The 143,129-nt window shown below is 40.6% G+C and overlaps 8 protein-coding genes across 15 annotated transcripts in view; 4 read left to right on the top strand and 4 right to left on the bottom strand.

The window, feature by feature from the left end:
* The window catches only part of LOC120783428 (rho GTPase-activating protein 40), a 19,729-nt gene extending 7,418 nt beyond the window's left edge, over positions 1-12,311 (top strand). Inside the window, exons 5-15 of the mRNA XM_040116435.1 lie at positions 656-804; positions 1,756-1,921; positions 2,613-2,704; positions 3,135-3,212; positions 4,024-4,183; positions 5,174-5,256; positions 6,782-6,988; positions 7,432-7,575; positions 8,046-8,197; positions 8,293-8,348; positions 9,025-12,311. Coding sequence (XP_039972369.1) covers positions 656-804; positions 1,756-1,921; positions 2,613-2,704; positions 3,135-3,212; positions 4,024-4,183; positions 5,174-5,256; positions 6,782-6,988; positions 7,432-7,575; positions 8,046-8,197; positions 8,293-8,348; positions 9,025-9,131 — 1,394 coding nt within the window. The 3' untranslated portion in view covers positions 9,132-12,311. The remainder of the gene's footprint in view (positions 1-655; positions 805-1,755; positions 1,922-2,612; positions 2,705-3,134; positions 3,213-4,023; positions 4,184-5,173; positions 5,257-6,781; positions 6,989-7,431; positions 7,576-8,045; positions 8,198-8,292; positions 8,349-9,024) is intronic.
* A 23,441-nt stretch (positions 12,312-35,752) lies between these two features.
* On the top strand, positions 35,753-38,547 carry slc32a1 (solute carrier family 32 member 1). Its single transcript, XM_040116121.1, has 2 exons — positions 35,753-36,145; positions 37,360-38,547. Exons 1-2 carry the CDS (start codon positions 35,753-35,755, stop codon positions 38,545-38,547), a joined length of 1,581 nt encoding a protein of 526 aa, XP_039972055.1.
* A 2,952-nt stretch (positions 38,548-41,499) lies between these two features.
* Positions 41,500-47,708, bottom strand: aurka (aurora kinase A). The gene is given in 11 exon segments (XM_040158456.1): positions 41,500-42,312; positions 43,106-43,280; positions 43,616-43,764; positions 44,061-44,199; positions 45,102-45,293; positions 45,397-45,439; positions 45,594-45,609; positions 45,612-45,691; positions 45,694-45,772; positions 46,876-46,941; positions 47,371-47,708. Coding segments are annotated over 10 exon segments (1,119 nt in total). The 5' UTR covers positions 46,939-46,941; positions 47,371-47,708; the 3' UTR covers positions 41,500-42,129.
* A 1,974-nt stretch (positions 47,709-49,682) lies between these two features.
* LOC120807032 lies at positions 49,683-53,900 on the bottom strand. Of its 4 annotated transcripts, XM_040158656.1 has the most exons (6): positions 53,756-53,898; positions 53,312-53,628; positions 52,129-52,240; positions 51,298-51,403; positions 50,338-50,555; positions 49,683-50,253 (listed from the first exon to the last, which is right to left on the bottom strand). In XM_040158656.1, the coding sequence occupies exons 3-6, from the start codon at positions 52,210-52,212 to the stop codon at positions 50,077-50,079; spliced, it is 585 nt and encodes a 194-aa protein (XP_040014590.1). In that variant the 5' UTR covers positions 52,213-52,240; positions 53,312-53,628; positions 53,756-53,898; the 3' UTR covers positions 49,683-50,076. The 4 variants fall into 4 exon arrangements, with proteins under 4 accessions (XP_040014590.1, XP_040014592.1, XP_040014589.1 ...); XM_040158658.1 differs by lacking the exon at positions 53,312-53,628 and having other exon boundaries at positions 51,317-51,403; positions 53,756-53,900; XM_040158655.1 differs by lacking the exon at positions 53,312-53,628.
* A 1,097-nt stretch (positions 53,901-54,997) lies between these two features.
* prelid3b (PRELI domain containing 3) lies at positions 54,998-63,343 on the bottom strand. Its single transcript, XM_040115560.1, has 7 exons — positions 63,189-63,343; positions 61,181-61,349; positions 59,467-59,556; positions 58,722-58,792; positions 58,476-58,578; positions 56,955-57,913; positions 54,998-55,895 (listed from the first exon to the last, which is right to left on the bottom strand). The coding sequence occupies exons 1-6, from the start codon at positions 63,218-63,220 to the stop codon at positions 57,797-57,799; spliced, it is 582 nt and encodes a 193-aa protein (XP_039971494.1). The 5' UTR covers positions 63,221-63,343; the 3' UTR covers positions 54,998-55,895; positions 56,955-57,796.
* Positions 63,344-65,168: 1,825 nt separating this feature from the next.
* On the bottom strand, positions 65,169-69,352 carry tubb1 (tubulin, beta 1 class VI). Of its 3 annotated transcripts, XM_040115529.1 has the most exons (4): positions 69,265-69,348; positions 68,069-68,177; positions 67,761-67,871; positions 65,169-67,166 (listed from the first exon to the last, which is right to left on the bottom strand). In XM_040115529.1, exons 1-4 carry the CDS (start codon positions 69,319-69,321, stop codon positions 66,019-66,021), a joined length of 1,425 nt encoding a protein of 474 aa, XP_039971463.1. In that variant the 5' UTR covers positions 69,322-69,348; the 3' UTR covers positions 65,169-66,018. The 3 variants fall into 3 exon arrangements, with proteins under 3 accessions (XP_039971463.1, XP_039971466.1, XP_039971464.1); XM_040115532.1 differs by lacking the exon at positions 68,069-68,177 and having other exon boundaries at positions 69,265-69,352; XM_040115530.1 differs by lacking the exon at positions 69,265-69,348 and having other exon boundaries at positions 67,966-68,172.
* A 10,436-nt stretch (positions 69,353-79,788) lies between these two features.
* On the top strand, positions 79,789-115,631 carry LOC120783487 (guanine nucleotide-binding protein G(s) subunit alpha-like). The gene is made up of 13 exons (XM_040116548.1): positions 79,789-80,025; positions 81,379-81,517; positions 83,117-83,189; positions 87,475-87,529; positions 88,079-88,198; positions 96,036-96,133; positions 108,918-108,972; positions 110,128-110,201; positions 110,578-110,636; positions 110,947-111,067; positions 113,551-113,681; positions 114,208-114,275; positions 115,445-115,631. The coding sequence occupies exons 1-13, from the start codon at positions 80,008-80,010 to the stop codon at positions 115,589-115,591; spliced, it is 1,158 nt and encodes a 385-aa protein (XP_039972482.1). The 5' UTR covers positions 79,789-80,007; the 3' UTR covers positions 115,592-115,631.
* Positions 115,632-121,299: 5,668 nt separating this feature from the next.
* On the top strand, positions 121,300-142,911 carry ipo9 (importin 9). 3 transcript variants are annotated; one of them, XM_040115731.1, is made up of 24 exons: positions 121,300-121,576; positions 124,916-124,977; positions 125,182-125,268; positions 125,405-125,606; positions 126,595-126,683; positions 127,058-127,144; positions 127,527-127,646; positions 128,070-128,170; positions 128,967-129,025; positions 129,175-129,326; positions 129,450-129,548; positions 130,212-130,318; positions 131,088-131,227; positions 131,647-131,809; positions 132,764-132,990; positions 133,227-133,375; positions 135,380-135,508; positions 136,636-136,911; positions 138,419-138,585; positions 139,412-139,545; positions 139,762-139,881; positions 140,509-140,622; positions 140,781-140,857; positions 142,034-142,911. In XM_040115731.1, the coding sequence occupies exons 1-24, from the start codon at positions 121,417-121,419 to the stop codon at positions 142,142-142,144; spliced, it is 3,132 nt and encodes a 1,043-aa protein (XP_039971665.1). In that variant the 5' UTR covers positions 121,300-121,416; the 3' UTR covers positions 142,145-142,911. The 3 variants fall into 3 exon arrangements, with proteins under 3 accessions (XP_039971665.1, XP_039971664.1, XP_039971663.1); XM_040115730.1 differs by having other exon boundaries at positions 131,088-131,305; positions 140,784-140,857; XM_040115729.1 differs by having other exon boundaries at positions 131,088-131,305.
* Positions 142,912-143,129: the final 218 nt, after the last annotated feature.

Raw genomic sequence — 143,129 nt, 5'->3', positions numbered from 1 at the left:
AATCCCCAAGTAACTCTCCGTCTTTACACGCAGCCACTGGAGAAAGTACCTGTCCACGCGGTTCTGAGTTCACGTGCCTAATCTCCGTATGTTGATTACTGTCAAGGTTTTGTAATGAAAAAAAGAAAATAAACAGGGAAAACAGTCCTCAGAAAAAGTGCTTCATGCCTGCTTTTGTGATTGCGTTTTTAATGTTTTAAGAGTGAAAACATACAGCAGGTTCATATCTGAAGACCTGAACCATATGAAGATCTTAGATAATGTTCTGAAATAACATTACTAAAATCAAAAGTGATATTATGGATCAATTTTGCCACAATAGTGACAACTGTAGTATTGCTATTTTGTTTATGTGAACAATTATGAGTTCTGACTGCTAAACATTTAAAAGTGCCCCAACAGACTCTTCTGCCAAATATTCTTTGTGCCTCTGTTATAGGAAATAAGAGTTAGATGAAAGATAAAGGGAGTATGCGGGTACACGTACATTTCCTCATGTTTGTGGGGCTTATATTTGTTGTTTTCTTCCTCCTGCTCCCTTAAGTGGCGTCCTTTCAAATTTTGTTGTTTAGAGACATCGCTACAGTGGACTTTCCTTAAATGAACTAATAGACTGGTGTATGTGTGTGTATCTATGGGTGTGTTTCCTGCTCAGCTGTGACACCAGAGCATCAGCGCTGTGCTCCTAAAGAGGAATTCTTCATCACGGACGTGGCTTACTGTGAACAGGCCGTCATCTTTCTCAAACAGGCCAAACTGCCGCAGAACAACAGCCAGCGCAGGAAAGAGGACGGCACCCTGCCTGTAAGCACCCATCTCTTCACTTCCTGGTCACTTCCTTAAACACTTTATTTTTTCTATCTGCATCTTCATCTTCACCTTTTGTTCTGCAGTGCACGCCGTGTCCAAAGCGTCTTTTCGGTTTTCCCGTAGTTTTTTAAGTCATTTCATTTTCAACCCAGTCACCAACCTACAATTATTTGAAAAAGGTTTTCTATGTTGATGTGTTTTTGTGCTAAAAGTAGTGTGACTTTAAGTTTGCCAGCAGACAGCCTGCCTTGCTTCCCCATCCCCAGTCAAATCATCATCTTGGGTCCACCAGTTCACACCCAGTTCCACAATTTGTGGCTGTGATCATGATCAGCTTTGATAGTATTAAAACTAATTGTAAAAATAAAAGTAGTTGCAACTGATCAGGAAAAATCAATCTTGGTAATTTAGGGCTTTAGGGGTGCAAGTCACTGTACATTTACAGTCTCTACTTGGACCAAAGTATTTTGGATTTTATGGTGGAGTTGGAAATTTCATGTTAACATGAAAATAAACACACGCTCACACACAGGTTATTGCAAGCCAGTTTTATTCAGCCCCACTGCTGGTTATAGAACAGGGTTAGACAGAGTGGAGGAATGAAGGAATTAGCTCAAAACAAAAGGAGAGTTGTTGTGTCACAGAGTCCAGCGGATTTATTTTTCACTTTCAGGCCAAATAGTTTCTTCATCAAGAGGTAGGAATTAGTGTTAACGTGTTAATTGTACATGCATCTATACCGTCGCCACATTTACTTGAAGGCACTTCATGGAGACATAAACTGACTGTATGTACAGCACATTGCAATGAGTATATGATTTGACAGTCTCCATTTTCCTCTTTTTCCCTCTACCCCACTCGTCTCCGCCTGGTCTCTCTTCCTCCACCTCTCAACTCCAATTGCCCTCTCCTCACTTTTCTCTCTCTGCTCTCTCACCTCCTCAGCGGGTGATCTGCCCCAAGTGCCGCCTGGGAGTGACTCATATCCAAGATCTCTCCCACACTGACATGAAGAAGGTGCGTCAGTTGGCTCTCATCGACATGACGGCGCTTTCCGACCTCTTGGAGCTCGAGGTCAAAAGGCACAAAACCTGCAAGAGGAAAATCCCAGGTATGCTGGCACTCGGTGGCAAGTACACAAAAGAAAGACAAACACACACACACACACACACACACACACACACACACACGGAAATAGTCTTACCGTAGATGGCTAGGGTCTTTTTTTTAGACAATAAGAATTTAATTATGTGAAGTCTTTTTTTTTTTTTTTTGGTCTGTTCTTATACTTTGTCTCTGAGTGTGAGCCAATCAAATAAAAAAAAAAACAATGAGTCAAACCAGCATGTAACTGGTTGTCTGCAGCAGTGGTTCTGCACAAGCTGTTTCCCTGCGGTCTGGATTATTAACTGGTCAAACATCAGTTTACTCATTTCATGAAGACTTACAGTCCGAGCATGTTTTAAATCTAAATGTGCTCCAGCCTTTTCACTAAATAATTTACATAGCACCTGTTTCTCTACAAAAAAGCACTGAAAATTAAAATGAATAAATATAATAATATAAATAAAAACTACAGTGACATATTCTTTAATAATACATTTATGACTCATAAATAATCCTTGCAGTTTTTGGTTAGCAGCCATAGTTTGACATACTGCAACTACTATATGTGGGCACGCTCACCTACACACGATTGCACAGGCAATGACATGGCAATATGGATGTAGGCACAGATACACGATGCTTACTGATGATGTTTTGGCGGGTGAACAACTGAATGACACTTTGATCTTTTACAGAGAGCAGGCTCTTCGGGGTGCAGCTGGCCGCGCTGCTGGAGAACGATCAGAAAATGAAGCCCAACACCTCGACTCCTATCTTCCTGCAGGCGGTGAGAACCCGAAATACATCTGTCTCATATGACCTCAACAGACCTTTTTTCTTAACTTGCAATTAATAAACGAAGTATACGAAGAAGTTACAGCAATGCAGTACCTGTATGTAAGAATCAATTAGTTTCATATGCAGCATGTACTGTACGTACACACTGACATACTACATCCCCTTATTACATCTGCTGTTCACCCCTGTTGTGGCACAAGAGGAGAGTTTTTTGTCGAGTTCGCAAACCTACATCTTCAGATAGAGCACATAACACGATCTCAGTGTCCTCTGACTGTGAAATGCTTTGACCACACCCTGCATGTAGCAGCAGTTACTGAGAATAACCAGCAGAGGTGAGCAAGAGATTCTTATCTACCCATCCCTGACTCTCTGCTGATCTCTCTATCTCTCTCCTTCCTCTCTCTCTCTCTCTGCAGCTGTTGTCGTTTTTGGAGAAGAAAGGAGTCGATTCGGAGGGGATCCTGCGGGTTCCAGGGTCTCAGTCCAGAATCAAGGTACAAAATCTGGATCTAGACCCGTTTCTGTCACACGCAACACTGACACTGCAACACATTATTTTATCACTAAATTTGCCCCTTTTTTCTTGTCTGATGTTTGAAGCAAGGCTAAGAATAAAATGTTTCATTAACTAAAGAGCAGCCAAAATATTGACACTGTTAAATGTCAGAAGTGGTAGAATAGCAGAGAAATACCAGCCAAAGTACAGAGTTTAACTACAGTTGACATTTAGAAAAAACAAGGTCCAATGAAACAAAGTCAATAATGTGTTTTTCTGCTGCTGTTCTCAGAAATGTCTTTATGATACTGTATTTAATGCATCGAATGTTCAGTAGATGGTGAGACAATTAAATTTAAACTGCCAGAAGAGGGCGCCATCTAGCACTGAGGAAGAAAAACAGAGAAGACAAATAACCAGGCCAGATCAATCAAGTCATTGCTACTGGATGCTGGATGTGAAAGCACTGATCGTTCAGAGAGAATTAACTAAACTTCATGTTTTGGCTCTTTTTTCTTTCCTAAGTTCGTAGTTTTGATATTGAACCAAAGTATTTCTACATTATTTATGTATTTATAGCGTGAATCAGTGCCACAGACAACAGACCACACACATTTGTAACCTAAGCTAATTTGTAATGCTCATCCCCAGATGAGCCTTTAAAATATAATAGTAAAATATATATCAGCTAATTGGCACAAGAAGTGTCAATTAGCTGATAGAGGCAGAACTTTACACTGATGGTTTATTTGTGTCAGCTGTGGTCACGCTGCTCTGACAAAAAGTGTCTCATTGTTTTCTGTCTGCAGCTGCTGCAGCAGAACTTGGAGACCAACTTTTACTCAGGGCAGGTCAGCTGGGATGAAGTGAGTCCAAACGACGCTGCCGCACTACTGAAGAAGTTCATCCGGGAACTTCCCGCTCCTCTGCTCACCGCCGAGTACCTCAACACCTTCAGCGCCGTCAGAGGTCAGTGGGCACCTTCTGGGAGATTCGTGTTGGTTTCACTCTCAGCTTTTTAGCTGTTTAGGATGTGGTGAACACCAGCAGCTGCAGCTGGAGCTCCCGTTCCCAAATGTATATTTACTGCTGGATTCTTTTTGAACTCTTTTTAGATTCATACTTTGCAAGCGCCGAACAAAATGTATCAAAGGTGTTGCATCACATTTACACACCCATTATATTTGAGTCATTTGAGGCTGTTATCCAGAGAGACAGGACAAAAGTCAGTTTGGATTAATGATCGTTCAGTTTCAGGACAGTGTTAAGTCACTCTCCACAAATGACTCACTGCTGCCCTATAGCGACATAATGACCAGACGTGTGATAGATCATACAGTATATCAGTATGTAGATGGGGGTGTTGCTGAAGTGACCGACTGTATCGTGTATGTGCTTCCACATCTGGCACGTTGCATATTTCCTATTTCCTCTACACAACAATCTGCTGCCCGCCCTTCCAGACAGCTCAGCAGGGTTCACATGAAAATGACCTAAGTCTCTTTATGATGGCAGCAATGTGTGACGCGTATCTTTCTGCTACGGCTGAGAAATCAACATTAAGCCTTTTAAGAGTTGTCCCAGAAGAATATAAGGCCACAAAAATGTGCACAGTGACGGAGAAGAGTAAATGATCAGCTGTTCTCATTAGCTTCACCTTAAGTACACAGTGGATTAATGTTCATATAATCTGATTGATGACTCACTGATGTATAGTTTGTGAGGAGACTCAGTGCAAAGTGACAAATGACATTTGACCACAGAGACATAAACTAACAAAGTTAATGAACACCTGTCACAATTCCATTAATCTTTAGCCATCCCATTACTCATAGCCAAACACAGAGGAAATGAAGAGGGTGTGTGTGTGTGTGTGTGTGTGTGTGTGTGTGTGTGTGTGTGTGTGTGTGTGTGTGTGTGTTCGGCCTGTCTTACCTTTGCCTCTCCCTCCTCTTTCAGACATCACCGAGCTGAAGCAGAAACTCCACATGTTGAACCTGCTCATCCTGCTGCTGCCTGAGCCCAACAGGAACACACTGAAGGTACAGACCAAACACACACACACACACACACACACACACACACACACACACACACACACACACACACACACACACACGCACACACACACACACACACACTCTCTTTTACATGATCTCAATCATTGTGTTTTCATGCACTCAAGTGATCAGATCTTTTGGTTTCTGACAGAAGCCTGATTCATAAAACATAATTTAAACATGAAACCAGTTTCCTCGATCAGGATTAAAGGAACACTGGGTTCACAAAGCCCAATTTTGCTGAAGAAATCCCTCCAGGTTCTCATGTGCATGTCCAGAGGCGGGATGTAACTAAACACGTCAAATTAAGTACTGTAATAGTACAATGTTGAGGTACTTGTACTTTACTTGAGTAATATTTCACTTGCCACTTTATACTTCTGCTCCACTGTATTTCAGAGTCATTCATTTGATGGCTATAGTTTCTAGTTAAATTTACAAATTAAGATTTTACACACAAAACCGATAATGAGCTTTTTAAATATGAAACATTGTTGTAGATTAAACTACCCAGCAATTTATAAAATATTTAAAATAGGCTCCACCCTGACTGAACGCATGTAAATCAGAATGTTCCTTGTGCAGTAATGGATCAGTATTAATAACCTTATAATAAAATGTATAATATTATAACACTCACAGGGGCCGTTTTTCTGTATTTAAGTACATACTTAAAGTACATTTTAAGTAATACTTCATATGTACTTTTACTTACCTTATATCTTTATGTAGGACTTGTAACAGAGTAATTTTACAATTTGATATTGCTACTTTAACTTAAGTGGATGTGAATATGCCCTTTACCATGCATGCATTTGATCTGCAGGTTCAACATAAGTTGAAAATTATCTACAAAAATTGAGTGAAGTTTTGGAAAAACTTCCATAAATGACCTTAAAAATGTTAAATTGGGTTTTTGAACAGCAACCTCTGCTCTAAAGTTATGTTTAGGATTCTTCCCCACACCCTACATGCTCTTCTTAGGGTTGTCAGAAACCAATCCCAATTCAAGCTTTCATGATATATGACAGACCAAAGCACTGTTTCATAACGCATTGCTACATTGTGCTGCTCTTAAACCACGTTTTAAACACTCTGATCTGTTATATAACAGCTTACATTAAGCATGACTCACTTTCACTGACACAAGTGTGCGGTCAGCTACGCTTATAGCATCCAGTAGCATGAAACCCACCTGAACTGATTACTCTGACTCCAGTGAAGGCAGCTGAAACTGTGCATTAACATACTTCTCAGCAGAGGTGTTGCGGATGATTAAGTCATTGTGATGAATCACTTTACTCCACTTTTTGCTTCAGTTTAAGTGGCCTCTTTTGTCTTTAACACATCAGTCAGTTGAAAGTGAGAGAATGTCTTTTAAATCTATACAAACTGGTGCTGCATGCTCAACCTCCTCCCTCTACAATTTGATTTTAAAAAAAATCAATTCTAAAACAGTCTTGAGCTTCAGTATCTGTATGCGTGTCTCCCTTTGTGCGTCCTTCAGGCCCTCCTTGAGTTCCTCAGTAAGGTGGTTTCCAGGGAGAAGAGGAACAGGATGAACCTGTGGGCCGTAGCGACCATCATGGCTCCCAACCTCTTCCTCCACAAGGCCGTCCCCAGCAGACTGACTGAGGGGGCAGAGAAAGGACAGGCGGAGAAGGCAGCCGATGTTATGAGGCTCCTCATCCGCTACCAGGACCTGCTTTGGACGGTAGGTAATGGAGGGTGAATACGTGGGAGGTCGGGCAACAAGAGGATTGTTGGTTTAACAAAATCCAATAGTTTAATTAATTAGAAGCCATGTACTTATCTATATGTACTATTTTTCAGTGAACCTTTCTTAGGAATAAAGAATTTTTTAGTAATACTCCCAAAAACATGACATTTCATAATCCAAGTTGGGAATGAAATATCAGCCGAAGCTTTAATTGAGCTTGAAGGTTCATTCTTGACCTTAGAAACAGCAGTTTGACCAAAGATCTTATCAAAAAGTTCCCTTTACTCTGCTTTTCTGGGTGAAAGTTCCAAAAAAAACAAGTAAGTGATGTAAGAATGATTGTAAGAATTTTTTTCAAACTATAATCAGATTGTATACGTATTTCTTGACACAAAAATGTAACCATAACCAATGTTCCGTTTTTCTTTTTTCTTCAGATCCCCAATTTCCTCATGAGCCAGGTGCGTAAGCTGAACGAGAACAGTAACCGGCGTTACCAGTTCTATGATCGCCGCATCAAGAACCTGCTGAGGAAGATCCACACAGACAGTCGGGACAAACCTGACAAAAACACCTCAGAGGTGAGCTGGTTTAACAATACTGCACTGCTTTTTGTACACTCTGCTTACTGGGAAAAACTGTGGAACCGATAAAAGATACAGTATTTATAATTGCAGTCATAAATTACCACATCAAATCTCAATTAATGTGGTAATTTTGTCTGTGGAACAAAGTCTTATGTTGATCTGTGAAAAGCAAATACTGGGCAACAATGGGCATTTCCACACCAGAGTCTTTAAAATAGGCCAAATGCTCGAGAAACCTCACGGTGATTTGTTAGTGTTGATCTTACCATCCACCAAAAAACCCTCACACATTATAAAAAACTGTTAGAAAGGAACCTTCCGCAGAAAGTGTCAGTTTATAAGCTGCACTTGTTGATGCATCTTTTCAGATTTAACAAGATGTAGAGACATTGTTTTAGTGCTGTTCCTTCATATTCAAAGTTATTATGGTGATGAATATTCTCTCCCCTTTTTTCTTTCTGAAGCCGTGCCGTACGGTGAAGATCCAGGTCGGAGATCTGGTGAGCGGCACCATGGAGACCCAGCTCAACGTCAACTCACGAGCCTCAGACCTGCTCGCCCAGTTTCACCGCCAGTTCATCCACAGCCCCGAAAATGGAAAGGGCAAGATGCGAAGGTGCGATACTACACATTTGTAAAATAATATGTGTATTATATCTCCTTTATGGAAAAACAGAACATGATATGTGGGGGTTATATGTCTCTCAACAGAAACGGCTCTGTGACGTATCCAGACGTATCCCTGTACGAAGTGGGAGGAAACATTGGTAAGTGGAGGTGGCTGCACCATTTTCTCTGATCAGAGCAGCGCTGACATTTGCATGTCTTTCTGCTCATTGGGCTGATGAGGGTAGCAAGGTCTTATGTAATGAACTGTGCAAGCGCCAGAGAGACACAGGCAATGCATCTGCAGTTATCAGAGCAGACAAATGCTTATTACACACATGTCTGTGCTCTCACAGGAGAGCTGACGCAGTCAACAGTCGAACTCGGCAAAAAGTCCTGAATTGATACTACAGCTGAAACAAAAAGTTAATTAATTGAATAACTGATCGACAGAAACTATTTTGATAATTGGTTAATTGTATAAATCATTTTTCATGCAAAAATGCCAGAAACTTTCTTGTTATGTTCTCTAAACTGTCTCTGTTTCTCTGTTTTATCACATTGTAAACTTTAATATCTTTGGGTTTTGGACTGTCGGTTGGATAAAACCAGACATTTGGAGACATCAATTTGTATATTATTTACAATTTTATAACATGTAATAGGTCAAACAATCAACTAATCGAGAGAATAATCAGCGGATTAATTGATAATGAAAATAAATGTTAGTTGCAACATCAGCTGATACATAAAATCAACCCTAAACTTTTTATCTAACTCAGCAACAAGCAATTCCAACTAGAGCTTAAAGTACATTTTTGTGTGTGTTTTCTGCAGGCGAACACTGTCTGGATCCCGACACACACCTTCTGGACTTGTACAACAGTAACCCTGGAGGAGAGTGGGTCATCAAGCTAACACCCAACGCCAGCAGAGGGCTGTGACATGGAGGCTGTCGACGGATTGAAGGATGGACAGATCTGGGAACAGGTCGCTGAAGATGACAAAAGCAGAGCCTAAAAAGAGATCAAATCCATGAAGCCTCATCTCTACTTCCTGTCCCGATCAACCTTCAAGCAATATGGGAGAGGGAGACAGATGGAGGAAGCAGAAACAGAAAAACAGAAAGTCTGCCAGGAGCAGAGCCTAAAAGCCGTCTATGATCAGATGAACACACACTGCACTCTTTCTCTTTCCCTCTATCTTTCTCTCCATCTTCTTCTCCATTAACTCCATAATTTCTCTCCGGGCTGTACCGCTGAAAGCAAAAAGCTGCTAACGTGACTCATTACTTCCGACAGAGAACCTGCTGCATAGAAAAGAGCGGAGAGAGAGCGGCCGGGCAGTTTGGTCCGCCATCCTTCCTCTCAAACAATCATGTCCAGCCATGAGTGAGCAGATGGGGAGCCAGAGCACCTCTGGCTATAGAGAGCCCCCCCCCCTTTTCTCAGGCCAGTCAAACAGTGTGTTTTCCTGCTGTGGGTTTCATTCATGAGTCTTTTTTCATGAGGTTTTCTGTCCATATGCTTTGCTAAATTGTTTTTCTAATTCTGCACTGGGCAGTACATTTTGATTATTTTGCCATTTTATATAAAGAAAACAGCATTTATTTCGAGACTGACGTCATTCTTGACTCTCGAAACAGCAGCTGTCACCATGAGATCTCATGATAGAAACAACATACAGGCAGATCCAAGATCTGTTTCTGAATTTAGGAAATAGTCAAATGTTCAACAATGGAAACCGACTTATTTAGACTTCTAGAGGAAAGGCCTACTTTGTGTCGTTTTCAGTTTCAGTCAGACTTTAGATGGAGTCATTTTAAACATGAGAAGACTTAACTCTGTGTAAATGTTTCAGCTGTTTGCAGCATTTTGTCCCACACGTGTACTTATGAAAAGCCGATTAGAAACTTGGTTACCCGTATACATGGCAGAACAATCGGCATTCTCCAGGAGAAATCTACCAGGCAAATCAGGTTTCTCTAATCCCCTATCCTGATTACAGAAACCAGTTTTCTTGCTTACATGACGTTAAAGAAATCAGCTTACTGGAGAAAGCCGACCATAAACACACTGACTGTAGTAGATCCCATCTGGCTAAGAATATGTAGAGAAAACCCTTGTATCACGGTTTTTACGAAATACAAAAAAATAAAAATAAAAAAACATCAACAAAGGAAAACATATTGAAAACTGAAAGCTGGTGGAACAGAAGGCTAACCTGGAAATGGAGCAGGACTACAGCTCTTTGTAAACACACAATTAATGACTGATCAATCAACCGATCAACTGGCTGATCTCTCTTACTTGCTCTTTTTCTCCCTCTCCTGCTGGCATGTCCATTTCGCAGCTCAGACATTTTGATCACAAAGTAAAGAAAGACTTTTCTCTGTAACGGCTCCTTTCCTCGTCTGTGCCATTCAAAGAGGGAAGGAGACCCTGATGAACTGATATCCCCTTTATCTGTGAAGCCCTGCGATCTCCTGGGCCTTATAAAAATCCATGGACTTCCAAGGACCCCTCACCTGTACAGAACAGTGCTCCAAGAGACTTTCTTTTTTTCTTTTTTTTTTTGATACCAAGGGATTTGGTGTCACAACCTCAAAGACAGTTATTATACCTCTAAAGGGAGTTTTTAAGGACACAAGGTGAAGCTGGTCTTCAGTTCGCATTTTTAAACACATGAATGGAGCCGGAAGTGCTGAAGTGACTCCTGGGGTATACTAGGATTATTATTATTTATACGAATGTAATGCCATTGTTGCTTCTGTATTTGATGAGTATTCTGTAGGATAGAGAGACTTTAGGATAATGTGGACTTGCTGCACTCAGTGTAACAGTATGTTGTGTTAAGTTGCCCATACACAGTGTGGGAATTTGTTCTTGTACATATTTCTTCAAGCTCAGTTGTTTTTTTGTTTTTGTTTTTTTGATGAATCTCTTTACATCTGTTTCTCCTGAACAGCACAGTAAGATACATTTCCTGTGTGAATATTGCTCAGTCAAGCACTCTGCTGTGAAGAGGCACTGAAATCGCTGCAGTAGGACGGTCTGTTGTGATTGTGTTGCTATTCAAAGCCAGTAAGTTATTCCGAACACACGCAAGCAGAAAATGAATGTGTTTAACATTTTGTACCGGTCATCACACGTGAATCATTCACTCCTAGCCACTGGAACCATGTTGGCGCTCCGCGGCCATTTTGTGGGAAGTGTCTCGCACATTCCACTCGATAGATGGAGTAATGACAGCCGGCCCGGCACCAGCATCTATCAACACCCTCTGCTCCATCTCTGTCACCTCCCCATAATGAACCATAATGGCAGCGTGGTGCATGTATCAGAAACGCGCCTTGAAATCACATTTCTTTGATAAAGGAGAAGGTAATAAATGGCTGTTATAAATTCTGCTGCTCTGGACCTGATGACAGCAGCAGGAGCATGCATGCGTGTGTCTGTGTGTGTGTGTGTGTGTGTGTGTGTGTGTGTCGTGTGTGTGCATGTGTGTGATGAGCTTCATTACACAAGTCCAATTGGCCTGTCCCAGGGTCCCAGGCACAGTTCAGTGCCTCGGCACAAAGCGAGCTCATGAAACTGCCTTCTGCTGACAATCAGGAGAACTAGGTCACCTCTGAAGCAGCATCCCAGAGGGCAAGCAGTGTGAGTCCAAACACCCCGAGGAGCAGAGCACATGGACATGTATTGTCTAAACACACATGACACACACACACACACACACACGGACAAACCAAAACGGGGTGCAAGTTCATACACTACCCCAGTTTTCTATTGACTCTGTTTGTGTTTGTATAAATGTCAATTCTTTTGTGTGTGAGGGAGAAAGAGGAAGCTTCCTTTTGGGGGTAGATATCTCAGAAACAGTGTTATCTATACGATTATCCAAGACGAAATTATGGACAGTTACAGGGACTGTGTTTCCTGTCGTGATCAAAGCATGGCTCTGGACCTCTTATCGTCTTCATCAGTGTCCAGCTTTTATTGTGGTGAAGACATCAGAATGTATATTTATGCCCTTTACACAAGTCATCGTTTTTAATACTTCTGTGAAAATACTTTAGGCTTTGCTGTAGAAAGAAAAACTTTTGAAAAATGTTCTTTTTTTATGTCAATAAATGTGAATCTAAAGTTGCGCTTAAAGATGATTTATTTTTTCAATATGGGGTAATGGGTGTGGTGGAAAGATGGTATCAACAAAGGCATCATTCATCAAATCTACACTTGCATCTGCTCCTGCTGCCACATGTATGCATCCACAGAGAGAAGCAAACATACATACATTTGTGAAAACGGAGAAAAACTGTAGTGAAGTATTGGTTTATTCTGCAGAAATAATCAATAGAGAGATTAACCTTGTAATGGGTGTGGGGTGGAGAAGCCACTGCTGCTCTGTTCCTTGATTAATCATCACCATCGCTCCGCGAAAAACCATTCGCAACTAACTGCCTCATCAGCTTTGATTATTCAAGGCTTCAGCGTGTCCAAACGGGCGCTTGGAAGACAAAAGGAACAAAAGTGATGTATCACATAACAATAATTCCTTTTTTTTTAAATTTCACAGAATGAGAGTTTGGGGGTATGCATTTTATAATTTGGACATGCACCATGTGTGGAGTTAATTATGATTGTGAATTGTGAAATCCAAAATGAGATTTTAATTTTTTTCTAAAATACAGGATTACGAAATGATTTCTGACAGGATGGATTAGTATCTTTACTTAAAAAGAGATTATTTTTTGAGGATGTAATCATCTGCATTTATTTAAATAATTATTGACGATAGCATTGTTTCCAAAATGAATATGAAGAATAGTGAAAGAAAATCCTTCAAACAGTTTATCATGTTCTCCTTCTATAAAAGCCGATTTTTGTGTTTGTCTCCGCACTTTCACCCCAATCATACCTCCAACACTTTTTCAGATCAGAGAACATGAATCACACTTTTCTTCGACGCGGCTGTAATGCTCTTCTCAGTAAACACTGTATGTTTGGTTCTTTTTCCAGCCTCATTTATTACAGCAAAAAAAAACCACTGAGCAAACCAAACTGCATCCCCCAGACAGAGCAGCAGCAGCAGCAGCAGCAGCAGCCAGCCAGCCAGCCTGCCAGACGCAGGCCCCTTTGGCCTGCTGCAGGTCTAAATTGCTATAATCAGAGGATGAATAGCAATCAGCAGCTTTGTATGAGCTGCTGGCAGATCGCCTGACCCCCGGCTCCCTGCACCAATCAGGCCGCTGCGTCCCATTCACAAATAATCACGACATGCACTCAGAGCTCGCCACTTCCCTCACATCTAATGGAGGAAGCGCTCCTCTCCACCTTTTGTCTTTCTCTGCCGGGCTGACCGGAGTCGACCGGATTGAGGGACGGGGGATGACGGTGTGAGATGGGGCACTTTTCCTGTGCTCACATGGTGGCAGCCATGGTCTCCCTCCCCTCCAACTATAGAGGCTGACACAACTGATGGGACAGTTTACACAAAAGCAAAGTTTCACATTCAAATTTAGACTCTAATTTCTGCTGATAGTTACCTGTTAAAAAAAAAAAAAAAAGTGCTATAAATTTAACAGACTTATAAGACTGTACTAAAGTAGTCACTCACAGGCTCGATTACTGGGTATGTTTTACTCACATCAAAGTGTAACTGTGAGTCAGGGCCGTAGCCACGGCTGTATTGTTTCTGGTAATGTGGGGGCTTTGATGAGCTGAGGAGGACTTTCCGGTTGGCACACAAATAACACACGGTGGTCTCTGAAAGGCAATTCTGATGTATTTTAAACTCCACTTTGACTGATGTTTGGCAAACACCTTTTTCTGTTACTGATCAGTTCCTTATTGTGCGTTTAAACAAAGTCACGGAACAAAGCAAAGTCAAACATACAAAAGAACAAATAAAGATATGACAGATTCAGACTAACCACACTGTTCATAGCGCTGCCCAACATTTCTGGACGTTGTTTAATGCCACTTGCCTCAAGCCTTATTTCAAGCTTAAGTGGTTCATGTGCAGGGGAAGCATTTATGAACATAAAGGAAACATTCACTTGTAAACGTATACATGCATTTTGTATACATGAAGTACATACCGTAAAATTTCAGACAATACACAGTGTCAAAGAAACTCCTGATTTTTTTTCCCAGTAGCTCAACCCTACAGGTAATGGGTGATATCTCCGTACGCCGAAGAAGCATTCTTTTACTGACAAAGAGTATGGTGTGGCAAACAGATTTTAAAATTAATTGAAGTAAATAAAGTCAATGAATACATTTAATATTTGTTCACGCATTATATTCCCCGACATAGTGTGACGGCTTCAACCTGATAATCAGTCTGAATTGCCATTTTGTTTGGCTTCAGTATTTATGTTCAGAAAATGTCCAATTGGCCCCCTTTCTCTTTTTCTCAAAGGGCCGCCAAGTCTGAACAGCGGGACACCCTCTATCTTTTTGGGGGGCTGATAGGGAAAGCAGAAAGAAACCTCAGGAGGAGGAACTGAGGGGTTGGGATCCCTTAAAGTCACTGTTCAGGATGACGTATGTGCAGAGTTTGACGCTGGGAGGCCGTTTTTGTGCTGAGCTCACCTTAAATCTGAGTTTAGCCCTTGTCCACGCGAGCAAAACTTTGCGTGTGTTTACTGTGTGGTTGTGTGTGGTTTTGAAACCAGTCGTGGTCCGATATACAACTTACCCAAGTGACACAGATTGAAAGCATCACTTTTTTTTATATTTAAAACATGTCTCTGAGCGGCTGAGGGCTGGAGGCCCCCACTTTTGTGAAACGACAGACAGGAAGACAGGAGTTAGAAAGGGGTGATGGACGGAGAAAATGAAAAGCTTATCTGCCATGAAAGAGGATGCCTCTGTCACATGACTCACCCCCCCTCCCCTCCTATCTCCCTTTTTCTTACCCCCCTCCCACCCTCTGCTTGCCGCCAGGGGTGGATCCCAGCGTTTATCTCTACCATCCAGCCCCGGTGTCTCCTAGCAACGGAGCACGGATCATTTAACTGCCCCTGCAACCTCCGTTTTATCCTTCCACACAGTATGCCAACTGCCTTTATTCACATTTTCTGGGCTTTTATTTTCGCCACTCGGGCCCCAAAACTACCCAGAGTCTGCTTGTTGGTGTTTTGTTTTTGTTTTTTTTCCAGTACTTGTCTCTCCGGCTGCGAGCACTCAAACCACATCAGTGCCACACTTGAGACAGACAGACAGGCAGGAGAGGCTGTTCTGTCAGGACATGTCACTCCCGGATCCAAGCAGGTGCACGAAACACACTCTGACACACGCACACAATCAGTGGACGAAGACGGGACTTGGCCCTCGGTCTGCAAGGCCCTCGCAGAATCAATTAGCATTTAAATTAATGAAGCGCGTAATGAAGAGAGCACTATCTCTCCAGCAGAAAGCCGACAGACAGGCAGAGAGCTGATTGTGAATCTGCATCAGGAAGAGACAGTGAAAGGAACATCAAAGATATTCAAATAGCCACTTCGCCCACCCCTTTTTTTTTTTTTTTTTTTTAAGGAAAAGTGCCAAATTAAAAGCAGAGCATCTTTAAATAAACCGAGAATTTGTATGTAGTGTTAATATAATCACATTTCCATATAAAAAGTGCCATTAATAAAACACATAATTAAAGATAAAATGATTGCATGGAAAAGGCTGTCTCTATCTTTCAATATCCATCAGTGCAAATATGCTTAAAGGAGACCGCTTCCGGTGCAGATAACCCTGACTGATTTACTCATGCAGACGGGAATCTGAGCGCACTTCACCTAATCAGAATGTATTTCTCGATTAAAATAGACTACATACACATATTTGTCAAGAACCGCAAAATTAATATTGTGATGGGGTGGTGACGCAGACTGGTACGGAGGAAAAAAAAATATCATTAAATGATCAAGATTATCATCGTCAAAAATTATCAAAGAAGAAGAAGAACTGAATAAATTGAATAAATAGCAGTTGGATAATTAATGATGCGTAAAAAATAAATATGCTCTTACCTTTTCTTTACCACCAAACAGTTCTTCCCTACAAAGGCAGAGGGCAGTAACTACAGAAGGAGTGAAGCTGAGAAAAAAAAGGGGGAGTTAAAGGTTTCAGCAAACTGTAAAACAGGTAGGAAGGTTTTAATGCTTTCATTTTATGTCTGATTACTTTCCCGCAAAAAGAATTTTTTTCAGTTTTAATTTATTTTATCAAGAGATAAAGGTGATCAACTGAGCTTGAAAAGCATACGTTTTCATATTTACTCTTACACTCCGTTTTAATAATTTAACTGTACTACTTATTTCTGTATTGAGTTATAGTTTTGCGTCGTCTGATAACCTTTTACTGCCTTTTGGTTTTTGAGGCAGTGGGTTGCGGCAGAAAAATGCCGTTAGTGTGTTTGTGACTGCTGCGGCTTGTTTGTTGGCCCCAGGAATCAGACATGATGTTTGTGACACACACAAACACACACACACACACACACACACACACACACACACACACACACACACACACACACACACACACACACACACACACACAAACTTGTACTTCTATCTTTGTGAGGACACTCATTGACATAATGCAACCCTCACAAATAAATGCCTAACCCCAACCCTAACCCTGACCGAAACCTGATTCTAACCCTAAACCTTAAACCAAGTCTTTACCCTCAAACAGCCAGTTAAAGTTCTGAGGACTGGGCCAAAATATGGTCATTTTTTCAGAATGTCCCCACTCTGTCAGGTCTGTGACTGTGGTCCTCACAAAGACAGAAGTACAAGTACACGAAAAGACACACAGACACACACACACAGACAAACTGTGACACTTCAGACTGACAGCATGTCTCACACTGAGCAAATCTGGCTGTATGTTTGCACAAACTGATGCTTTCACACTTGAAAGAAGAAAAGGGAGGTGTCTGTGTCTTTCTGCGTGTCTGCGTGCCTCTGCGCACTTGCTGACAGCAGCGACCGAGTGGCACACAGACCTTATCGCCTCAACACAGTGACAATAGAGAGCTTTTAACCGGGAGCGTTATGTCGCTGCCGCGTCCTTCATTTCAAAAACCCCACTGAGGAAAGGAGGAGGAGGGCTGCGCGTCCCCTCCTCAAAATGACTCATGACTCAAGACTCCCCCTCCGCATGCATTACTGCCATCCAGACCCCCACCACATTACACACAAACAGCTCAAATGCACCCCCGCTTACCCCAAACACTTTACAGCAATATATAAGTTGTGTGACCTGTTGTGACCTGTTGCGTCCTCCACATCCACGGAGGAGAAGAGAGGAGAGGAGAGGCGGGGAAGGAGGGAAAGGGAAAGAAAAAAGAGAGAAAGAGGGAGAGAAAACACGAAAGAAGGGAGAAGAAGAGAGGAAGATGGGAAAGGAAGGAGAGAAGAGAAAATATGGAGGGGAAGGAGAAGAAGGAGAGGAGAGGAGGAAAGGAAATGAAACAAAGAGAGGAGAGGAGATAAAGATAGGATTGGGAGAAAGGTGAGAAGAAAGAAAGAAGGAGAGGAGAGGAGAAAAGGAAAGAGAGAAGAGGAGATAAAGAGGAAGAAAGAAGAGGATGAAAGGACAGGAAAGAAAACAGAGAAGGAAGAGGAGATAAAGAGAGAAGAAGGGGAGGGAAGGAGAGGATGGAGAGGAGAGGAGAGGAAAGGAAATGAAAGGTGAGAAGAGAAGAGAAGCTGAACATGCAGCCCTGTCCTTCAGGTGTGTCCTCAGATGTCTAACGGTACCTTTGCACCACAATCGTGACCATGCACACGCAATTCCAACATCCAGTGAAGAACAACAAAGTCAGCACACACCCACCAATAACCCACCACGTCGCCACCCCCCAGTCCTGGCTGGTGGCTGCTTCACTTTGTGGCATGCGTAGTGTGGAGAAACACCCGCGCTGCACCACTACCCCCCGAGGGCCTCTCCCTGACCACAGCACGAGGAAGGGGGAGAGAGGGAGAGAGATGTGGGTGGACAGTAGTAATGATGACAGTGGGACGCCGGAGGTTATCGAGCCAGTCACAAATCTGTGTGTGTGTGTGTGTCTCAGTCAGGGCGGGGGACACCCCTGTGATCTCAGTGTGTCAGAGGATGATGATGATGATGATGGTGCTGCCGTGTCGTGACAGAGAGACAGGACGGAGCTCTTCATTCAGCTGCACGCAGACTGAGACGGGGCCGGAAGCAGACGTGCAGAGAAACGAACAGTCTCCTCTGTGAAAGGCCTGGGTTTTGTCGACTCCCCCATTCGCCCCGACCTCCCTCTAACACGGGCTTTGTCACTCCACATACTTCGTCACCTGACTTCCTCCTTTGCTGCCGTCATAATTACTAGGGCTGCTGGAGGTCACCTAGCAGTAAAACGTACCTATGGGTCATAATAAGCTGCTTGGACAGATGGACAACCTGTGGGGTCATTTTTCACAGGACAGTCTCAACTAATATAGTGAACATTAGCTGATTTTTTATTGTCGTAAGACATCCACCGTACAGCTGTTAGAGTGGTATCGATTTTTTTTCATCCAACTTCCAGCAAGTAATCAAATAAGTGTATTTCCCAAAATGTCAAACAGTTTCTTTGAGAAATGGACTAAGTAACACAAACACTCCTCAATTAACAAAAGGCCAGCATACTTACAATACACTTTAATGAACACCACCTTTGCGAAACTTGGAATGTTTAGTTTTTGTTTTTACTGCCAGAGGTATTGATTCAACACCGTGGTTGAGTCTGCAGTTTGTGCTCCTGTTGACCTGTACTGCATTACAACCCAGCAAGATGTTCGTATTATTTTGTCCGTCCATTTTTCCAATGTGTCTTTGTGAACCGTGAGCACTCGTCAGACGCTGGTAATGTAGAGCCGCTTCCTGCTGCTAGTCTGCCGTGTTGCCTCAAGCCTCCTTTTCTCAAAGTCAATCATCCTCCCTCTCTCTCTTTCTTTGTCTCTCTCTGTCTGTCCGTAGACTCGAGACACCGTCTCAGTCTCACACACACACACACACACACACACTCGCTCCTCCCTCTCTCCCTCTCTCTCTCTCACTGCTCTGCCTCCCAATTATTGTGACCATGGCAACTATCTTGGAGTATGGCCTGTGGATACGTTCACTATTACCAGGTCACTGCCTTGAAGCCTATCTGTCCCCCTACTGACACAGACACAGACGCAGACACACACAGACGCGCACACACACACACACACACGCCGGTGCTAACACACTGTCTCCCCACACCCCATACTCTTTCTAGCCGCTGTCGGCTCCAATCATCGGCCACCGAGGAGGCACAAAGCTTAAAAAAGAGAGGAGAGAAAAATAACCATGGCAACAAATTTGAGGCAATTTCAGTAATAATATGGATTAGAGGCCAAGATGAATTATGTTGGGCAGGGAAGAAAAAGCTCTCAGCTCTGCTTTTGGAGTGAGAGGAACAAGAAACGCTGCATTGCTTGTGTAGAGATAGAGATACATTGAAATTGAGTTTTATTTTGTTTATTGAAGAGGCTCTGATGATCATGTTTTGCTCTGACACTGTTTCCGTTTTAAACTGGATGCCACAATATGCTGGCCAAAACAGGACACACACACACACACACACACACACACACACACACACACACACACACACACACACACACACACACACACACACACACACACACACACACAGAATGAATGTCTGAGCATAAATGGCAGCTGGCAAAACAGACTTAGCCAAGCATGAAAATCAACATGAATTCCCACTCGGCTGAAGCTCGATGCCCTGATACAGCGCTGCCTGCAACCCGTGTCCACGTCCCCAGACACCCCTTCACTCAGTGAAGTGAATAGCCACGCCACTCCACGAGGCGGAAATAATCTCGGAGGGGTTGAGAACAGAACGTATCTCAGATGATCTAAAGTGTAACACTGCAGTATATTGGAAATTATGAGATACACTGAGATAATCTCCGACACCATGTCAACTATTAGGTGTAACATTCATTTTTCAATCTGAAATGCCTTTTTTGCAAGTTTTGGGAACTTGATCAGTGAGTATTTTGATTCATTACAATTTTTTTTCCCCTGAAACTGAACTTCTATGTCAGCAAAGGTCATAAAATAGCTCGTAATTGAGTTAAATTCATTGTGTGCTCTACTGTTAGATCTGAAATCATTTTAAAATGGCAACTCAAGAACCAACAATATGCAGTGACACAACTACACTCCCGAAACAAAATGTAAGGAGATTAGCTACATGCAAATAGTGATTTTACTTGCTAAGATACAATCCAAAATGATGTGAACATCTAAAATGTGGGTTTGTTTGAAATGTTTCTGAAGAGTTTCGCCAGCAAAATACTGTAAATAACGCTGCTTTTTCAAACTGTGTCGTTTCACATCCCCCATGTTTAGTTCTTCACCTGACTGCTTGCAAATACAATCAATGCAGGGAAATGTTTTACATTTCGGAAGAAAAAAAAATTGTATTTCCCTATATTTGCAGGTGTTGCTGTAACTTTGAGTCAAGTAAAATCTTTACATCTTAACTTTTAACATTTATTACTGGAAAACCCCGCCTAAGTTTTCCTCTTAAAAAGGCAGTATCCAAGTCTAAACCAAATTGTTCAAAATAATTTCAAAAATTTCAGTAATATACGTGCCCAAATTTTAAAAAATCCACCATTTTCTGTCACTTTTAGGTCACGAGATATGGTGACATGTACACATCTCTACACGGTGCTCCGCACTGCAAACAGACCTCATTCACAATTTTTTCTGCTCTTTTTCTTAAATGATGCAAGTGCGTTTTAGGGGATAAACTGGGAAAAACTGATGCCCATGAGCAAGTATTCAGCCATCAGACATCTAATTTTGCTCAGTCAGGAGCAGAAGAAAATCACAACAGTTGCATAGTCAGTTCACATCAGTCTGCAGTTATGCTAGCGGCTGTGAGAAGCATGCTAAAATGCTCACGATGACAATCCTAACATGCTGATGTTTAGCAGGTATGATGTTTATCATGTTAACTGTCTTAATTTGGTGTGTTAGCATGCTAACATTTACTAGTAGCACTGAACATAAAGTACAGCTGAGGCTGTTAGTAGTCATTATTTTTTGCAGGTTTTTGGTCATAAACCAAAGTATTGGACAACCAAAAATTTTGACCTGATGGCGGCGCTAGAAGAAAAGTCAGGGGCTCACCAAAGTCATTAGGATTCATCCTCAGGGGACCATGAATTTCACGTACAAAATTTCACGGGGACCCGTGGGTCATCTGTTGTTTATTCTGTTTGGATAATAATACGAAAACAAACGCCAACACATTCTGACCAGTCACCGTAAATATTGTAGCCAATGCAGATATTGTTTCTGTCTTAGGCGAAGCAAGGATGTTAAAAGACAAAATAACGGAGTCGGAGCACTTCCTTGTTGCTGAAACTCATTACGTCAATAAGTTAGGGCCTAAAGATCAGGTAAAAAGGCAGGTAAATTGTTGTAATTTAAAGGTACATACACAACAAATTTGCGATTTTTGCACTTGGGGACTTTGATCATACTGTATGCTATGTCAAAGCTAAATCTAAAAAAGAAAAAAAAACATTGAATAAATTCAAATGGGTGATACTGAAAAAGTAGCCAGCACAATAATGTAAATGTTACACAACGTGTTTAACGAAGTACTTCATAAACACACACAGTTTATCTGTTTTTCAACAGTTCTGACATTTCTTCTAGTTTTTTTTGTTGTTGTTTTTGTTCAAGCATTGTAAAAACAATACTCAAGCCACAGCAAATGTTTAAACTTGATGAATTTTAAAGTAATTTGCATCAGCGTCTTTCCTTCAGTTTGACCTCAGCAACTATTAGAAATAGAAGAAATGAAAAAGATACAGAAGTTTTCCTGTTTGATGTTCGGGAAATGGATAGGGAGTCAGTATAGACCTAATCCTGGTCCGAGGAAAAGTGTTTTTGTTCCTCCTACCCGTGTGCCATTTACACAGAGCCTTGCAAACCACTGCTCCGCTCTGCCATTTGCATCACGCTGTGAGCTGTGCTGCCTTGGGGTCAAAATTGTCCTTTTTCGTAATTGCAAGAGTAAATGGTTCCTTTTATTAGCACCTCACTTCCCTCACCAACGCTTAAAGTAGGTTTAGATACACAGAAGTTAATTTTTTGTCTGTAAACAAAATTTCTGAAAGTAGTTAATGTTAAAATTAGGTTAACGTTAAAAGATTAATGCGAAAATGAACCTTTGATGGTTAATGTGAAAATTTGAGGAGTTGTAAACACTAGTAGCACTCCGAAGTCCATTTTAAGACCAAAGAAATTTGGAAAATCAAAGGAGGACACTTCTTGAGGCTGTAAAATCCAGTGTGCAACTTCAACTGTAATATGAACATCTACTCCAAAACAGTCCATAATTTAGTGCTGCTGTTCAGCAAATTCAAAATGTGGCATTAAAATTGAGATGGGTCTGTTCGCTCTCCAGAAAACACCAGCTGTGGGAGGCAGCATTGACTGAAAGTGGAGGAAAGGGGAAAAAAAAGAAGAGAAGGACAGAGTGAGGGGGGTGCTATTAATCTCTCCCCTTCATTCTCCACTCCACAATGAATTGCAGCTGTGGCTGCAGATAAAAACGGAGCTTTTTTTTGTTCTTTCTTCTCGGGTGATTATCTGCAGTCAGGTGCCTGGGTGGAGGTATGATCACAACAGAGCAGAGGGAGAGAGGAGGATGAGGACGTAAGAGGAAGAGGAGAGGGGGAAAGCAGGGCGGAAAAGGAGCACAGACGGGGTGAAGTTAAAATAAGAGAAGGGAAGAGGAAAGGATGGTGGGAGGTAAGAGGAGATATCAAGGATACAATGAGAACATGTGGAAAGGATAATGGTGGGCAACGACACAAGGGACAGAATTGTTAATGACTGCAGATGATATTGAGGACACTCAGGAGAAATAAAACTACTGAAAGGAAGGGAAGGTCACTAAACGAAGTAGGGCGGCAACTTACCATTATTTTCATTGTCAATTAACGTGCTGATTGTTTTCTAGATTAGTCCTTTTGGTCTATAAATAACATCAGAAAACAGCGAAAAAAATGCCCATCACAAAGTCCAGAAGTCCAGAAAATATTCAATTACCTAGAAATTAAACAATTGATATTATAAAGAAATACAGTTGCCGTTTATCTTCTGTCAATCAAGCTCTAAAGGCAGTCTTTGCATATTTCATCCCGTTGCACATAAATATGATAGGACTAAGTGTCTGCATTTGTGCTAGTGGCTCTGAGAGGCATGCTAAAATGCTCAGGATGACAATGCTAACATGCTGATGTTTAGCAGGTATGATGTTTATCACGTTAACTGTCTTAATTACTCTACAAAATTTCATAGGAATCCATCCAATTGTTGTTAAAATATTTCAGCCGGCCGACCAACCGACTGATCAACATTCCCATCCCTAGACCATGCTGCTAGCATGGCTAAAGACAAAGCTAGAAACTGGAGAAGCCAGAAACACACACTGACTGACTGGAGGTACACACTACAACAACGCCATTCGGGAGATAGACATTACAGGAGAGTACAGAGAGCTGCGAGATGGAAATGCAATGAGGCAGTGGTGAGAGTGAGAGGTCAGACTCTAGAGAAAGAGGAGGGGTAAGGTGCAGATATGGAGGTGTTTAATATTGTTTGCTGTTTATCTCGATTAAACAGAAGCACACAATAGAGATGTTATCTCACCCACCTAAGGGTAGGAAACATTTCAGATCATGGTGGAAAGGCGAGATGGGCCACATTCAAGATTGAATTAGGGGGATGTGTGATCTGATAGCTTAAATTCTGTTACTTCAGATATGACCAGAAGAATATTTACTTGTTTTCATGGGAATGCCAAAGATAGGAGGAACCCACTGGATGATGGGCATTATTGTGAACAGCAAATTTAAATGTAAAGTGCTACACAAATAAAGAGGATCCGACCGTTGAAATCACTTCCTCAAACATGGATACAACCTTACAGGCCTATCTCTGTTCTTTGAGAACTTTTGTCGGCCTCTGAAGGGGAGCATGCCAGAAAAGGGTTCGACAAACACCGTGTTACTATCTCATGGTGACAAAGGTGAGTACTGCTTGATTAACACACAACTGTTTTGACCCTTTCTTGTTGGTGCAGTCAGATGTTTGTGGGAAACCCAGACTAAAGGGACTTGAAAATGTTTACAATAATACTAATGATACTAAACTTTTTAATAGAGGAAACAACAGAATGAATTGATTCCCTCTCGATGTCTGTGTTTGTGTGTACTTTGTCTTCTGGAATCGATGCTCCAACAGCTCGTGGACATTTTGGCAGCCAACACTGAAATCAACGAGGAGCTTTGATAACCGTCCATGTTTGAACTTTGCACTGCACTGAAGATAATATAACTAAAAAAGAAAAACATAAAGGTCATGAAATCTTCACTGTGATGAACTGCCTGCCTAAAGGAGTTCTACCTGGACCAGTTAGAATACAACACAGTTAATCCAAAGATCAAGAGAGAAAAACAGTGCACATACAAAATTTTAAAAAAATCATAGTTTGCTTTGGAAGATGGTTGGTAGTAATGCAACACTTGGCCAACGTATTTATGATTTGTATGGGTTAAATGTGGAAACCTGCCGGTGTGAAGCTTCAGGTTTTGTTTGTTTGTTTTCTTTGTTTGAATTTGGCCCACAACGCTCACATGGTAAATAAACCTAACCCTGTTTACACCAACAACACATTGAAAGGGAAATGCGGGTGAAGACAATTCTTTACCTGCTGTGAACAAACTCTCCACCGGAGACCGAGACGAGAGTCTGTGGTCAGAGAGCAGGGAGGCTGCTGACGGGACCCGATTTGGGGTTTCTGCCAAAACCCAAAGATAGAGGGGATGAAGAAAAATGAGAGTGGAAATGGAGGCGTCCTGCTTTGCATATCATAGGCACCAGTTATTCAAAGCCCTTGCTACAAATTAATCACCAACATCAGCCTTTTCTTTATATATCAATTCCTCATGGTCATTTTACCATGTATTTAATCTGGGAGTGGCTGAAATATGACATGTTTGCAACCAAAGGTGAACACAGAAAACGTTGCTGTAATAATCCAGCGAATATAAGGCTTTGGTATTGCACAGTAAAGCCAGTAAATCCAGAATTATTCAGAGACTATAACAAAAAAAATGGCAAATTATTTTACACATATTAAATGTTAACATGTAGGCTTAAGTGTGGCTGTTTCCTCTAGATCTACATACAAATATACAACCAAAGGAGCCATCAGCACCATCTGCATCACTTCCTGTTTAATTTGTCAACATCTTACAATTATAAAAAGGCTCACTTGACCTTTAAAGGACTCTTCTGAGATGTAGAAAAACCCCAAATATCTGGAAATGTGTGTGTGTGTGTGTGTGTGTGTGTGTGTGTGTGTGTGTGTGTGTGTGTGTGTGTGTGTGTGTGTATGTGTATGTGTGTGTGTTTTCTGCCTGGCCAGCTTGCCCTCTGCAGCCGTGCATGTGTTCCTCAATGTTCAGCTTAAAAAGTACAAGAGGGAGATCAGAAAGCAATCAGGGGTGAATTGTAGACACACGGGGAGAGAGCCTGAGGGCCGGTGTCGAGAGGGGTGAGAGAAGTTGAGTATATTGACAGGTTTGTATGAGATGTGTTGCTGCAGCTGCCCTCGGGGACGCCGCTCAATATAGCACAAGTCAGGCAGAAACCAGCAGCCAACATTAACCTCTAGTCCATCTATGAAGGTGAATGAAAGATATGTTTGAGAAAATAACTGAAACACAAGTGTGCGGGACTTTGATCAGTACTGTTTTGCAAGGCTGGATTAACAACCGGACAAAATAAGGCAACCGCCCAGGGGACCTAGACCTCGAAAGCCCCAGGTGTACGCCATATCACTTGAGTCTACATAGTTTGATTAATTGCAAATTTGCATTCAATGAATAAAATGTCAGAAAACCGTCAAAAACAACATATCAGTGTGTTCAAATTGCTTGTTCTGTCTGACCAACAGCCAAAAAACCAAAGATGCTGACCACAGCAAACGGAAAAAAACAGCTAAACGCAGTTGGGGTGTAAAATCAATGGTATTAAATGACTGAAAATCAAAGAAAAGATAGTAAATAAGAAGTACATTAAGGAGGTTTGTGGCTCCTACACATAAAAACTCACTCATCTTTTTTTCAACCTCTTCAACCCCACTGACCTACCAGTGGGCTCAGTTATTACAAACTCATGCCTTGCAAGCAAATTTTGTTTAAACCCACGGACCTTTATTTTAAATTCTAGTGAAAATCCCCAAAATTTCAAAGATACCCAATCAGGTTGCATTTTGGGGGAAATGTGTATAAAAAATAATGCAAAAGACGTAAAGTACTTATATATTTGACGTCTTTTGCAAGGTTTTACTGGCTGTAAACATCATACAGCTTCAATGAATATACTATAAAATGCATTGCCTATGTGATATTGTCGGAAAGAGTGGAACAAGATAAAGCTGCGGTTTTCTATATCTTCATTAAGGTAAACAAATCCCATTAAAAATACCCAAACCGACATTGCTTTAGTCCGTCTATAAATACTGTCTGACTACTGTTAATCAGCGGATAGACCACTGGCTCTCAGTGAACCCATAGATTTTGAAACAGGTAGCAAATATATATACTTTCATTTTTAAAAATTCTTAATAATTTTCTAAAACAGATTTGGCACTGCAGTTTTGGCAAATGTTATCCAAACAGGAGTAAGCAGTGCATGAGGTGCATTCAGAGAGTATTTAGACCCCGTCACTTCTTTCACATTTTGTTATACTGCTAGATTAATTTTTTCCCTCATCATTCTATACTCAACAACCCATGATGACAAGGAAAAAACTGAATTTTAGAAATGTTTTCAAATTAGGGTGCAACATAAAAAAAAAAATGTGGGTCTGAGGGTCCTTTAACCTTAACGAAATACTTACTTCCCTAAACCTAACCACGTACATCCTGTGACAAAACCTAACCAAATTGTGACTGTTCCATAAGCTTAAGCCCCTGTTTATTAGTGTAACCATGATGACCGAGGTCTGGTACACCTGTCGCCGCATGGGCGCTATTTCAGGAAACACTCATATGGGTCGTTTCAGAGGGCATGGACAAACGACCTCTATGGTCGTTCTGGTTGGAGGACTCGTTGCATTTGAGAACATTGTTTTCAATAAGAAGTCTCAGGAGTGGCTCAGATCAAACTGAGGACTGTAGCGATGCAGCATTTCTGTCTGTTTCATCGCCATATTGACCTGCTGTCTAATTATAGAGCCAGTCATTGGCCTGGTGTTGCAGAATGATTGTAGCTCTTGAAAGACAAAAACACCTTTTCTACCCATGCTTCTGTATTTGTGCAATGTCTCGCACATCAGCCCAGAAATCAATAGTAACACCCATTCTCCTGGTGTGTGTCGTGCATTTTTGTGTGTTCCTTCTCGTGGCTGAGCTCATGATAAGTGCTAGAGTATTTTTTTTTTTTTTTCCCCTGCTCTTGATTGTGCCGCTGACAATAGCAGTTAATGACAGCCCAGAGTAGCTGCACGGTTTCGACTGTGGGGGATGGGAGGATGTGGAGGGAAAACCCCGTTTTCAAAAGCATACACGGTTTTTTGTTCATAAACCTGTATGCAACATGGCCAGCGGTTTGCCGTTATTAAGCTCCGGGCAATCACAATGAGCGCTGCGAGTTTCAATTAAATCAAAGCTGTTTGAAGGCCCGCCGACATCACAGGGACAGAACAAAAAGCTTTCAGCAGGTTGTGAATGTAGTCAATTGCAAACAAGATGTGCATTTCAATGAATCATTCAGACTGGATAGGGAGAGGAAATGGGTGGGTTATACTAATAAAAACACAGGGATGCATTAGAATAAACAAAGCATCAATGCTAATTTGAAACAGGGATTCCCTGTATTGCCAGGCTACATCTGTTTCATCTCACATTTTCATTCAGCGTCTAGTTAAAAGAAATATAACAAATTTATGCCAGTAGAAGAAACACTTGTTGAGCAAAAAGGAAATGTATTTTTAGAAACATGAAAGATACTGAATGCAAGCAACCCAACAAGATTACATATAAGCTTTGGAAAGCTATCTTCAAAGAGGTTTTTGCCGATATATGGCTGTAATCAATATACTGCTAAACACCTAGTGAGCTACAGTTTCAACTGATTTAAAGACACTTTAATAATGGACTAAATGTACTAATAATTAAAGCAGTATTTATGCACCCAATCATGACCCAAACCTGTGAGGCAAGTTGAGAAATTCAGCCCCCAATTGAACCCATCTCCATTTGACAGCGTACGTTTTATTCTTACACTATTAAAGAGCAAAAGAAAAAAAAAAGACACTTTAAATGTGCATTCATCGTTTTTCATTTTTAGTGCCAGTGAGAGGTCAGTGATGGTGTCTCATAACCATGTTTTTTATTTCCATTTTGTGTGCTTGTTTGTTTCTCTGACCATTTGTAATGTGAGTAGTGTCTTGGACACCCAGCTGGGCTTTTGGGTATATGACACTCGAGTAAAAGTATTTATCCACTAAGTTCACTCTTTACCTTAGAAACAAAGATTACCGAAAGGCAATGATGGAAGAAGTATTGGGATCTTTTAGTTAAGTTAAAGTAGCAAAACCACAGTATAAAAATACGACATTACGAGTAAAAGTCCCCCTAAAATATATGGGTTGAAAGCGTGATAGGCTACAACTACATGATACTGCAACACAGCTACAAACTAAGCTTATCAGGCAGGTTGTCGTGGTGGCAAACTCCCAGTCGCCATGTGTGTTGTGGCTGCGCACGAGTGCTGCAGGACTGAAACACCGTGACCCTTTCAGCTCTCTCAGTCAAAGTGCAGCGTGACTCAAAGGTGGGAGCCCCAGTGAGAGCCGACAAGATGTCTGCTGCTCTCATGGCATCAAACTTTAATGAGAACAAAACTATTACACACCAGTTAACCCGCCACTGAGGTCTGCTCCTTTATTGACTGTGCTCTGGGTGACAAGGCCACACACACACACACACACACACACACACAACATAGTCACACACTTAACAGTTACAGATTTGCACGTATGCAAACACAGGCACACACACTGGTGTACAAGCGTTGGGTGAGACAACCACAAACACAGACACGGACTCTGTTAAAACCGTGTTTTTAACAGACACACACATCAATAGAAGGAGTTCTTACTATAGCAGTGTAGTAGATTAGGGGTGATAGATATTGATGATTTTCTATCACCTTAAGTTTGATCAATACAGGAGACAACCAGTCTCCACACTTACGCATTATGTCTGACAATATAATAAAAACAACCTATAATAATTATAATATTATTTTAAGTCATTAATAGACCATTTAAAATTATGATTAGCTGCTATTACACAATGTATTTAACTCCACGTGGCCTGAGGCAAGTGTCAGATGGACACCAGATACCCTGCATCGTTTGCAGAATTTCAACACAAAAGAAAAACATGCATGTCCAGGTCCGTGTGTGTTGACGGCTGAGATTTTTTTTTTCCTGGCAGAGAGGGAAAAAAAAAAAAATCGATGGCACAGCTTTGTGCCAGCCCCGGGCCGTGCAGGTCCCCGCGGACGGGCTCCGTTTATTGTGCTCAAAAAAAGCCAATTACAATGTTAATGTGTCGCAGCAGGAGAGCGAGCCCGGGAAGAGGACGTGAAAAGGTTGACGGAGGGAGCCGAGTCACCGTGGGTTAACAGCCAAACGGCGTCTGGGGAGCGTTTGATATCAAACACGCGGGGGAGGCCGGGAGGGATAAACTCACCTATGGACACAGTTCACACCCTTTTCGGGGCTAAAACGAATCATTTGAGGTATAGGATTGGCCTACTTAGTGCAGATAGATAGATAGATAGATAGATAGATAGATAGATAGATAGATAGATAGATAGATAGATAGATAGATAGATAGATAGATAGATAGATAGATAGATAGAGTAGAAGAATTTCTCCTGCTATTTATCAGTGTTGTGGTGCTCTCAGACAGAAGCCATCATGCAGGACTCATACAAACCCCTCTCTGAGGAAGTCTCCCGGGAGCCCATAATAAGCCATTAAACAGGCGCATTAGGAGTAATGAAAAGGCTCTTAGTGGTTTACCACTGCGGGCCACCTGGACGTCTCCCTGCGGAGGTTCGACGTTTGCATGTATCGCGGGCTATTTTCTCTCATAATGTCCAAACATTGATGCTCTCTGATCCGCCCTAAACTATGCTCATACAACTTTTACGCGAACGCATGCGTTTTTAAGTAAAGGCCCTGCGCCTACTTTGCCACGAACATATCGGATAAGGGACGGGGTTGGGTAGGAGCATAGGCGTTACAATGGGGAGTGGTAACAATCATAAAAAATGTTTCTGGAGGCACTGGCGGCGCACTGTGGAGACCCCCCCCCCCGCCTCCAGGCTATCTGTTGAGTTGAAAAATATCTCACCATGTCCCCTTCGTTTTCCTGCTCCAGGAGACACTTGTCTGTTTTGTTTTTTTTAATATTGACTTCATTGCCCAAAATGACTGGAGTGACACAGTCAAATCATTAAAGGACAACTGTGCAACTCTGACCACCGATGAAGACCACGAGATTTGGCTGAAAGCTGAAGGAACACCAAGGTAGTGGACTTTCTGCTGGGAATTTTTTTTTTGTTTTTTTTTTTGCCAAACTGTTTTATTCAAGGTCAAGAAAAAAAAACCCTCGAACGCAATTTAAAAAAAAAAAAAAGATTAATGTCGTTTTGATAGTAATAGTAACACCAATAAATCATTTAGGGTGGATTTCCCCTTTAAAGAGGCTGGACAGAAAACACCCACACGCTGTCGATGGAGCTAAAAATCACGTACAGGCTCCGAAATGTTTCTCTCCATTTGGCTTCGGGACGATTTGCTCGGGAAACGCTCGGCGCAGACGACGCCGAATCCAGTCCACGACACAGCGTGCTACCTGTGATTGTGATGCAAATGTTAATGGACTCTGAGGTGCTCTGATGAGCCCGATGTGGGCTAATTTCCCTCCTCCGCGGTCCCCCGGGGAGCCCAGAGTGCCGCCCCCCCCCCTCCCTCCGTCCCTCGTTCGTCGAGGAGCGTTGGGTGCTATTTTCCGCCTCGCTGGGCGGGCAGATAGACACAGCGGGCAGATTATCACGGGGTTAAATGACAGGTAAATGTAGCACGGGACGAACGCTTCTGTTTCCAGATACACGAGCTCAGGCATATGAGTCTCCCCAGCAGCGACATCCTAACCTGCTCAGCATGCGTGAGGGTAGTTGGGTTGGTTTGCACCTCTTCCCTCTCTTAAATGCGCTCTTGTCTTGGCTCAGTCTGGGTCGTGCATCAAACGATTCGTGTAACACCCCCCCCACACACACACACACACACACACGCGCGCCTCATCATTACCTTGTCTCTCTGAAAACATTTAATGGATGAGGTAATGATGAAAGGCATGGCAGACCTACATAATTGTGGTCATGGAAACATAAAGCCCGGTTTACCCTTCTTGGTACAGTATAATATAAATCTTTGACTCGCATCGCAGCAGCTTTGAAACCATCACAAGGTCTTTTCTGAACATTTATTTAGTATTTATTTTATTTTATTATTATATTTTCATAGTTGGCCCTATGATGTTCACCAAAAGCAGGTCGTGGGCGCAGTTCTTCCAGTTGCTCATTTGTCAGAATCTGTTCCCGGAATTCTCTTTCCAGGAGAAAAATGCCCCCCATAATCGCGAAAATTAGTCTTTTATTTTGGTGATTCGAGGAAAATATGGGGGTTGGGTTGGCGTTTGATGCGGGGGTTGGCGGATGAGGGGGTGGGGGGTAAATGAAGGCGGGGAACCTTGTGCCAGCTCACCCATGTGTGTAATGTGAAAAAGGAGAGCCGGGGGTGGAATACTGTGGAGGGAGGGGAGGGAAACGTGCGTGGGGGGGGGCACTGGAGGAAATGAATTTTGAGGACACGGCGAGATCACAATGCCAATTTTTGGATGCTGGCTTTCGATGTCGTCTCTGCCTTTTGTTGGCTGGTCCGGCATGCAGTGTGTAAACCCTGGACTCAGATAAAGAGCTTTGATTGGTCATATCTGTATCGACACAGATGAGGATCCTCTTGGGACGTGCTACCCTGACCCCCCCCCCCCCCCCGCGACTCTCAGGATGGGCGATAAACTGCGAAAATCACTTTCCCTCTCTTCGCAGATCGAGGGGAACCATGCAGCTCCCACAGACCGGAGACACCGTGCACAGAGGCTGTAGATGGCGTGAGCCGTGATCAAAATTAGAAATGAATTAGAAAGTATTGAGTGTGAGTATGGAAGGAAGTTGAGATGAGTTTATTGTCACCTTCACCTGTGCACGAAAAAGTCTGAACTCTCCAAACGTCTGGATTCCACCAGTGTAAGACACCAACCCCCCCACACACACACACACACACAACAATAAAGGTCGAAACGGTGTGAAGAGGCCTTTCACGAGGACTTTTAAGAAACGCGTTGTCCTCGTGCGCAAGATCACGTGCGCGCGCACGCGTGCGAGTCATCATATGATCGCAGTAGGCCTAACTCTTTTCGTGGAGTCAGTCTGAATACCCACGCATTTATAAAAAAAAAACCCAAAAAAAACAAAATACCCTCTGTTACAATTATTACCATTGTTGTCATTCATAATCATGTTATTATTACCTGTACAGCGGGTCGTGAAAAGATCTGCAGCCTCTGTCACCTGCTGGCAGCTGGTGTCAGGGCTGCTCTTTTCATCGCGCAGCGCACTCCGTCCGACCAGCGCGGCGCGCAGATCAGAGGAGGGCTGCAGCCCGTTGATAACAGCCCCCGTCGTTAACGCTTTCATTCAGGGGAAGGGGAAGGACGGAGGGGGGGGGGCAGCCCCTTTCGCTCCCACAACAGAGCATTGAGACAAATAAAACACACACGGGCGCGTCGGTGTGAGCGACCCGTGTGCCTCGCATTTTGGTCCTCAAATGCCGCAGTTTTTTAAAATCAGGCTCGGGATCTGACGGGAAATACGCCGGCCCGGCACAGCCCGGCCTGTGCGCTCCATCTGCACCTGTCGGTGAAATCACTGCGTCGCGGGGCAGCATGTTTTCATCCTAAATCTAGCTTCCGATCATTGAATTCTATTAAAAAAATTAAAAAAAAAAGGATTAAACTAAAAACAAAACAAATAGAGCATACACTAAAGGATGAACTCCCCAGTACCACATCTTAATTGGCACCGAAGGGTTTAATTATTCGACTTTTAGTAAGGATTTTTTTAAAATATTATATATATACATATGACAGGTCTGTTCGTGATGTTGCAACCACTTCATCCTCATTTAGCCTAAATCTTTGGCAGTGATTAGGCCTCTCATACTGATCTGAGGGATACACTGGGGGGGGGGGGGGTGAATACCATAACAGAGACTTTTGTTCGTTGATGCCGTTTGCCACACGATGATCCCCAGCTGGAGATGCCGGTTTACTCTTCTGTCATTCCGCCGCATCACTGCTCTTACCGGGCCACAGCCTCTTTTTTCTTTTTTGAATCGACGCAACCAGGTTGAGGGCTTTTGCTGTGAAATATCAATATTTTTACTCGATCGCAGAGCAGGGGGCCTGAGCTCGTACAGCAACAGACCTCGTCCCAGTGGTCACAGCGGACTGTGCGTTACAGTGCGGGCTGCATTCAGTGTCGAGAGCCGGGGCCGCGGCTTTGTATCGCGGTGATGAACTCTGATCCCGCAGCCTGAGGAAACACAGAGCACGGTGGACGCAAAGTCCTACTGACAAGGCAGAGTCAACAAGCTGTTTACAGCACTTTGGGCCTCGGTTACTGAAACCACTGGTGCACTGCAATTAAAGCTTATGTGGCTTTTTTTTTTTTTTTTTTTTTTTTTAAACTGAGTCAACAAGACGAATAAAATGTGACAATGAAGAGAGAAAAAGTATAAGCGCCGTGTTAGATTGTGCTTCATCCAGGCTATGTTTTTAAAGTTGTTTATTTTTTATGAAGCAGGAAATTCCACTTACTCTATATTTAGGGTGTGATTTGTTTGTTTGGGGGGGGGGGGTCTGCTATTCTTCCAAAGAATGAAAATGACCGCCCTAGGCATTCTCACCGCGGACCAAATCAGGATGCCATTTCCCACGAGTTAAAACATATTCACGGTCAACTGGCTCGCGTGGACTCTTAACCAACGAATCCCGTAGCGTGTGGACGTTTTCTCAACGGAAACGCCTCCGTGGCTCAGGCTGTCACTTCGTCTTCACAGACAGACGCAGTCACGGAATGAATGAATGAATGAATGAACGAACGAACGAACGAGCGTCCTGAATGGAGCCTTCAGCCTGCAAACAGAGCCGGTGGAAGAGGAGTAGATCAACATTTATCGTTTCGAGTTATAAAAGTCAAAGTCCGCAGAAGTAAATTCAAGTATGTGCGGCCTCCAGCTCTAAATCTTACCAGAATTTAGCAAAGACAAAATGCACGATTTTTCCCCCTCATCACCAACAAACCCAACGCGTTTTTGTTTTTGTTTTTTATCCATGTAATCCTAGAAACAACTTGGGTTACTATTTTGATGCTCCACGTCCTCTTCTCCTTAAAAAGAAAGGGAAATAGCGCAATATTTGATTTAAAAAAAAAAAACCCAAAAGAAAATCCTAGTTCTGTATGTTATATAATCTGGTCCAAAGAGTTTGGATTTTCGGCGCATTCCAGCCTCCTTTTATACGCGTAAAGTTATGCAAGATTTGAGGCCCCCGGAATGTCATTGGATGTTAGGATGAGGTATTATAGATTATGGGTTTGGGAAGGGATGATGGGGGCACTGCAAGCACCTCCCCTAGAAATGCAGCAAATCTCCGCCGTTTTCTCCTGGTGGGGCACTGGGAGCGCTGGAGACGTGCTTTGCATTGGCAGGCTGATGAGGACACGTGTCCCCCCCCCCCACCCTCCGCCCCGGGCTCCACGGTACCGCATTGGCATCAGTAAAGGCACCTGAAAACCGACAACCAACTCCTGGAAAGGCTGCCTGCCACCCTGTAACCCGAAAGAAAACTATATTATAGGCCTTACATAAACCTGTGGCGGGCCCTCTTGTCGCGCGTAAAAGCTCTTGCGCACACCGCTGAACTGCCTCAGAGACTGAATAGGTGCGCTACTCGTCGAGCATCAGAGCGCAGTGCCAAGATGCAGAAACGGAGCAGCGACGTCTGAAGGTGACATGAACCTGGGGATAATCAAGTGCAGCAGGCGTACACTGAACCAGCAGTGGAGATAGCAACTGAAAAAACCATCGGTGTCTTGAAACAAAACTTGCGCTTTTTTTTCCCCCTCGTGGCTTTATCTCATGCAGAGAATCCAGAGCCGCAACCCGAAGTAGCCTCGATTTTTGACTGACTGAAAGAGAAAAACACTCATTTAAAGCTGCGGACAGTTGAGAGTCGGGAGCGGAGCAAAAAATGGCGACGTTAATCAGAGGCAAGCTTTCTAATAAACTGTCAAATGCAGCCACGGCTGTGTCCAACAAATCCCAGGCGAAGGTGAGCGGGATGTTCGCCAGGATGGGGTTCCAGGCCGCCACCGACGAGGAGGCTCTGGGCTTCGCCGCCTGCGATGACCTGGACTACGACCACCGGCAGGGCATGCAGATGGACATTTTGTCGTCCGATGAGATGGGGGGAGAGGGGAGCGGAGACGGAGGTGTGTTGGAGGGGGACAGCCACTACCAGAGGGACGGCACCGGTCCGCCGCACTCAGACTCAAAGGACGGCGGTCCGACGAGCGAGTTGACTGAAGTCAGGCCAAAAATCACCGCTTGGGAGGCGGGCTGGAACGTCACGAATGCAATCCAGGTAAAGACGCACTTCGCGGATTACGAACGGGCGGTTCCGTCGCTCGGGTCTAATTGGCTGAGCCGCCTCCGGAGCAGCTGTGAAATTCGAGAAACGCGCACAGCTGCGACGGCATAAAAAGGTTCGTTAAAAATATTCAGGCACGAAAGAAAAATCACCAGGATCTGTCCCTCTGAAGCAACTTTGCCAAGTTACTGTTTTTTTGATAATGGTAAAAATAAATATGGCTGGTAGAATATTCAAACCAAGGGCTCTTGGTTGGGAAGTATAAGATCTGTTGAACACCCAAACTCATTCTTGTCATATTTTCATGCATTTTTATCGGAGCAGTGCAGAGATTTTAGAGCAGCTAAGGCACTGGGACGCGCTGAAAAAAGGGGGAGGTAGTTGGTGCCATGTGCCCTCCCCTCAACACACACACGTATTCTTTGGCTGATGTCCTGTGTCACCGATGCACGTCCCTGATAACCGATCACCTAATTCTCTGCATGGCACTGAATTCATGGATAAGGGAAAACAATATGTTGTATCCGTTGGGTTTGCAGAAAGCCAAAGCCTAATTTTTATCAGCCTTGTTGGATTTTTTTTTTTTTTGGGGGGGGGGGTGGGCTCTTTAAAAGCCAAAAGAACCTAAATTAAATGCAGCAAAAAATAAATAAATAAATAACTAAATAAAAATGTTGCTATGTAGGGAAACGGGCAAAGATGTGAGGAGATAAATGAGTCACATATATTCCAATATTTTCTTGGCAGTTGCATTCGCAGACAGGTCTAAGTAGCAGAGACGATGTATTCTTTTGTGTGCGCGCCGCTATTTTTTACCCGAGGAGAGAGAGAGTGGGGTCCTTGCGTGCAGGCTCTGCGACAAAAAAAAAAAAAAAAAAAAAATCGCCGGACACGGTCCGGGCCGCGGTCACCGTGACGTCAGAGTGTGTCTCCTCCAGCTCGCGGTGACGTCAGAGGCGGGCGGAAGCGCTCAAAGCGAAGTGGAAAACCCACAACGTGAAAACGGGAGGGACATCCACTGAGGAGTCAAAGCAAGAGCCCACGTTAAAATGTGACCCCATTAACGCAAATAATAATAATAATAATAATAACAACATGGATTTAAAAAAAAGAACATTTAAAACACAATGACCAAACCCGAACAATTAAACTAACTAAAGAACTAACTGGTTCACAATGTGATTTTCCCTCCTTTTTTTTGTTTACAGGGGATGTTTGTTCTGGGGTTGCCCTACGCCATCCTGCACGGAGGATACCTCGGACTCTTTCTCATTATTTTCGCCGCCGTAGTGTGCTGTTACACGGGGAAAATCCTCATTGCCTGTCTGTACGAGGAGGACGAAGACGGGCAGCTCGTCCGCGTGAGGGACTCCTATGTGGACATTGCCAACGCCTGCTGCGCGCCCCGATTCCCGTCCTTAGGTGGCCATGTCGTGAATGTAGCCCAAATCATAGAGTTGGTGATGACCTGCATCCTGTATGTGGTGGTCAGCGGCAATCTCATGTACAACAGCTTTCCCAACATGCCCATTTCCCAGAAGTCGTGGGCCATCATCGCCACCGCCGCTCTCCTCCCCTGCGCCTTCCTCAAGAACCTGAAAGCCGTCTCCAAGTTCAGCTTGCTGTGCACGATGGCCCACTTTGTCATCAACGTCCTGGTGATAGCTTACTGCCTCTCCAGGGCGAGGGACTGGGCCTGGGACAAGGTCAAGTTTTACATCGACGTCAAGAAGTTCCCCATCTCCATTGGGATTATCGTGTTCAGCTACACCTCGCAGATCTTCCTGCCGTCTCTGGAGGGGAACATGCAGAAACCTAGCGAGTTCCATTGCATGATGAACTGGACTCACATCGCTGCCTGCATCCTCAAGGGCCTGTTCGCGCTGGTGGCCTACTTGACCTGGGCTGACGAAACCAAGGAGGTCATCACGGACAACCTGCCCCCGACCATCCGAGCCGTCGTCAACATCTTCCTTGTGGCCAAAGCCTTGCTGTCGTATCCACTGCCGTTTTTCGCCGCCGTCGAGGTATTGGAGAAAACGTTTTTCCAGGACGGGGGACGCGCGTACTTCCCCGACTGCTACGGAGGCGATGGACGCCTAAAATCCTGGGGACTCACTCTCCGGTGTAGCCTCGTCGTGTTCACCTTGCTCATGGCGATCTATGTGCCACACTTCGCCCTCCTCATGGGTCTCACCGGCAGCCTGACGGGCGCAGGCCTGTGCTTTCTGCTTCCCAGTCTCTTCCACCTCAAGCTTTTATGGAGAAAGCTGCTATGGCACCAGGTTTTCTTTGACGTCGCCATCTTTGTAATAGGAGGTATATGCAGCATATCTGGTTTCATCCACTCAATGGAGGGGCTCATAGAGGCTTTCAAGTATAACATAGAGGAGTAGATGCAAGTCATCGCTGGAACTAGATGTTAACTGCAAATCCCCATTTAGTGAAAAAAATAAAATAAAATATATATATATATATATATAAAACACACGACCTCCCCGCAAACGCAGCCCTTCTGCTTAATCCATGCGTAAAAAGCGCGCAATGACCACACGCGGACATTTTCGCACTCATGCAGTCTTACACCAATTCAGAAAAGAAAAAAAAAATGCGCGCATACACTCACACACACACACACACACACACACACACACACACACACACACACACACACACACACACACACACACACACACACTTAGAGAAATAGAGCCGGTGGCAGTGAGGGAATCTAATGCATCCACAAAACACACTATATGGACAATACGTGTTGTATAAATATGCGAACAAACGTACATATACATATTTTCCAGTGGAGTGAACGTTTACAACATTGACCTTAAAACAAAATTGCAAAAAGGGGCAGTTCGTCTTTTTGTCGCTCTTGTGGTGCTTCCCCACATGAGACTTCACTTCGTGTAACGCTCGAGTTTGTGGTGGACGGGCATTGGACGGCATAATGTGATTTACTGACGATTAAGTTGATTTAAAAAGACATAAAAGAGGGGAAAAAAATGCCTCATTCTTCCAAGTAATTTGCAGAGTGATTATGGGCAGTGAATGTGGTATTAAAATCCAGAGAAGCGAGGCGGAAAAAAGCAACACGATGGCAATAACCAGCGGTAGGAACACGTGAATGCATATAGAAATATTTCGAAGAATAGCGAAGTTTCGTTAATAAATGAGGAAACTGGACCTTCCCCGAGCAGTTTAAAACACTGGAAATGCAAAATATCAGATATTACACAGCAGCTATACGAACTATGCATTTGAATGTATGATATTTCAGACACACAAAACATAACGAAACTGGGAAGTGGAAATTTTTAAAAATCCTCCAAATTCCGATTCTTCTGCGCGAAAGTGTTAAGGCTTTGACCCCCCCCCCCAATATCCCACTTTGATTTAATTGACCTTTCAATCGGCAACGACAAAATTTACTTCACCTGAAATACACTTCGTGGAAAAACATCCCAGCCCCCGCAACCCTGGCCCAAATTTCAGCTAGATGGGGACCTCGAACTGAAATCCTGCACACTCAATTCTGACACGATTTCTTTTTCATTAGGTTTGAAAATGCACGGCCTGTTCTGAAATTAATTTGAAAGACGAAAATTCGGTGTCTGAAATTCTTATTTTTTAAAAAGAGACCATTCAAGAGGAAAATGTGCATACAGGCATTTTTCATTCTGTGCAATCCAATGGGTCCTGTGGAAATGTTATAAAACCGTATGTGTAGTGTGTTATTGTGGTTTCAAAAAGATGGAATGTATATCTCAAAGTCGTTATCATATATCGTGAAATTAATATTAAAGAATAAAGAAATAAGTGAAATTATATTGTAAAAATTGTGTGTGGTTTTATGTAAAACGAGAAACGGTCAGAACATGTATTTTTTTTTTCTCTATAATAAAAGACAGAAAATGATTGAGAAAATAGTCGCATTCATAATTATTTTTTAGAGCCAAAATGGAGGTTGACTGATTAATTGGCTGCGGAGGCCTTAGTGGTTTCGGGGGGGGGGAAAGCCATTCAATGTATGTGTCTCGGTGTTTGTGTGAGATGGGGGGGGGGGGTCGATACAGTTCTATTCCTATCTGTCAAATCAGAATACTATTCCAATTCCTACCGTTTTTTTTTCCCCCAGACCTCTACATACTCACCGGGTTTGTCTGTAGGGAACTGCGGAGCACGCGCGCTTTTCCCACCGGCCATTACATTCCCGAATGCTCCGGTCACGAGCACTCCGCCAGATTTTCCGCTGCGGGCACGCGCCAGGCCTTGCGGTCGACCTGTTCACCCGCTGCGTCGATTCGCTCCTCAGACAACATCTGGACGCGCCGCTTATTCCCGGGCAGGGCTGAATCGCCCGGCCGCCGAAGCATCGGGCACACGCGGAGTCCGACGGATAGCTCACATGCAGCCGAACTGCAGGAAAAATGGGAAAACGTGCCGAGATATTTCTAGCGTGATCGCGGGATTCGCAGCCGAGACGCACCGAGGAGAGACCCCTTGGACACATGAAAGTGCTGTTTACTGGAAGTTAGGTCGGCATCTTTAACAATAAGGATATATCACAGACTCTGGCTTACCCCAGACGCAAAACACAGTAGGTATCTATCTGGAATCCTGTAGCCGTTTTCATGGGGGCATGCATCACTCTTCAGTCATTTTCTACCAATCATTAAGAGACAGCCATTTATATATACGCAGAGTCCAATAAATCTAAAGCAAAAAAAAAAAAAGAAGAGGAAAGAGCATTACATGCAACGAAAAATATGAGCTAAAACAAGGAATTTCGACATAAACCAAAAAAAGTCATAAGATGAACTACCTCCCATAATGCTCTTCAGGGTAGTTTGACTAAACATCATGAGATGCCTGGGGAGCCACCTAGCGGACAGAAGAGGAATTGCCTGCGGACATACAAGCGGGGACGATCGAACATGCGGATAACGATCGAATACTTCAAACATCTCCATTCAACTCCGAACAAAACATCCGCCTCTCGACTATTAACTCAGATCATTCGCTGGCCTCCAAGTGACGTGCTGAAGTAAAAGCTTAATGACTCTTTGCTGATTTCACTGCTTTCTTTCATATTAACATGTTTCTCTTATGACTAGGCATTTTATGCGTTTTTAGATAGTTCGAGTCTGGGCCTCTGGTTAGGCCACTTTTCTTCCACGTTTTAGACGGATCCGGCCTTTTCCCCTGCAGAGATATCCAGATAGTTCAGTGAGCCAGTTTCGACTTTTTGAAAACAAAAAAAAAGAAAAAAAAGAAAGTAATGATCAGGTAACTTTGGCACATCACAAACCTACTGAAGAATAAAATACTAACTCGTCTACATTTCAGCCTTTTATTGAAATAGGAATTGAGCTGTGCTGAACAGATTTATTAACGGTGACAGTGGTATTAATACTCTCAAAAGTCTGGAACAGCTTCTCAGTTCAGTTGTATTAGTATACTGGCGCCCTCTGCTGGCCGCATGTCACTGAAGGAGGCTCATAAAACACAGTACTTAGGGGTTTATGTGAGTATCCAACACTGGACCTTTAGTGCAAAGTCTTGCTTACCAAGTATTTAACTGAGAGCTTGAAATGCACAGAAGACAAAAAATAATATTCACTATCATGGGCATATACCACTCAATTCTAAAGTGGCATAATTCCGTAAAAGATAATTTATTTTTTTATTTCAAGTAATGGCATTTTAGAAGTTCAAAAACATTTTCATAATTATACAAAAAAAAACAGTGAAATATTTACAGGCAACAGAATGCCATTGGTAAGACGAGGAAACTCAAGAGGATAAAAGGATATGATAACCAAGTGGCTCAAAATGCCTGCAGATAAAAAACATCCACATGTGGTGGCGTGGTAGTAGAAGCTGATTCTAATAATCAGGTGCAGCCCAGTGTTCGTGTTCCACACGAGCCAGTTACTCTGATCCCTACCACTCCAATATAAAAAGGCTCATTGGCTGGGCTCTTCGTTGTTCAGGCTGGTGGGCTTCTTTGTCGAGTACTCGACCACCCAGGGGTGGGACAGGACTCCCTGGATGGGCAGTCTGTGCAGGGGGTTGTGCTTCAAAAGTCGGGCAACCAAGTCTTTGGCTCCGGCACTGATTTGGGCCTGTGCTGGGTAAGTGTATTCGACCTGGATGACAGACAGAAAAGTGGGTTTTAGACTCGAAACTGAATGAATGACAAAACAGTTACTTTAAAAACATCACCTTGGGCTATGGGAAAATGACGGAGTCCTTTTTTCCTTATTATTCAACATTTTATAGACTTGAGTCTTTAAAAAGAATATTTAATACATTCATTTACAAAAAACATAGACCTATTAATATTTTGTCTTTTGGCCTGCTTGTTGCTGCCGCCTAGTATTGTGCCCTCTTATTTGCCCCTCTCTTTCTCGGCCACTTCTTTCCTCTTGTCTGCTGCACTTGAGTGGTTGGCAGCGAAACCTTACTGGCCGTATTGTGTAGCGTTGCTTAAAGACACCTGTAGCACACGGTGGATGCACCATAAAGAGAAATAGCAGTCAAGGCAGAGTAGTCACCGTGTGTTGATCATGGGAGCAAAAGTGATAATACTGGTGCTATACTAGAGACTTGTGTTTGTCAATACGCCACCAGTGTGTATTGACACACAATACAAAACAAAAAACAAAACAACAGGCAGAGGTGTTTTGACGTGCTGTGGGCCACAATACATTGAGGAGCAAATCACTCAGAACCCACGGAAAATGAATAGGACCAAATTTCACTTTGCAACACACTGCTCCTCAGTGGGACGCAACTGCCGCTCAGTTTGGACAAAGTAATTACTGTAGTTTCACTATAACCATTTTTCAAATTGCATAGCAAGCACTTGTTGATGTTGCATTCAAAGTTGATAAAACAATGTATGCCGGCTTTCGGGGAGTCTAGCGATCCTTGCCTTACCCTTGATATCCTGCGGTAGGTCTCCTCGTGACTTTTTGCTTCAAAGGGGGGTTTTCCAACCAGGAACTCGTAGCAGAGGACACCCAGGCTCCACAGGTCCACCTTTTCATCATGAGTTTTGCCCTCAATCATCTCTGGAGGCAAGTAGTCCAGTGTTCCACACAGAGTGGACCTCCTGAACAAGGTAAGAGTGATTGATAAAATAAGGCATTTGTCTGTATGATCTATGTAATTTCGATGGGCAAAAAAAAAGTTCAACACAAACTTCAAGAGGGGGGAGAAAAAAAAAAAAAAAAAAAAGCAAGAATAATTCCTACCCTAAGCACTGACAGTGAAGCCAAGTGCTAAGCGAATTGCAATTAAATTTGCTTCTCAAATGCAACTCAAAAAACTCTCTTCTCCAAATATTACAATACTATAGTTGCACTAGAAGGCTCTACGGATACAATACTTCAATAAAAATGTCAAAATCAAAAAAGGTGCCATTTGTACAAAAGCATATGTGGATACCTGGAGGACGGTGTGTGAACAGACCAGCCAAAATCGGCTATCTTCAGCTCCCCGTTGGCCCCCAGTAACAGGTTCTCTGGTTTGATGTCCCTGTGGATCACTTTCTTAGAGTGGCAATAGTTGAGGGCATCTGCAAGCTCCATGATGTACTAGTACAACACATAAGGGACAAAGCATGGTGAATACAAATTGCGTCACTTTCTTTGAAAGCAAACCTTAGTTTTGAAACTTTCCATAAACTCAAGGAAAAGACACTTTAAAAAAAAAAAAAAAAAAAAAAAAAAACAACATGTTTATGGAATTACTATACACCATAAATAAGCATTATTTGACAATTATTTCAACTAAATATAATTGAACATACATTTAAGTTGGTGATGTCAACTGCTCATTTGATGGCTAAAAATACATTTTACAAAAAGGGGTCTTAAATTGGCAGACTTACTGTGGCACTTCTGTCCTCAGAAAAACTTTGGCAGCGCTGCAGCTCACTGTATAGTTCTCCCCTGGGTGCAAACTCGAGGATGAGATAAACGCGAGATGCGTCATGGAAGTAGCCGTAGAGGCGCAAGATATTGGGGTGCCTGCAGGAGTATGCACAGGAGTATTCTGAGAAATTTTGTTGAAATTCCCAACTGAGGCTTCAAATGAGAAAACGCTGGCAGAACTAAACATTTGCAATAGCTAATGCCTCAGCAGCTGCTTCATTGATGGGGTCTACATTCTGATTTCATGCTAATAATTTCAACACCTACGCAAAATGCATTCACTCTGGTCAAAACTTTCAAACTTGACGCATCTCTAGTGGTCAAATTTGGATAAAAATCGGAATTAATCCTGCAGAGAGTGGCACGAGCCAATCAGATATGAACTCGAGACAGAAAAAACAAACATGACCAAGCATGATTCTGACGTTAATTTAATTGTCCAGTTGCAATACGAAAAATATTTCAGGGCAGCTAACAAGAAACATTTAGGCATTTTTTTCCCCTGGCTTTTCTTCTACGCAACATGTGGCACACCAGCACGGCAAAAGGGAGAGCAATTAACGTTCACAATTGATGGCGAGAGGCTTTACACATAAAAGCGCCCGTTATACACGAGTCTGGCATATGGTGGTGGTATAACAAAGCTGCTAAAACGGGGGACCCATTCATCCAACACTGCCAACATGTTCCATTTATGACTCTTAAAAGATGAGTTAGCCTGACGGTTTAGATATCCAAGTTCTCTTCTATTAAGCAGTGGTTGCTGTTATGCAAAAACCGAGTTACTTTCCAGGCCTTTCCTTTTTTCCCCCCTTCATCAGCTTAAACCCCACTAATCATATACTTGGGGTTTGACCCCTTCAAACTATGTGACACCCCCTTATCACCAAGTCAAACCTGCTTAATTTGGTTTGACTTGACAAAAAACATTTGACTGACCCAACTACTGTCAAGGTTTAAATTTGGCAGATTCATGCACAATCTGAATGACACTTTACCTGAGGTGAGACTGGATCTCCACCTCTCTCCTCAGCTGGTGTTCCACCCCAGCCTTCTCCAGCTGCTTCTTGAAGAGCACCTTCAGGGCCAAGATGAACTTACTTTGTCGCTCTCTGGCCAGATAGACATTGCCAAATTTACCCTTTCCTAAGGGACGGCCAATGTCAAAATTTTCCAGGCTCCATCGCTTCCTGTGTGAGCAGAAACGTGCGTAGTTAGAGACAACAGTGACAAAATTTGTAATATTACAAAAGATTATATGAAAAAAAAAAATATATATTTATTTAATCATACTTTGATGCAGAGGCGTCTGCATAATCATTCTTGGCAGGTTTGTCTAACAAAAAGGAAAAAGATTTTTTTAGCATCCAAAACAGACAGACAGATACACACAGACACTTGATTAGTTTGTCTGGTTTTATATTATACTTACTCTGAGGGAGATACACACAGACACTTGATTAGTTTGTCTGGTTTTATATTATACTTACTCTGAGGCTTCTCCTGCTTTGCTGGGAAACGGGTTTGGGCTAGGCAGCAGGATTTACATGAGTAATGGGGTTCACATTCTGATGGTGGTTTGGCTGGACGGAGTTGGTGTAACTACAGCCATTTGAGTCATCTGTGACTGTTGTGACACAGGAATTCGCTTTGGTCCTTCACTGCTCGACTGCAATCAAAAGGAAATCAACAAAAAGGTTTTTTGTTTTGTTATGAAAGCAACATGAATCCTCCATCTTTTCTCTATTTGCAAATTTGCTATGGTCCTTCACCGTTTCTCTAGCTGTGTAACACTCAACTGATTTTTACTTTGAAAACGACTTACCTTAATTATGTTTTTGTTGCTGTATTGACTCCTAATTTCTCAACTTCAATCCTGTTATATTTACATTGTTAGCTGTACACATGCACACACAGGATTCTACCTTTGTGTGCATGTATATATCCGAGTTCTGATGAAGATTTTTGCAAGTTACATTTAAGACTTTTTAAAAAAAGACCCTTTTAATAATCGCACAGAACGCAATGTAATACCCGTTTAACAGTCATACAGGCCAAAGTATGATGGAAAACCTGAAGTGACGATATGACCTGTGGTTATTTTTTTTCATCATCATCATATTACATTTTTTCAGTACTTCCTTGTGCTATATAAAAACAGTTTCTAATGATATAATTAATTCAATTATTGTTACATTGATAAGCAACAGAAAACGGACTCATGGATTTACTAGCAAAAATTATGAAATCATTTAAGTTTAAAATCTTGACTTGTCCATTCAGAACTGACGATCTTCCAATCTACTGTAGCAAGCAGTAATGACTGTTTGCTGCAAGTGTGATGATGCTGTCTGAAAATCCACAAAAAAGGGACTGAAGCACAATCCACTGTCACAACAATCCCGTTTAGAGGTGCAGAACATCCAACAGCCGCAATCACATTGCGAAACATTTTATAACTAACATTACTGTCTACAACAGTCAAAGGACAATTTTCTAATACCCTGTAAGACTTTGAGAAAACTGAATTCAGTGCTTTTTTAAAAACCTGCAGATACCATGTTTCAGTTTTGTTTCTGATGTTTATAATTTAACACGTAAAATGCCCAAAGACTCTGTTATAGGCACATTAAATAAACTGACGTTGAACGCTTATCACATTCACATCAATATACACATGAGGATGAAGGTCAGAAAAGTGACACCACAATCTGTGAGAGCAGTGACTTAAGATTTTATCAGATTTATAATCAGGGCAATATTGTGCATTACCTTCATTTCTGGCCTTTTAAGTTTCATATCCTTTGTCAGCTTGAGTCTGGCAGAAGAGTCCATATTCTGGGAAAAAGGAAAGTTGAGTTTACTTTGAATCAAATCAGAGACAGTTGATGTAAAGCAAAGACTAAAATAGGCCTAAGGCAATAAAAAAAAAGTATTCAATTAAATCAACTATTTTAGCCCCTAGAATTTCCTTTGGCTAAATAGATTAACTGCTAAAATAGATTAGCATTGGCGTTGTCACCACAAAGAGTGCAACGCCACGTATCAACGACGTTCCCTTGTGCTTATCTAATAATGGACAAAATCACTAAGAACTACACAATGTTATGGCATACAGAGATTAAACGTTAGCCATCATCGTTGCGTGGCCAGCCTGCCTAACGTCTATGGACGTTAACGATGGTTCACCTCTAACGTTAGCTTAGTAACCACAGTTAACCAAATACCCGCACACAACACTCTTGTAAATGGGATAATAAGACTTACCTAAATATATTATTTCACAATGACCGAGAGCAACGACCGTCCGATAGCCGGAATTTAAACGAGCTGAAAGCAGCTCTCGAGCAGGTTAAGTAACCTTTGCAAACTAGCAGCTACGTCGGCCAGTTGACGAGAGCTGATGTTTGTGGCTACCTACATAAGGAAGCTATCGCTGGGCCGAGCCTTTTAGCAGCAGTTATGAAGTTGTAAAAAAAAAAGGTAAATATAGATATAAGAAAGGAAATGTAGATTTAAAATAAAAAAACGAAGGAATGAAACCGCTTCGACCGTGACTAGCTAACATCCCTCACATCCCCTCACCGATGCTTGTTTGATTTCAAACGTCCCTCAGTTCAAAACCTTTAAATAAACCACGGGCTCTGATTGGCTGAGGCAACGCTCTGTGCTCACTCCCCATTGGCTGCCGACAAATACTACCAATGGGAGTACAGTGACGTCAGAGGGAAGCCTCCAAAACAGCAGAGGGCAGCAGCCGGAGTAGAATGCATAGATAGATAGATAGATAGATAGATAGATAGATAGATAGATAGATCCGTGAGGGAAATTGTCATGTTACAGCAAACTGAAGACAGCAATATAATTAAAATTAAAACCACAATTGTAGAATTGCAGACCTGCAGAGCCAGATATTGAACAATAATACACAAATAATACATCTAAAAATGCAATAGCCATAGAAAAGGCTGGTGTAAGTAAGTAAGTAAGTAAGTGTGATATGGACAGTATTCACAGGTTGTAGTGCAGCAGTGTGTTCACTCGTCACACAGAGTTGAGCTGTAACCTGGTAAACCTGGAAACATGAGATACTGTCTCAGAAAAGTCTACATTTTTAACACTGAGGTGTTTAATGGACGTTTTAACACAACCAATAAATAAATAAAAGTTAAAAAAAAAATTAGGGGATTTCAAATTGCATATCATATGTGTTACGTCAGGCTTTAAGTAGTTATTTTGTTTTTTTTAGAAACAAAAATATATATTTATGTCTATTTCACATCTATTACACTGGTTTACACTATTAGATTTTCTATACGGATGTAACAATGTGTAAACAGCATTTTGCTGTTGTAGCTTTCTGAGTCTGACCTACTTGGGTTTTTTTTGTTTTAACTTTATATACAGTTGGGTGGTTTTGTCCAGTGGTTTCCAACCTTGTGGTCAGGCACTTCTAAATGGCCACAAGATCAATCTATGGTCAGGAGATGATTAATGAGAGCGGAACAAAGAAAAAACTTAAGTTCTGCTGCACAGATGTTTTCATTTTTTAGACTTCTCTCGTCTTTGCTTTTTCCGTGAAATAATGGACAATTTGACCTCTTTGGGCTCAAAATGTCATGAAACCACCTGAGAAGTTGAGAGCGGATACATCTCTTTCGTGGAACCCCTAACAAATCATAGGCATCTGAAATGTGACAAGGGACCTCAACCAGACACTTGAAAGTAACATAAAATGGATGTAGTCAAGCAAAGTTTTACTGCAGTACAGTTCTTGAGTAAATCTTAAGTTACTTTCCACTATTGGAGGAGAGTAAATACACTCAACTCAACTGAAATTAGTGTATATATATATAAATGTCAATATTTGCAGGAAACAAGAACATTTCCTATAAGATCAAATTTATAAGAATATTCTAAGTAGAACAAATTATTCCTCCTATTGTGATGTCTATAAATATTGACTTTTGTGAATTGTATTTTTTTTAAAAATGAATTCAGTCCATGTTTATAGATCAAACCACATTTTCTCTGTATTTTGTAAAAGACTATTATTTTTATTATTTTATCATTTTCTGGCATGTGTTCAGTCTTTCATCTTTTTTCTTCTAACCTGGCTTTTTGCTACGGGGGCAGGTAGGTAGGAAAATGTAAATAATCTCTGACTTCCTTATGTAGATATTAATCACTCCCGTTAGATAAACATTTAATAAATGTGACAGGATCCAAACCTGCTTTATTAATGGTTGACGTAATAGTAAGTAAATATTCAAGTTCTATCAGGGACAAAACAGCAAGTTTTGAAAACAGGACAGTCACGTGGCTAAACCAAATAATGAACAAACCTAATAACACTATTAACAGATAACTAAAAAGACATTACAAAGTTAACAATTGGTTATACTAGCTAAAAAGAAACACAGCCTATTGAACTAATTAATCCTATAGAAAATACTTTTTAAAACAGAATTCAACATGACTCTGTGGTGCTATGACAATATTAGCTGTGTTTTTAAAACTTATGCTGAATGTTTAATTGAATTAAGTGTTCACAACTGACCAGAAAGTGCATTGAAAGATTGGAGAGACCATGTGGACATTTATTTTCAGCTTTTAACATAGACTGCTGAGATAATATGACAAAACATGGGCTAACACTGTAAGTAAAAAAAGAAAAAGAAAATTAAACAGTAGAAGAAAATCCCTAACATTTTGTCTTTCAACAGCCTGCTGTTGTTCAAGTTGTGCTTGCACTTCACCTTCTGGGTTTCAAGTATTAGTTTAGTTTTCAAACATTTCACACTGCATGATAAAGCTTCGCCACTCTACGTGGCTGCATCAGGAAATTGCATGTTTGCGTACAGAGGGAGCCGACTTTGTGATTTGTTGTTCATATTTGGCTTCAGAGCAGAAACATGCCACAGTTCAGGATGGAAATCAGATTTTTTCCCAAGTCTTCAACATTCACAATGTTCAAGTATAGTCACACGAAGACACTGATACAGCTGCTGCAAACTGCAAGTCAATTCCTGGATTCTGAGAACTTAGGAAGTCCAGTCCTTTCAGCGTTCCTGTTGTGGAAAGGCAGCCGCTGGTGTGGTTGTAGACCAGGACAATGACGTCACAATTACAGGCGTGGAGCTCCTGGACCTGAATCAAATAAGACAAGACAGACTCATCAGACTATGGTAACCACACAAGCATCTAATTATGTATATATCCGCATTTACACACCTTTCCCTCAACACTTTGTATGAGGTGGGCAGCTGTTTCTTGTGGACTGTCTTTCCCTGGGTCCTGGACGAGCAGGTCTGGCGTGGTTCTATTCGTCTCATCATCAGAGGATGATGCCGAGTCCTGGCCTGGGTCTCCTTGTCCCTGCCTGCTACAGTCAGAGTCCACCCCCACAACAACATCTTGATTCGTCTTTTTGGAAACTTTTTGTGTGCTTTCTGGAATGAAGATAAATATCATAATATCCGTGAAGCCAACTTTTTCACATCGCACACATCGTACAGAAAAAGTGTTTGAAATGAAAAAAGGTTCCCATTGGTACTCTCACACTGTTAGATATCATCAATGTGTGATGTTGAAAATTATGTTCATGCTTTACTCTCCCAATTATTCACTGCAGCTTGCATTTTCCTAAATTTTGTAGATTTATCTTCATCTTCATGATGTGACTGCATTGCAATATGGTCAATTATTGCTACTCTCAGTGGAAAAATATATATTGCTGCCTTTTCAACAATGACAACCACCCTGTAGGATCATAACAAATAAGAAAAACATTCGGTAAGGTAGTTCTATATTTCAGATGTAATCGCACTGTGTATTATCTACCGCAGGTTTTTCTTACAATATCTGGACTTTCTGAATAATAATTTTATAAGTGCAAAGCAGCAACAACAAATGTTAACATTTTCATTTGTGGTCTAGATCTTCACATTCTAATTGAAATGATAACCTCTGAGCTAATCTTAAGTTCACTTCTATAGTCTGATATTCATCTTTTATTATCTGATATATTGTCGATGATTCAGGGAAGTGTCGTTTGCATTATCTGATTACCTATACTGCTTTTTAAAGTACAGATTCTGAATCATCCACTGAGCAGCACGGCAAGTGGTCAAATAGTCGTCAAGACCAGAATGTATTCTTAAAGTTAAACAGGCTATAATAAACATACTATACCTTCAGTAGAAATTCTTGCCTTTGTTGTGGTGGAACATGACTTTTTTCTCTTTGGTTGCCGTCCATCATCCCTCTTCCTCTTTCTGTTCCTGCAGTAAATCCAAAGCTTTACCACAGAACATTTAAAGAATTAGAACAGGCACAATTAGAGGACAGTGTTTATCAACTTAAGGCCGCCAGGATATTTTGTTTCCACACTTGTCTAAAAGTCACACAGTTATGTCAGACCACATCTGTGCCCGTTTGACTAGCACTACTCCACCTCTAACAGTGTCTGAGCAGTGGCTATGTCACAAGTTCGGGGCAGATGTGGGGTATCTTAAAGTTGTAACAAAACAAAAAAAAACAAAAAAAAACAAAAACATATATCATATGTCTATGTTAATAGCGTTGTAAGAATCAGAATCAGAAAAACTTTATTGATCCCTGCAGGGAAATTGCTTTGTTACAACTGCACAACATGCAGTTAGGAAAGAGGAGGTAAATAAGTAAGAAAGTAAAAACTAGTATGAAATAATAATAATAATAATACCAGTAAGTTAACAGAAACAACACAAAAAGTGCGAGGTAGAATCGCAGCATCTCTTTAACATTAACATACAGCAGGTCCAGGGTCATGTCTCCTCTCGTAGTGCAGTCCATAACACTGGGTGAAAGTGGGGAGAGAGCCACAAGTATTTACGACTAAAGAGAGCTGAAAGCTGGTGTCTGGCACCCGATTGTGCATACTTGAACCTGTATGTTTTAACTGTTATACCTGAAAAAAAAAGACTATAATGCAGCACAATAGACTTACTTCTCTATTCGCTATTACAAACAAGTTGATTTTACCTTTATTCTCTCATCCACAAGGCCTGTTGCAATAGACGCCTGCTGGATTTTCAGTTTGTTCTCGTCTGTGCTGCAGTTTTGCATTCCCTGCGTCCAAAGAGATTCAAGAATCCTGCAAAAAAAAAAATAATTAAAGAATACACTTCCTGAGTGAGTTATTTTCATATTGAATGCATTATCTGGAAGCAGTTTACAAAGATCCGTTTCTCTGCAGATCAAGTTTTCTTCCATAGACTCAATAACCGAGTCCTTCTTCACTTGATGTTTTTATGGAGAGATATTAAAAACAATGTAAGTAAGATGCAAAGTGCTGACAATTTGAACTCTCCTCAACATTATGATCCCACAGACCATGTCATCTTGGTCTGTGGGATATTGCAATTGGCATTTTTTTTTACAGAACGATTAATTGGAAAATAATCAACAGATTACTAGATAATAAAAACAGACATTAGTTGCAGACCTAATGTGAACTACGCTAACTTGCATTATGAATAACCTTCTTAAACCACATATACATCACAAATGTCAGTCAATAAAATAATGTCAGCAATCCACAGAAATCAACTTCCCACTAGCTCTTGCATTATTATAAAATCCGCTTGACATCTCGGCTCCATATTGGGGGAGCTTGACCCCACCCACCCATTTCAGGCATTCATGCTCTCTATGTTCCTTAACAGGAAAATGTTAATAATACGAACTATACAGAGTGACAGGTGAACTCCTCCGTGAGCCATCGGGAGAAAACGGGACAATGTCAGGTGTGTTTAAAGCACCTAAAAATACAACTCATTTTAAAGGAATCCATTGCACTCAATACAACCCACGTTAAATCCAAAAGGTACACAATTTCTAACTCGCTCCGAGACCAGACTACTGCTTAGCAACTCTGAGATCGGTGGAGGGTATCTCTATCTCTATCTCTATCTCTGGTGTCCATCGCAAATAAACGTCCACAAGCCCGCTTGGAAATCATAGAAAAAGACGCTCCTCAAGAACTTGCCTGAGAATCACTATATTTTTAAGTTTTCTTCAGTATCGAAGTAAATCCGGTGACAGTTGTCGGTACATCCATCAGTACATTGCACACATCGACTGCAAATAGTTAATTCGGCGTACTTCTTTGTCAATATAAACAAATAAATCGCTACAAAACCGGGGCTCAAGACACAGTCCATACCATAACTCCCTGGATCCATGACATTATACGTCCCGTTTCTTTTATAGGGCAGACAAAGATAAGAGGGAAAAAAAATTTTAAAAAAACTAAAAATCAGGCTAATTTATAAGATGACCGGGCGACTTTTTGTCAGTCATAAAAAAAAACTGGCAACATTGGCGCCATCACGGATTTTAGCTACATAGTTTGTGTTTCTCTTGAAAGATATTCCTGTCGCTTTGTCGCCGCCTGACACCGACTGTTGTCCTCCTGATAGGTCCCTGAGAATTTCTTGACGTTTTCTTAATTTTTATTTTGACGTTGTTTCCGTTCACGGGCTGAAATAAAGAGGGTTTCAGTCAGACAAATACTACGGTGCTGCACCAGGACACCAGGAGCTTCGCCAGTATCGCAGCGAAGCTCCTCTACACACCACCGTTTATTCATGCCGAGGGACATACTTACTCCAGTGTTTCAGCAGGGTATATGTATTTCTTCGGCATGTTGTTGTTGTTGTTGTTGTTCTCTCTCTCTCTCTCTCTCTCTCTCTCTCTCTCTCTCTCTCAACGTTTGCTCGCTGTCTCAGTACAACGCCTCTTGCTCCATTGGCTGCTGGTGAAAGAGACTTTGTAATCTCGCGTTAGTTTACATCACACGCTGCATCGCGAACATGCGGAAGGTGGTTCTACACCTCTGTCAGGGTCGGTGATGGCTGTGCTCTTTATTCAAGATTAGTCTCCAGCTTTCCATATCCTGGAGGCAAGTGTGGACTTTACCTCTTAAATGTTTGTGAACAAATAAATATACCCAGCGAAACTGTTTTGTTCGCCTTTAAAGGTTCTTTCAGAACAACCACAATGTTGTTTTTTTTTTAAATAAATCAAATTTTCATTCTTGCCAAATGCCACATCCATAAAATGTAAGTTCACAAAGACAAAACCTTTGTTTAATGTATTTAAATAGGAACTGATGTACTACATGCAACAGATTGTATTACGATTTCTTCCAATTTAAAAGAAACTAAAACTATTTAATTTATTCATTTATTCTCCTTTGATGTGCATAATTGAAATGTATGCCTTGTTCCTTATTTGCAGTTGTACTTGATGTTTACTCTAAATGTTATCTCTTGAATTGCAAACTAAGTTTACTTAAAAAATGATGTGTCCTTACGATGACGATAAGATCATGAGGTAACTCAAGGATACTGAACTTGCAGTCTTTTTATCTATAACATGCATTTCTTGTACTTGGTTTGAGGTTTTTGTTCAATTACATTTATGTAAAATCATTGCAATTTTCACAGAGAACAACTGCAAAACATAGCCAGGCTGAAAAGATAAAAACAGTCACAATGGACATCTAAACATCATCTACATAAACCTACTATACATAAAGAAAAAGAAATGGCACAGATAATAATTTAAATAACTTTATTTTTAACCTTCATTTCACACGTTTTTTTTTTTCCAACCAGCAACTTAAAAACGGCAACATTTTAGTAACTTTGGCCCCAACTTTTGACAAGGTAAGACTTGACCTTTATTTCCTAGGTGACCTTACATAGAATCTTTTTTTTTTACACTACTTGTCAAGATGAAATTGCAAGTCTAGCATGTGGCCACAGCGTGGCAGCATGTGGCTCTTCCATTTCAAACATGCAACATCAGTGCATCCTACCGGCTGACCGGTGCTAGAAGAAAAGTACGAACAGTAACTGCTTCAGCGTTTAGGCTCTGATGGTACAGAGGAAAGACGTTCCTTCATACCCTTTAGTTAACAGTGACTTCTGGAATGCATACATTAAGTGAACCTCCCAAAGGCAATCAAGCCAGTATTTCTAAACAGATCATCGATTTTCAGAATACATTTGATTATCACTTTAACAGCAGCCAAGCCTATTTTATTCTAAGGTATACCTAATTAAAAAAATTACTGGCAAAGATCTCTTGTTGAACAGGTTAAGATATTTTATTTTATTGCCACATTCTATGGATGGTGAGACCATTTCTTTTTCAGAGGCACCCAGACAAAAATGTTTAAGTTAAAATTTCTAACCAAGCATGTGATATTAAATTTTTCAATGGTCAACCCAAGCCATAACCCACTCCTTCACAACAAAGTGTTTCTCTAAATAAATATTCCGGTCACAGGAAAAAAAAAAAGAAAAAAAATATATATATGTATATATATTATATTATATTAACAAAACTAAAGTCTCACTTTCACCACACTGCTTTCTGTTATATGAAGAAAGACCTTCTCAAACGCGCAGTGTAACCGCATTTAGTCTCTCGAACAGTAATACCAAAATATTCACAAATTACCAGCTCCCTCAGCACGTGTAGCAGCTTTTCTTTGTTAAAATATGTTATTTTATAAGTGCAAATAAAAGTCACTGCAAAGGTCTCAGCCTTTACACTGAAAGGACGTGCTGAGAGGGCTGTTACCATCGAGGAACAATTTTTAAAACTGTTAGAGTTCAGAAATAAAGTTCTTATTGTTGTGCAAGTTTGTACAGCAGCATTTGAGAAGGTCTTCAACATGAAGTAATTTAAAATATAAGTATGGCAAGTGCCTTGATCCCTTAATCTCACTTAAATACCTTAATAACAATATTAGTTATCACATAATAACAAATACAGTTTATATTCAGGCTTGCATACAAACGATGCCTGTTACAGAGGGTCTTGTTATTACTGAGGTCCAGCAAGAAAACAACAGATGACTGTTACATAAATAAATTACACAATAAACCTGACTGTGGGACATTTCATGAACGTCTCACTGTCAATGGCTGTGTTAAGCCACCGTTTACTCGGACACCTGAAACCACTTCCATGTACCCTTGACACGCTTTGAACTTGACCTCTGTTTCGACACAGCATTGTTTTCTGCCATCATATCTCTACAGGAGTATTCCTGAGCGTCAGTTGTATACGGTTTAATCGCACCATAACTGTTTCTCTGTTGTTGTAAACAGAGTTCATGCCACTGGTATGACTTCCTGGCATTCTGAGGTCTTATGGCAGATGAAAACACAGCTAGCAAAGGTTTGGTTTTTTTTTTGTTCTTTTTTTAAGAGGCTGGACAAGGGGCAGTGTGTCTCCTTTGGCACTTTTCTTACATTTTCAGTTCATCCAATGCCTCTATTTATGCTACATGTATCCGAACATTCAGATAATAGTGTTGTTTAAACTTGTCCCTGAGTCCAGGTCTCTCATCACTGCCAAACAGCATCTCCTTAAAAACACCTCACAGAATCCCTCTATGATGCAGCGTGCTGTCAAAAATATATCTAATGTAGATAGTAAAGTATAGGAGATGGAGAGGTTAAATAAAACAAAAACCCAGAGCACCAAAGACGCACCAGAGCATCATAAAGGGAGGCTGGTTATACTGGCGTGTAGTTTCTCTCAGACTCTGTTGGAACATAGAGCAGGTGTCATTTCAGTGACCGCCGCAGCCATCGGGGTGCGTATGGTCCCACGCGCTGTGGCTGCCAGCTCCTCAATTTCTGCATTCAGTCGCCTGATTACCCACTCCATGGCTTCACGGCCCTGATCAAGAACAAACGTAAAGCATTAGGGGATGCAAAGATAAATGTGAAGGGTCGCAAGACAATTTATGCGTGCAACTTGATAACGTTAATTAATGTAAATACCTTAATAACAATATTAGTTATCACATAATAACAAATACAGTTTATATTCAGGCTTGCATACAAACGATGCCTGTTACAGAGGGTCTTGTTATTACTGAGGTCCAGCAAGAAAACAACAGATGACTGTTACACAAATAAATTACACAATAAACCTGACTGTGGGACATTTCATGAACGTCTCACTGTCAATGGCTGTGTTAAGCCACCGTTTACTCGGACACCTGAAACCACTTCCATGTACCCTTGACACGCTTTGAACTTGACCTCTGTTTCGACACAGCATTGTTTTCTGCCATCATATCTCTACAGGAGTATTCCTGAGCGTCAGTTGTATACTGTTTAATCGCACCATAACTGTTTCTCTGTTGTTGTAAACACAGAGTTCATGCCACTGGTATGACTTCCTGGCATTCTGAGGTCTTATGGCAGATGAAAACACAGCTAGCAAAGGTTTGGTTTTTTTTTTGTTCTTTTTTTAAGAGGCTGGACAAGGGGCAGTGTGTCTCCTTTGGCACTTTTCTTACATTTTCAGTTCATCCAATGCCTCTATTTATGCTACATGTATCCGAACATTCAGATAATAGTGTTGTTTAAACTTGTCCCTGAGTCCAGGTCTCTCATCACTGCCAAACAGCATCTCCTTAAAAACACCTCACAGAATCCCTCTATGATGCAGCGTGCTGTCAAAAATATATCTAATGTAGATAGTAAAGTATAGGAGATGGAGAGGTTAAATAGAACAAAAACCCAGAGCACCAAAGACGCACCAGAGCATCATAAAGGGAGGCTGGTTATACTGGCGTGTAGTTTCTCTCAGACTCTGTTGGAACATAGAGCAGGTGTCATTTCTCAGTGACCGCCGCAGCCATCGGGGTGCGTATGGTCCCACGCGCTGTAGCTGCCAGCTCCTCAATTTCTGCATTCAGTCGCCTGATTACCCACTCCATGGCTTCACGGCCCTGATCAAGAACAAACGTCAAGCATTAGGGGATGCAAAGATAAATGTGAAGGGTCGCAAGACAATTTATGCGTGCAACTTGATAACTTTAATTAATGTAAATACACAATAATAATATTAGTTAATTGACAATAACAAAGTTTAGATTATTTCATTATATAGGCTTGCATACGATGCCTGGTATAGCGTGTTGTAATGTGTTGAGGTCCCAGATGAGAACATTGTCAAGGAGACAGTTCTCACACACAATTTTGGAAAATCCTTTTGGTTTAATTTTAACAATTAATGATTGTTATTAACCCCCTCTGATGCCAGGCTTTTCTTCAGATGTGGTTAGACAACACATGGTATGAACAATTTATTTCCACCTTAAGAAATAAAAACAAAGATTTATGTTACCAAAATAGGGTTTATTTTTTTCAGATTTTTCTCTAAATTGTCTCTTTATCTTTCTCATGAGATACTGTATACATATTATCTTTTCAGGGTCTTAAAAAAAATCCTTAAAATGAAACAATCTGAAAAGGGTCCCGCTCAAGATATAGTTTTAAGGGATCTCTTACCTTTCCTGCATTAGCAGAGATGGTGCTGGCCATAACTCCCTCCAAGTAACTACTGAGACTGACTCCTTTCACAGAGATGATAGCCTCCTGAGTCAGTATTGTTCTAAAGAAGAAAGGGTTTTTTAAAAAGAAAAAAGAAAAAATCATGGTCAACCGTTGCCTTTGAAAACCTAACGGGTCTGACTGCTTAAGGAAACTTCGGATTTATCACTGTGAAGTTAAAATCCCTAAACAGTAAAAACTTACTTCTCTGGATCCTCAGGGTGTGGCTTGTATGTCAACTTCTCATCCACAGACACCATGTTTGTGAAAGTGATCTATGGAGGAAATATTACAAGACACACTTCAGTAAATGTTAAGGTACATTACGTCTTTTATCACAGGCCACGGTAAGGCTTGTCAGACAAGTTGCACAGCATTATATGGATGTTCACTGTTGAAAAGTGAACTATTAACCTGTGTAACAAGCAGGATTTGATTCCAGAAATATCTCAAGGTTTCACACACCAAGTTTACTGTGTGTGCTTGGGCAAGGTGGACCTAGATGGCTTATCTGTGTTTGTGCATTTGATGCATCCAAAACAGAACACGTTTTGTAGACAGCTGAAGGTTTTGATAGGAAGATGTAGCAGGAAAAAAGTGGGTAAAAATAAAATGTTCTGGTCTTTAATAGTTACAGTACATCATGCTGTAACTATGCAGACATAAAACTTTAAAATCTATTTCTCCCTGCCACTGTTATGTCATGTGGTAGTATCCCATTTCAGCTGCTAGTACATCAATGTAGGATAGTGCCTTACATAGAAATGTGTGTTTGATACATAGTAGGCTCTCCCTGGGTGAGATGAAATCCCAGACTGAATTTATGCAGCCGGGATAAACTACACACCCCGACAGTCACATTTACATTGAAGTACATTGAGTTCTTACTCTTGCTCATGGCTCAACATTAACCTCAAACATAGAGGAGCGTTATTTAATAAATACTCACATTTGCAGACTGAAGTTCGAAAGTTTTCTCTTTGGGATCCACAACGGAGTGTTCCTGAATATACGTGTATGTTCGCATGTTGCCAATAATCTGAAGACGAAGAAACAGACAAGCTTTACTACAATTTGCAATTTGTTCTAATTGGTGAAGCCTTTTTAACTCTGAAATTGCAGCTTTACTGATTGATTTTCTAATTTATTCATTTATTTTTGCCTCCTCTGTGGTAGGGCTAACCCAAAAAGTCATCAGGTTCACAAAGCTTCATGTCCTATGTGCAATAATAAACAAATAATCTATTGACTTTGGCTTAATTTACCAAATGTTACAACTTTGTGTCTAAAAAAAATGTTACATATCATTTTCAGTGGAAACACACCAGTACCAGCTCAGACTGCATTTGAAATACATGCAGTAAATCTGAACTTGTCATACGCACACTGAACTTGTACTTTGCCGAATGAATTCACACAAATATTTATATATAATTCACTGAGACTTTAATCCAAAATTTAAATGCTAGCTACACTTAAATTTCAGGTTTTGTAATTAAAATTCAGCTTCTTCAGGCAAACCCCCGGGGACTAGAGGTTTGTCATAGTTATCGTTTAACCTCAGAATTTGTTTTTTTAATTCACTTTAAAATGTATATATAAAGATTGAAATCTATATCAATCTGATGTCCCACCCCACCTCTGGATAGGTCTCTGTTCCCTTGGCTTGAGCTTTAAAGTGATACTTGGGTTTTCTGTAGTATTTTTCTTATTTGTCTCAAGCTAAAAGAAAAAAAAGAAGGTAAACTGATGTCACAGGAGGTTGTCTTCATGACACATGTAGTTTATACGCACTGAGGCTCAGGAGTGATTTGCTTTGTCACAATCTGATTAAGGGGTTATGTTGATATGCTATGATCACTGGGACAGTCTGGGCCCTAGACTGTCTTCACGCTATTCATAGACAGCGAAGGTCAGTGCAAAAGAACAGCAGCTGATTGGCAAACGTTTACATAGGTTAAAACACGACAAAGTAACAGGGTATTATCTTTCTCCAGCCTTATCATTACTGTGCTCAGAGAGTCCAAGAAACGGGGGAAAAGGTCAAATGTGACGTTGCAGAAATCCAAAAGCCTCCGTCACTGCTCTGCCTTTTAGCGACCTCTAGTTTTAACTGAGCTGACACAGAGATGGAAAGTTACATCACATGCAGTCAAGGGTTACACCTCTGCAATGACAGAAATGGCACTACCGCGTCCCGTACAACACGAGCCATGGCACAAGGCCATGAACTTGCCCGGGCTGCAGCCAGCAACCAGGTCTGCTGCTGCTGATGCCCCCGGACAGAAATAGCACTTGGGGGTTAAGGTCAAGCAATAACCTTCCTTTGGTTCTAAACTGACTGAGGCTATAACTGGATTCTCGTGTTTAATAGTCTGACTGTTAAAGTGACTTTAAGCCAATTTATCACCACAATGCGAGAAGATTACGTACTTTGTCAAATATGTTATACTACTTTTGCAGCAGTCACGCTGCCCTGATTAAAGAACCTTAAAGTGAAGCACCCAAACCACGAGCACATAGTCAGGTCATGTGTTTCTCCGTTCCGAGTCACATGTCAACATTTTAAGCTGCTACAGTAAGTTTTTAACTCTTAACACCAGACTGTTGAACAGTACCAATAAAAAAAAACAAAAAAAAATAAAAAGGATTTTGACACTCACGGATTTCACTATAGATGGCAGGCCCCACTCTGTGCTGAGCAGTCTTTTACTGTGGAGGCGTCCCTGTTTGTCGATGCCTCTGTCCAAAACGTCCACTCCAATCACACCGGGGTTCATGGGGTTGGGGTACTTCTGCATAGCAGCCTTGGTCACCGTCTCCCAAGGATGGCTGTTAACGGGAAGCCAAAAGACAAAAACGAATTGTAACACTGCATTAAAATTCCATTCAAATACACACACACTGGCTTATTGACTATCGATGGCCGGTTACATCTTTAAATTTAAATGATGCTTTACTTACAATTTCAAGACAAAAGTGCAAAAAAATGTGCTACCCAACTGAACTTACATTTTGTATTTTCATGATAAAACATATCTACTAAAAACTCTGTGCCCTACATTCTTCTCTTTTTAAACAAATTGCATATGTACAGTGGTGGAATGTAACAGTACATCTACTGAGGGACTGTACTTAAGTGCAAATTTGAGGTACTTGTACTTTTCTTGAGTGTTTCCTTTGAATACTACTATGAATTTTTTCTCCTGTACACTTCAGAGGGAAATGTACATTTTAGTCAATTGCATTAATAAGACAGTTATATTTACTATTTACTTTATACATTAAGAATTTACATACAAAACATATGACTTTATTAAATATGATGCCTTGCTGTGGATTAAACTATCCAACAGTATATAAAATAGTTAAAATTAGATCCATCTTGACCAACTACACCAGTAATGCATCAGTGGTAATTAACCGATAATATAATATATGATAACATACCAATTACAGGGGCAATTTTTTTTTCACAGACTAGTTTTACTTTTGATACTTAATTTTCTAATAATATAGAAGAAACATTTAACACAATATAGGACTTTCACTTATGTTGGAGTATTTTACAGTGTGGTATTGCTACTAGACCTGAAATGATTAGTCGATTAATCGATTAGTCGATCGATAGAAAAATAATCAGCAACTATTTTGATAATGGATTAATCATTTTGGTCGTTTTTCAGGAAAAAAAGGGAGAAATTCTGCACATTCTCCAGTTTCCAAATTCTCAAATGGTACGTGTATGTATTTGTCATGTATCATAATAAACTGAATGCCTTTGGGTTTTGGACTTTTTGTCAGACAAAGCAAGATATTTGCACCTTGGATTCTGCATTGTGATTGGCCCTTTTTAACTTTGTTTTTTAAAGTATACACCGAACGATTACTCAAAAAAAAAATGAATCAACAGATTAATCATATTAATGAAATAATCGTTGCAGCCTTAATTGCTACAATACTTTTACTCAAGCAAAGGAAGTGAATACTTCCTCCACCACTGCTTATGTGACATTATTAAAGAATTACTCTACCTGAGGACACCTGCATTTATTTTGCTTTAAAAAAAAAAAAAACTAAAATTGTTACAACACAGCGAATTAATGGGTTTAAATTTTATCTTTTTTTTTTCTTTTCAGAGACTTAAATAGAATGAACAAAGTGAAACTTAAGTCATTCTGTCTCATTGTCAGGGCCACTTTTACTTTTGTGAATGGCAGCACCGAAACGTCATATGAATATGGTCAAGTAAAGACTCTCGCGAGTAGAAATGCGAGTCAAACGTAGTGGTGGATGGTTGCCAGGGAGACGCGTCGGCGTTACCCAGTGACGCAACTAGCGCTGCACAATGTAGGGGAAAGGTCGCGCGCTGGGGATTGGACCGGGCTGCCTTGTTATGCAACTTTAACGCTTTTTTTCCCTACGACCAGACACTGACAGTCTTCTGTTCACCTTTATCACGTTTTTACGTCTTTTTTTTTAAGTATATGTACGCTATCGGTGTTTCTGCGTACCTTTTTTACAATGTGGTATTTATTTAAAAATGGCGCATGCTGCTCACCAGATTATATACCAAACCAGCCGGCGTTACTTAACTGCACCTCCGACAGCCTAGCCACCGCCAGCTTCAACACAGCAAGTCAATTGGACCGGGCCGAACAGGCTACTCACTTGAATATGTGCTCCGATGTCCAGATTTTCATGGTCGCACCGAGGTGACAGGGGCAGGCGACGCCGGAGTCGACTCGCGGACAAGCCGGTGGGTAGAGGCACAGTCACACTGACTGGAATCGGTGAACCACATTCAAAGACTACCGCAAGTCCCCTCCCACTGCTACGCGAGTGGTCACATGAGTGCGCGACGCGTTTCCCATAGTCCGCCACATGCCGCGGGAGTTCACTGCCGCGGGAGACCGCTGGATAAAAAATACTTGAAAGTTAAAAAAGAAAAAAAGAAAACTGAAGACGTAACTGAAGGCGGAGAATTATATGGTTATATCTCTGCAACTTAACACACAGCACGCAGTGCACTTTCTGTTCAGCTATGCAAGCTAAGCTAAGGGCATACCGTCATAATCGTCCATTTAACCTTCGATGTTGCACAATTCAGGTCACTGAAGGTTGAAAGTTGCCCTGTGCAGCCTTGGAAGAGTGACAGTAAGCGGGTTACTGACCAATGCTGGGACCCAACTACATACATTTACCTTATTTTGAGGTATTTGTGCTTTATCCAAGTATTTCCATTTTTCGCTACTTTATACTTCTTCTTCACTGCATTTCACAGGCAATTCTTGTACTTTTTACTCCACTACATTTATACAGAGCTTTAGTTACAAGCTACGTTCCATAGTATTATTATTATTATTATTAATACAAAATATAATCAACAAATAATCTCAGATGTATTATACATTATACATTAAACTACCCAGCAGTATTCACTTTCATTCAAATTAGCCCAACCTGGACGGACTGCAACATTAAAGTGATGTACACATTGTTGCATCAATAATACAGGTCTTTAAAATATATTATTGTGAAATGGACCATTCTGCATAATGAGTACTTTGACTTTTGGCACCTGAGGTATGATTTGATTCTAATATTTTTGTGCTTTTACTCCAGTAAAACTTTGCATGCAAAACTTTCACTTGTAACAGAGCATTTCTACATTGTCGTATCTGTGCTTTTTACTTAATAAAAAGATCAGAGTGCTTCTTCCACCACTGTTACTGACCCACCAGCATCAACTCATTGGTAAAATTTTAATAAAAAACCCTAAAGCACTGTCACTGTTGTGTTTAAATATGTCTCTATGGGCTAGTTAGGTTTAGTATTTAATTTGATATTTATTCATCTATTTATTCTTATCACTGAAGCTATTAACACTTGCCAGAAGAGACTATAGTTTATAACATAAATTAGAGAAACCAATCTTGAATATTTTTCAAGACACTGTCTAGTGTAATGGTTCCCAAGCTAAGGATCAAGGGTTGCAAGCTAAGCCTGAGGGGTTGTGAGATGATAGACATGATAGGAAAGACAGAAATTATTTTTTCCAAATGTATAATCTTAGCTTTTTTTCTTGTTAATAATTGAATAATTTTACTTCTCCAGGACTCTAAAAATTATTGAAATTAAATAAGGAAAAAAAAAACACTCTTTGGTTGAAATGCTCACAAACAGTAGACATGTGACGAGGGGTTGCAAGAAGACATTATTTAATTTTAAGGGGTAACAAAATGGTTTGGAACTGCTGGTCTTGTGAAGGATTACTGCTGAGTGAGTGCGGGTTTGCTTATCTCTAGCATTGCTGTTAAACAGGCACTACCAATTTTTCTCCAGCTAAGCATGACAGCTCCTTCATAATAATTTATGGTTATTCATTAAACTTAATATAAAACATGACTAATGAAGTCTTTTTGGATCAAGTGAAATACAATTTGCTACCATGCAAGTTTTTGGAGTTTATATATTACTGCACTTTCCTGAATGCTCTAAGTCGAATCAGCAAAAGTGATGGCTTCTTCTTTGGTTACATTTAGTTAGATATTAACCACACCTTCTCAGGGGTAACACTGAGGGTTTTTTTTTTTTTTTTTCGTTCTTGACCCCATTGCCACCTTGCAACCTTAAGCAGAGGCTCTCTGTGGTGCGATACTGCCTTAATCACCATAACCTACATTCACATGTGGGTTACATGCAGTGTTATCTGCTTTACCCCAGTAAATATATGAGACTGGGTGACTTCGTTGCAGTATTGCAGGGACATTTCCACGTCACATTTCCTTATCTCAGAGCACAGACACTCTGGCCAAGCTATGTCTAATCTCTGTGTGCCAGACTTGTAACGGTGGGAGGAAACTGTGTTATAGCCAAGAATGGTATCGCTGTCACTGAGCTGTCAGAGCACTGTCCATCACTGGACAGTTTAGTTAGGTTCAGTTTAACTTCAAATGATGAAACTGAATGAAAAGGGTACATAGTTTGGTTGTTTTTTAGTGTTGTAATGAATGAACCATCGCTCCTCAAAAATCGTCATTCTTTGATTTTACTGTTTTTAATTACCATCATCATCTTAGATACAAAACACTCAATATGTCATTCACTGTAGAAAAATGAAGAAAAAAATGGACAAACAGTGTTAACGTCACAATTTCATTTTTATGGCTGTGGATTATATAGAGCTGGCATAAGATAAAATGTTTCATATATATATATATATATACATGCAAAAATTTCCATGAGTGTCAAATAATTACTTTTAAAGAAATAAATATCTGTAAAACATACAAATCATTTGAACATTACATAAAAGATGATAAGCACTATTGTGTAAATATGTCACAGCACGTTTTTTATCTAAATCAACCACAGGCATCAATTAAACTACAAAATAAGAGTTCCTTTTTTTTTTTTTTACAAACAACCCAACATACCTTTTAACACATCTTGCAACAAGGTGTCATACCTACTAACCACATTGCATGCCCAATGTCTTCTACTCATCTACAGTTTCTTTGATTGTTTCCTTCACTGTTTCCAGTTTAACTTCCACGCGAGATTGAACCTTTGGCATCACTGGTGACGAGGGTCCCTCCTCCTCTTCATCCTCTGCTTCTAGATCATCTAGATCAGCAGTGGCATCTTGATACTGCTGGTATTCTGACACCAGGTCATTGAGGTTGCTCTCTGCCTCAGTGAACTCCATCTCATCCATACCTTCCCCTGTATACCAGTGAAGAAAGGCTTTCCGTTTGAACATCAAAGAGAACTGCTCACCCACACGGCGGAATATCTCCTGAATGGCTGTGTTATTGCCAATGAAGGTTGAGGCCATTTTGAGTCCTCGGGGTGGGATGTCACACACGGCAACCTTGACATTATGGGGGATCCAGTCCACAAAGTAGCTGCTGTTTTTCTGCTGGATCGCAAGCATTTGTTCATCTACCTCTTTGGTGGACATCTTGCCACGGAATATGCCTGCAACGGTGAGGTAGCGCCCTCGCCTTGGGTCGCACGCCGTCATCATGTTGCGGGCATCAAACATTTGCTGGGTGAGCTCAGGCACCGTGAGGGCTCTATACTGTTGGCTGCCACGGGCCGTCAGGGGGGCAAAGCCTGGCATGAAGAAGTGGAGGCGAGGGAAAGGCACCATGTTGACAGCCAGCTTCCTCAGGTCTGCATTGAGCTGTCCGGGGAATCTCAGGGAGGTCGTGACCCCGCTCATTGTCATGGAGACCAAGTGGTTGAGGTCCCCGTAAGTCGGTGTGGTTAGTTTCAGCGTACGGAAACAGATGTCGTAGAGGGCCTCGTTGTCAATGCAGAAGGTCTCGTCTGTGTTCTCCAGCAGTTGGTGGATAGACAGGGTGGCATTGTAAGGCTCCACCACTGTATCAGAGACTTTAGGAGAAGGCATGACACTGAAGCTATTCATTATACGGTCGGGGTACTCCTCTCGGATCTTGTTGATAATGAGGGTTCCCATGCCGGAGCCAGTACCACCCCCCAGTGAGTGAACCAGCTGGAAGCCCTGCAGGCAATCACAGCTTTCACTCTCGGTCCTCACTCTGTCAACCACCTGGTCGACCAGCTCTGCTCCCTCTGTGTAGTGGCCCTTCGCCCAGTTATTCCCAGCTCCCGAGTTCCCTGTTACACCAAAATAAAGGTGTATAGGTTTATCTAATCCTGTCACTTGTCAATAGACTTAGTTGAGGGAAACATACAGTATCTATTGCAATAAGGACATACATAAAATATAAAAGAAATGTAAAACACAAAAGTTGTGCCACTTCTTTATAGCTAGATGGAACATTGCATTGCATTAAGACTTTCAAGTCTGTATTGCCAATAAATATTTTTTCCACTTTGGTTAACATTTTGAAACTGTTTGTTCTTCTACATGTTAAAATTACTCTTCCTCCTCTCAGATTTATGGGACATTTTCAATCCCGTTGGATTAAGTGAAAATGCGGTGCCATTAAACTGAAACAAAACTGTTTTCCTACTTTTATAACTATTAAATTTTCACCCAACAATGAGATGTTACAACGCAAAGGCAGGATTTGCTATACTTTTGTATCCAGAGCACTAAATATGACAGTACCATGAGTGTAATTGTAATTGTAGTTGTATTTTTCCTTTGCCAAAAAGGACTTAAAATCGTCTTAATTTAACGACGTAAAGGCAAGAGAATCTCAGGAGGAATCCCCTCTAGTATGACTATTTTGTTATTTGTCTCACCATGGATGAAATTGTCTGGCCGAAAAAGGGGCCCAATGCGGCTTCCTCTTATACTGTCCATGGTGCCGGGCTCCAGGTCGACAAGCAGGGCTCTGGGAACATATTTTCCACCTGGAGAAACAACGGAGATTATTACCAATATAGCCAGAAAGGAGACCTAAATATGTCCCTCGCTGTTCAAGCTCAAGAAAATACAAAATAATACCTGAAAGACGGGTAATTTGTGACCAGCTCATGAAACAACACTAATTAGGAAGAAATTATTTGCTGTAAATTGAGCATGTTGCGGTCGACATGTCCTCTTTTACCATGTGCCTCATTGAAGTAGACGTTGATCCTCTCCAGTTGGAGCTTGCTGTCTCCCTCATAGATGCCTGTTGCATCGATCCCATGTTCTTCACTGATCACTTCCCAAAACTAGAAAGGCGAAGTCACAGAAGAGCATTATCACTGATAATAATGCAATTTACTGCGTTTTCTGAAATGTGCTACAGAAATGTTAGTTGTATTAAGACCTTTTAAAGTTTAGACATTTAAAGAGATGAAATATTCCGCCACCTTGTCCGGTGTTTGAAACAAGAACATTAATACGCAGACCAAGTTTAGATCTGACATGGACCTTCCGCTGTTTCACACCTTTCGCATTTTACTTTTTAATCCACTCATCAGTTGAGATTTTTAATTGAACTGTGTGGAAGTATCATCTAAATGTACCTTTCTGTTTGATGTTTGATTGGCAAAGTTACTCATACACTGGCTCTTTTCTGGCTGGGTAGATGTTAAAATGCATTCCAGTTTATCAGTCTCTGAGTTGTAACACAAAATTAGCAATGTGGCTGTTCTTAATCTAACACTGAACCAGATTAAAAACCCTGATGTACATGATGAAATTATATTAAACTTTAAAGGAATGATATTTGATGTCATTGCATAATTCTCAGACTACCACAATCTCATTAGAATATGTGTTACTTTAGCTTTAGCTGCACTATCTTGTAGTTCCTCTCTCTTATTTTGTGGTAGCCATGATAAAAAAATGTCCCACCCATGCCAGTCTGGTTTTGGTCCTTATCTTTTCCCTAGATGCTTGACAGGGAACACCCAGTGTCACTCACAAATGTTTTTGGTAACATGCAAAGGACCAGTACATGTCAAAATATGCATCATAATTGAAAGAAAAATGAGAAGATATTCAAAAAAAATTTTAAATAAAATTGGTATCACTTAAAATAAATATTTAAGTTAAAACATTTCCTCATTTTATCTCAGTCAGTGTGACAAAACAAAGTTCATTTTCTTTTCAGCAATGACTTTAGTGATATTGAAGATACGCTTCTACTAGTTTCTATTCCAATGGATGTGTCGTTAACATTCTCCTCAAAATAACATTGTGAGTTTTGATGTGGACACAGACAGAACATATCAGAGTCCCAACATTTTTAACAAAGTCAGGCCCAATGCATAATATACCTTTAAGAGTAGAAAGGGAATTTTGATCTATTACCTTTGAGCCGATCTGGTTGCCACATTGTCCAATTTGCAGGTGTACAATTTCACGCATGATGGTCGGTCTACAGTACAGAGAGCAGCTGGGGGTCTCTGATAGTATACGGCCCTATAACCGGTCTTTTATATAGCACCAGAAATGATGTCATCAGGGAGTCAACCCAGCTGTTGGTCTATGAAGGGTCCATAATACGCTACATTATTATATGCTATATTATGTAGAATAATAATAACTATAAATGAATGTTTAAATGAAGGAGTTTGCCTTGTTTTTATATTCTAGAGGGGTATACGTGAGTTTAATTAAGTTTGGTAGGTCCACTATATTGTACAGTACTGTATGCTGTCTTCTGTCCTGTGTTTTGTTATAATTCTATATGTGTCATTGTATCTATAAATTATATATTCTGTAAGAATACAACGTAATAAATATTTTTGCTTTGCAAAACCATAGTTTAAAGTTGAAAAAGTCTGCTGAAAGCTCATATTGTAATTCCTATGATGATTACGGAAAACTAAATGCAAACAGCACGAAAGGATTTATCCCAATAAAATGAATGAATTATCAACTGTTGCAGAGGGAAACAGCTGATGCAATGATACACAATAAAAATATGTCATAGCGACTCTGCGGCTAGAACACATCTGCCAGCTGTTCGACTGAGCAAAAAACAGGATAGACGTGTAGTGAAGATGAATGAAGGCAGAGTGATTCTCTGGTCAGTATCACATAACACCAATTTCATTAACTGCACACATACACCGGTTTACACACTAACACACATACATTTCAAGCATGTTGTTCCCACGTCTGACAGGAAACACAGTTCTAAATGATAAAATTGCAGAGACATTTAAAAAGAAACTTCAGAATGAAATTGTTCAAAAATTTGTAATATGGCAATTTTCTACCTTTTCGCAGCCGGATTTTGATAACGTGGCGTATTATACATGCCCCATTATCCCTCCCTAAAGAACCCAAACGTTACAAAATAATCCTATTTTAGCCATCAAGTCAGTGTGGGTGTAATAAGAATGCCTTGAAATGGACAGTTGTTCGCAGATTATGTATGAGGGATGCTACCATCTAGAGGACTAACAAAGGCATAACATGATATAACTGAATAACAAGTATTAGAAATAGCAATATAATTGAACCTCCAGTGCATGGTGAGACACCTCCTAAAAACCTGTCTTCAAAACAACTCAACTGCATTTTTGTTCATATATCCTTACAAACTGTACTTACGTCAGAATTAGTGGCGGGCGCTGCTGTTAAAGTGTGGTTATTCGACACAGGACGTGTGCGACAAATTGAGTGATTTACAGTGTTCCCTCAAACCGTCAAATTTCCTGGGTTTGCATGTTCCTGCATCGGCTCAGGGTTAATCCTACAGGTTAGGTTGTTTAGGTTGATCACACATCATTTGCCCTTATATTTGAATGTGTTTGTCACCGTGACAGTGTTGCCCAATGTTCCCTAGTAGTTTATCTGAGACAACCAAATAGAAAAAGGAAAGCAAATGTGTTTTGTTTGTAACGAAAATGTTTTTGGGTGGACATACAGCAACAGGATAAATACTGTAAGTCCCTTATTATTGAATAGTCTGTATGAGTTTTTGGTCTTTATTCTCTCCCTCTGTCTGCGTGTATGTACAGCATAATGTACTTAATTATTGAATGTCATATAAAGTTCACAAGGCCACTAGTTAAACCTGACACTGTACTACTGTACCTAACAAACTAATCCGATACTAAGGACACTATGATGATTATGTACGGATCTTGAGTAACTACACCCCTGGGCACAGACACATACGAGGCCCCCCAGCCCTCACATAGGAGAACGACCCCCCAGACTGAAAGAGACACAAAACAACCACAAACAGGGCTTTGATGTTGCTCTGTGTCTCCTTGTAGCATTTTTGTGTATTTTTGTGGTCATTTTTTTTTGCTCTCTGTAGACATTCTGTGTCCCTTTGTAGTAGTTACACGTCTCTTTGTGTACGTTTTATATTGTTTGGTGTTTCGTTATAGTCATTTTGTGCCTCTTTGTTGTAGGTTTGCATCTCTTTGTGGTAGTTTTACAGCTCTGTGGTTGCTTGATTTGTCTCTTTGTAGTCATTTTGTGTCTCTTTATGGTCGTTTTGTGTCATTTTAAGTCTCTTTGTGGTCGTTTTCTGTCTCTTCGCAGTTGCTTGATTGACTTTCTAACAAGAAATGTCAACTCTCTTCGAACAGACGCACAGGCCCATTCAGTAATACATCTATGATGATGAAGGAAAAAGGACACTGAAAACTCTCTATTACTCACACAGACAGGAATGTCACATGTAGTCAAATGCTTGTCATATGTTGCTGTGGTTAATAAGTGTATTTTTCACCACGGACCTCTTTGATAGTTTGCACGCCATTGCACAAAGGTCCAGTGTTCACAGGTAAATCAGTGAAACTGTTTAGGAGTTTACCAGATACCGTGAATTTTAGGAAAAAAAGATGGGATTCCATCTGAGCATACAGACTTTGTGTAGTAGAAACAAAAGAGAGGTAGAGTAGATGCAGCTTGTTGTTCTGAGAGATTTTTGTTATTACATTTAAGTTACTTCTAGGATTTAATTCATTTCTTCTTTAACTTCTCCAGCTGTCTGTTGGGGTTCATTAGAGAGCCACATTAGCATCTAGTTGTCATTGATGACCTTTATGTGTTCTGACCTGAGCTTCTTTCCCTCGTCTTTTGATATATTTGTGGAGGGAGTGTTTGTGTGTATCTCTGTGTGTGTGTGTGTGTGTGTGTGTGTGTGTGTGCCCATCCATACATTACGTGTATCTGTGGGTGTATGATTTGTGATGTGCACAGTTTGCATGCTTGCCTGTTAGAGCTAAAGGAGGAAGAGCTAGAGAGCCATTACAAGTTTAAGAAAAAAAAAAAGCACTCTTCGGATCAACATTAGGTGAGTTAAACTGACGGGACATCTGGATTTTATTCTAAATGTTTCTTAAAACGTATATATCAATTAAAATGATGATGTAAGTATTTTGTAACAGTCTCTGAATTCATGGAAACTCAATTAAACCCAAATATTGCAGTCCACAGTGTAAATAGACTAAATTACACAGAAAGCCAAAGGTTTGTGGCACTGAAAGAGCTTAGTCTATTTCAAGGTAACACAGTGAACAATACGTAATATCAAAGGTCTTTTTATTTTTATTGAACTTTTAACAATAGATACTACAAAATCTAAAATCATTATACAACCTTTGATACAATACAATTATACAACAATTATACACTACACGAGAGGTTTTTAAACCATATGAATGACGAATAAAATCAAATGGAAATCCAAGGGTGGACGTCCAATACGCTTACTGGTAAAAAAGCTGTTGCACCTGTAAACCAGTATTTGGTCCCCATAATCAAGAGGAACTAACAAGAATGAACAGATAAGCAGTAGTAAAGGTGATGGTAATAATATGTATTAACATTTCGGTTTGTCATCTGAATAAAGTGATTTATAAAAGGTAACTGTATTTTATAGAATTTACCCTCCTGTCCGCTTTAATGAAAACTTGATTTTTTCCAAAATCTAAATACATCTTTATGCCGTTGCCTGCATCCAGCTGAGTAAAAGAATCTACATGCCAGCAGACTGACGAATATTATCGCATGGCACTCTGAACTAGTTTTAACTATATCAGGATCTATAACTGTCTAAATAATAACAGGGTCTAAATAAATAGTTTTATTCCATACCTTAGATACATTTTTTTTAAATATTTCTACAATATTTCAAATATGTAAGGTCTTCAATTTTTTTTGTTTTTGTTTTTTGTTTTGGGAAAAGAAAAAAAAAAAATCTGAAAGCAAGGTCAAATTCTTTCTTGTTTGTTGTTTTCAAAGCTTTCAACCGGATCTAATAGCCTTCCTCAGCTAATAAAGTTGCTCAGTTGTCATGTAGATGGTTTAGATTGTTATCACATGTCGCTTGAAAGCAGTAGTAATGTGGGTTTATTCCATTCTTTCCAAAATCCTGTGAGGCCCAACCCAGAGTCTAAGAATCAGCATTTCGGACAAATAAGGTCGTTGTCGGCTGCTCAGTTAAGTCCTGCCCTGTTTTGGGTCCGCAAATTAAAGGACTGTTAGTAAAGTGTTGGTCCACCACGAGCTGCCATAACAGTTTCAGTGCCGCTTGGCATACTGTTGACTTGGTACTCCAAGTCTCCTGAACGCTACTGGAAGGGATGGAGAGCCGTTCTTCCCAAAGATATCCCCTGCATTTGGTGTTTTCACGATGGTGGTGGAGAGCGTCACCTAACACGTCGGTCCAAAATCCACCAAAGACGTTCAGTTGGGTTTGACACCTATTGAGAGCAGTGGTGGAAGAAGAGCTCAGATCCTTTGCTCAAGAAAAAACACACATGCCAGGAGGTAAAAATACTCTGTTACAAGTATAACTCCTTCATTTAAAATCTTACTTAAATAAAAGTACTGAAGTATCATCAGCTAAATTTACTTAGAGTATAAAAGTAAAAGTACTCGTTTCGCAGAAAAACAACCCCTTGTGACTGATATAATAAATCACGTTCTTGATACAGATATATCAGTGTGTGAGCCACATTTTCCTGTTGTAGCTGGTGGGGATGGAGCTACTTTTAACAACTTCAAAGTTTTACCTTTTTGGACTGTGAACAGTCATTTAAATGAAACTAAATTAAATCATGATTATAAACAACAGACACCTGAAACTAGACACTGGTCTTTTTGTTAGAGGTCACAGGCGAAAACAGTTCTTTAGATCTTTAACAATTTGTTGGATTTTTATAAAAAGATCATTTGTTTTTTTGTGTAAAATCTTATTAGTAAAAGTAAGTTGTTACAAATTTAATTACTTTTGATTTGACTTGATAGTAGAAAAAAAAAGCAAAGGAAAGAAAAGAAAAGAAAATACTTTACAATCAGTGACTTTTGACTTTACTTGAACTTCACCCTTTTGACATGAAATGACCTGAAATCCTCCCCAAGCCTACATATAAAAATGAATGTTTACAAAGTGTGGTTTTCTTTGTTTTTACCCTTTTTCACTTATGTTGAAACCTTGGGGTTTAATACATTTAATAAGGGATTAAAAACGACATTCAGATTTGATAAGATGCCATTGAACCCCGACCTTAGTAATACACCAAGGCCCATGTGATCAATTTTCCTTTTAAGTTATCCAGAAATAATTTAAATATCGATTCAAAGTTATAAACAACTATTAGCCATTAACAATCTAGCATCCACTCTTTCTGTAAATTTAATATACAGGCTGTTACTCTGCTTTAAAATTTGCCATTAAAGGCTATCGTCTGCTTTGGGACTTGACATGGGACTTCATAAGACTGGAGTATTATTGTGACTTGGAAAACAATGACATTGCCCCCCCCCCCTCTTCCAGCCCCCTGGCCTTGCATGGAGCAACTGAAGAGGTTCAGTAAGCAAAGTTACTGTTCCTCTATTATTATTATTATTATAAGTATTATTATTATTACCAGAAGCAGCAGAAGCAGCAGTAGTAGTAGCAGTAGTAATATTAGTAATATTAGAATATTTGGGTGATGTCAATGTCCGGTCAAACTAAACGAATGTTCTTTTTCGTTTAAGTCGGTCGTCCTCAATGTGCGAGCAGTGGAAATCAAATTGCAGAAATAATTTTCAAACAAGTTACATTCACAAACTCCACCCGTCACCCTTTGTTGCAGAAGTGTCATTTTCTGGTTGAGTGGGACACTTACTTTATCCTTAAATCTTATCATACGTGTAAGCAAACAAAAGCAAGAGATTTATGCAGATATTTCGTTCAGACCGAGTCGCTCCCGTTCACATTAATTTACCCGATTCATAGCTAAATTACTGAATATGCTAACGCTGCTGAATATATTGAATCAGTAGTTAGATGGAAATGGGCAGTAATCTGCAAAAATGATTCAATTACACTGAACTAAAAGCAGGATCTATTGTTGTTCGATTAAAACCAAATGTTGAGAAAATACGTTCAAAACTTGTTTAATTTGTGTAATAATAATATATCTTTGGACAGTTTGCCCTCGTACTAAAACAGGTCCCTTTTATTGTCTTTTATCCATGGGTGTATTATTATATTTTCCCCCTTTCTCTGTCCCTCGCCAAGTGCTTCCCATTTCCTTTCAGCTAATTAACGTAAAATATGACAAATCATTAGTGTTTTAGCATTGTGATTCATTGACTGATTGCTATGAGTAGTTTTTATGCTGTCCCACTCAACTTGAAATCCCCTGCCCCAGTTTATCTAATACTGTCAGCTTGACTGGGACACTGTTTATAAATATGTTTTTAAAAATTTTTTAGACTAAATACAATTTCTGTTATCTTTTAATAAAGTGACAGTATGAAGATAGTTTAAAAGTAGAGTTCAGATTGTTGTTTAATCATTGTTTTTACTATCTGCAATATCATTACAAAACAGCATTTCATTTGCCAGCAGGCCCACGGTGAGCATGGCTGGATTAACCTTCTGGTCGGCCCCGGGGCAACTATTGGTTTTTGGGCCCCTATTGACCCCCACTGTACATGGCAGCCTCATTGTCTTCCCACCCAGAAAGCAACCAGTACTCTGGAGCTGAATAATTGTGGTTATGATTACGATGTGATAATACTACTTTGCCAAGTTTTGTGTGTGTGTGTGTGTGTGTGTGTGTGTGTGTGTGTGTGTGTGTGTGTGTGTGTGTGTGTGTGTGTGTGTTTTAACCACTGGACAAAGAAGTCTGAAAACTACATTTTGACACACAGTCTCTCTACAAGACAAGGCAACAAGATGGAGGACCTGTCATGGTTGATATTGCTCTACAGTGGAGCAAATTTCTAACGAATGTAATCCAATTCCGTAGAAAACATACGGAGTAAACCCGGGACTTCTGGGGCCCCCGGAGGTCTGCGGCCTCTGGGCAGTTTTGTCCGGTTGGTGATCCAGCCTTGACCGTGAGGTTTGCTGGGTGAGGCGGTTTTGAAAGTGATACCACGTCGACGGCTGTGACATTTGACCAATCAAGACCTCAGATTATTGTCCAACGGACATTCAGCGACAACACAAGAACAGCTGTATTGTTTTTTTGCCATCAAAAGTCACACAGTGAACTATGCATGAGCTTTAATATCCCGTTCAGCCTGAACCCACCCTATTATTTGTATCAGTATCTATGTCATTGCTATTAAATGTATATGAAACCCTTCGCTGTTATTGCTCGTGTATGAATATGTTTTATGACTTAGTTTATGGGTTTTCAGTTTTATTGATTAATGTGTTTTGGGTGGGTAGGCTGATGATCATTTTGCTTCAAAGAGGGCGCCTCTCCCCTTCTGTACCTCTGCTTCATGACGCTCCAGGCAATCATGTGATCCGACCCTGCGTCAAGCGATAACATGGAGGGAAGCGGAAAGACGCTAATCGTAACTTCAAACTAAAAGCATCAGGTCGCTCTCGCCTTGAAAAAAAATGAAAAGGGAAGTGCAAAGATTTTGGCGGTTTGTGGATTTGCCTCTTTCTTTGTTTTTGCCCTGAAGTATAAATATGTACCCTGTTAAGGATTTATGTATGTTACAGTAAAAGTGTTTAGTGACACAGGAACATGATAGAAAAAAAGTCCAGAAAAATACTGTTTTTATCTTTAACTACAGCTCCATGCCAAAATGGAGTTTTGATTTACAGTATGCTACTCTGGAGTAGGCTACTCGTAAAACTCACAAAACATAATGCTCACAAATTTGTTTTGTTGATGTTTTTGTTGTTAATGTTTTGTGTGCATTATAATTATATCGGTAATTTATTTGATTATTTTGATCTATTCATAGCTAATACTTATTGTATTGTAAAGCTAGGTGGCCTTAAGTGTTTTGTTAAATGATACATACCAGGTTGTAATTAATCTGAAATAGTAATTCATTCATATCATCCACAACAATTAATAATTAAAGTGAAATTTTCTGGATAAAAAAGAAATGATTGATGGTATCCACACGTTAGACTATTTTGTGCTTACAAACAAATAAAGCTCTTGTTCTGGGGAATCCTGTATTGGTTTATTTTTCAGGATGTGTAGAGATGTTATGCTACTTATAACTTCTCTACATTTCATCTGTAAATATTGTAGTTTTTCTCCTCTACATTTTGCTGACAGCTCAAGTTACTATTTACTTTACTGTGTAAGATTTTACTTTTTTTTTTTTTTTTTTTAAATTGATAATCTTAAAAAGTACAATAAATTGTTAAAAATGAAACCACCTGCCCCCAATCATTTTAACTTATGGATCCCTCTTTAAAAAGTGTCTATTTTGGCTTCCTTGTCATATTTCAGACATCTATGAGACGTGTCAGCAGTTCCACTGAAAAGACATTTCTCCTCTAAACTCTTCTAAATAGTTTCATCTAAATCACTGTTTGAAACCCAAAGAGGTCGGACACGTATGTTGGGAACCACTGGACTAAATTACTGAACTGTTTATTAAAAATTTAAACTAGCTCCAATTTGACCACCTGCAATAGTAAAATGCCATTTACACATTGATACAACTGTATCAACGATCTAATAATGACATACAGTGTGATGAATGTATCACAGTCACGGGGCCAAGACCTTTAGCTTTTGATACTTAACATAATTTTTGCTGGTAATACCTCTGTACTTTTACTTGTGTGGGTTTTTGAATGTGGGACTAACTTGTAAGGGAGTATTTTACATTTTTGTTTCACTTTTACTTTAATAAAGGATTAGGGTACTTTCACCACTGTCAGGAAGTCTATGAATGAATTCCACGTGTTTTCTGGAAAAGGCTGTGACCTTTGTTTTCAAAGAACGCACGTTTGACAATCTTAACGATCGTCAGAGTTGATTTTTTGTGGGGGGGGTTTTTCCAAAACAAAGAAATCATTTACACTTAGTTGGGAATTTTTTGTTACACCAAGCTAAAATTAAACCAGTCTAATACGAATGTCCTTCAATAATTCTACTTTCGTGAAGGTTTTAATGTTTAGTTTTTATTGAAACTGATTTACAGAGGTGTTTATTTTATGATTATTTTGGTAGATGTTATTAGTGCTGTTTCGATCTGTATTGCATTATAGTGAGACATGTTTTAATATTTTATTCAGTACGTTTATATCAATGCAGGTAGATTAAATATTAGAAACACCTCTCATTATTACCTAATAGATTTCAACAGCACTACAGACTACATCCTCTAAAATGATCATTAAGTTGAATCAACACATATTTTGAATAATTTCAACAGAAACTGAATGTTATGACCTTCATGAAGATAGGACTTATTGCAGGTATTAGCATGCATGGTACCACTTTCTGATAAGAAACATTTTATCAAGTGTAATTAATGGTTAACAAATCATTCACTAATGCTTTATAGAGCGGTTATAAGCCATTAATAAGAACAACTCTCTGCTTGCCAGATTGTGGAAAATCCTCCTTCAGCATAACAGTTTTGTATTTTTAGCTAGGATTTTAATTAATTAGGGAGACATCTCCAGTGGACTGATAAGGTGTGCCGTTTATAGTCATTTTGTGTCTCTTTGTAGTAATTTTGCAACTCTTCATGGTTTTTTTGCGTCTGTTCGGGGCCGTTTTGTGCCTCTTTTTGGTCATTTTGTGTCTCTTCTGTTATTTTGCACCCCTTAGAAGTTGTTTTGTGGTCGTCTTGCATCCAGTTGTAGTCATTTTGTGTCTCTTTGTGGTTGTTTTGTGTCTCTTTGTAGTCATTTGCATCTGTTTGTGGTTGTTTTGTCTCTCTTAGTGGTCATTCTGCATCTCATTGTAGTCATTTTTTTGTCTGTTTGTGGTCGTTTTGTGTCTCTTTGTGGTTGTTTTGTGTCTCTTTGTAGTCATTTGCATCTTTTTGTGGTTGTTTTGTCTCTCTTATTGGTCATTCTGCATCACATTGTAGTCGTTTTTTGTCTGTTTATAGTCATTTTGTGTCTCTTTTTGGTCATTTTGCATCTCTTCATGGTTGTTTTGCGTCTCTTCGTGGCCGTTTTGTGCCTCTTTTTGGTCATTTTGCGTCTCTTCTGTTATTTTGCACCCCTTAGAAGTTGTTTTGTGGTCGTCTTGCATCCCATTGTAGTCATTTTGTGTCTCTTTGTGGTTGTTTTGTGTTTCTTTGTAGTCATTTGCATCTGTTTGTGGTTGTTTTGTCTCTCTTAGTGGTCATTTTGCATCTCATTGTAGTCATTTTTTTTGTCTGTTTGTGGTCGTTTTGTGTCTCTATGTGGTTGTTTTGTGTCTCCCTATGGTCATGTTGCATCTCTTTGTGTTTTTTTTCCCGGTGTCCCTTTGTGGTGAGGATGACGATGCCTTATCAGACAATGATACAGACTGCGTTGGTTTTAGCCAGGTGTACCTAATAAACTGGCTATTGAGCGTGCATTGGGGCAGGGAGCTTCGATTGGGACTTTATTGTGAAAACAGCAACCGGAAAGTGAGTTTGCCCTCCCGGAAAACTTGACCACCGCTCTTCGTTCCCAGGGTTCCGTGAGAGCTTTTTGCCCCACCCCACCTCTTCAACCCTATCTATCTCAATGTACAATTCTCAGAGAAAAACGGGGGCAAAAATAATTCAGAGTAACACTGCAAATAAACGTTTCTCAATTCCCCGACCGGTTGATCGGAGCAGACGCGGCCTCTCGGCGGTAAAGATGAGCGTCTCGCCGCTGGATCAATGATTGAAAACACCGCGGTATGTTCATGTATCATGCACATGTAACCATAATCTACCATACGGATTCAAAGGGAATACAAAAAGCTGAGGGACTTGACAGCGGGCTGTACCTGCGCCAAACGGGAAAATAACGGAGGATTTCCACGAATATCACCTGGATATCGCGTTTTATTCAAGGACGTCCAGCTGCCGAAAGCCGCCGTTGCTCGCCCCGAGAAGCTTTCCGATGTGAGGAGAAATACAAATTAACGTTACGGAGAGAAAAAAGGACGGAGAAGGGGCCTTTTTCTTTTTCGGGTCTGGTCAAACCCTCCGAAAAGGCAGGCACCAGCATCTGTTGACGGGGAGAGGAAATAATTTTGACATCGGCTAAAAAACAGGATATTATTGATAAGGTTGCTAGCAACCCCCAACCCCACCACCACCCCCCCACCCTCATTAAAAAAAAAAAAAAAAAAAAAACAGAAAAAAACCCCCAAAATCGGTGTATAATGGGACGGATTTGTGATAGAGAAAGAAGCCCCGGTGTAGCCCGATGATTCACATGCCGTCATTTTAAGAGGAAATATTTATTTTTTATTTTTTTGCTTTAATTTTTTTTGTTTGTTTTTTTTGTTCACCCGCCCTCCGGTGTGCTTTGTTTAGGTGGAGAACGGATTTGCAAACAGCCCCTAAAAATAAAAACCTAACATATATATTTAAAGGATAAAAAAAAAAAAAGGCTGAGAAAATAGGGCTTTGGTTGTGAGTGGAAATGAATTGAATGGCAGTGTGAGATATCTGCCGAAGATGGGCTCCGGAGGAGACATTTGCTGAGAAAATTAAACATAATAGCGTGAAAATATACATGTTAAACGAAGCCAGCGTTTGAATTTAAAAACGCCTTTGAGGAACCGGTACCACCGACGCTCATTCATGTGCATTGCAAGGCTGGAGATTTCACATGCACTCTCACATCAATGTTGATGACTTCATTGCGGATTTACAGTGAAAAACACGGGAATCAAGCGTCTGAGAGGGCGGCATCGTTGCTCCGCTCCTCTCTGACTGAGCTCTCGTTGATTAATTGCCAGTAAATAGCCACATCCATCCATACGTATCGTGCCAAAGCCCACCGTGGGGGCCCCAACGTCTGCTACCTAACAGGTTCACATCTGTTTCCTCTGCATCTGGCAACATAAATGTCACCCATTTTGAGCCCGGTGTTCCTGTGCTGGGCCAGTCTAGGAATTTAGGATCAATTGATTTTTTTTTCTTCTGATCGACACCCTCCCTCTCTCCTCCCTCCCTGCACCCAACTTGCCCACCCACCCAACCGACCAACCACCCTGCCTCCCCCCCTGAACCTATCACCGGGTTTTTTTTGGGAAGATGGGCTGTCTTGGCAATAGTAAGACCGAAGACCAACGAAATGAGGAGAAGGCACAGAGGGAAGCCAACAAAAAGATAGAGAAGCAGCTCCAGAAAGACAAACAGATTTACCGGGCGACTCACCGGCTACTACTATTAGGTAGGTTTTGTGAAATATGTCATTAATATCTGTGTGTGTGTGTGTTCATTTTAAGCCAGAAGGTCCATTTTGCGCTGAATTGTTGCACCCACAGAACAATGCAAGTGTATTTTCACCTGTTTATGCGCATGTAATAGCCATTGTTTCAGATTGGACTCGTGGAGAAAAAATAAAACATTTCTACAATAACTTCCTCACCCTCTTAACAGTGAGGCATCAACAAATGATGCAATGACGCGAAGTCATGGCAGCACTGGTTTACAGTGTCCTGACACAGGGCAGCTGAACATCAGGCCCGTCTCCTGCATTCATGGGTTATTATGGAACGTGATCACAGAACATGTGAGGGGACGGTGGACAGACAGACAGACAGACAGACAGACAGACAGACAGACAGACACACAGGCACCATGCAGGGGCCGGGAGGCCAGCAGTAGGCGTTTCGCATTGTTGTGTCTTTTCTCCACACATGTAAACTGCAAAAGTTGCAATCTGTCATGTTTGTGGGTGCAGTTTGGATGCCAGATGCCTTCACCTTGAGTTGTTCAGGCCTTTAGTCCTCATGTTTGATGCTGTTTTTTTTTTTTTTCAGACTTACCTTCGCATAATCCTCTCCACACCAGACACTCTGGAAATGGATATTCTCTAATTAGTCCTTGAAAACTCTGCTATTTTTAAATTCATAATGCTGTTTGGAGCTTCATCGTCCAGGGGCCCCACGTCATGCTACAGCATGCGAACCTAAGGCCAGGGCTAGCACCCTCCTGCTAAACCTCCTGGGGTACGGAGAGAAAATTAGGATTACTGTTAGGATTACTCACTTCCCTTGACTAATTGTCCCGGTCATTCTAGTCTGAAATTGATCCTAGATTTGTACACTCAGCCTCAGGCTCCAAATAGCAGGCCTGTAGCCCAGCTAGCTGCTGGTTGTTTGGGTTAGGAGATGTCATGGCCTTGCTCCTTTCATTTTCAGTTCGCTAGGGCACATTTATGAATTTTTCTCTTCTCCCCAAAACGTTGTGTCATGCTAGAGTTATGGAAAATTACATTTTCTGGATCCCAAACAGTTCAAGGAGAGTTTCTTAAAAATTCTGCTGAAACACAGCACTTGAGTAATGTAAACATACATGGTTGTTTTCCACCACTGATAAGAACAGGCAAGCCTCACCTGGCGCTTTGATTGGTTCTTTTGAGGTCCTGCCATCTTGCTCGGGCCAGGCAGTATTGCTTCTGTGTAACGTAGAGCGCTGTGAAGGAGTGAGGAGTTTAGGTGTGGGACAGTGCGGGTGCTGTGTTGGACAGGACCTCTGTATTTAGAAACACAGCCCTGACATTCAAATCAGTTACGGATAAAATCTTCGGTGCCCAGGTTTGTAGCTCTTCCACTTCATCTTCTACTTTCCTGGTTTTCCACCAAGCCACCAAAAGCCTTTGTCCTCCGAGGACCCAGTGTCCAGCAACAAGTTTTTAAACCATCATCCGCTAGGTTCAGATGGATCCCTGTCTCGAATGTTTTAGTCTGTGCCTTCTTTTTAAAAGAGTTCTGTACAATTCATAAACATCTCTTGATATGCCTCTCTGTCCTCTTTCTGCTTTCAGGGGCCGGTGAATCCGGGAAAAGCACGATAGTCAAACAGATGCGAATATTGCATGTTAATGGCTTCAACGCAGAGTAAGTGTTGGTTTACCTCCTGCTGTATCTCCACACACCTGCAGCACATTCAGTCCACTTAACAAACACACACACACAGTTGTGATGGTTTTGACGGGATCGGGTATGAAAATATTTGTTCACCAGACACCTTGATAATGTGATGATGGCTTTGGGGGCGAGGACCATTGGAGCATATTCGGAAAATACAAATGATAGGACAAGACCTTCAGTGATGCCGACGCCAAGCAGGTGTAGGCCCCTCACTGTCCTATTCCCTCAGCTACACATCAGCGTAAAATAAGTCACTGAGGAAGCCTCTTGTCAGCGGTGTGGGAAACTGTAAGAAATGGCAGGGAATGAAATCATCAGGACACAACATGAGAAAAACTAAACACAGTTAGAGAAAAAAAAAATAATTAGAGAAGGGCTAGATGCAAGATTTAGTTTGTGAAAGAGGCTGGATGGATTCAGTATTCAAATTGTATTTTGGCAGGCGTAGCGTGCTATACATTCAGTTTTGAAGCCGCGTCATTTTACTGTTATTCCCCTGTGAAATTGTTATTTAAGCTATATTCCAAAATAGAGCTGTAACGATTAGTTGATCAAAATAAATAGTGGCCAATAAAAGAAAATTAATCCGTAAATAGTTCAATAAACGATAAATCGTTGTAGTTATTTTTCAAGCAAAAATGTCAATATTCTGTGGTTTCAGCTTTTGAAATACAAGGAGTTGTTGTTTTTTCAGTGTGTTTATTTTATTTATTCAGTTGATATAGTAAATAAAATTTCTGTGGGTTTTTGGATTGTTTGAAAAACAAGGCATGTGATTAACTTTTTTTTTTACCATTTTGTGACAAATCAAATTGCTTTTGTCGGTAAAGTACTTTTCTTGAACCACCACATTACTTTTTAAGGATAATAGAGCAGCTCTGAAGGTGGCTTTAGTTGTCTTGTTCGTACAACAAAAGAGGATTAGATTACCTTTTTGTTCTGGAATACGTTTTCTGTTGTCCTAGGACAGTTTGGCCATTGTAATGTCAATTAGAAGCTGGCCTCCTCAGTCGGGAAGAAGAGAAATGTAACACTTATTTTTTTAAATGAATTTTTTGTTGTAATATGACGCTGATATTTAATCCTACTGATTATTAATAGGAAAAGTCAATGAATTTCTAGGCATGAGGATGAATTACTCGGATCTAACTGATTGCCTTGCCAGTATATTTATTTTTTCCATTGGCATGGAGGTGACGGACTCTTGTCTATTGTTTGGACTATTGTTTTTAATAAACCATCCAATATGGTCTAATGAAGAAAATAAAGTCAAAAGTTTTGGACTGTGTTTTTTTCTGTAATGTTTTGGAGCAAAAATTAACTGTTTCAGTTTTTCTTGGAAACGTTGCCCTGGGTGTTTTTCAAGCCACCCTGTCTTGTGAATTTCCTAAAACTCGGTCCCAGGTTGATGCAATGGAAACAAAAGTCACATTTTTCTATTCTTAATCATCTGTTTCCTAGAAAGGGGTTTTGCAGTGGGAGCATCACCATTTGCTTATTTTTGGGTCGTGCCGAACAGATGCGCCTCACGGAAGCAGACGCTGTGGTGTAATGACAAATCCACGGTCACGTTAAGCCTCCGGGGGTTTGTTGCCTCGCCTTTTCGGCCGGGAGGGGTTTAACCTTGCTGGGTTTTCCCCTCCGGCTGCAGGGCAGTGTCGGCCTGTGCAAGGTGCTGGGAGGATGAGGAGGACGAGGACAGGGGGAGATGATTTGGAGTGACATAGTGATATAGGAGAGGGATAGGAGGAAGGAGTGGGAGAGGCAGTGGGGCTGAGGTGAGAAGAGATTGGTATGGCAAGTGGGTGTTTGTTATTGTTTTGTTTTGTGTAGTTTTTTTTGGGTGGGGGGTGTAGGGTGTCCTAGTGTGAGGAATGTAGTCTTTCTGTCTGTGGTCATACTGCCGTTGCTCTGGGTGAGATGAAGGAGCTGAGAGGGGAGAAGCCCCTCTTTGAAGCCACTGTTGCTAAGTTCCTCCCTTCTAATGATGTTTCTTAGCTTTGGTGTTTGGTCATCTAAAATTTGACAGCGGGATCAGTAGTTCTTTTTACATTTGAGCCAGTACATTAAAAACATGGTCTCATAAATTCGTACTTTTCTAACCTAGAGCCTTTCTGTTAATAGTGAATAGAAATATACTTCTACGGAGATGCAACAAATGTCCCCGTAAGTGGGGCTGCAACTAACAATTATTTTCAATATCCATTAATCTGATGGTCAAATTCTCACATTTAAGAACCTGGACCCATCACGTTTTTGGCCTTTTTTGCTTGAAAAAGGACTTTATACTATTATGCGATTATCAGAATAGTTGCTGATTGATTTTTAGTTTTTCTATCAACTAATCGATCAATCGACTGATAATTGCAAAAAAAAAAAAACGTCCATCATAGTTCCCCAGAGACCAGGGTGACATCTTCACCAACACTACAAAACCCAAAGATATCCAACTTCAGCTTAACTGTCACAGAAGACTAAGAAAACCAGCAAATTATTCACATTTGAGAAGCTGAATCTGTTTTTGTTTAAATGGCTTAAAAAAAAAAATTGTTTATCAAAATTGTTGCCATTTACTTTGCTGTCGATCGACTTAAGGATTAACCGACTAATCGTTGCCTGAAAGTTTACATCCCAAAACACTGCGGCAGCATTATCAGCGTGACCGGTATATTCGCTTTAGAGCAGCAGACCTGTTCGGATCCGGGAAAAGGCGGAAATGTGGGCGACGATTCAGTCTTGAACCAGGCTATAAAATCTTCTAATTGTATAAGACTTTCTTCCACATGACTAATGATCATTCTTGAAATGTCTGAATATTTTCTGAAAGCGCCAGTAGTCGCATAACTGAAATCGAGGTATGAGGTCAAAAATATGGAGATATTTCACTTTGTCAGTAAAACCTAATAAAAACAGACAGGGTTTTTAGATGTTCACTAATGCAGGGAGAACTGTCCATTTAGGAAATCTCAATAGCATTTCAAAGCTGGAACTTGGCGTTGTCCTCTGCAGGCACCCTTAGTCAGGGTTTTAGTTTCGATTGCAGCACCACGCTGTGATGCTGATAGTGTCGCTTTTTCAGCAGAGTCCCCTCAGACAGAACACATTCATTATCAAAAGATATTCATCCGTGCTTTTAATTTGAGATCCTTCTGCTGAGCACGGGTCTTACAGGCTGCGGTTCAGTCTTCGTACTGCCGCTGCAATGTGAACAGGCTATGCGGTAGCACAACTGTGCGCGCACGTGGGGATGTTGTGCTCGGGGGCCTGTTGCTCTGAAATGCTCCCGAGATGTTTCGGTCGAAGAAATCGCACCATCCAGGTACCCGATTGTGTAAACAGCTCTGAGGTTGTTTCATTTGGGGAATTTCGGTATCAAGTTAGAGTTTCAATAGTCCGGCTGGCCTTTTGTCAGGACATTCGAAAGAATTTAACACTTACACTGGCAGCCCTGGTTTCTGAAAGACCTGTGTGACGTTAGACCTTTACTACTGGTATCAGAGAAGCCCACAGATTGCATAAACTGAGCGCCGCGCTGTGTGGTGATGCTGAAATTCAGTTTGTTTTTAGGACAATAAAGGGACAAAATATGGAGCCTATCGTTGTATTGGCCAATACTTTGGATTCTGCTTTGTGCTCATGGTAGGTTGTAGTTAAAAACTGGACTTAAACACTGTTTGAAATGTACAGTAACACCCCCGACTCTGCTGTTTTCTGTTTAATCATTTTTTTTTTTTGCCAAAATTGAAATGAGCCCTGCTGTTCTCATTTGGTATCAGCAAGTACACAAAATTTCAGGACTTGACCATTCGTCAGCAAAATAACGAATCCATGCATCTAGAACAGCCATGATACTGATGTCTGATATAATTTACCTCCAGGCAGACCGAGAGATGCTGGGGAAGTTTATGTTGTGCCGCACATTCCTACTGAACCTACAAAAACATAAGAAACAAAACATTTCTTTACCATTCTTTTGGAATAATTGGTGTTTTTTTTCAAGCTGTTTCTATGTATTATAGAAAAAAAAGATCATGTGAAGCTGCATTATACATATTTGTTTTATGGCAGATTTTTTTTTTTTTTTTTTTTTTTCATGTTCCACATGGAATCGTGTGGTGGAAGTTATCACGTTTTTATTAGCGTGCAAGCAAAGTGATTTACTGTATTCACAGTTAACCTTCATGGCTCAAGTCAATAACGCTTAACGGTTTTGTGTTTAAAAATAACATGAGCTTTTCTTTGTACTTCACAGGGAGAAAAAACAGAAAATTCATGATATTAAAAACAACATTAAAGAAGCTATAGAGGTAAGAAATTGAACTTTTGCCTCATTTTCAATGATAAAGTCTGAGGTTTGAGATTTTTTTTTTTTAAACTGCTTGTAGCGTGTTTCCTACCTTGGTGGCAGCAATGATAAAGACATTTGATCATTTCCAGCTCTTTGAGTGAATGATAAGACAGAAACTCAAGAAAAAAGGCAAAATCATGGACCACAATACAATCTGTTTGCCTCTGAGAGTGTGTGTGTGTGTGTGTGTGTGTGTAACAGTGTCCTGTCAGAATTAATTAATTATCTATAAAAACTTTGAGCATAAAAGTCAAAGTCATGATAAATTATTTATATATTTCCAGGCAATAAAAGAGCCTGACAGCAGCTTTCAGAATGGTTATAAAATACTGAGTGATGAACTTCAGTCACCACTTTTCCTTAAAAACGGTTCCGTAACAAACTGAAATGAAGCTCCTCATGTAGTGTCGCTGTTCACGCTGTTGTACTCTTTAAGTGTCTCGGTGTTGATGGGTTTTCCTATTAACTGTTGTGTTAAATCTTTCTTTCTTCCGTCTTCCTCATGCAGACGATTGTGGCTGCCATGAGTACACTCACACCGCCGTGCCAGTTAGCCTGTCCTGCAAACCAGTCCCGAATCGATTATGTCCTCAACCAAGTAAACCAGAAGGATTTTGAGTTTCCTTCGGTAAGTTGCACGTTGTTTCTTTGAGATACACTGACTCTCTGGCTCCTCTACAGCAGCTTGCTTCGTCCCTCTTTCAATTGCAACTCCTATTTTATGTCTTATTGTCACCTGGAGGTCCATGAAATTCATCTATCATCAACGTCTTACATCTTATTACCAGAGGCAGTTTTGTAATGACTCAACCAACAACTTATTTAACGCTGTGTCATTGGGGTACTTGCAGGTCCTTCAATAGTTTTTTTTTTTCTTTTTTTTTTAAATTCAACTTAATTAGAGCTGAAGCAATTAGTTGATTAGTCAGTTGACAGAAAATAATCGATTTATTGTCTCTGGTTTCCTCTTGAGTCTTAAATGTGAATACATGCTGGTTTTCTAATTCTTCTGTCATATTAAACTGAAAATCTTTTGGTTTTGGACCGTTGGTCGGACAAAATAAGACTTTTTAAATATGTAAACTTGGGCTCTGGGAAAACCTCGAGGTGCATTTTTCACAATTTATCAACCAAACGATTCATCTTGAAAATAATCTGTAGAGCAAATAATTGTTAATTAGCCGCAGCCCTAAAAGTAATTCCATTTTAAGACCTTCAAAATTTGCAAATCTTAATCGCAGCCTGGTTTATACTATTTTTTCTTGCCAGGTATCCAGCTGATGATGGAAATCAGCTACATTAATGCACATGTAGTTTTTTAATAGATATAAATACAATTATATACATATTGGATGTTTTCCAGTAAAATTGGTGTTAAAATTTTATTGGAACTGCTATCAAATGTGAACCCTGCAGGTCTCCTGGCTAGGTGTGCTGTAGGTGAGCGAGGTACCTCACACGGCAGCCTTTAGGAGTCTGCCCGGTGTGTTTGCGCAGCGATTCAGTAATTAGCAGGTGTGCTCCCGCTTGGGAGGCTGTCAATTGAATGAGCCTCTCACCTGAGAGACCCGCACCGCCTATTAACGCTGACTGTCTGTAATAGCCCTAAATGTGTGTAGGGGGACATGTCCTCCAGAGACGCGGAGACTCAGAGGGATTCCCCCCCCCCGTGAGCTGAGCTCCAAGCGGCCTGCTGCAGGTCTCGCTGCGGGACCAGATATTTATTTATTCATTTACTGACGTCTTCGGGATCACTGACGGTTTTTTTTTAGGGTTTAAAACCGATTCTACAGGTTCCTGTCTTAGACTGTTAGGCATCTGAGGTCCATCCTATTCAACGCTCCGGGGCCTGGGGTCTGTAATCTGGAGCTACCGAATCTGGTTTCTTGTGAATAATTTGCAGATATGTGCTGTTCCTTTTCGATGTAGCCGTTGAGAATTACGGAAGGAGGTCCTGTGGACTTAACAGTGTTTCAGGGAAAACACCATGGCCGTAAGTTGTGCTCCTGCACAACACTATCGATAGAAGAACTCCCTCAGTTATATATCAGTTGGATTAATGAGTCCAGTGGTCAGGTGTAACAAATGGCAGTAAGACCTGTCGGAGCCCTGTGTGCTTCTTTAAAAGAACACCACTCAGTGCTACTCATAAAAATCTTGGGGATTCACTATTGCATTTATGATGAAACCTTTCGATTGAGCTCAAACGATTAGTTGATTGATTGATTAGTCGATCAGCAGAAAAATAATCTGTGACTGTTTTTAATAATTTTTTTGTCTTTTAAGTCATTTTTCAAGCAAAAATGCAAAAATATTTCCGGGCTCCAGCTTGTTACATGTGGGGATTTGCTGCCTTTTCTCTGATTTTATATCGTTATAAATTTTAATATTTTTGGGTTTCAGACTGCTGTCTGAACAAAACAAGACATCTGAATATATCATGTTGCGCTTTAGGAAACTGTCACACGTTTTTTTTCACTATTTTCTGACATTTTGTAGACAAACCGTAAAACAAATAATCAAGCAGATTAATCGATAATTAATATGAATTAGTTGCAGTTCTGTTTTTCAAAAATAAAACGTAATTTTCAGTATATCTATGGAGGATCATGCATTTGATTTAGTGCTTGAACAAATGTAATGCAAATATTTTTTATCTCTTTCACACCACACATGTCCTGCCCGACATTATAAAGTCATTGTTGATTTATTTTAAATTGTAGTTAAGATCAAAAGGTTTCCAAAGATTGTTTGAAATCTTGGAAGAAATTGTATTAAAGAATCAAATTTGTATAACATTTTTAATTTCATATAATGGTCAAAAAGAGGTTTTCATCAAGTATTTGTATAATATTCACCTATATGATATTGTTTATATAAATGTGGAAAATTATTTATTTAACTTTAAAGCTACTCAACTAAAAAATGAAAGAAAAAGTGTAATATTATTTAAGTTATTAAATAGCTTTCAATTGTTTTCTAATATGGGAAAGGTGAGGCAGAGGAAGAGGAACACTGTGTCTGCCTTGTTTTTTCCAGCACAATAGCTTCAGTGTTGAAACTTTTTTTTCTTTTTTTTTTTTTACAGCGTAGATTTGTCTTTAGCAGCTGAGTTTCCAGTGAAGAGTGTGTGTATTTGTGTGTAAGCAAAAGGAAGTCTCCTGATATTATCTCCGTTACGTCATGGCAAATTTATTATGCGGGCCTATCTTGAACTGACCCTTCCCTTGGGCTGTCAGTCCGTCACCGGACCTCCACCGAAGACCTGCGGGGTCTCGATATGGAAGGGCGAAGACCAGCACTCAAACTTTGATCTGACACTGAGTTTGTCTGAAGCGATTCTTCCCTATGAAGCGAATGGTGGGTTGTTTGGGAGAGAGAATAGAGTAGAAAAACTATCTGATAGGCTCAGCTTTTCCTCTAACTCCTCCACCATCTCCTCCTCCTCCTCCTCTCCGCTCCCCCTCGCCTGGCCTTAGGGCCTACTGGAAACCAGTTGGACTGGTTGACGCTGCCTTCAGCAGGGGAGGAAGAGAGAGAGAGAGAGAGAGAGAGGAATAAGCACGAGGCCTGGATTGAATCTCGGTAGTCTCTATTTTCTTTCGAGCTTTGTGTCTGATCAATTATCCTCCTAGTTATTATTCACCAAAAATATTTTTTCTCCTAAAATATTAAGAATAAAATGGAGCATGTCTTTCTGTAAGATAAAAAAAAAAAACTGTTACTCAGGCCCTTTTATTCCCTGATCGACTGCTGCCATACCCACCTGTCCTTGGCTTCCTTGCTCCCAGCACAGTACAGTGACGACACCCTCTATCCTTCAAAACACTTGATTTTTCCAAAAAAATCCTTTACTAGGAAAAAAAGCGAGAAACCACATTAAGAGCAACAGAGGAGGGATCCCTCTTCCAGGCAGCAGGTGTTATGTGTGTATATACAGACAAAACTCTCCTAACCCTCTAGATACTGGAGCTGGATACTTCTCAAGTCTTGAATTCACTACTGTAAAATGGAACTGGTGTTCTCTACCTTGTTCATATTGTTCTTATGTTACTTGCTGGTGCGTCGTAAAGTAACCTGTGATTTGGGCTGCATGTGGAAGACATCAGCATGAAATAGGACTTATTAGTTAAAAAAAAAAAAAGGGGGGGGGGGATTTATGTATTAAGTCAGTGAAAAATAGTTCACAAATTGACGTAAAACAAAAATTCTTAATTTTGATTCTTCGGGACTCTGAACTGTCATACATTATGGATCCACTTGGTCATCGGTAAATATAAATTCATTTGACATTTATGCTGCATGTTGGTTTAATTGCAGGCTTACCTGTAGTTTTCATCTGCACTGGAAATTCCTTAGTTTTGTGTTTCAGACTGATGTGATGATCAACAGATAAAACACACGCTGCGCTCGACTCAGTAGTTACACTTAAAAATTAAAACATATTTCTACCTAATTTCCACAGACTCGACCTGCAACATAAAGTGACTCAGTGTGACACATTTTCTAATTAGGAATTTTTTGTTCGTCTTTCAGTTGGAACTTAAATGGATATTGAAGTCTGTTTATGAACAATTTTTCACTTACCTCCGACATAATTTCCCAGTTTTGTTTTATAAACTTGAATATAAGAAGCAGGTAAATGTAGCAATTAACACTTTCTCCGTTTTCTCCTATAATTAGTACTAAATTGCGTCGACCTTTTGTGGAAATATCCTTATCCTAATTAAACGCTAAATACCTGCTTATTTTTAGGAAACTATGCGGTAAGAAACTATGGGATTAATAAAGTAAAGCGTTACCTTTCAACTTTAATCTGAAAAACTGGATTGTTTTTTTTATTTTTTTATTTTTTTGTTATCCAAAGTTTGTCATGGCTGATACATGATCCGCTTAATAAGGTCAGTATTAGGGCTGATACTAATTTGGCATTTTGCATCAGTGTCACCTTACTTTTAAACAACACAAAAATATGTAAGAGATTTTTTACAAAGAGCAAGAAATTGACGGATTTTATTGGAGGATCCTCCGTCTGTGAATCCAGGTTTTAACCGCTACAAAAACCCAACAGCCCAGAGTAATGTACAGTATTGAAATAACACCTCTGGTATGTCACCTGGTAGATTGCTCAGAATACCTTTTCACCAACCTAATTCTATAAATGGAATTTGATTAAAAATAAATCATGCATGCAAGGGCGTCTCACACTGGATTGCAAAGTACGGCTGTGGTCAGGCCACCTTCTCAGATCTATTCCCATTAAAAAACAACAAAAAAAAACAACAACAATAGTAAAAAAAAACAAAAAAACAAAAAAAAAACTACAAAACTACTATAAGAGGTGTCATGACATTTTTTTTTTATTTGGTCACACTCTGAATTTTACACGTAGCTATGAATTAACTTCATGATGGAAAAACATTTATTCTTAAATTGAAGCGGTGACGAAGAGAAACAGATGGAAAAGCCTGAAGTTGAAAATTCATGACCTGCTGTGTGTTTCTTTATTATTGTGTGGTGACTCTGGCACTTTATTATTCTCTCTACCTTAAAATAGAAAAAACAAAAATCACAAGCGAGTCTTTGGTTACACACGGAAGTACGAGTTGATTTTATTTGCTTGGCTGATTAGTTAATTACAGAAGGTTTGTCACTCTTTAAGGTCATGTGTGAAACTTTTTTTTTTTTTTTATTTCTAATAAAAGCCACAGCTTATTTTCACTCTGTATCTCCCTACTATTTTTATTTTTTCATGTTGGCAGTCGACAACTGTGTTGATGAACTGATCATTTAAATTAAATTCAATTATTTTTCTTGCTGCTTTGTGGTTATTAAATAGCTACTGTTAAATATGACTAGAGCTGCAGCTATTTATGTTTTGCATCTGATTAATTGTTTAGTCTACTAAATGTGAGAAACTGTTTAAAATAGAACTCCTCGAACCCGGGGTGGCGACCAGAAATTGTTTGTTTTTTGTCTGATCAGCAGTTCAGAAGCCACAAATACATGACGATATAATACATTTATTATGAAACTGATTATTAAAAATGTTGCTGATTAATTTTCTCCCAATCGATTAGTCAGCGAATTGTTTCTGTACGAAACATAAAGGTTGTCACATAATGTGACAAAGTCTTTTTCCTATTTTCTGCAGTCTGGTTCTCCAGGTTATCTGCAGGTCTTGAAGGTTTTAAAAAGTTTTTAAGTCTTTTTCATTTTAAAAAGTCTTAGATATTTTTTTCTAGCCTGCTGTCAGCCATAACATTAGTTATAAAATGTTAACGTGTGATTTTAGCAAAAACTGGCAGGAGAGTCCCCAGTACAGTTTTTACCTCTGATCTTATATAAAAACTCATATATGGACCTTAAATTAATTAGTTATATTTTTAATTGGTTAAACTATCCATCCATTCGTTCATCCATCCATTTTCTGCTGCTTATCAAGGTCCAGGTAAATGGTCAATTAGTGATATTATTAGGAATTACTGTCATAAGGGCTGCAGCTAATGATTATTTTCAGGACCGATTAATCGTTTGGTCTATACAGCACTGGAAAACAGTAAAAATAAAAAAAATTCACAATTTCCCAGAACCCAATTTAATGTCATTAAATGTCTTGTTTTGTATGACCAACAGTCCAAAAATCCCCAAACAATCAATTTATGATAATGTAAGACAAGAAAAAGCAAAAAATTATCACGACGTTTGTCATGTTTGCTTAAACAATGAATAATCGATTATTAGAATAGTTCCTGATTAATTTTCTGTCTGTCAACTAATAGATTAATTGACTAATCATCTCAGCTCAAATTGTTACGTTCTACTGGGAAATACTGGGGAAAAAAAGTGACATAAATGTCAATAAATTCATGCACTTGGTAAAGAGGCTTAGTCGCCCCTATTGGTTTTCATTGATCTCTGTCATACTTGGGACAGTATGATCATGAAACGGGCATTAAATTGCATCCTAAGTGGTGTTAATAAGTCTTAAATTCAACTCGATGAACACTGAAACCTCGTTCTTCTATGCTTCCTCCTCCCTTGAGTCTGTAAATTAACCCCTGGAAAACTTTTTCTGTTCAGTGCTCTTTGCGGCCGCCTGCCTAGAATCTGTCTTAGCTCATATTCTGGCTGAAAATCGGCGAGAGATGAACACATAACAAAGGGAAACGCACATGAAAACGAATTATTTTACTGAGGGCATCAACTTGCGTGTTACGTTACCTCGCACAGAAACATGAAGAGAGGTGGAACTGGCTCCTCCTGATTGCGCTTTGCATGCAGTCATTTCTATTGCTTATTACGGGCAGCTGCTCTGAGGAAATGACGGCGCTTAACGATGTATCAGCGTCGCTCCTGTTTGACAGCATTGTGTTGTGGATAATGGCAAACAGCGCCTGTTGTTACACACGGAAGGGTCACCCCGTCCCATTCATGTGTCCATATCCCTCACTGACATGCTGCTCATTGCTAAATCCCGCTTACTCTCAGCGGAATGAAGTATTTTTAAGAGTATACAGTTTATCTCCCCGGCTCATAATGGCTTATTTGTGCCTGACCGCATTGTATGCGACCGACTGAAGATTGTAGCGAGGAGATAGGCCTCGGCGTAGTGACAGCCAAGCCTTGTGTCAGTACAAAGCTCTCCACTTCTTCATGAACTCGGTGAACTGTTCTGTTTCCTGCCTCTGTCAGAGTCCTCTCATCTGCTGCTCCTCTCCGAGCCGGACTTATCACTGACTCCTTCCATCTGTCCTGTAGCGTTTTCACCCATCGAGACCCAGACGAGAAATACGGTTGTAAGCCAGGGAGGCGAGCCTGTCCAGAGATACCAACTAGACCCAGTTTTTTTCATGTATTACCATCCACTATTGTCTGCAGTGGATCATTTGTTGCTCGCTGCATGTGGTGTATTTTAGGTCTGATTATGAAAAGCTTTTTCCAACAGTATTTCTCTTCTCTTCCCACCTCTTCTCTTTTAAGGCTGCAACGATTATTTTCATTGTCGATTAATCTGTTGATTGTTTTCTCGGTTCATCGGTTAATTGATTTGTCTATAACATGTCCAATCAACAGTTTAAAACCCAAATATATCGAGTTTGTTATGTATAATAAAGAAAAGCATCAAATACTCACATATGAGAAGCTGTCATTTGTTGCTTAAAAAAAAGACACACAAACGATTATTTAATTATCAGAATAGTTTACTGATTCATTTTCTGTTGGTTGACTAATGGATCTTCTCTTCTTTGGAAAGCCCAGGAAATTTTTAGGATTGCACATTCAGACTCATCACCAGCTATTTCTAATAAAGACTCCCGTTTTACTCACACATGCTCCGTGCTTTTTGTCTGCCTCTTCTTGTGATATCACATCTTCATTTCCGAGCCAGAACAAGAGCCTGACTTGCAGTTATTTGTAGGTATTGGTATGTTGTTGATACAGATCCCTCTTTCTCTTTCCAGGAGTTTTATGACCATGCAAAGATCCTCTGGCAAGACGAGGGTGTGCGGGCCTGCTGGGAAAGGTCCAACGAGTATCAGCTCATCGACTGTGCACAGTAGTAAGCCTCATTTGTTCACCTCTATACATGCACTTGGAATTAAACATATTCCTACACAAGCTCACACACACACACACACACACACACACACACACACACACACACACAACACACCATTCAGTGTGCAAACTGTGGGGTGTTTGGGTGTTTAGCCATGTGGTTTATGTGAGTGCGAGGACCAGAGGGTTCATAAGGTGACAGTGAACACTGCGATACCTAGACAGGAACATCACAATCTGTCTCTAGTTTGGTTCATCAAATGTTCAAATGAGGGATAAAGCATGCGTTACTATTTACAAGATAAAGCTGGCGATATTCACTATTTGTCTTTATTGTCAACGAATCCCCTTGGAAACACCAGAACGGACAATACGTTCGTCTGTCTCGATACTTTTCGACTTCCCCGCCCTGTGGCACTAAGGCCCGCGCCACCCGTTCGCACTGAAGGCGTAAAGCTGCAAAACAGTCATGAAAAATATAGTTAAAATTTTTGAAAAGGCTTCAATATTTTTCCCAAAAACTACAGCGTTCAGCTGTTTTAGAAAACATTGCTAAAACACGAATAACTTTTGTTGGGGAATACTTTCAGCCTTTGGTTTGGGCGAAGCCGGTCTGTACGCTACTTTTGGTCCAGACTGAAATATCTCCACAGATATTTGACGGATTGCCGCTAAATTTGCGCCAGACACTCTCGGTCCGCAGAGAATGAATTGTAGTAACTTCGGTGATCCCCTTTTCATCTAGCGCCATCATCGGGTCACAATGTCAAACTGTCCGATACTTTGGTTTACTCAAGTGTATCAGCTGCACTTTGTCATTTAGTGCTAACTATCAAACGTTAGCACACTCTAAGCTAAGGTGGTGGACATCAAGCCTGCTTAACATCAGCATGTTAGCATTGTCATTGTGAGCACGTTAACATCATGACATTACCATTAAGCTCAAAGCAGCGCTGTGCCTACGTACAGCCTCACAGAGCCTCTAGCATGGCTGCGGACTCTTAAACAATGGAGGTCTGTGGCACAGAGGAACAAGTGTATCAGGCCGTGGCTACACAGACGATACTTGTTAGCAGGAGCAGTTTACTGTTCGTGTTTGTTTTGCTATTTTATTGGGAATTAGCGACTTTAAGAACAATGTAGATTACCACCAGATTTGCCCTTTTAAGATTTAGTGTTGCTCGTTTGAAGATGCCCTGCTGTGTATTGAGCAGTGGCAAAAGTAGCACTTTCATGTGTAGCCTTGTTCTATTGGGCTGCAGGTTAGTTAGCGGTCTTGCTAAACAACTCAGACACTGACCTCATGGTTGGTGTGATCGCGTCCTAGCGCCACTGACTCCTGAACGTTTTTGTTAATGATGTTTTGCGGATCGAAATTATTTGTTGCACACGCTGAGACATTTAATTTTTTTTCCCCCAGACCCTCCGCTTCCTGACCTTCCTCTGCCTGGCTCTCCTCCTTCTGTTCCAAACACTTTCTTTCTTTCTTTCTTTCTCTCTTTCCGGTATTTTTTTTCCTATCCGCCTTTCGATCTCAGTCAGGCCTGCCTTCGTTGTAAGGCATGCATTGGTCACATGAAGCCAGGGCTCTTGGAGGGTGGAGGCTCGCTGACTCTCTTCCATGTGTACCTGTGTGTCTGTGTACAGTATGTGCTGGTGGGTCGACATGCATGTGTGAGGGGGTCTGTCTTGTTATATGTGACTTTATGCGGTACTTACATTACCAGTGTTAATACTGATGTATCAGTTCATAATTTTACCCTTACAGCTGGTCAAGGTGGAGGCAGGTTTAACTACTTTATGACATTTATTTTCATTATCGATGAATCTGCCGTCTATTTTTTTCGATTAATTGTTCAGTCTAAGAAATTTCAAAGATTTTTTTTTGAGACTTTTTAGAGCCCGAGTCCACATCTTGTTATGTCTTTTGTCCAATCAAAACTCCAAAACCCAAAGATATTCACTGTAGTATCATCCATGGCAAAGAGAAGCAGCATATCCTGCCATATGAGAAGCTGCAACCTGAGAATGTGCTGTGAATGACTGAAAGGATTGGATATCAGAGTAGTTACCATTATATTTTTGTCGATCAACTCATCGATTAATCGGTTAATCTTTTTAGCTCCACTTTATTTAAAGTTCGGTAGTTAAGTGTTTCCCAACCTAGGGGTTGAGCTCTAACGTAAGGCCTACAAGATAAGATTACCATGTGTTTTTTTTTTCTTTAAAATCTTAACTTGAAAACTACGTAGCGGAAAAAAAATTATAATATTTTTCTCTGAAATGTATGGTGGTTGAAGTACAAAATAGCATAGAGTAGAAATACTCATGTAAAGTAACTCAAAATTGTACTTAAGTACAATACTTCAGTAGAGCTACAATCATAAAATTAACTAATGAGTTGATCGACAGAAAAAAAATCAACAACTATTTTAAAAATCCATTGGTCGTTTCATCATTTTTCATGCTTCTAGTTTCGACTTCTGTATTGTGAGCTGCTTTTCTTTATCCCACGCAGGGCTACGGCTAACCATAATCTTCGTTATCGATTTTTTTTCCGCCAAATATTTTCTTGATTAATCGGTTTGACTGTAAAGCGTCAGAAAATAGTGAAAGGTGCCCGCTATAACTTCCCAAAGCCCAAGATGATGCGTTCAAATTGCAGACTGAAACAGTCGAAAATGCAAAAATACTCAGTTTACAATCAGAAATGGCAAAAAAAAAAAAAAAAGCAGCAAATCTTCACATTTGAGATGCTTTAACCAACGAATGTTTGGAATTTTTGCTTGAAAAATAATCGAATTTATTAATTGATTATAAAAATAGTTGCAGATTGATTTTTTTTTGTCGATTGAATAATGTATGAATTGACTAGTCGTTGCAGCTCCTATCTTATATGATTGTAAACAGAATATTTTCCAGTTTTTCGCTGTTAGATGGACAAAACAGGGCTTCAGGGAAATGTGGTTGTGAGATTTTTTGGGGGGGTATTTTCTGACATTGCATAAACCAAATGTTCCTCAATTAATGATGAAAATAATCGTCAGATTAATCGATGGTGAAAATAATTGATCGTTGCAGCTCTTTACTTGAGTAAATAAAGTAACCGTAGTCACACTACTGACTTTATGTGTGTCCTTGTAACTTACATTGCACGCGTGGCCACAGGTGTTTGTTGCTTACCGTGTGTGGTGTGCAGCAACTGGGGGAGGGGGTGGGGATCAGTTGAGGCTCTCTGTAGGATGATCATGAAAAACCTTCTTTGTAAGAAAGGCGATTGTGGACAGGCAGAGTTGCAAGCTAATGGAGAGACAGAACGAGTGAAAAAGAGAAAAGGACTGACGAGACAGATTGAAATAGAGAAAGAGAGGGCTTCCCTGCATTGCGGGACCTCTCCTCTCCTCTCCTCTCCTCTCCCCTCCTCTCTCCCACACCCAGCAGCCCCAGTGTTATGGATCAGATGCTGGGCTGGGTGGCCAGACCGGAAGTGCTCCCCTCCCCCCTCTGTGTGCTTATGTAAACGGAGAAGCAGAGAAAGAGAGAGGGGAGAGCTATTTTTAACCCAGGCAGGCTGCAGAAGGAGAAAGAATGAGCGAGTGTGTTAGGAGAGAGGCAACTTCAGCATTATTGATGAAGGTTGTTAGCATTAAATGAAAATGTCAACCCTCGATCAGCGCGGGGAAAGTCAGGGCCACCCAAAAGGCCCCTCTGCCTCTCTGTTTTTAAAAAAAATGAATAATATCATCTGAGTCATGTGGGGGGGAAAAAAATAGAAAAAAGTTGACAGGGCAGTGATGCTTTGTTGACACTGACAAGAAGGAAGTCACTGAAGCTTCCCTGAGGGTCTTTTTTGCTCCTGTGTGATGTTTTTTTGTTGTTGTTGATGCTGGTTTTTATCAACGCTACCTGGCGCCTTTTTACGGTGTTTGTTTGTGAGGACGTTGTTGTCCTTGATTTACATGTGGATGTGTTGAGTTCAGATAGTGTTGGTTAGGTCGCTGTAACTGTAGGCGATCCGCATGCTAGGCCCAAACAATGTGACCGTGACCCCCTAACAGGACAGAGGCAAAGTGGTGTGTCTCGTCCCAGAAGACGAGGCCTGTTTGTCAGGTTTCGGAGATGATTCATCCATACAGAGGTTCTGAAACATTCACGCATTCCTCCCATTTGTAAATCACCTCCGAGATCCCGAGGAGAAATCTTTCCTTACAAGGAATCATCTGCAACACGTCACTTCAAAAATCATCTTAAAAACATCTACACATTGAAGATTTTTCTTTTTGTAAATTTAATATCCCTGATCATTTTTCATTCAGTGATTAAATGCACTACCAAATGACTATTTTACAAATGAGGACATACTGCAGAGTCGTAGTTGGGATAATCAGGATTTCCAGAAATGCATTTAAGAATTTGTTAGTGCATATTTAGCATTAAGGAATGTAATAAATAAAACTGCTGAATGAATCTGTCCTTAAGATATGTTATATCAAAACATAGCCTGGCACGTAATCCCCTAACACTTTTGTAAGAATTAAAGAAACAAGATATAACGTGTTAATTTTTTAGCGTAAGAGTTGCTTGGTAGGCAGATTTTGTTACCTTCAGACACAGCCAGGCTCACTGTTCCCCCCCGTTTTCAGTCTTTGTGCTAAGCTAAGCTGAGCTAGGCGGCTGCTGGCTGTAGCATTTATTTTATTCGTATTCGTATTCACTGTACAAACATGAGAGCGGCATCAACCTTCCCATCTATCTCTCTGCAAAAAAAGCCAACAGGTGCACTTCCCAAAAATGCCCGACTATTCCTATAAATGAGAAGAGGAAAGATATTTGTGAGTGGAATGTGGCATGAAAAAGAAAGCAAATGCAAACACATGGCCCAAAAGGAACTCATGAGACATTTCTGCCCGGTTGTGACACTGAACAAAGGCTTGTATGAAAGGACCCTGTTCACATGCAACTTGTCCTTTTCACCCTTTGAACTGTCTGTCTTTGGTATGCTTTAGAAATGGCAGCGCACAGTGACACACTCTATTAGTTTATAGGGCTGGCAAAAAAAAACATAAATACAAAAACGATTTTCCCCATTAATCGCGATTTTTTTTTATGTGAATGATCCGATGGCGATTCTTAAAATCCCGAGGTCGATCCTTGCGTTTGCGCCTTCTTCTCAGCAAACGTGTACGTCTGCGCCAAACGTCCTGTGTATGTTGTGGTTACTTGTCGTCAGTGGTTCAGTTGGGGCTGCATGAGGAGTAAAATGTCTGCTGTCCCGTAAACCCCGTAAAGGGAATATTTGACTTACATTCACCAGGTAGCCTCTAAATGAACTATGATGTCGCTCTGTGTTTGCTGGTTGAGTAAATAAGCAGCTGTTTGCTAACATCAACTTTTTAAAAGTGATGATATATCAGTGTCGAGTTCGTAGCTTGTTTCTGCTTCCCCAAGTGGCCAAAAAATCAGTTATTGCAGTGTTTAAGTGCTTAAAAAATTGGATCAGAGGTGGGATAAAATCTTTTTTCCTTGTATTTTAAATCACAATATTGACGTATCTTGTGTTAAAGTAAGGTTTCTGGACTTTATGGGTACTGTTTATGGATAAAATAACCAGAAAAGACTGTGTTTTTGGGTCATCCAGCACATACCTGAGAACTCAAAGGACTTCGTCACATTGACGCCAAAATAATATAAAAATTTCAATATTGAACAAAGCAGTTCTGTTCATTGATTTCCAACACTGTGCAATAATACACCCAGAGTTGTTAAAGCAGGGCATTTGCAGGTTTGAAAAGTCTTAAAAAGCGTTATTTCCCTCGAAAAAGTCCTTAGAATGTGTTAAAAAGTCATTCAAAGCATTTCATTCACAAAGGTATTGAATATTTTTTTCTTGCCTGTTACATGTTACTGTTAATTTTTTAATTATTACTATTATTATTTCTGCTAGCCACAGTAGACAAGGAGTTTGTCAGCTCATAGTATGCAGATGTCCATTTAAGGAAAAACTCAAATTAACCAATTTTTTTTTTTTTTTTTTTTTAAATTGGGCTATCTATCCATCAGTTTACTGCCACTTATCGGGGTCCAGGTCACGTTAACGGATTAATCATATTATTCAGAATTATTGTCATATACAGCCGAGAAGCTCGGACAAAAATGTGATATAATTGTCAATAAAGTCATGTACTTAATAGATAGTTGTAGGTTTTATTGTCCCCACTGGTTTGATCATGAAACAGGTATTAAACTTCCTTCCATCTGGTCGGTAGTGTCTTTGCTTGTTGGGGTTATATTCTGATTATGTTTAGATGTGTTTGAAAACTGTGCAGGTGTGTGCAAGCAGCAGATGTTACACATGCTCTCGCCGTGCTGATGTGTAGCATGAGTCAGGTACTTTTTCAAGTGTGTAAGTCGAGCTCATCTGGAGACGTCTGTGGGAACCTTTGCTGCTGCTGCTGCTGCCGCCGCCGTCTCACTGTATTGTGAATTTCTGAATGTTGTGTGTGTTCAGTGATTGTGCTGCTCCCAATGTTCAGCTGCTGTTCGACAGGCCAGTGTTCCCAGTATGAGGTTTACTTTTCTTTTTTTCATTTTCTTTCTTTTGTTCTTTCTTTCCTTTCTATCTTGGCTGGTCTGTTCTTTCATTTGAGGTTGTCTTTTTTTCCTTCTTCAATTTCTTCTTTCTCTTTTTTTTTTTGTTAATTCTTAAATCTTTCTGTCTCTTTTAGTCTCCGTCATTCAGTTTTCTTTCTTTCTCTTCTTTCTCTTGGTTTTGTAATTTTGGTTCATTCTTAAATGCTTAAGTTATTTTGTCCTTTTTTTACTTAAGATATAAACATAAAGAAAGAAACTATTCTTCTATGTTCTAGCTATTTGTTTTTATTTTTTTATTTTTTCTTTGCCCTTTTTCTTTTCTTTATTTCTTTATGACTTTCCTCCTGGTCTTGCATCTATTCATTGATTCTTGACTTTCTCAGTCTGTTCTTTTTTTTGTTTCTTTTCTGTTTGGTGTTCTTTTATTTCTTTTTGTCTCTTGTTTTTCCTGTCTCTTGTCTGTCTCTTTCATTCTTTCTTACTGACTTTTCTTCTGTTAAATCTTTGATTCTTAATTTGTTTACTTTTTTTTCCCTTTTCTTTTCCTCTTGTGTTCTTTTGTTGATTCTTAACGTCTTTAATTCGTTCTTTGTTCCTTTTTTCTTTCTCGCACTTCTTCCTCCGCTCTGTCTCTAACCCACTCCATTCCCTGCATTTCTTTCTCTGTGTCTCTTTGTTGCTCTCTCTGTTTCTCTCCCCCCTTCTATCATTCTTTCTTTCTTTTCTTTTCTGTCTGTCATTCTCTCTCTCTCTCTCTCTCTCTCTTTCTTTCTTTCTTCCTCTCCTTGTCTTTTCTATCCCTGTCTGTCTCTCCCTCTCTCTGGCCTCACTCCAGTCGCACAAGATTTGGAGCCGATTGTCTATTTATAGCGCCTGTGGTTCTGTCGCCATGACAACCAAGCTGGAGGCCAGGGCGCCAGGGAGCTATTTTTGGAGCAGCGCTGTAATGTCAGACACAGCCTTCTCTCTCTTTTCTTTCCTCTTCTTCCTCTCTCTCTCCTTCTCTCTCTCTCTGGACGTGCTGTGTGTGTGTGTGTGTGTGTGTGTGCGCGCGTGTGTGTGTGTGTGTGCGCGCGTGTGTGTGCGTGCATGTGTTTGATTAAGGATCGGCTGGTGAAGCCTTTGGTTGGCTTGGCTCGCAGTGTGAACATACAAAGAAGCAGTAATCGCTCCGCTCGGTGGGCCGTGCGCGATCTTTTCCCCCTTTTGAGGAAGCGCCAAGACCATTTTCTGACTGGACTCGGTGTTTCGGAGGCTCGTGAAGCTCGAGCTTTTCTCTCCTGCACAGATTGATTTCAGTATCCTGACGTGACAAATTAAAGTGCTTTAAAAAGTCAGTGTTTGCTCTCTGGTTTTGCAGTGCTTAAAACTGGAATTTGCTTTGAATTTTCCAGTTTCTCAAGTTTCTAGCTTAATGATACAGTTTGATGCCATGTGAACTTAAAGATTTAAAGTAAAAGCAGTTCTTTTATGGCATTTTTTTAGGTTTTTTTTTTTAAATGTATGTTTTGTGACACAGTCTCTACAAATGTCAGATCAGAATTAAATAAATATGATATCTGCCCACATTTGAACCCCATGTTAAGTATCCTTATTAATTAAATATAAGTATTATTAACATAAATAGTAAACTTTTTAATTTAATGGTGATTTCTCACAGAAATATCTAAGGGGATACTATATTTTGTGCTTCTATTTTTAACACTCCTACCTGTTGCCTACGTTTATTTACGTAACAGGAACTTTTTTACTTTTTTTATGCTTAACTGCCAGTTTGCAATTTGTTTTCTTAACTAGTGTAAAAGACGCTGTTTTATCTCCTTTCAAAAGGGAGGAGATAAATTTGGTGATTAAAAAAAAATTGCTTGTTGAACTTCTGAAAACCTGGTAGACATAAATGGACTTGGACAGATGTGGAAAGAGGCACTTTTTGGGGATTTAATCCTGCCAGCCAGCTTTTGTGTGTGTGTGTGTGTGTGTGTGTGTGTGTGTGTGTGTGTGTGTGTGTGTGTGTGTGTGTGTGTGTGTGTCACACGGCCGTTCAACAGAGCTGCTCGGAAGCAGGGCGAATGACCCCAGATGTTGTGCGTTTGTATCACATCGAACCATAAACCCTGATTATTATTTACATGTCAAAAAAAAAAAATACTTAAAAAAAATGAATGTTGTTTGCTTTGTTGTCACAGTTAATTGCTTGTTTAATGATAATTGCCTGTCTGGCCAAACAATTTTAATATTTTCACACAAAGTTAATATTAAATTACTTGTTTTTTTTTAATGTCAGTAAATGAAGCTAATAATTCAGCATATTTTCCAGTCCAGCTGTAAGCGTGTAGCACTGAGTAGCCGAATCCCGTGTCGACCGTAATATGTATACTAGCTGATAATCTGGGTAATCCTTTGTCCTAATACTGCCACTTTAACCAGATGAATGCATTATGGGAGTATTATCAGCTTTGTGGGGCCGGTACGCCGCTGCTGATGCCGTAGCCTCTTATGTCCTTCCCAGCACGTGAAGATCTCAGTTTGATTTACTTATACGCTACTGTCGCTGCTGAGCTGTAGACCAATTTTTCAGTACAACATCTTCTTCAGCTGAAATATGTCAGGTGTTTGTGGAAGTGCTGGAAGATCATTCTGTTCTGGGAAGGGGCTCGAGAGATCATAGCAAATAACAGGAAGATGAAGAAGAAAAATTGTAAAAGTAGTTTTTGTAGCTTCCATATTTTTTAGAATTCCTTTTTGAAATTTTTAGTAAAGGCCAAATTGACGTGTTTCTTGTAAATTACCGAAATGTAAAAAAAAACCCTAGATTTAAAAGAAATCTAATACATTTTTAAAGAATCATATAATGTGTTACTTGTTTGTTTTTTCCTACTCTGATGCTTCCGACAATTCTTGAACCTGCAAACCAAAGTAAAAATGCAACAAAATGTTTTTAGACAAGCCCTTTATCATTTCGTGTAAATACTGGGTTATTTTCAATCACCAGACAAGTGTTCTGTGTATATTTCCAGAGTTTAAGTCAGCCTGTCTGCTACCCCAGAATAACCCTGCCAGGTTATACATAACACCGCAGACCTCTCTGTTACTGGGGCAGCCACTATTATTTAGTTCAACTTACTAGGCACAGTTATTATTGGCACTTCTCCTATTAATAGAGGGAACTGCTAAAAATTGAGCAGTGTGCTTGTCCTGGGTGCCTGCGTGCCGACGCCTCAGACCAGAGCTGTAGATAAACAAGAGTTTGGCCTCGGCAGATGTCGGTGGCAGCCATGTTAGCGCTGTCATTATTGGCGCTATGGCTTCTAAATTCTGTCACATTCAGATTATTGTTGGTTAATGAATTTATGTATTTGTTTTGGAGCTGAGCATGGGGATATTGCGCGGGGATGAAGTTAGTCTCTCACGGGGTCTGAGCTGCGGACACGAGGCAGAGACAGGCAGCGTGGCTGAACAGTTGTCCGCTGAGGGCTCTGGGTCTGCTGGCACAGCAGCGGCGCTGTGGTGTGGGAACAGCTGAGCCACTCGGCCGCTGCAGAGAGCTGATGGTATCAGACTGGTTGGCCGCTTAATTGCCTCCGTGTGTGTGTGTTTTTTTTTGCTTTTTAAATGAATATCTGTGCCAGTGTGCATTTGTGTGGAGATATGCACAGGGGCATCTCTTTGTTCCCCGAACTGTTTGTCCCTCCTCTGTTTCTCTTTCAGTCTCATACTGACGCTGTCTCCTCTTCCCTGACTCAGTGTCTCTTTCCTCTCTCTCTGTCTTGCAGTCTGTCTGTCCAGCACTGTACCTTCTGCAGACCCAGCCCCTTGTTCTTCTCAGTGTGTTACCTGCAGCCCTCCTGTCACATTTCACCCCTGCCTGCCACATTCCTAGTTATCTCAGAGGGGGTTACATACCTTAGCCCCGAGAGGCAGCTACTAGCAAAGCGCCTTGCCTTCCTAGATGTAAGAACGGCGGGCAGGCGATCGGTCAAAACAGGCGGCCGCGCAGGTATCAAACGGGGGGGAAATTTGTGCCCTTGTCTATGTTAGCACCCGCTGTAGCAGGTACCCAGACACCGCACTACAACAGTGGTTCCCAACCTTTTAAGCTTCTGAAACCTTACGTGGCTTTCCCCAGAAAATTAGTGGAATTAGTGGGATCTGCCTATATACGTTGTCCTTACATTATATGAATAATTTTTGAAGGGGTAAGATTATTATTAATTCACAAGGAAAAAAATTCTAAAACTTCTAGAAAAAATTAACATAAATATTATACATATTGTATAGTAGAAATGTTTTTCTGCTAATCGTGTTGCAGTCCCCTCAGATATATCTTGCAGCCCATAGTGGGGCTCCTGACCCCCGGGTTGGGACCCATTGCTCTGAAGTGCTCTATCCTAAAAATACAGGAGAGCGCTGAGAAGTTTTTGGTTTTTTCTTTGTTTGTTTTTTTTTTTTTTTTTTTTGGTGGAGGCTGCGTTTGATCTGGCACTGGTTGTAATCAGCCGATATTTACACAAATGACTCAACCAGTGGCTTTTAAATCTACAGATCAGAAAGCAGATTTTTCAAATAGGTGAGGCAAGTAAATATATAACATTCAAACTGTGCTTTCACTTCACAATCTCAGTATCTTGGGGTTTCCTATGGCAAATGTTGGGGGACCTGTGAAAGTATTCGAGTCAACTGAATTGAGCTGAATTTGACGCACATGAGGCAAAAGCAGTGGCTTTAACAGGCTCTTCTGCAGGCGTTTTCTGTGCAAATGTTTAAGGACAGGAGCGGATCAGTGATTGGATAATTCAAATGATAGTTGCGTGGTGATTGGTACAGATCCTCATGAGTTAGGGAACTTTATCATCTGCTGCAGACAAAAAATTAGTTAGTTTCTTACCAGTGCGCTCGCAGATGTGGCTGCAGCGGATGATTCCTTCACTGCTAGTGTGCTTTTGCTTCGGCCTTAAGAGGAACTGTTGTGAGAAAACCTGCAGCGCTCGGGCCTGATCGATGCAGGCCAGTGGGACACATATGATAGCTGCCGCTGTAGCGTAAAGATAATCACCAAATTCCTCCCTGTGTAGCACCACTCCTTTTTCCACTGCTGGCACAGAACCACTCCTGTTCTTCTTCCTACATGATGTTTCTTCTCTGCATCTGAAAGTAGTGTCAGGACAGCTGGGATGTTTAAACCTATGTCTCCTCATTGTGCGTGCGTGCGTGCGTGTGAAAGGCCTGCGAAGCAGCTCACATTCGTTCTGCGTTTACATGTTTAGCAATACAGCCGCCCACATGAATGAGGAGGGATGATTCGTCATTTGGTTTTATTTTCTCTTCTCAAACTTCTTCAGCCTGTGACACAGACGAGAAATTTTTTCTTGTTTCCCCCGACTGATGCTCATGGAAAAGTATCTGTAGTCTTTCTTTGGGGCCTGTTTTGAGCACTGACTTGTTGCAGCACATGCCTCCAGCAGGTGACCCTGATACAGTCATCATGAAAACATCAGGGCAACTCACACACCCTGAAAAGCAGTAGCAGTAATGTAGGCCAGTCCGACGGAACAATTAACATGCGTTTGTGTAGGCGCTCTGCTAATCTGAAGGCACCGTAGGCCTGCATACCCACCCACGCACATACACACTGCCACTGCTGACAGATGTGTGCACGCGCACACACGCACGCGCGCGCACGCACTTCTCCTCCTGTGCAAGTTCTACTACAGCAGCTCCATTGACGAGGCTTCTCCAGTCTGACAGAGCAAACGGCTGCTGGTGACTCAGACTGGCTGCCTCAGATCTCACTGTGAATTAAAACACACGCCCCCTGGTGCCCAGTCAGGGACCGCCGTCATCCTCAGCTTTCTCTAATGCATCGGGATGCACTGTCGTGTGTGTGTGTGTGTGTGTGTGTGTGTGTGTGTGTGTGTGTGTGTGTGTGTGTGTGTGTGTGTGTGTGTGTGTGTGTGTGTGTTCTGTTTTCACCACCAACATTAACACAGCATTATACTGTAGATTAATCAGTGTGGTAGCTGTTTTTATAGCTGGTTTAATTACTAAACATGGCAGGTAGAAATAGATGTGTTTTACTGTGTTATTGTGAGTATATCATAAATCGCTCTTTTTATCGTGCTTATTATGCTGTTATTAAGTATGTGTTGGACAGCAGCTGAGGTCTAACCGGCTGTATTTTTCTGTTCTTTTTGCAGCTTCTTAGACAGGATTGACGTGGTCAGGCAGAATGACTACACACCCACCGATCAGGTGAGAGGTGCACCACACAAACACCTGCGGCGTGTTGTGCTGAAGCGCTCTGTATCATTCACACATTTCTGCCTACATCTGGGCTCTGTAGTGTTGTAACAATAACCTTTTAAATTGTTTAGTAGGATAGATTTAAAAAAAAACAATTAAAGTCAATTTGTCACTTATTAAGTAAAAATACTAAACACTCTCTGTTTCCAGCTTCTCTGGTGCTTCTTTCTGTTTTATATCATAAATTAAACTACGTAGTTTTGAACTGTAAGTCAGACAAAACAAGCTGTTTGTTTTCAGTTTCATTTTTCACAATTGTCTCGCATTGTGTTGACTAAACAATAAATCAATTAATTGAAAACAATAAATGACAGATTAATTGATAATTAAAAAGATGTAAGCCTTTACTTTTAAGTCCCCCTATCCAGCATTAATACACAGTATATAAACATTCAATAAATGGGTTCTGACAAACTATAATTTATTTGTGTGGTTATTAATGTGTTTTTCAACATCTATAACTCCTCCTGTTGACAACCATAAGTGCAGGTAAAAATATAAAACATGCCTTCATAGGAGAAGTCGTAATTGTTGACAAATGCGGTACATTATACATCACATTATAATGTGTTATAACCTCATAACACACATAAATCCTTATAAATGCCAAATATGGGGACTTCAGTAAAGAGATAATGAAAAGTAAGTATTTTTTTGATTACTTGTTTGGCCAGTAAAATGTCAGAAAATGGTGAAAAATGCCAGTCGCAGTTTTGTGAAGGCCAAAAAGTGATGATCACTTTGTCCATTCAGCAGCTCAGAATTCAAAACTATTCAGTTTTCTGTCAAACAGGAGGAAGAAAAGCAGCAACTCATCACAACTGAGAGGCTGGAACTAGGCAGCGTTTGGCTTTTTCGCTTGAAAAATGACTTAAACGAATAGTCGATTATCAACATAGTTGCCAGTTAATGTAATGTAATAAACTGTAATATTCAACATGATGCAAGTATTTAGTTGATATTACATCTTTAATTATTTTTTTGACTGTGACCTGAATTACAGCATGCTTGGTCTATAGAGATTTAATTTCACCTGTTAATCACATTTGGTTTCTGTTGTGTTTCCTAAACTTACACTCCTCTGTTCCTCCTCCTGTTTTTCAGGACCTGTTGAGATGCAGAGTACTGACATCTGGGATCTTCGAGACAAGGTTTCAAATAGACAAAGTCAATTTCCAGTGAGTTAAGATAAGTTTTACCTCACTTATTTTAAGATAAACAGTCCACAAAAGGGCAAAATACAACTTTCACACTTAATTTTCCAGTATAAGAAATTATCCACAGTTTAAAAAGATTTTAAACACACAGTCTTCTAGCATCACATCCAAAGAAATTACTGTAATTTGACTGACAAACAGATTTTATAATGGATCATAATAAACCTCATATAATCATGTATGTTTCCCCCAAAATGTTTAACTTTTCACTAGACTGAGACAGCCTTGTCCCTCTTCAGTATACACCGTCTACATCCCTGTGAACTGTTTCACTCTATCAAGTCCTAACTCTGGTTTTTCGGTGTAAATTAAAGTTTAAACTTCCTCTTTCTTGCAGTATGTTCGATGTTGGAGGTCAGAGGGATGAACGCAGAAAATGGATCCAGTGTTTTAACGGTATGGAGTTTGTAACTTGGACGGCTTTAATTATTCTATGAATTACTGAAAAATAAATCATTTGTTTGTAGTTTTGTCAGATGCATTTGTATCTTGAAATTCCACGGTAAGAATGGGTACATGTATATTAGTTTTCTGATTGTTTTGTCTGTTGTTGCTGTGTTAAAACTCTTCTGTTTTTGTGTGTGTGTGTGTGTGTGTGTGTGTGTGTGTGTGTGTGTGTGTGTGTGTGTGTGTGTGTGTGTGTGTGTGTGTGTGTGTGTGTGTGTGTGTGTGTGTGCATGTGCACGTGCACGTGTGTGTGTTACAGATGTGACAGCTATCATCTTTGTGGTGGCGAGTAGCAGCTACAACATGGTGATCAGAGAAGACAATCAGACCAACAGACTACAGGAAGCCCTCAACCTTTTCAAGAACATCTGGAACAACAGGTCAGCATCCTGAAGTCCAGACGAGTTTTTGTTTCTGGATTTTGTAATAATAAAATATCAAACAAGTTGTACTTTTCTTCCTCCATTATTGTGTTTAATTTTTTTTAAATGTTGATTTCTGTCACATTCTGTTCAACGCAGGGAGACAAAAGGGGTGAAAATGAGGCTCTTTTGAAAAATAGACACACAAAAAAAATGCACACAGCGGACAAGAGTACCTCCATACAAAAACAAATGTGCTTACAATGCTACCCTACATTTACTATAAATTTTTAACAAACGTACAGCACCAGCCTGTGTCCTGTAACCCTGTGGTTACCAAAGAAGAAAAAGTTTATCCGATGATAAAAATGATTAGGCCGTGTTTTCGCTCTTTATGTTCTGGCCACGATGCTACGATGACAATTTGTACTCGTAAACATTACCCCATCGATACACAAACTCATACTCCTGCATACGGTCTGTGACTGCTACTGAATGTACAGGAACGTTCCCAGTGTCCAGCGGTACGTGCTCTACAGCAGAGAATGTATCACTGCTTATTTACTTATTTTGAGCGGAAAATGGTTTGGGCTTTGGATCAGTATTCAGAAAAACCTTTCATGGTTTCTAATTCTTATGCCCGTGCACTCGATAGTTACGATGATAAGACCTCATTAATGACAGCTTCCACTCAGATGCACTGTAATAACCCTGTTGGTCAGTTAGTAAAAGTTACTTCTCTGTGGGACACGTGGTCTTCGCTGGGAACCCTGTCAGTGGTGTGTGTTGATTTTTGTATGTTTTTTTACGAACACTGACCATTGTCACTTCAGCATTTGGTATCCTTGTTTATGACAAACCCAAGTTGATTTTCTGATGTCAGTATGACAACATGTGGTGAGCACAGCTAAGGTTGCCTTACACCAGTGCTAGGCAAACGGTGACCCATTGGCCAAATCTGGCCCCCCAGCAAAATTTTTGGCCCCCCCCCAACGAAAACTGAAGTTTTGCCTTTCACAGTTTGCACCAAAACTTTAGCATCGTTTTTCAAAAATCTGTCGTAGGAAACAATTTAATTAACAGGTTCGGGTAAATCCCAATACATGTTATATAATCAATGATTTGCGTCTCAAACACAAATAAGTAGCACCCTAATAAACATGCCGTGCTGATAAAAGAAATTAGAATGGTATTTTATTGAGTGTGGATAAACCATCAATTAGAATTTAAGCCTTGTAGTACAACACAAAGCATACATTTGACTTTTACAGTAACATAACCTGCTGTAACTTTATTAGCACTCACTAGCTAATGGGAAGAATGTGATCTGCCCTCAGATACAATGATAAACCAACCACTTTTGAATTAATCTGTTTGATTCTTAAATTATCAGGAAAAACTAATTTGTAATTTTTTTATTCATGCCACTTTTCTAATTCTTTAAAAATTAGTTTTTTATCCTATATTCTGTTTTTAATATAGTCAATTAAGTATTTAATGCCTCGCTGCCTTTTTTTGTACAAACAAGATCTTTTCACGGCTGTTCATTTTTCCCTGTTTAGATAATATTTAAACAGTAAATTTCTTTACACACAGAGGGAGACATTTCTGTTCAGTTTAAAGGAACTCCACTGTTACACATCAAAGTCTGTTTACTCAGCTTCTGGAGTGAAATCTGATAAGCTGCCTCAAATGATGTCACTTGAGTCAACGTCATTTGGGACTGAAGACTACAAGTTTGAAAACAACAGAATCTTCGAGTGTGTAGTTAGAGAGAAGTGAGCTTTCCAGACCCCACTTGTCACCGCTGCTGCCTCGGCTACATTAGCCGCTACTAGCATGACACACCTGAATCTCCAACCGAACTGTCAGTGATCGAGTGTCATTGTGGGGAATGTAGGCACCAGCTTTTGACAAGGAAGAAGAATGTCTGGAATAAAAAAGACGATACCTGTTGCTGCTGTGTCGATTGTGATCCCTCCCTTTTTTTTTCTGAAACTGTCCATTGTGAGTCCAGCAGTGTTATAGGAGTGCAGTGCTAAATCAGTGGAGTACTCTTTTAAATGCAGCCTTAGCACCACTGCACCACTTCAGTGCAATTTATGAAAAGTTCACCTCTAAAAGACAAAATATGAGGGACACTTTAAAAAACGACTGCGTGTGAACAGGGTTGGGGAGGGGAGCAATTGTGTACACTTTGATAATGTTTTCGTCATTTTTTTTCTGAAAGGAGAATGAATAAAATGTCCCTGCTCAGGGTGCACGTTCAGTTGGAGGAGACACTGATCGGACTCCTTCCTTGCCACTTCTCTCTCTGTGAGAGCATATGGACTGTTTATGGCCTCTTTATGTTTAAGACCTTATTGGTCTTCAGCCAAAGCCTATGAAAACATAATGCGCCTTGAAACACGGGGACTTTCCAACAACAGACGTGTAACTTTTGTGGGTCCTAAAGTCCAAAGAAATCTGGCGCTGAACTTGTTCTTCATTTCCCTCCACAGGTGGCTACGGACCATTTCGGTAATCCTCTTCCTGAACAAACAGGACCTGCTCGCTGAGAAGGTTTTGGCAGGGAAATCTAAAATTGAAGAGTATTTCCCGGAGTTTGCACGCTACACTACACCTGATGATGGTGAGAGGTTGACACTGGTATCTGTGTGTGTCCAATACGTAGCACACAAATCCATTTTTCTCTAGGAGTAAGGCCCAGATTCAGATGATTCAGTGTAGATGATGAGCCACATTTAGTCAAAACTCAACAGTCCTGTTAAAAATAGGCTGAGGATTAAAAAGCATTTAGCCTAGAAACACAGGAAACTTAGACTTATACAGTCGTCTTAAAGGATAATTCTGGTTTGATTTAGCATTACTGCTGTAGTTTTCCTGTACACTGAGGAATTATTACAGCCATTTGGGCATTCTCAGGTTTGGTTTTACCTTCAAATAAAATGTTTTAGTTAATCTGACTAAAGCACAACCTTATTTACAACCTCTCTGGTTGTCCGACTGCTTGTGTGTCTGTTTGTTTCTTTTGTTGTGGTGATGTTCCTGTTTTCCAAGATAAAAGTAATGAGTTATTATAAGCGATGCTGCAGACTGTTTTAATGGCACGGTGCTAAAGTGATTTAAATGTGACCAGATTTCTTCTTCTCCAACAGCAATACCAGAGCCAGGTGAGGATCCCCGTGTCACAAGGGCAAAGTACTTCATTCGGGATGAGTTTCTGGTATGTACGAAGTTAGAATTTTATCAGTTTCCTTGTATATTTCATATTTTTATAATTTAGCTTGTCTAGTCCACAGAACAGTGTAGCATAGTTTGTGCTAAATAAAGACCTAATGTGACATTTATTGTTTTATTAATTTCGTCCTCATAGGACTGTTTAGCCATTGACTTATTTGGCTCTCATTCCACTACATTTCTGTCCTCTGTTTGACTCTTTAGAAAAGGGTTGTCCCGTCTTTATTTTGTTATAACATTAGTTAAGATGAGTTGGATGAAGTTTCACCAATAAAAGACTGAATCTAGAGTCAATTTAAATATATATATATATATATATATATATATATATCAACAGCACACAGTAAATGAAGATTGTACCTTAACTGTCAACAGCATTTCATTTCGCCAACTAAGTTACTAATTGAAAGTATAACTGCGGGGCAATTCATGAGCTGTGTACTTGTAAGCTTTTACACATGTTCTAAGGAATCAGTGTGTATTAAGTCCACAAAAGCGGTTAACAGAAAATCCAAAGTAAAAGACATCACAGTGAGATCACAGTCTGGCTAATAAATGTTTTCCTGGACGTGCCGTGCAAAATCGCACCAGTGACAGCTCAGTGCCAGAGATGTCACCAAAAATCCAACCGGGAATCTTGCAGGTGGCCACTCTACTTTCCACTTACTGTTACAGTGTGTAAATGACATCATGTGTACCCCAGCGGGTCCTCCTGCAATTTTCATGGGGTACATGACAAGATGACTAATTTTATAAAATAAAAATTAGAGTATGATTGGGAAAAATACATCCAGCTGTAACACCTGGACACTACATCTTGCGATTAACAGTGTGTGAAAACAAGCAAGCGAGCAAAGAAATCTCAGTAATTAGCTAAAAGTGGACAGGTGAAGGTAATGGATAAACAGTTGAAAAAGTTAGTTAATAGTAATGGATGAATGGATGAAATACTGTAGTGACTTAAAAGTGATGGACACCAAGTGGTAGTTGTACGGATGCAAACCTGACCGTCCAGTTTAAGATCCATTTAAAAACAACACATTTGTAACATGACACGAGTTCATCTGACAGGGCTGTGGGGGCACATCCGACTAGAAAGGTTGGGAATCACTGTCCTATAACACTAACTTGTCTTTACTTCTGTGTCCTCTCCAGAGGATCAGCACAGCCAGCGGGGACGGACGGCATTACTGTTACCCCCACTTCACCTGCGCGGTTGACACAGAAAACATCCGCCGCGTCTTCAACGACTGTCGCGACATCATACAGAGGATGCACCTACGGCAGTACGAGCTCTTGTGATGGGCAGCGGTGTCCGGTCTACTTATTTACCTACCTAACTACCCCCACCCCACCCCCACCTCACCCCTCCCCCACCCAAGCCCCCACCCGTGACCAGTTAGCCAATCACCTCCTCCACCTCCACCAATTTCACCAAACAACTGAGCGAACAAGCGAGCAACTGACCGCCTGCCCCCCTACCCCCCCCCACCCACCCCGATACAACTACTCTCGGTAAAACAATTTCAGAAAAACAGAACAGTGAAAAGACTTTTTTTTTTTTCTTTCTTTTTTTTTTTTTTAAAGAAAACACAGTTAAGGATACACCGACAACAGTTTCATCAACTATTAGCCAGGACTGATTGCTGTACTCAGCTACACTTTGACCCAGTAAGGACTGGAATCCCTCAGTGCAGTCTATCCCTCCTTTTAGCTCTCTTTCTCTCTCTCAGATATATGAACACACACACTCGCAGGTACACACACACTACAGCATAAGACATTCAGAATGCTTAGATAGGTTTTAATGTCCCATATCACAGTCATACACACACACAGACCCTTTTAACAGTCGGCAGAGGCTGGATCAGATGATGCATCCTGAGAGAGAGGTAGTTTACTCACCACGTGCTGAAGACAAACCAGGAGGAAGTGAAGACGAGAAAGATGGACATGGAGGGTGGCAAACAGATACAGAGGAGGGCTGTGAGCTTTTTTTGTGCCCGAGGACGGACTAATTGACTAACAGCTGCCTGTGGACGTGAGCGTGACTTGAACATAAGACCAAACGGCTCACATGACCTGCTCTTCAAGAAACCAGTGGAGGAGGGATGGCAGAAAATAACAAAAACAGAAAAAAAAAACAAAAAATACCATACAATGCATAAATTCATGCATACCAGTGAACTTCATGCAGTGCAAAAAATCCAAGCTATATATATATATAGATATTTATATATGTGTGTATATAAATATGTATATATATAAATATAAATATTATATATTCCTGTAATAACACAATTCGACTTTTAAGTTTTTGTTAGTTTTTACCCCATGTTGTGTGTTGGTGTACAGTGTGTGTGTGATCTGCCTTTGTGCACCATTTAAACCCCCCTACCTACAGACAAACAAACACACGCACACACACGCATATATGTGTATGTATGTGTGTGTGTACATGTATATATATATGTATATGTATGTATGTATGTATGTATGTGTGTGTGTACATGTATATGTATATGTATATATATATATATGTATATATATATGTATATATATACATATATATATAAAATAAGTGTGTGTATGTATGTGTATGTATGTATGCGTATGTATGTATGTATGTATACATGTATGTATGTATGTATGTATACATATATGCATATGTATGTATGTATGTATATAAAGTATATATATATATATATATAAAATACATATACACACACATATACATCCTGGTCCCCCCGCCCCTGCTGCTATTTGGAAAATAAAGGAAAGATTTTATTTAATAACAAAAAAAATCAACGCGAAAGGAGAGCATGAAGTGAAAGAAATGACTTAACAAGACTGGATGCAACATTTTTACCTTAGAACACACACACATTAACACACACACACGCTCCAGCCCTCACCAGCCCCCTCCCCCTCCACACAATACCCCCTCTCCTCACCTTTCGTCTTGTTCTCTCACCTCTCCCAGACCCACTTCCTCCCCCTCCCGGCTTTAAGTACGTCTGTCTTTATTTTACTGCTGGACTATTATTCTTGTACAGACTGTAAAATGTATTATTTTGTACAACTTTATTGAAGAAAAAAATAACTTGTAGAAGATCCCTGTGCCTTGATCACGACTGTACGTGTAAAAATGAGCTAATATGTAAGTTATGTTTCACTGCGCTGTACAGCTGGACGGGTCTGTCCCACCTCGTCCGTGCTAGCTCACCCCTCCGCTGGGGGCTGGGGGGGAGGGGCATCGGATCAGGGCGGAGGCCTTTCGTCTGTTGCTTAGTTTCCATTTTTATCCCACATTTGTTTGTTCGTTGATTCATTTGTTTTGCTTTGACTCTCCTCTGGTTTATATAATAGGATTTGAAGAAAAAAATGAAGAAAAAAAGATAATCAGACACACCATCTTAATGCTGTGTAGTGAAAGATACTGAACCCTAACACAATTTAATATATATAAAATATATTTCAGATTTTATATTTTATATATATGTACTGTACACTTATATCTATCTCCCTTGTGAGCTGTCCCCCAGCTTTCCTTTGCTTTCTGTCAGTAACATCTGCATACATTTTCAGAAGGTGGCAACTCTGGGTGCAGTGGGATGGGTATTAATTTCTTTTTTTATTTTAGCTTTAACTCTTTTTGAAGGAGAGGGAAATATCCAATTGCAAAACATTGCTTGTTTCTACATAAACCAAATTCTTTTTGCTTAAACAAGAAGAAATGGTTGTATTAGTGTTTGGTTCATTCCTAGGCTCAGTATACTAGATCCTCTCACCTGAGGTCCACATCACATACACTCAGATGCCAGTTTATTAGGTACACCTAGCTAAAATTAATGCAGTCTAATACAGCAGTCCTGCCATAAATCCTCCCTTCATGGCAGTCGTGATGTTCAATGAGAAGCAATTCTTATATTGTGTCCACCCTGTTTACTGTATGTCAGCGAGGGTAGACAAAATATTAGACAGACATCTCAGTAAAACAAGATTTATTGCATATTATATTGGGATTTATTGCAGGACTGTTGCATTAGGCTGGATTAGTTATAGCTAGGCGTACCTAATAAACTGGCAACTAATGTGTTTATGACACCCACCAGTCTTGAGGAATGTCATGGTTTTTTCCTTGAAACTTTTGCCAAAGTCACATCCTGCACAACTCACTTTACATACTACATGGAATGTATTTCATTGAAATGTCCAGAGCCGGCGTCAGAGCCTTGTTCCCGAAACAGACTATTTTATTCATGAAAATTTTTGTCAGAGATACAGATATTGTCTCCGCCATGGCCTTGCTTGAAGAGGACACCACAGCCTTATTTCTCAAGTCTCTCAGAGTTGGATTGTTCAGGATTATACACTCATAAATTATTATTCCCTTTAGTCTGAAAGGCAAAATCGAGATGTGTATTGCAGGTCATGATACACTAAATACACCAGCCAAGAAGAGTTGAAATAATCAAAGAATTAAGAAAAAAAAAAAGCACGTTTTCAGCCTTTTCCCTGTCTCTTTGACTTTGCAAAAGGCCACAGAGTAAGTATAGATGAGGCTGTAGACCATCCTGATATTCTACAAACTATATCCCAAAACACACCGACAGGCTTCCCTGGGAACATGTTATCATTTATATATTGTAGTATATACTTTTTTGACCTCTTTTCAAGGCACTTTGAGTCTCCAGGTATACGTCTGTGGCTTAATACCTCAGATCCACAGCCGTGATAATGTGAGAAGAGATTACATTCACTGTTTATTTTTATGTCAACACCTCATCGCCTGTGTTCGCCTTCATGCCATACAGGCTGCAGCAATAAGTGAGTTTCATTTTAGAAAAACCATTTAGCATTTTTTCTATTTTGGCATCAAGTGTTTTCGGTATTTGTAGCTTTTCCATGTGTTTAATTTTTCCTTCACCTTTTGTACAAAGACTGAGAGACAGATATGTACACAGATATAGGTGCTTAATTTTTTTAGGTACAAGGGAGTCATAGATTAGCTAAGTCCAATTTCACATGTGACTGGTGTGTTCAAGAGCTCAAGGACATGAAAGTCTAATTTCTGCTAGACAGCCAGGCCTCTAAATGCCCAGCTTATTGTTGATGACACACAGTGAATTGCAAAAGGAGTAACCTGATGTACTGACTTTCAAAATACATCCAAACTCTGCCATGATCTGTTAAAAGCCTGAGAAGATTGGAGCTCGTCCTCGGCCGATTAAAAGAAATTGAACTCGTATGCATTTACCGGATACAGCAAAGATAGACCGTACAGAGAAGTCTTAACTGTCGAGATTCAAGAGGAGACAAATGGTATGTCACATGCTCATTTCACATTCATGGAAATCTTGCTGATACCCCATCTGTTTCCTTGTTGGAAAAAGGATTATGAGGTGAAGCTTTTAATTCACGATCCACTGCCACTTCCGGGGTCACAGCGTGTGCAGACTGACAGTCACGCCCCACAAAGAGTTGCACTATTGTTTCACTTCACAGTGACTTATGTTATTCTCATCTATGCAAAGAATGGAGAAATGAGAAGTGTGTGATGAAAGTTCAAGCCCCTCTGGAAAGCTCAGGTGTGACTACACCTGTTATCAGAAGATACAGAAAGGTTTCACAATCTACTGCAGCTGACAATGGCCTGTTGCAGCTTGTTAATCTGCACAGTATTGCACCACCCACTGTGTCCAGGAGTAACTGGGTCGATGCTTTCCGCTAAAGCCATTTACTGTAAGTGCTGTCAAAAGGGTAGAAAACTCCCTGCACCACTTTCTGTTGATTTAAACTTGCAAATACACTACATAGCCACGGGTACGGCGACTCCTGAATATAAGAGACATATGTGATTGTTGAACATCTCATTCCCAAAACATGGGAATAAATATGCTGCTATAACAGCCTCCACTGTCCTTGGAGGGCTTTTCACAAGATTTTGGGGGCTGCGGGACTTTCCTCCCATTTGGACACAAAAGCATCAGTCAGGTTGGACATTCATGTTGGATGATAAGGCCTTGCTCGCAGACTGTTTTCCAGATCATGCCAAAGGTGTTGGACGGGGCTGAGGTTAAGACTCATCGTGTTAAACCAGGAAAGGGTCTCCCCCCCCTACCTGTTGCCAGAAAGTCAGAAGCACACTTTTTACCTAAAATATCACGTGTGTGGTTGCATTAAGATTTCTTTTAATGGGAACTCAAGTGGCTCAGACCAAACCATGAAAAACAGCACATAAGTAGACAAAAGTGTGTGGACAGGACTGCTAAAGCCTAATCAGCTATGTCAAATCAGGTGTTTTACATGCCTGTCAAAGGCAAGGTGTAGGTGGTGTAGTAAAAACTGCACCATGCCTGCAAGTTTTAATCCATAGAGAGCAGTGCAGTAGCAGATTTTTTTTTTTTACTTTATTGGCTTTCCTGCTAGAATAATGCAACTGACTGTCTATACTATATATTTATTCAACGCCCTTTTATATGATGACAAAACAATGCTTTGCCAGCCTTTCACTCAAAACAGTGGGTCTCTTTACAGCTTTCATAGTTTTTAGCCACAAGTCACTGAATGTATAATATCCTCAGTAGCAATATCATCCACTTTCTTGGTATTTTATTTATAACTTTGTTATGGAAGCAAATCTTGGCCATAAAGATTTAAATTTTATAGGCAAGTGAATACCCAATTTTAAATCTAGTCACTACTGAATTCTTGATGTTGAAATTAAAACAACACTGCATTCATAGCACCGAAATGTTTTACTTTAAAAACCATCTACCGGAATTTATGTGGTCTCGTTGAAATTTTCAAAAGTCAATTTGAAGTTGTGTAATTTCCAAAACTTCATAAAACTCAATTAGTGAGCGATAAGGTGTCACACTACGGTGAAAGACAACATTTTCCCCCGCTCCACAAGAGGGAGCCAAACAGACAAAGACAAACCAAAAAAACCAAAAAAAAAACCCCATGGGCCGAACCGGACGACAAAATGTGCTTCCTCCCGCAAAACCCCGCCTCCACGTTTCCATGCATTGGCGCGCTTCCCCTCTGCGCTCTGCTCCTCCCCGGGTAGTGGTGGTGGAGGACTAACTCTGTAGCAGGCTGCGGGTGAAAACACGGCAGGCATGAGTGCGGCGGGTAACGCTCGGTCCGGTTCGGCGGCCGGCCCGGTCCAGCAGGGACTAAAAGAAGCTCTGATCGAGACGCTGACGGCCATCCTGTCCCCGGTTCAAGAAGTGCGCGCCGCCGCGGAGGAGCAGATCAAAGTGCTGGAAGTGACAGAGGGTGAGTGGTAGCCAGTTTCTAAACGCTAATTTGAGGGGGGGTAACGGCGGCTAGCTACCCCGTGTTCTCACTCGTTGAAGGCGTGGGCCTCTGCGGACACAAGCGCCAAGCGGACGGCTGCCCTCAGCTTTTACCGGCGCTAATTTTGACCGTATTGGCCAGGCTGAGGAATGGCTAACAGTCAGTACGTTAACGTTAGCCGGGGAACTGTCTCTGCTCCCAGTAGCTAACGTTAGGCCGTATTCTCACAAGTTAGTGATGACTAAGTTAGCCTGAAAACTCATGGAAACGTGCTGTCCTTACCGAGGCTTTGAGGGTGCTCTCCCTGCGTTGCTTCTACCGACGTGCTCGGACAAGTCCAAACCGTGTCAGGGTCTTGACAAGCGTAATCATCAGCTAGCCAGTAAGTCATGTTTAAAGCACATGGGGACAGTGTGGACCCCGGCCTGAACAGCCCAGCATCCTGGTGGACGCCGCTTTATTCCTCTGCCTCAGTGAGAAGGCCAGTTTAACTTTGAGTTGGGATTTCTCACCCGTTTATGTGCGGGGGAAAGTACGGTTATAATATCTGAAACTATAGCAACACACGCACCCTTCTAGTCTCGAGCGCCTCGGAATCGAATAACGTCACTGGAGAAACGGCGGAACGACAGCAACAGATCCCTCGCTGTCCACAACAGTCAGCCTCCCAAACCGTTAAAGAAAAACCGTTGTTTAACCCACAGTACATCATTTACAGCGACAGTAAATGAGGTGGTAAAGGACTGCCACCTCTTCCCAAAGTGACGTTGCACCCCAACTGATTCTCACTCATTTAATCCCCCGGTCGCCATGGCAACCGTGGAATGCCCGGTGACAGACTTTCCCGCGAGGATGTCTCCCAGGGGTTTCTCCCAAGGATCCCGCCCAGCAGGCTGCCAGCCTTCCTCCGTCGTCGCTAGAGCTGCAACAGTTACTCGATTAATCGGAAAGGTCAAGCTACAGAAAATTAGTGGGCAGCTCCTTAGACAATCGACTCATCCTCGCCTTTTTTTTAAAGCCACATTGGCAAACATTCTCTGGTTTCAGCTTCTCAAATGTGAGACTTTGTTGTTTTTCTCTGACATATATGATTGTTGATTGGATATCTTTTGGCTTTTGGATTGTTGCTCAGACATAACAAGCCATCCGAAGATGTAACCTTGGACTCTGAGAAAGTGGCACAAGCATTTTTCACAAATGTCGGACATTATATAGACCAAATATTTAATTGAGAAAATGATCCACAAATTAATTTATCGTTAAAATAAACATTAGTCACAGCCCGAATCATCAGTGCCGATAGGATACAAATAAGAGAGGGAAAGCCAAAGAGCACTTCTACAGTCCCATTTTTTTTTTACGATCAGTTTTTTCTTTCTTGTTACTGGAGGGCAAAACAAAAGACCCCTGAGAGATTCTGAGACATTGTTAATCATAAGTCCATTCATACAAACCATGGCATAGTGAACATAAACCATTCTTAAATTGTATTCCAGTGCTATTATCTGTCAATGTACATTACTGCTGTAATTAACTACCCAGAAAGACCTCTTTCTTGTCCCTCCAGTCCTCCAAGTTGTGCTGATTGAGTTAAAATTAATGTTTGAGTCTGTATACATCCATCATTAGAAATTATAATGTTTTAAGACTCACATGTAAAGGGCTACAAGCATAGAGGCACCTTGTCTCTCAGGTTTATGATCATTTAAAAACAGTTAAATTGTTATAAAGGTGTCTTCATGGGCCTGGCTTGGTGCACAGGAGCATCATTGTGTTGAACCAGGAAAGGGTCTTCCCCAAACTCCTGATCCAAAGTTGGAAGCACACTTTTTGTCTAAAGTATCAGTGTGTGTCGTTGCATTGATTCCTGTAATGGAAAATGAAGGGACTCGGACCAAACCATGAAAACCAGCCCAAAAGTACATAAAAGTATGTGGATGGAGATGTCCACATACTTTTGGCTACATTGCATTCATGGCTACAACTTAATAATAATAAAATAATTATTTTAAAAAAACTGAAAGAGTTTTGAAGATGTCTGAAAGCCCTGAAAATGTCTTGAGTCTTAAATTATGTGATTTCTTAGCACACCCTTTTATTGAGAAATGAAACCAGTTAAGCACTCTGTCCTCTGTTAGGCAAATAAACGGTTGAACGTCCTGTTTTTCTATTCTGTTTTTATTTTGCATTGACAGAATCGGCCCCCATGTATACAATTTGTTGGTTTATGGGGGGAAATGAAGCCCATAACAGACCCCACTACCTTTTACTTGGATAAAGGACTGAAACAGGACAGATGGATACAGTACCTAGTGGCTGTAGCTTATACTCCGCTAGACTTCCCATTGTCTGTCCAGCGATCCTCATGCCCATGGTGAAAGGCTAATTGTGCACACTGTCGCCTGTACTGCAGCGTCGCAGCGAGGCTGACCCTTTCCGCTGGCCCCTCTCTAAGGCAGCCGCTCTGCAGGATTGTCAGCACTAACATTGTCTTCTGGCGCCTGATGTCACCCTTAGTAAAACCCAGTGAGAGGGACTGAGCTGGTTCAGAGCTGAGGTTGATGCTGATCCTGTGTTTATCTCTCACTCTCTGCATGCCTGCCAGGCCAGGTTCAAACCAGGATGTTGTTAGCAGTATAGTTAATGGATTTTTACACCATTGATAACCTCAATAAGCAAATCCTGACACTGTGGTACCCAGGCTCATGATAACACGTGGACATTTGACACGTTTTGCAATGTTGCATGTTTGTTTTTTGACCCACATCTTTGAATGGATTCTTTCAGTTTGGTGTTGGTTGTGGTTTTGGCCTGTATGTGTTGCTTTTATCTTGACACCACACAGTGCCTGCTGTTATCATGTCAGTAACTCTGTTCCAATAAACAGGGATGTCCCAGTTGAATTCCTTGAAAAAATGAATGTAGCGCACACATACACTTTCATATTTTATCAGGAATAAAATTCTTTAATATCAAGGTGAAAACAAATTTTCTAAACAGCTAAAACTAGCAAAAATGCCAAAAATTTGATGGTTCCACCTTCTCAAATGTGAGAATTTGCTGCGTTTCTTGGTCTTACATGATGATAAATGGAAAAATTTGGGGGTTTTTTGGCTGTTGATTTTTTTTTTTATTTTTTTTTTGGCCTAAATTCCTACCTTCATTTCTTTACTTGATCTGATTTCTTTCTACATCTTATTGCAGTAGGCCTTGCTTTGAGCCTGCTGTTATTTGATACTGTATGTTCTAAGCTGTTTGATTTTTGTTTCATGAATTCATTTATTTTTTGTCCTCCTTGCTGATATGTTCATGTCCTAGAGTTTGGCGTCCACCTGGCAGAGCTCACAGTTGATCCTCAGGGAGCGCTCGCCATCCGTCAGGTGAGCAGAAAAAAACTAAGCAGACTTTGCAGACAAGTCTTGGGACAGAAAATACAAACACACATGTAAAATGTCTTGTTTTTTTTTTTTTCCTTGCCAATTAGGATGTTATGTTAATTACATAATTATAACTTTGACTGTTATAGCCTGTATCAGTTTTGTGTTACTTTTCAAATATGGCTCTCTCATTGTGTGTGTTTGCAGTTAGCATCAGTGATCCTGAAACAGTATGTGGAGACTCACTGGTGTTCCCAGTCGGAGAAATTCAGGCCTCCTGAAACCACAGATCATGTAAACTATTCTTCAACTTAGATACAATTGTTTTGCCTGTTCTATATTTCAAATGTCCTCTTGCACAAAATTTCAACGTGACCTCTGAAGGCGTTTTTGAGCCACATTTTGTCAAACTCCTGCTGTCCTGCTCCAGGCTAAAGCTGCCATCAGGGAGCTGCTGCCAGGTGGTCTGCGAGAGTCGATCAGCAAAGTCCGCTCCAGTGTTGCGTATGCCGTGTCGGCCATCGCCCACTGGGACTGGCCTGAAGCTTGGCCACAGCTCTTCACACTGCTGATGGAGATGCTGGTCAGCGGAGATGTCAATGCTGTGCACGGGGCCATGAGGGTCCTCACAGGTGTGTAATAAGATACTTCTAAACAAACACACAGGTACTCTTGGCCTGTACTTTCAGAATAAGACATTTTTTGAATGCAGCAGTTATACTAGAGCCTTCATTACAACATCAGGTGATTTATTTATTTATTTATTTTTCTCGTCCTACCCTGAGGGCAGCGGCTGTGTCGATATTAAAGATTATACGTTGTTTCAGCAAAATCGTCAATGCCAAAAGAGGAGATTTCAATGTTATAACACACATCCCAATTGCATCAATTTTCTACTTAATTTTAACCCTTACACACGAGACAGCTGGTTTTCAGAGCTCTAACATATGTTTACGTGTAAGCATCCACACATTTATATCAGCACAGATCCACACTCAGACTCCAGCTGAGACTAATATGAGTTAATTGCAATGTCCTGTATTCATTAGTCATGCACTGATGTGATAGGCCAGATCTGATGTTATCTGATGCTGATATTTTGTTATAAAATTGTAACAACACATTTTTGTTTTTTCCTGGTCCAAAATAATTAAAATTAGCACAGCCCAAAAGCAATGCTGGTGTATCTTAGCTTACAGGTCATTTGACTGTAAGCGGTGATTCACACAGGGATTTGAAATTGAAAAGTAAAAAGAAGCCAATGGTATGGGATCAGTCATCAATAATAACTAATAACCTGAGTGTGGGAATCCAGAGAGAAAAAGTGGGATCAGTGCATCCCTATTGTTTAACATCGTGTTTGACAAATAGATGTGTCACTCCAGGCTTTAATTGTAGATTGGGAGCCATATTGTCATTTTGTCTGTCATCAATTTGCTTGTTGGTGTAAACAAGTCCTATTTCTCTCATTTACCTCTCTGTGTCTTCAAAGATAAAAAAAAAACTTGATGTAAAAATCCCCCCTTTAAGGAAGAATAATTTTAGGGGGAAAAAAAATTTTTTTTTTAGTATCTTTCTTTTTATACAATACGCATGTAACTGTTTCTCTAACATTTCCAGAGTTTACTCGGGAGGTGACAGATACACAGATGCCACTGGTGGCTCCAGTCATCCTACCTGAAATGTACAAGATCTTCACCATGGCCGAGGTACACCTACAGCTCTTACCTTTTCTGGTCACTAAAGGTGTAACGATATGTTGTGGCATGACATGTGCAATCTTAAAAGAAAACATGATGATAAGCATCAGAGAGCGGAAACTGGACTGTAACATTAAGTTAAGCACTTCATGCACGGGTCCCAGACAAGGCATGTGAATATCTGAGTTGGAGCTCTCACTTTGACCGAAGGCTATTATAAAACCTAACATTTTGCTCCTGATGTAAAAACCCCGGAAGTGCATTCAGAATATGGCTGCATATCCTGTAGTAACCAATTGTAACATTTAGGTAATTGCAGTTTATTCTTTGTCTGGGTGAAGACGAAGTTTGTGTTAATTTTAATGTTCTCTTTACTGTCGCAGATTTACAGTATTCGTACCCGCTCCAGAGCAGTAGAGATATTCACCACTTGTGCCAACCTCATCTGTGCTATTGAAGAGCTTGAAAAGGTGAGATAGTCTCAGCAAGACGTGATCATTTTCTTTAGAAACATTATGAATAACTGCATAATAGATTTAGTCTGAATTAATTATATAATGGAACATTTTTACTATTGATTGAACTTCTTGTAACGTGGGAAATGGTTCATCTGGTTGAGTTGCAGCTGATAAGTAAGTTTAAAAGAGATAACTTCTCAAAAGTCATAACAGATAGTACGCTGGGGATTTATTTAAATCAGTGTTTGTGAAATTATCCTCATGTTGCACTAACTCCAGAATCACATTTACATTTTTACAGAAAGGAAAAAATACATGGATGAGTAACTTGTCAATACTGTGTTTTAATAGTAACTGTACCTCCCTGTCTGTGTGTGCGTGTGCGCGGGTTTAGGGTGCAGCCAAAGCGTTGATTTTCCCTGTGGTGCAGCAGTTTACAGAAGCGTTTGTGCAGGCTCTGCAGATGCCTGATGGACCCTCGTCTGACAGCGGTCTTAAGATGGAAGTCCTAAAGGTGAGAGACTGTATAGACCAAAGGGTCGTGAAGTTAATATATATATATATATCCTCAATAGATACAGTAGTACATTTCGCTGTAAATGAGTCTGAAAATCAGTTTTATCATTTACTGAAGATTTTTTTTTCCCAGAATTGGACATGGTCTAGAAAAGAGGGCTGAAAAGTAAATCTTTGTTCAAATATAAATGCACAAAATATGACGCTGTAAAGTCGGCAGTCATTTAACATATGTCTGTGAGCTGTAGTGTGATTATGGCACATGGTAGATGTTTGTTACAGTGTACAGCTGGTGGTAGTAGACATATTCTTTCAAGAAATAAGGACCTGGGAAGTGTAATTGTTATTAAAAAAGGAAAATATCTTGTAGCTACAATAAGATTTTAAATTTGGATTTTTTTTCTGCTTTTTCGTCTCCCAGGCAGTGACAGCGTTGGTAAAGAACTTCCCCAAACCCATGGTGTCCTCCATGCAGCAGATATTACCCATCGTGTGGAACACACTGACTGAAAGTGCAGCTTTATATCCTTTATAAAGACAACTGTGTGTTAGCTAGTTCATTGCTGCTATGACCATTGCTGTTCATGTGTGCTAAAAGCATTGTTGATTCCATTTTGGTGTGAAAGAACACAACTTAACTGGAGGTTTGACTTCCTATTCTGCTTTTCCCAAACATCTGATGGACACTTATCATGGTTTGAGCTCATGGTCTTGTGGTTACAGAGCTGCCTCTCTAAACCTCTAATCCACCTCACTGCAGCATTCTGTTACATTGAAGTCACCTGCTTACTCAGCAAAACTGAAACACTTTCACGTGTTTAGAGAAAGTGTTGCAATGGGCTGTGGAAAGTGTTTTATTTTATGCAGAGAAGCTGCGTGATGACAGCCAAAACAGGGAAACAGAAAGCCTCAGAGACTTACAAGGATTCTTAGGTCGTGGTGGCGGGACATTATGTTGTCATGCTGGCCTCTGTGACTCTGTAGATGCGTTCATGAGAACACGATAAAGCAAGGACTTGATGTTGGTGTGAAAGTCTTTGCGAATGAATGACCTAATTGGCTTTATGAGGAAGCCGATTCTTCTTGTGAACACGACACCGAAGAACAATAAATAATAGAAACTTCATACTTAGAGCACAGGCAGCCCATATAGAGTAGATGATCTGATCAGACTTTGGTGTGCGTTGCTGTGTTAACATCTGTCATTAAATCTGTTAGCATTCTTGATGGGGAAACTACTAATGCTGTGATTATGGCGCGACACAAGGCAATCCAAGTGCTTCTTGTTTAATTGAGTATTCCTTAACCTGATGTTCACTTATGTAAGAACAGAAGTCAACTACACAGAGGAGGTGGATGACCCGATAGACTCAGATGGTGAGCAGAAATCCCACCCCCTTAACATCTGGTCTCACTGCTGCATGTAGCAAGGGCTAGCAAGTTTGAAAGAAGCGATTGGGCACCGAATTTATTTTAGGAACACTTTTCTCAGCTATCCCCTGGTGTTGACTGCTTATTTTTTACAGGTGAGGTTCTGGGTTTTGAGAATCTTGTGTTCAGCATCTTTGAGTTTGTGCACACGCTGCTGGAGAACAACAAGTTCAAGAGCACAGTGAAGAAAGCCCTGCCTGAACTCATCTACTACATCATCCTGTACATGCAGATCACTGAGGACCAGGTGAGAGATAACTGCCACACATGAGGTTGAAATTGCTGTCAGGAACTGGGAAAAAATACAGCATATATATGTACGTTAAATCACTGCTGTCAGGCCTGATTGTTTGTGCTGTTGTTTCTTCAGATCAAAGTGTGGACGGCTAACCCCCAGCAGTTTGTAGAGGATGAGGATGATGACACTTTTTCCTACTCTGTCAGGATCTCTTCTCAGGACCTTTTGCTGGTGAGATGCTTTAAAAAAACCTACAACTGTCACTGTAAACTCACAACAATGCTGCATGATTATCTGATGGACAAAATGTGACTATTTAAAGCCCAAATTAAAATCACTCCCTCAGCATAGCTTGCTCTTTAATAGTTTTTAGTGAAATCTGGCCCTAAATAGATCTGTTCATGATCTATTTGAGCTGAGTGAGTTCAGATCACAGTTTTTACATGTGACCCGTCTGGTTCGGTTGACCATTTTCAAAGAACTGGGCAAAATTAAAATCTCTTTTTCTAAGTCAGGACTGCAGAGGTTGGGAGGACATTCATGTCTGCTAGTGCTAGGCGACTGTTTCTACAGATAGTCCTGGAGAAGCACGCGGTCTGTATGTGTAGAACAAAAAGGAGAACGATACACAAAAAGCCTCCACTAACACTTGCCCTAGTTCTCCGAAAGAACTGGAAACAGTTGTTTACTATGAACAGTGTGGGTTTCTACAACGTGTTAAAGCATGGGAGGGCTCAGCAATGCAGTCACATGTAAAACCGGGGTCAGAAGTGTCCAGCTTTCCTAAGTTTGCGGTGATTTCATATCAACTCTTTGCTCCCACGCTCGGTTTGCGGCCTCCGGTCCATCCTGAGAGTGTGTATGATGACGGCGATCTTTGACCTCTGCTTGCAGGCGGTTGCTGCAGAGTTTCAGAATGAGAGCGCAGCGGCACTGGCAGCGGCAGCGACCAGACACCTCCAGGAGGCAGAGCAGGCCAAAAACAGTGGCAATGAGCACTGGTGAGGAGAGACTCTGCACTAACACTTCTGTCTTACTCTCTGACTCTTATCTGACCACATCCCCATGTCTGATCTTAAAGCTTTGTCGAGTCTGAGCCACATTCCTGCTGTAATTGACGACAGTGGGTAAGTGGGGGGCCTCTGGCTGCCAAGCATGACATGTGGAGATGTCATAAAATGACGAACGTCGCTGGTGGTTCATCATATCATCTGTCATTAATTAATGTTACTTCTGTGAGTAACGTGATGACAGGCTTAAATTAAGCCTGTTGTCGGATTTTGGTGCTTTCTGTATGCCGCTGTAAGTACTTGTCAAAGATAGTTTGTGAGTGAAGAACCTCCGCTCTGTAGCACCACTGTAAGACCACGAGGGGTGGCAATCACCCAGTTAAACTTTCATTCATTTCATTTTCAATAATTTAATAATAATAATAATAATTTAATCATGTTTTTTGATCAGGAAGCTCGTAAAAAAATAAGGTATGTGAGATTGAATAGTCTGCAGCTGTGTTATTTCATTGTGTCAGATAGAGGTTATTTAAACAACATTTAAGTAACACAAATTTAAGCTCCGGCTCAGACTTGGTATGGGCAGCTACCAAATGTGAAAGGACTAGGATTGGGCCCAAAAAAAAAAACTTGTATACTTGGTAAATAACTGATGTAAATAACTGCCATCCTACATTTTATAATGTTTGATCTCACCTGTACAGACCTGTTGCTTTTAAAGTCAGAAATGTAATTATTATTTTTTTTTTTTTTTAACTAGGTGGAAGATCCATGAGGCTTGTATGTTGGCTCTCGGTTCAGTGAAAACCATCATCACAGAGAACGTGAAGAACGGTCGTATCCAGTTTGACATGCATGGTTTCCTGGCTAGTGTTATCCTCGCTGATCTCAACCTGGCAGGTGAGTCTCAAACTGACCTTTGGAGATTCATTGAAGTGATCCACAACCAAACCCCAAGACCTCTAAAATCTACCAAAGGTACTAACTTTGTGAAGTTTATGGTCATCAGACTGTATCAAACTATGATCATTTTTTTGATTCACTAAACATAGGTGTTTGGTTTTTTTATATCAAACACTTTACTATGTACTTGAGTACATATATATAGTATTTCTACAATATTATAATATTAGCTAATTACTCGGAAGTTTTTTGTCATGTAAGTGTCAATTCCTCACATTGCTACAAAAAAAATGTAAAATTGCAAATAAAATGACAAAATTCTTGTGAAAATTACACACCTCACCTTTTCTCTCGTTTGTCTTCTCTTGTCTTGGTCTTCACTGCTGTCCCTTGTTTTTGTTTTTTGTCTTGACCAGCGGCGTCTCCTTTCCTCCTCGGCCGGGCTCTGTGGGCGGCCAGTCGCTTCACAGCAGCCATGTCTCCTGAGCTCATCCAGCAGTTCCTCCAGGCCACCGTAAGCGGGCTTCACGACAGCCAGCCACCCTCCGTCCGCATCTCCGCGGTCAGGGCCATCTGGGGGTGAGCATGCTGTTTTTTTTTTTTTTTTAAAACTCTTTTTAACTGGCTTGTTGTGTTATTTTTGTGATTTAACACAGCAAGCGTGAACAGCTTTATCTCAAAGCCAGACCACTGAACAGGTTGTCTGTGACAATATCTAGAAACATGCTCAAAGCATTAAAACACACAAAAGTAAAATTTATAATAGTTCTTTAGCACACTGGCAGAGTAACCACAAAATTGGGCAGAGTCTGCCATGAACCAACAAATTGACTGTTCACTAGGCCCTGCGGTTGGCAATGAGAGCAGTGGTGGATTTACCTTTTGAAAATCCTGTTAACTGTTGAAACAGTGGGTCCTTGATTTCAGACAGGTAGACAAAATCAGGCCTGTCATTTTTAGCTGGCAACTGTTGAATTTGTCTGTCGCTGGCAGATGTTTCTCCATGTTTGTATAGCAAATATCTCTTACTACAGCTCCATGCACACTGCTTCAACATCTGGATAAATCCAAAGTTTGACAGGGCTGTTGTAGACAGCCACTGCTCGGGGACGCACTTTGCAAACAAGTCAGCGGGCATGTTGGACAGGCTGATCATGACTGCATTTAAGGCTGAACAATAATACACAATTTTGACGACTAAATATTAATGTTTTTGTTTTCCTCATACAAAAGTTAAATAGGAAGTGTAAATATGTGGCAGTTGACATTTTTGTTGACTAACCTTAGTTGTACCTAATGGAAAAAGCTGTCAATTTGTGTCAATATGTTTTGTATGTTACTAAATTGTGAATGACGTGCTGCTGATCCTAAATGAACAGGATGTCCTATAAATATTAAACCACTTTTTACAGAAAAACATTTTTCTTTAAAAAGCTACCTTGAAAAGCTCACTAAAAAATCATCAACATATAAAAATAAGCAGATATTGGATGTTTGTCGACGCCTACTATCCATGTCATGTCAATGCTGCAGGTACTGTGATCAGCTGAAGCTGTCAGAGAGCACCCATGTTCTTCAGCCCTTCCTCCCCAGCATCCTGGAGGGACTGGTCCAACTGGCCGCTCAGTTCAGCTCAGAGGTGCTTACCCTCGTCATGGAGACACTGTGCATCGTCTGCACCGTCGACCCTGCCTTCACCACCAGCGCCGAGAACAAGATCTGCCCCCTCACCATTGCTATTTTCCTTAAATATAACAATGGTACTGACACAACTCCTCTAACCACATCCTCTGTCAGACTGTTATTGTGCACTTACACTGTGCTGTTAACTTTTCTGTTTCTTTTTCTCTCTCTCTTACTATATCTTTTGTCTTTTAATGGTTAAAGTTCACAAAGTGCTTCTCAGAGAAGACGTAAACATGTTAAGTTAAGAGACACGTAGATTTGATTTGTCTCTTATCTTTTCTCAGGCCCTGTCTCCCTCTCTTCTCCTCAGACCCTGTGGTGGCATCTCTGGCTCAGGACATCTTCAAGGAACTGGCACAGATCGAAGGCTGCCAAGGCCCCATGCAGATGCGTCTCATCCCCACGCTGATCAGCATCATGCAGGCTCCCCCCGACAAGATCCCCTCTGGACTCTGTGCTGTAAGTGATACAAAGAGACACGAGGGTTTCTAAACGATAATACCTGTCAGAGGGAGTAGGAGGCACATTAAAGGTCCCATATTTTACACTTTTCCGTTTTTTTTATTTCAGGTTTTCATATCCATATGAAGATAGATTTGTGGTTTTAAGTATCAAAAACCATCTCAATATAGTTTTACATTTCCTCTCTTGCACTTCTGTCTAGAGCTTTAGCAAGAACAGGGAGTTTTGTATTGGTCTTTGAGCCTCTGTTCTGATTGGCTGACACGGCCAGGCCAACCACAGGTAACTGATTGTTGCCTACTACTGTAGCTTGGTAAAACTCACCTGTAAATGCAAGTGGTGATGGTCAGTCAGAGCTGGAATGAGCTGAACCGACTGTCAAGTTCGGACTAAAATGCTCTAGTATTTCAGAAACAAATAAATTCTAGCCAATGGTCTCTCATGTTACTCTCCTTGGGAAGGCTGTGCAGTGATATATTGGCTTCCTGACATCCAACGATTGTTCAACGTTCCCTCAACATTTTTCTGTCTTGTAGCCTGCCAGCTATGTGACGTAATGACCGTTTTGTGTTGCAATAAAATTAAAACAAACCCAAAAAAAAGTGTTGGATGGTGGGGCCGGGTTGAGGAGGGTGACTGTGTAGGTGTGATGTGACAAAATTATGCAATTCCTAATGGCTTGTTTAGAGGCACATTTTCTGAACAGTGGCTGTGTTCATTTCTCTGTGGATTGAAGGTTTTGATACTTTCACAGTATTAAATAGCACCTAGACCTGCGTTATAATCAGAAAAGAAATGGAAATCTCACTTTATACAAATGGGACCTTTAATGTGTCCATATTTGTTTCCCCGCTAGCAGCAGGCCCTAATGATCCTAAAATCAGTTTTATTTCATTCTGTCCTCCCTCTTTGGTCCAGAACAAGATATCTCAACAACGACTGGCAAGATTGCCATGAAATTTGTATGTCAAATAATGGCCCCGAGAGGCCCCTCTGGCCCTCTGTCTTGTGCCATTATCAGGTAAAACTTTTCCCTTTGACCAACACTTTGGTGCATAACCAAGTCTCTCGAAACAAATGGCCAGATATCAATTAAATTTGCAGGGGCTGTTCATTGTTACCAAACAATGAACAACAAAGGATTTATTTCTCCACCTGTTGCCCTTGTCCTTTGTCCGTCTTAATCTTAGTTGCAGCCCTGATAGTTTCTTCACAAATAATCATCATTCTTCTCTTATGATGCACCCAGACAATCAACTGATACACTTTGTGTATTTCAAAAAAGCGAAAACATAATTTGCAGCAGTTGGCAGACAGTCTGTCGCATGGGCATGTCATCCGTCCGGCACACGCTATCAATTCATTTCAAATTTCACATTGTGTGGCTAGTTTAATAGACTGGACACAAGGCAGGGTGTGTGCTGCTGAGATGAAAAATTATCATGTGCCACTAGTCGCAGGGTGTAAGCAGTCACCTCAGTCATCGAGCACAGAGTAAAAGACAAATGTAATTGATGTGTAGATAAAACCTGTAATTTATTTTATATGAATAGAACAGCAATGTTGGGTATTAATATTCAACCTTTTGACAAACTGTTGAATACAGTGCATTATTATAAAATTATCATTTATGCCTCTTTTGCATTTGCTCATACATGCACACAACAAATATATTCCATTGTTAGTATTAATCTGGTTAAATAATTTCAGTCAGCAGCCAGGTGAGCCATCAGCCCCACAGAAAATCAGGAATTGACCGGTTACCACTTTCCTCTTCACCCCTCACCGTCACCCTGCCTTTCCTTCTAATCCTGTGAATTACTGACTCTGTACATCGACATTGTTCAGCTGAAACCTCAATTTGTCAAGATGGGACATATCTGAAAATTTTACAGGACCAAGCCCACATAATAAGTTCTACATTGTAATGTAATCATCAGTTTTTCCTGAGATTCACAACAGAATCTGACCACTTTTCTTCCCCCCCTATCTCTACCACAGACGTCCATAGACATCCTGACCACAGTTGTACGCAACACCAAATCCCCTCTATCAGAGATGCTGGTGTGCCAGGCGTTCCCTGTGGTGGCACAGTGCACCTTGCGTACTGACGACAACACAATAATGCAGGTAAACCCCAACTAAGTTTTATTTATTTATTTATTTATTTTTTTGTTTTTGTTTTTTTGTTTTTTAAATTCAAGCTCAACTCTATTGCATTTGCACATGAGCATGTCGAATACAGCAGGAGAATGATGATGTCGTCCAGCCACTGTCATGAGCCATTTTTAGTAACAATACCACAAATCATTAAACCTATTGTCACTATATTTATTCTCATCTGAGGTCTTCACTGGTCCGAAATTTTGGACCCAATCCGAAATAGACCTGTGGAAAACCTACCCGAACCCGCCATAGATAAAATGATTTTCAAAAAAGAGAGATCCAATCCGAAGGGGACCCAAGCACAGCCAGACCCAACCCAGGCAGACCAGAAGATAATTAGAACTGATCCATAATGAGGTCAACCTGAACAGAGAGAGAGCACAAACACTGGCAACAGTGGCAGGCAACATACTCAATATATACAATAAGTTTACCAGCAGCCGTAGTGTAAAACAGCAACAATCTAATAATAATTATAATAATACTACTACTGCTGATGATGATGATGATGTCCTAAGAACAAATATAAAGTCATAGAAACTCAAATAATTCATTTATATGAACCAATTTATATAAAAAATTTAAATTCCTATTACCCTCTCCTGCACCTGCAACAATAAAACACTCTGTAGCCAACTGGCCGATAGATGGACAAAAGACAATGTTCTACACTTCTCCCTCTCATCTCAAAACACTGTTGTCTCTCACGCAGTGATTGTAACGTACCACGTGGTCAGAGCTGAAACCGCGTCCACTTGGGTCCACTGGGGTATTGGACATATTGTAACACAGACCCAAGACCCAGATTAGACTGAGGACCTGGTTTCAACTCGGGCTCTGGGTTGGGACCTGTGAAGACCTTTAATTTTCATCACAAAGACTTGTTTTGGATAGAAAATATAAATAATAAACATTGCATTTGTGTTGAATGAAATCTACAGTATGTGATTTATTGTGTTCAAAAACACTTGGTCAAATATATTTGTTGGAAGGTCCAACAGCTATGATCTGTGTAACCTCTGCCTTTAATACTGCACGCCTCTCGCTCTCCTTTTACTCCCACTCTTTCATCATTGTCCTCCCCTCTCCAGAACGGCGGTGAGTGCCTGCGGGCGTACGTCTCCGTCGCCCTGGAGCAGATCGCCCAGTGGAGGGACGAGCAGGGGAACAGCGGCCTCTGGTACGTCATGCAGGTGGTCAACCAGCTGCTGGACCCCCGGACCTCTGAATTCACGGCTGCCTTCGTGGGCAGGTTGGTGTCCACTCTGATCTCTCGGGCGGGAACCGAGCTCGGGGAACAGCTGGACCAGATCCTCCGAGCGATTCTGAGCAAGATGCAGCAAGCGGAGACTCTGAGTGTCATGCAGGTAGGAGGGGAAGATGCAAATTAATACATGTCATGTGATTATGTAGATCCGATTGGGTCGTAAATTACCTGGGTGGCTGTTAGTTCACCAACCTAGGGCCCTATTTGTCATGTGAGTGTTGGAAGGGTCTGTACAAACAAGAAAATTGGTATTTATCAAACATGCACAGCTTCATGTAGGGAACAGTGATAAATCTTACCTGTTCTGCATCCACCTGCTCCAGCACATACGCTTACACCAAATAAGGTCAACAACATCCCTGTGAAAGCTGAAAGTGCCAGTAGCCTTAATGTGTAGAGTTCTTGTTGTGGACAAAAGTAGCAAACAAGACAAATAAGATGAAAAATGTCGCAGATAATATTATAGGATTTAAAAAAAAAAAAAAAAGTCCAACTCTCTCATAACATGTCATAGCTGAGAACCCAATATCACTACAGTAATAAATTAGAAAATGCGCTCAGCAGAGCGTAGACCTCCACAGAGGCCAATGTCAAACAACATACACCAGACTTGAGAGAAAAAAATTCAGATTCCTCATAAATGATCCGGATCTGCCCCAAAATTGAATGGGTTCTAACCAGGCCCATGCCTCATCCCTCCACCAAGTTTGTTGCAAATTGGTTCAGTAGTTTTTGCATAATCCTGCCTGCCAAACAAACAGACACGGGTGATTGCATAACCTTCTTGGCGAAGGTAATGAAAGCGAAACTGTTTATTATTTGACACTTCCACAAGTGACTTGTCCAAAGATAAATAAAGATACAGACAGTATGTGGACAGGTGAATGACAGATTATTCACGTTACGTGATGGTCAAATCAAGATTTGCAGAACACAAAATAGACACTGGGCACATTACTATACTACTTCAATGCAATTCATAGACTACAAATTTGTTTAAATTTCCATTTTAATTGTTGCACTTTTTAATAGTTTAAGCATAACCACAAATATACCTGTCAATTAAAATGACTGGTACTGGAACATAACAGTTCATTATTAATGCAGATTAAATGTCATTAGCAGATCAGCTGGATGTTTTATATCAAGTCACATGTGCTCAGTGATGCAGTACTAGAGAAAAAAGGTCAAATAGAGGCATGAATGGCATTTACTCTGAAAGAAAGGATTACCTTGTTTTCCAAAATAAAATGCATATCTTCAAGATTAATATTTTATACTGTATCCATCATTGTACAGTTGACAGTGGTGTTCCTGTTTGTGTGTAATTTAGGAATCAGTTTGAGCATGATTATATCTGTGTACCACTTGGTGCTTGTTGATCCTGGTCAGGAGTGGCTCTAGATCAATTGTATTCTATGCATAGAAATGAGCGTACCCATGGTTTAAGCACAAATGAATGATAAATGAGACCACTGGTCTTGTCTTTGCTACTTATTGCTGCTAACGCTTTACTGTTACTGTTCCAATAGGTGCAGTTACCTCCACCACCTCACTTTTTCTCCTTCCCTGCCCTTTTCTCTTGTCCTCTCCCCCTCTCTCTGCAGTCTCTGATCATGGTGTTTGCCCACCTGGTTCACTCCCAGCTGGAGCCTCTGTTGGAGTTCTTGTGCAGTCTGCCCGGACCGACGGGGAAACCTGCCCTGGAGTTTGTCATGACAGAGTGGATGAGCAGACAGCACCTCTTCTATGGACAGTACGAGGGTAAAGTCAGGTCAGACACAACATTTGCATTAATAATTCTCTATTCAAATGTAACAATTTTAACCCAGAGTCAGTCAAATGACCTTCATGTTTCGCAAAAATCTTTTTAAAAACTACTCTTTTTTTTACAATAATTTTATTTTAATTAGTAAATGAACTCTGATCCTGCCTGGGAAACCAATTAAGGGACCCACATACTGTACATTACCTAAACTTTGCTACTCCCTACTCCACTCCACACACATTTTTGCATTTGCGTGTGCACGGATGAAATTCTTGAATCCTTGAATTCTTAGTGATTAATTAATAAATGTTTCCCTTTTGTCTTCTGCACCCATTAGAATGTTACCACACACACACACACACACACACACTAAAACAGCACTTATATAAAGAGAAAAAATATACAATTATAACATCCATTGTGCGCAGTTATTTTCCATGCCTGTAGATGGCGACATCAACATTTTTATATACTGTATGCTGCTGCTACTTTTCCTGCCATTAGATGAAGTGAAACTCCCATTACTGTGGCACTGCAGTTGGATAATACTGGTTGCACCCGCTTTTTATGTTCTTTATGTTCTTTTGTAGTAATGACACCAGTTTCTCAGACTTTTTGTTTATTTTTTTCCCCCACAAGAATTAATTGACATTTTCTGCTTCCAGTATGGTTCTCAAACAGAGCTGTACTTGTGGCGGCAAGTGAAATGGCCTAGTTGGGGATGTGTTAATACAAGGACTATCAAAAAAAAAATCTTTCTTTTCTCTGCCCTTGCCACATTTCTCAAACTCCTGCCATCTTTGTGTTTTTTTTGTTTTTTTTTTCCCTGCAGCACGGTGGCGCTCTGTAAGCTGCTGCAGCATGGCCTCAACACCGACGACAAACGTCTCCAGGACATTATGGTGAAGGGGGAGGAGATCTACAGCCCTGAAGACGGCATCCGCACACGATCCAAATCTGCCAAAAGTAAGGCACCAAACGAACTTCAGCTGTTACTTTACTTGACCACATTGTTGTAAATTGTAAAAATGTAGCTTCTGAGTGGTGAGATAGTTAGATGTGTAAATGTGTGTGAGTGAAAACCTCATAAATATATTTTTAAGGAAGTTTCAACAATCAAAATACATCCATATACTGAGATTTGGAGGTTTACCACATGCACTGTGTGTTTGTCCTCCACAGATCCAGAGAGGTGGACCAACATTCCTTTGCTAGTGAAGATCTTTAAATTGATCATCAATGAGCTGTCGACAGTGGTGGAGGCAAACGCCAGCAGGGCAAACGCAGCAGACTGGAGCCAAGGTGAGTATAAATAGTACAGACGCTTCTATTACGTTCATTTAGGTGATGCTCCTCCAGTTACCCAAACTCGCAACCTTTCTGCAGCGGGACAGATTCGCTCTGACACATCCAGGACTATTTCTTGTAGTAAACAGTGATGTGATTAGAGGTTGCAAATTATCTGTCTTTCCAAAACGTGATAATCAGCCGGCTAAATGTAAACTGCTCAGTGTGGTAGACTATGATTGATTTTATTGATTTTTAGCAATTGAGTCGCCATATTTGGCTTAACCAAATGTAAAATGGTGACAATTTTGATACAAAATTTCAATTATTCAATGATTTATCACCAAGGGACTCAGAGTTCTCACAGTCAACAGCATCAAATGTTTCTGGATTGGTTTAAATAAACTTTTAGCACAACAAACCTCATCAACATCAGTGCAGGTGCTGCTTCATTTGACGCATCCTAACTATTTAGGACTGAAGGGTAAGTTTCTTATAGCCGGAGTTTTGCTAGAAAATAATGAATTTTGTCATATTTACAGGATGACTTTGTGTATATAAAAAAATGCTCAGTCCCATGCCTGCAGCCTGAAGAAAAGGACAGGAGACGTTTCAGTCAACAGCTGCTGCTGTTTGTTTCAGATTCCAGCAGTATGTGGGAGGAGCAGGAGGAGGAAGAGGGGGAGGATGAGGAGGACGAGGACGAAGGGCTGGCCGGGCAGCTGCTTTCTGATCTCATCGCCTCCAACAAATATGGTAGGAGCATCTCAACTGTACATTAGCTATTCCTGTATTTTGTCTTCATTTCAGCTTTCATAAATATATGCCTGTTTCTTATACTCTTTCAGGTTACCAGTGGAAGTTTTCCTTATATCCCTCTGTGTTGCTTTTTTTTTTTTTCTTATTTCTTACAGATGATGATTATTATGAAGATGATGAGGAGGACGATCCAGATGCTTTGAAAGACCCCATATATCAGATTGATCTGCAGGTACAGTCTCCTAACTTTTGATTTCACACGTCTTTTTTTTTCAAATCTGACCATTAGTGGGATGACGAGGGGGATTAATAAATCGGGAGACGCTCTGTGTGGAGGATCTGTGTTCAGGCAGCTGCAAGGTTTACTAGAGGGTTGTGCAGGGATGTTCTGTTTGGGAGCTGTAAATGTTTCTGTCATAACACCATGCTGCTTCCTGTTTGCAGTAATTATTATTGTTGTTGTTTTTGTGGCACATGAAAGGTCTTTTCAAAGTCACCACATAAGCTTTCCGGGAAGAACCTGTCATTGCTGCAAGACACAACCATCGTCACCAGTCTAAGAGTTTTTTTCTGTCCTGAAACGTCAAATCAGATCAGAAGATGCTCCAATTATAAAGGAGCTTTAGGGTGAAATGGTGCCAGGCTTGGTGGATTAGTCTTAAAGACTGAAGCACACAATTTGCCCTTCCAACTGCTGAGAAACAACTGTAATTTGCATATAATATTATTTTCCAGGACATGGTGATTTCCATATCTTGGTGAACAAAATCTAAACTGTGTGCTACTTCAAACATCATAGGAGCAAAAACACAATGAAGTAAACACTGTCCAAAGGAGAGGGAATGGATTCCCAGAAAAATCAAGGCACACACTGCAAGTACAGAAGTTACAAGAGCCTTTAATGTTGTGGCTTCATGATTTTAAAAAACCAGATGTGACAAAGTATCGTCTGCACTCTGGTCTTCCTCTTAGTCAAACAGTCATACACAGACACTAAAGGACACTTACTCAAATGGTCAGTTTTTGTTGATTTTGTCTAAAATGTATAAATTCCGCTATATGTACATTACTGAGAATCAGAATATTAGAAATGCAGTCCAAATCAACAGCATCACTAACTGTGACCTCAGGGCTCAAAACCATAATTTAATTAACGCCCCTATGAGTATCAACAAAGAGTGAACATTATAGGCATCAGAAAAGTAGACTTTATGGCAGAGCATTTGTATTGGATTGCATTAGATTGTACAGATGTACCTAATAATGTGGCTACTTAGTGTATATACATATTGATTGATTGTCTTGAATCAGCACAGTATAAATAACACAAGTAAAAGCCAATGCCCCCCCCCCTCCAAGTGTCAAACTTTGAAAACCCCTGACCTGTGTATCATGTCTCCTTTCCTAGGCTTATCTGACGGACTTCCTGACACAGTTCGCCCAGCAGCCGTGTTACAGCATGTTCTCAGGCCACCTCAACAGTGCCGAGAGACAAACCCTGCAGTCTATAGGCCTCTAGCCCACCCCCGTCTGCCACTCCCACGCATCTTCTTCCATCTACAATGCCCTGAAACTCTCTTCTGTTTCCCCATCACTTAAGCTCTCATGATGAATTTACAACCCAGCAAAAGAAAATAAAAAAATTGTTGGGATGTTGGGTCCTGGCAGAGGGAGAGGACGGGGTGGGAAGAGAGACACATGCACTTACCCATGACTCCCATGTTTCTTCACACTTGTGATGGGATGAAGGACTTTGCAGATGTTAAAGTGAGGAGGATGAAGAGGTGAGAGACCGCACAGAAGGTCAGAGGACTCACCTTTCTGGAGCAATTTCAGACTGGATAAGAAGATTGAGTCAAGAGTTTCGCGGCTTCACATTCGGACAGGTGAACCATCAAATATGAACGGACTATTTTGCCATGTCCTGTTTGTAACTCAGCCCGTTATTTTTGTGTCTCTGTATAAACAAAGTGAAATGCAACATGGAAAACACTTCTAAGAGACTTTACATTGATCGAAGGAAAGTTTAAAAAAAACCCCAAACATCCTGATCTTTGTAGAGGCAGAGAAACGTTGGCGGCCTTATATTACAGATAACATTGACTGTTTCTGAAAGGAAATGAAAAGCCCTTAGACCAGCTCTCATGTCCTGGGGTATGGTGGGTATTTGGGAATTCACTTTTGCCATGGTGATTCGCAGCCTTGTCATTTCCTTGTACCCACTGAAATTTGGGATGGAAAAATTTCTAAATAAAAGTCCCAAATGGACAACACTTGTAGATCGAGTTCCAGGTTCCTTTCTTGTCTCCCTTACCTCGGAAAAACTTATGCAAGTATTTTATCATATTTTGTTTTTAATAAAATCTGAAATTTATTACTGAAAGATACGTTTCCTCTCAGAGGGATACAATCAGAATACCTTCTTACTGTACAGTGTAATTTTTTTTAACCTACTTTAGGAAAATGAAAACTGAGCATTCAAGCCGGCTTTGTTTACGGCAAGT

This window comes from Xiphias gladius, chromosome 21, assembly GCF_016859285.1.
Source record: "Xiphias gladius isolate SHS-SW01 ecotype Sanya breed wild chromosome 21, ASM1685928v1, whole genome shotgun sequence".
NCBI classification, from domain to species: Eukaryota; Metazoa; Chordata; class Actinopteri; order Istiophoriformes; family Xiphiidae; genus Xiphias; species Xiphias gladius.
Note: the sequence above shows the minus strand (reverse complement) of the source record. Positions and strands in the feature narration are given on the sequence as shown.

Bases quoted from the DNA above. Each gene is read 5' to 3' on its own strand.
- slc32a1 (XM_040116121.1), top strand. From the start codon at position 35,753: ATGGCGACGTTAATCAGAGGCAAGCTTTCTAATAAACTGTCAAATGCA. The intron at 36,146-37,359 runs GTAAAGACGCAC...TTTTGTTTACAG, and splicing joins ACGTCACGAATGCAATCCAG to GGGATGTTTGTTCTGGGGTT.
- LOC120807032 (XM_040158655.1), bottom strand. From the start codon at position 53,793: ATGCCGAAGAAATACATATACCCTGCTGAAACACTGGA. The intron at 51,404-52,128 runs GTAAAATCAACT...TCTGTGGTAAAG, and splicing joins TTGTGGATGAGAGAATAAAG to CTTTGGATTTACTGCAGGAA. The intron at 50,254-50,337 runs GTGTGTAAATGC...TATTTGATTCAG, and splicing joins TACAAAGTGTTGAGGGAAAG to GTCCAGGAGCTCCACGCCTG.
- prelid3b (XM_040115560.1), bottom strand. From the start codon at position 63,220: ATGAAAATCTGGACATCGGAGCACATATTCAA. The intron at 59,557-61,180 runs GTGAGTGTCAAA...CTTCGTCTTCAG, and splicing joins TGCCATCTATAGTGAAATCC to ATTATTGGCAACATGCGAAC. The intron at 57,914-58,475 runs GTAAGAGATCCC...GTTCTTGATCAG, and splicing joins TCTCTGCTAATGCAGGAAAG to GGCCGTGAAGCCATGGAGTG.
- tubb1 (XM_040115529.1), bottom strand. From the start codon at position 69,321: ATGCGTGAAATTGTACACCTGCAAATTGGACAATGTGGCAACCAGATC. The intron at 67,872-68,068 runs GTAAAAGAGGAC...TTGTTTCTCCAG, and splicing joins CTACTTCAATGAGGCACATG to GTGGAAAATATGTTCCCAGA. The intron at 67,167-67,760 runs GTGAGACAAATA...TTGGTGTAACAG, and splicing joins GCCAGACAATTTCATCCATG to GGAACTCGGGAGCTGGGAAT.
- LOC120783487 (XM_040116548.1), top strand. The intron at 83,190-87,474 runs GTAAGTGTTGGT...TGTACTTCACAG, and splicing joins GTTAATGGCTTCAACGCAGA to GGAGAAAAAACAGAAAATTC. The intron at 88,199-96,035 runs GTAAGTTGCACG...TTCTCTTTCCAG, and splicing joins AGGATTTTGAGTTTCCTTCG to GAGTTTTATGACCATGCAAA.
- ipo9 (XM_040115729.1), top strand. From the start codon at position 121,417: ATGAGTGCGGCGGGTAACGCTCGGTCCGGTTCGGCGGCCGGCCCGGTC. The intron at 125,607-126,594 runs GTGTGTAATAAG...TAACATTTCCAG, and splicing joins GGCCATGAGGGTCCTCACAG to AGTTTACTCGGGAGGTGACA. The intron at 126,684-127,057 runs GTACACCTACAG...TTACTGTCGCAG, and splicing joins AGATCTTCACCATGGCCGAG to ATTTACAGTATTCGTACCCG.